The sequence below is a fragment of the Asterias amurensis genome, chromosome 11 (assembly GCF_032118995.1).
Source record: "Asterias amurensis chromosome 11, ASM3211899v1".
Taxonomy (NCBI): domain Eukaryota; kingdom Metazoa; phylum Echinodermata; class Asteroidea; order Forcipulatida; family Asteriidae; genus Asterias; species Asterias amurensis.
The window spans coordinates 6749016-6893194 of NC_092658.1; the positions used below are offsets into that span (position 1 = coordinate 6749016).

General features: G+C 37.6%; 5 protein-coding genes across 12 annotated transcripts in view; 2 read left to right on the top strand and 3 right to left on the bottom strand.

Moving 5' to 3' along the window:
* Nucleotides 1-4996: 4996 nt before the first annotated feature.
* Nucleotides 4997-35223, bottom strand: LOC139944330 (uncharacterized). Of its 2 annotated transcripts, none has more exons than XM_071941323.1 (9): nt 35064-35223; nt 34054-34263; nt 33029-33209; nt 31806-31912; nt 31127-31276; nt 30025-30105; nt 28920-29132; nt 19571-19711; nt 4997-11036 (listed from the first exon to the last, which is right to left on the bottom strand). In XM_071941323.1, the coding sequence occupies exons 2-8, from the start codon at nt 34252-34254 to the stop codon at nt 19592-19594; spliced, it is 1053 nt and encodes a 350-aa protein (XP_071797424.1). In that variant the 5' UTR covers nt 34255-34263; nt 35064-35223; the 3' UTR covers nt 4997-11036; nt 19571-19591. The 2 variants fall into 2 exon arrangements, with proteins under 2 accessions (XP_071797424.1, XP_071797425.1); XM_071941324.1 differs by having other exon boundaries at nt 34054-34296.
* Nucleotides 35224-36476: 1253 nt separating this feature from the next.
* LOC139943927 (sphingosine kinase 1-like) lies at nt 36477-69226 on the top strand. Its single transcript, XM_071940822.1, has 5 exons — nt 36477-37179; nt 56927-57076; nt 60707-60801; nt 63013-63128; nt 64260-69226. Exons 1-5 carry the CDS (start codon nt 36693-36695, stop codon nt 65266-65268), a joined length of 1857 nt encoding a protein of 618 aa, XP_071796923.1. The 5' UTR covers nt 36477-36692; the 3' UTR covers nt 65269-69226.
* A 3138-nt stretch (nt 69227-72364) lies between these two features.
* On the bottom strand, nt 72365-73411 carry LOC139944704 (microfibril-associated glycoprotein 4-like). Its single transcript, XM_071941786.1, has one exon. It carries the CDS (start codon nt 73409-73411, stop codon nt 72365-72367), a length of 1047 nt encoding a protein of 348 aa, XP_071797887.1.
* Nucleotides 73412-85280: 11869 nt separating this feature from the next.
* On the top strand, nt 85281-93422 carry LOC139944224 (uncharacterized). The gene is made up of 3 exons (XM_071941198.1): nt 85281-85687; nt 87604-87654; nt 88981-93422. The coding sequence occupies exons 1-3, from the start codon at nt 85496-85498 to the stop codon at nt 89143-89145; spliced, it is 408 nt and encodes a 135-aa protein (XP_071797299.1). The 5' UTR covers nt 85281-85495; the 3' UTR covers nt 89146-93422.
* A 2336-nt stretch (nt 93423-95758) lies between these two features.
* LOC139943847 (voltage-dependent T-type calcium channel subunit alpha-1G-like) overlaps nt 95759-144179 on the bottom strand; it is a 165654-nt gene continuing 117233 nt past the window's right edge. For 2 of the 7 annotated variants that reach the window (XM_071940690.1, XM_071940686.1), the window contains 23 exons: nt 143273-143414; nt 141247-141428; nt 140473-140678; nt 137694-137946; nt 130792-130883; nt 129854-129977; nt 128616-128869; nt 126598-126724; nt 125614-125745; nt 123434-123523; nt 122742-122961; nt 121114-121143; nt 114395-114546; nt 113867-113976; nt 112859-112989; nt 110500-110570; nt 109288-109366; nt 108732-108853; nt 107326-107637; nt 104509-104541; nt 102296-102352; nt 98381-98519; nt 95759-97150 (listed from right to left, as the gene is read on the bottom strand). In XM_071940690.1, the coding sequence (XP_071796791.1) occupies nt 96261-97150; nt 98381-98519; nt 102296-102352; nt 104509-104541; nt 107326-107637; nt 108732-108853; nt 109288-109366; nt 110500-110570; nt 112859-112989; nt 113867-113976; nt 114395-114546; nt 121114-121143; nt 122742-122961; nt 123434-123523; nt 125614-125745; nt 126598-126724; nt 128616-128869; nt 129854-129977; nt 130792-130883; nt 137694-137946; nt 140473-140678; nt 141247-141428; nt 143273-143414 (3948 nt within the window). In that variant the 3' untranslated portion in view covers nt 95759-96260. Of the gene's footprint in view, nt 97151-98380; nt 98520-102295; nt 102353-104508; nt 104542-107325; nt 107638-108731; nt 108854-109287; nt 109367-110499; nt 110571-111820; nt 111892-112858; nt 112990-113866; nt 113977-114394; nt 114547-121113; nt 121144-122741; nt 122962-123433; nt 123524-125613; nt 125746-126597; nt 126725-128615; nt 128870-129853; nt 129978-130791; nt 130884-137693; nt 137947-140472; nt 140679-141246; nt 141429-143272; nt 143415-144179 lie in introns of all 7 variants that reach the window. The other 5 variants (XM_071940688.1, XM_071940687.1, XM_071940693.1 and 2 more) reach the window with 5 other exon arrangements.

Here is a 144179-nt window from a genome sequence, read left to right on the forward strand (position 1 = left end):
AAAAGAACCCACTGCACTTATCAAAAAGAGAAGGGGTTCGCTCCGGTGTTCCTGGTTTGATTGGCTGCATATTGCACCACATCACCTTGTAAACCATTACATGGTGCTATGGAATTTGCCTCGAACTTCAAGCTCAACAATAACTCAAAGGAAAATAATGATTGGAGGCGCTCTTTCGTAAATTGATATTTTTTTGTGTGATTGCTAAAAAAAAAGCCGAGGTGCTACATCTGACGGTTGTGCGGCACCATAATGTAGCCCGAGCCCTAAATGTAGCCTGACCTAAATGTAGCCCCAAACATGGTGCCGCACAGACGGTTGCATCCATTTCGTGAATAAATACATACAATACATCAGGCAAGGACTTGACAGGAGAAGTGTCACTGGTTGTTTATGTTTTTTCGAAGCTTGGCAAAGAAACCACAAAGGTCTTCCAGGAGGAAGGTCGGGAAATGTTATGCGCTCAAAGACGTCTTCCGGGGCCGTGAGCCTTTGGCAAAAACAATCTATTGTGTTCACCGCTCAAGAGCGAATGTGCCACCTCCCATTGCATCGGCGCTTTTTTTTTTAAGACATAGCTGCCGTCGATTTCACAAAGAGTTACGACTCGTCTTATCTCGAGTTAGACGAGATACTTGTCCTAACATAGGATTAATCTTGAGGTCTGCATGCTACAGTGCAGTGTTGGGACTCGTCCTAAGTCCTAAGATTGGTCTTAAGTTAGGAAGAATTTTGTTAAATCGACGGACACCTTTAATTGTCAAAGATCAGTATTCTCATTTGGTGTATCCCACCATGTTATGCATCAAATAACAAATCTGTGAGAGTTTTTGGCAGAAAATAATGCAACTTATGTAACTTCAGAGGGAGCCGTTTGTCACAATGTTTTATACTATCAACAGCTCTCCGTTGCTTGTTAGCGCGTAAGTTTTATGCTAACAATTATTTAGAGTAATTACAAATAGTGTCCAGTGTCTTTAAAACCATGCAGTAATGGCCTCTGTCAGCACATGTTGACATGATTCTCATTGTCTTATCCATCTCGCACAGTGGTCAATTCATTAGCCATGATATCCTAAGTTGGACCACGCCACACATCCTAAAGGGGTTGTCAATTAACAGGGGTCAGTGATTTGGTTAGGAGGGACACGAAATTTTGCGGTATTGGGCCCATGGCCAAATTTCATGAAGCTGTTAAAGGCAGTGGACACTATTGGTATGTACTCAAAATATTTATTAGCATAAACCTTACTTGGTAACGAGTAATGGGGACAGGGTTGATAGTATAAAACATTGTGAGAAACAGCTCCCTCTAAAGTAACGTAGTTTTTCGAGAAAGAAGTAATTTTCCACGAATTTAATTTCGAGACCTCAGATTAAGAATTTGAGGTCTCAAAATCAAGCATCGAAAAGCACACAATTACGTATGACAAGGGTGTGGTTTTTTTTCTTGCACTATTATCTCGAAACTTCGACGACCAATTGAGCTCAAATTTTCACAGGTTTGTTATTTTATGCATATGTTGAGATACACCAAGTGAGAAGACTGGTCGTTAATTACCAATAGTGTCCAGGGTCTTTAAGCAGAAAATACTGCTTGACAAGTTAATTTGCCAAGTAAAAAAAGAGTGCGGCACCACAGTTACAACAATGTGTACCTAATTTCATTTTGGCTGGTAATCAGTTTGTGCTGATGACAGGCTTTTTGTGTGAAATTGGGCCCTGAGTGTCGCTTCCAATAGGCTAAGCAGAAAACGCCTGGTTTCAGAGGCTTTAAAACGCTTAGCAGTGCATTCTAAACAGCTGCTGTGCACTTGTTTCATTGCCCTCTGATGATATCAATAGTGGTAAACCCCAGCTAGATACTTAACATGATCGTAATGTCATTATGGGGTGAGTAACAGTCTAGACAGGATGAAACTACAACAAGTGCCTGTCACCTGCTCACATCCTTTGGGGGCTAATGGACCGGCAGGCAGGGGGGACGAACCAGGCTCATCTGCAAGGCTACTCGTGTGTTCATGTATTAATTGGCGGGCAGTAGTGTGAACTACTGCCCTGGAGGGCAATAATTTAACATATTGCCATCCTTGCGAAAGGGAGATAATAATATACTATGTTATGTTTGTAGCAAGTTGAGGAAATTATAATAAATGCAATTAAAGGAAGGCACTAGACAATTGGTCATTGCTCAGAGTTATTGTTAGAATAGCAACCGACTTGGTATTACGAGAAATGCAGAGCTATAAAACATTGTGAGAATTGGCTCACTCTGAAGTAACGTAAAGAACAAAATCATTAATCACTCTTACTAATGATACTTCAAGCCTGAAGCCTTTTATTAGGCATTTGAAAGCACACACATTAAATTTGCGCAACAAGGTTGGTTTGTTCTTGTATTATTCTCTTGCAACTTCGATGACCAATATTGAGTAACGAAATGTTCACTGATTTCTTATTTTATGCATATTGGGATACACCAAAAGAGGTTACTGGTCTTTACCAAAGGTTTTAAACAAATTGTCATCCCCCATGAACGGGGAGAAAAATGTACTGTTATATTTTTGTTTGTAGCGAGGAGGGCGAAGTATAGTAACTACATTTAACGACGTTGTTGTTCATAAATAAAAGATTATCATCGTTCGATTGTTTTTTATTGCTGACACGGAACGAGCATTAATTTAAGCAATAGCTGTAGGCCATTAGTGAACACTTATACCTTATTTTAACGAAGGGCAATAACCGCTTAGAAAAACAAAACCAGCTAATTTCCCCCTTGGCATGGACTTGGTTGATGTGATCATTTGCTTTAAAATGGAAGATCCCGTAATGTAAATTTCAGAAATCTTTGAGTAGGCGCAGCAGCTCTCTCAATTTCATTATCGTGCTCATGTTGATGAAATATTGTTTTCAAGGGAATGGACTAAATATAGTTGGTACAGTTGACAAACAAGTTCCTTCAGTATGCTTGTTTTTGAACCATGATAAACAACAATGCAATGCAACGAGAAGGTTTTTCTTTCATTGTTCTCTTACAACTTCGTTGACCAATTTGAGTCCAAATGTTCACATTATTTGTTATTTTATGCAAATTCTGAGATACACCAAGTGAGAATACTGGTCTTTGACAATTACCAAACGTGTCCAGTGTCTCTTTAAGCACTCTATGCAGAAGGTGTCTAGCAATCACAGATGACTCATTCTTGCCTAAAGCTAAAAGGTCGCATATTTTTTAGCGACTGATGGATTTCTGTTTCTTACCAGAAACTATATTCGTTTTATTTCCTCTGGATAGAAAACTCAGTTCTTTTACCTCAAGCTCGTTCCCCATGAGGTTTATTTTTATATTAGATTTCCATGCCTGTTTTGATCGATCCCCTGACTGTTACTAGCTAGATTTAGCAACAGACAGGGGGAGATACCCGGTATAGCATGGATGACGGCAAGGGCTTTTTCCCAAAAGCCCCAACCGCTCCATCCCCAAAGCTACCCATTAAGCTATGTCCCACCATCTTCCTCCATGAACCCACTTATAGAATATTGTTCGGCCGTATGGTGTTAAGAAAAAAAATCCCTTCTCGAAGAAGAAGACAATTTTCTCAACAGCACTTCCCAGCTTATCGAATGGGTGACTGGTCCGAGTCTCACTGAGGTTAACTTGAATTTTTTTTACCACACGAGAGATACATGTATAGACACTTTCCTAGTCGGTTCACTAAAATGCTGGATTCTATAAAAAATAATATAAACAACTATGCTTTTAGCATAATGGACCTAGGCTCTTTTCGAATCCACGGCATCGGCTTTGGATTCGGCTTTAGGCTCTGTTCTCTCGTCTGTCTGAAGCCCTTAGCCGAATCATGGAGCCGTAGTTTCGAAAAGGGCCACCGATAAAACAGCATGCAATATCGCACGTAAGCCTGCATGCCCACACGCCGTCGTTAAACATTATGAATAATTAATTGCTAATTACCATATGGTGACGTCACCGGCACAAGGGAATCCCCATCACAGCTCAGCGTGAAAACCACACAATGCCGTAACAGCTGTTTTTGTCGATACCAGAAGTGACGTATCCGATTATGGAAAAAAATATTGTTTTTATTTCATGCAAATAACGATTATCGACAGAGCGACAGAACACACTACAGCTGGCAAGTTGCTCATGAAATTTTAAACAATGGCGGGGGAGAAATTTATCTATAAATTTTGCTTATCTAAAGAAATTTATTCTGACATTTGTTTTAACCAACGGAAATCCCATGTCACCAAAAAACACGGTCGTTGTGCTTATAAACTTTAACTATAAAATACTTTGTCAGCATTTTTGTTTTGTCCGAGATTTGAGAGGTTAAAGTGTTATGTTTTTGGTTTATTTGCTTGCTGTGTGGGCTGTGCATTGTAGTAAATTGTTGGGTCAAGCATAGGAATGAAATGTTAAGTGTCAAGTGGAACATCTGAAGGGTGTTAACTGTACAATCACATTACTTATTAACATACGGATATGGGCATGAGGATAAGGAATATTAATTTTGATTTTACCTTCATACCGATTTGTGCTAGCATTGTATACTCAGTACTCTGCAAAAACTGGGGTGTTAAATTGATTCTCTTATAATATGTGACAGCACCGACACGGTGTTAATTTCACCAACGATATAGTAGGCCTCTAATGGGGATAGACAACACAATGTTGGTGTTGGTGTTGTCACAGGAAGGATCAATTTTTGCAGTGTACTTTCCTGAGCTATGTGAAATAAAATCACATGCATATTCCTTGGGTGGGATTCGAACCCACAACCTTTGCAATTCTAGAGCAGTGTCTTACAACCACGTAGTTTTAAAAAACAACAATAAGCCATTTTGTGTTTTACTGCAAATCTAAAATAACGGATCAGAACCGTACTAGAAGTATCTTCCAAACATTCAATTCAATTCGATTCAATAAACGTTTATTCCATACTCTTGTTGAAAAGAAAAAAAAACAATTGTGAGAATTAAACAGTACATAGAAATTTAACAAATCTAAAGTGTATTAAATTATACAGAAAAACAATATAATATAAAAGAAAAAAATAAATTAATAACTAGGAATTAACTATGTACAAGAGAGGAGCGAGAGCATGGGGCTGTTAGAGTAAGCCGAGGCTTGTAGAAAACACCCTTTATACAGACAAAAATACACAAACAATCAAAAACAAACAAACAAACAAACAAACAAATAAACATCGAAGAAGAAACAAGGGCAAGACAATTACACAATGACAATACAAAATGCTGACGACAAAATACAATATGTTCCTTCATTTTAAACATTCGGGTACAAAATAAAGCAAAGGAGAAAAATGACACAAGGTGGTTTCAAAATAGTTAAAAATAATGATATCAAGAGATGTTAATGATATCATTGCAAATTTGTCCACGCCACGCCATATGATAGCCTGTGTACAAAATGTATAGCATATCACATCATCTCCCCCATATGGTGTTAATCAATTCAAAAACAGTATGACAAGCACGTATCTAATAACACTAAAATAATATTTGTAAACTAACTGGACACGTTTGGTTATTACTCAAAATGATTGTTAGAATAAAACTTACTTGTTAACGAACAATGGGGAGCTTCTTTGATAGTAATACAACATTTACAAGCTTTAGGCCTGAAGTCTTTAAGTATTTTTGTTGGCATCTGAAAGCACACAAATTGTGCAACAAGGGCGTTTTTCTGATTATTTTCTTGCAACTTCGATGGCAAATTGGAACGAAATTTTCACAGATTTGTTATGTTGGGGTGACAATACTGGTCTTTGACAATTACCAAAGATGTCCAGGGGTGGATTTCACAAAGAGTAAGGTCGGACTAGTCTTATCTCGAGTTAGGACCGGTTACTCGTCCTAACTTAGGACTATCCATGCAATTTGTATATCTCCTAGGACTAGTCCTAAGTTAGAACTAGTCCCAACTCTTTGTGAAATCGACCCCAGTGCCCTCAAACAACATTTACAGGCCGTGCAGCCATGTTGTTTTGATTTTTTCTGGATTAGAAAACAATGCTGTTTCTTCCATTAACCTATGAGTCCAAGAAGGCAGTCACCCGAGTAGATTCTGTCTCATAAATAGACTTGGCTAATAAGACTATGTGATGATAGGTCTAGTTACTCCATTGCCAGGGGGGGGGGAACCCAATGATTAAAGGCACTGGGCACCTTTGGTAATATTGTCAATGACCAGTATGCTCACTTGGTGTATCCCAATTCATATGTATAAAATAACAATTCTGTGAAAATTTTGACTCAATTGGTCATCGAAGTTGCAAGAGACCAATGAAAGAAAAAATATACGCTTGTTGCGCAAATTTATGTGAACTCAGAGAAAATTTATGTGAATTCAGATGCCTATTAAAAGACTTCTGGCCTGAAGTATTTTATTATTTAATGTGACCAAAATGAATTACCTCTTTTTTTTCAAAAACTATGTACTTTAGAGGGAGCCGTTTTTCGCAATGTGTTATCAACAGCTCCCCATCGCTCACTACCAAGTAAGTTTTTTTATGCTAACAATTATTTTGAGTAATGTGTATTTATAACGCACCACTCTGTGGAAAGCAAGGTCTATTTTTACTCCCATATTGTCGTGTAGAGAAAACAACAATGACAAAAATAATAGCCACTAATCATTGATAGCCTGAAACCCAATCATAGCATGGAATCCAACCCTGACTTGCCCATTTGATCCAGCCTTCATAAATTGTGAGTTTTGTTTTATCTGTAACTAGGCCTAGTTACTCCATTGCCAGGGATCGGGAAGAAAACAAATGGTTAAATGTCAAAGACCAGTATTCTCAGTTGGTGTACCCCAATTCATTCTGTGAAATTTTGGACCCAATTTGGTCATCGAAGTTGCAAGAGACCAACGAAAGAGAAATTTATGTGCTTTCAGATGCCTATAAACGGGGTCTTTCTCAAAAACTACGTCGCTTCAGAAGGAGCCGTTTGACGGTTTCACACATGTTCAATACTTCTAACAGCTCTCCATTGCTCGTTACAAAGTAAGTTTTATTATGCCAACAATTATTTTGAGTAATTACCAATAGTGTCTGGTGCCTTTATGTATCGAAAGCATGGTCTAAATTTTACTCACATAGTGTCTTGTAGAGAGAACAATATAACAACACAGCCACTAATTATTGATAGCCTGAAATTCAATCTTAGCATGGAATCCAACCCTGGCTTGAACATGAAATAGTTTGGACTTTCATTTCATCCAGCCTTCATAAATTGTGAGTTTTGTTTTATCAGTAAATTAAAAACTTGGATAAATGCATACACTGTAACAAACAACCCTCAGATATTGCCACCATATTGCCAGACATTACTTGCACTGAAAACTTTAATAAATGTTCATACAAATGTAAATGTTTATACAGATGTTAATACGAAATTGTCATTATTATTTTCACAAAGTGCAGTCTTGCACAGATTTGTAAGCTTTTCATTGTGAAAATACGAAACAACTTTTCAACCATGTATTAAAGGAACACGTTGCCTTGGATCGGACGAGTTGGTCTATAAAAAAGCGTTTGTTATGAAATGCACATGGTTAGAAAGATGTTTTAAAAAGTTGCCTCGAAATTGCACGGTTTTCCTTTTACTTTGCGAACTATCACGGTCGGCCATTTATGTAATTTGACTCCCATAGTGGCCGACCGTGTTTGTCGACGAGGTAAAATGAAAACCGTGCAATTTCGAGGCATGTTTGTGTGGATCATTGTATTCTACATTTAAAACATCTTTCTACCCATATGCATTTTATAACAAACGGTTACAAACACTTTTCAAAGACCGACTCGACCGATCCAATCCAAGGCAACGTGTTCCTTTAAAGGCAGTGGACTCTATTGGTAATTACTCAAAATAATTATCAGCATAAAACCTCACTTTGTAATGAGTAATGGGGAGAGGTTTATAGTATAAAACATTGTGAGAAACTGCTCCCTCTGAAGTGACGTAGTTTTCGAGAAAGAAGTAATTTTCCACGAAGTTGATTTCGAGACCTCAAGTTTAGAATTTGAGGTCTCGAAATCAAGCATCTAAAAGACAACTTCGTGTGACAAGGGTGTTTTTTCTTTCTCAAAAGAGCAAGCCGACATTTTAAAGGTTCTCACAGCCTTGGAAAATAATTTTTAAAATTCTGTAAAAGTTATTCTCTCCCGCTCTCTGCTGATGAAAAAACAATGTGTCATTGCCTATCTACAATAGTAATGGTTTGAGTGCACAAATATAAATAACCAATTTCCCTTTACAAATAGATTAACAAAAATGTACTGGTAGGCGGAAGGGAAGTGCCAATATGTCTCAAATTCACAAATAAAATAAGGGTCAATTAATATATATTTATTATAGTCGTTACAGACTTAACCCTGGGAAACCGGAATATGTTAAAAGTGTTTTTATTTTTACATGTCAACACATGAAGAAAAAAATTATAACAAACTAGTCTTAAAATTGAATACGACTTTAAAGGCAGTGGACACTATTGGTAATTACACAAAATAATTATTAGCATAAAACCTTACTTGGTGACTTGTAATGGGGAGAGGTTGATGGTATAAAACATTGTGAGAAACGGCTCCCTCTGAAGTGAGGTAGTTTTCGAGAAAAAAGTTATTTTCCACGAATTTGATTTTGAGATCTCAGATTAAGAATTTGAGGTCTCGAAATCAAGCATCTGAAAGCACACAACTTCGTGTGACAAGGGTGTTTTTTTTCTTTCATTGTTATCTCGCAACTATGACGACCGATTGAGCTCAAAGCTCAAAGTGTTAATTGTTTTTAAATATGTTAATCAAGTATTATTCAATAATACTTAGTTAAGTACCAGTATCTTGTTTAAAAAATAATTTAAAAAAGCTTGCTCAGGGCGCTTGAAGAGGCAAAACAAATTAGAACTAATTGTGTGAGTTTAATTGTTTGAACAGGTGAGATTTTAAGTTTGTCTTAAATGTTGTGAAGGATGCAGCTAATTTTACTGTCAGAGAAAGTTGGACCCACACCAACGTCCCAGGCTGATGCTTCAGAAAAAATTACCTACCACCAAAGGAGTACAACTCCTGTGCCCAATTTCATAGAGCTGCTTAAGCACAAAAGTCACTAAGCACAAACAAATTATGCTTACTATAATAAAGTTACCAGCCACAATACCATGTCTTATGTACAGTTATGTTCAATTTGTGACTGGTGTTCTGCTCATTTCTGCTAAGCAAATTTTGTCTGCTTAAGCAGCTCTATGGAATTGGAGCATTATGAGCTCATTCGATTCAAGTTTGCTTACTGATTGTTACTGGCCTCTTAACACCAGTCATGCTCAGTGGTGTAGGGGTTCAACATCTTCTCCAGAGTGACAGTGTCCCCCAAGTAGCCAGGGCCCCATTTCATAAAGTCTGTAAGCACAAACAATTGCTTAGCATAAAATGTCTTTCTTGGTAAAAACAAGATTACCAACCAAATTGTAATTTGTTGCATATTGCATGTTACTGGCATACAGCTGTTGTTTGCTTATACTGAATATCATTTGGAAATTTAGTTTTTTGTGCTTACAGGCTTTATGAAATTGTGCCCTGTTGACTTGTTTTGTCTGCAGTACTCAGATGCACCGAGAATAAAGTATGGAGCAAGTTCGAGTGGGCACATTTAGTCGACCCATGGTTGACTACAGACCAGCAATGTACATGCGCAGTGACGCTCTCACTCGAATGATTCGTTTGGAAGTCAAGTCAACCTTCCGCCTTTTCACTATAGTGTCACTGGTTCCCCACTGCGCTTTACACATGCTAGAATGGAACTGGGACCAGTGAGGAAACCACGGGCTCGAGGCTGGTTCCAAATGGTTGACCACAGTAGTCAACCAATGGTCGACCAGCCTGCGTTCGAGTGCAAATGGTCAACCTTTAGTTAACTATCGTGCACACTCGAACTTGCTCATAGTTATCTCACACAGATGTTTGGGTAAACACAGAGCCATATGTTGAGCAAATTGTAACAATTTGCAATTAGAAGACAGTTTGTGTCCCCACAAAAACGCATTGTTAAAAACAGACTTAACTGCCCATTGGGTTGTGCTGCATTTGGACTGATCGAAGCACCCAGCAACAACAGTGTGACCAAAGAAAACTTGTCCCTCAATGTCGCAACTCTTTAAATGTATGACTCGGGGTAAACCCACCTCTAAATAAAAATATTATAAAAAAATAAATTAAAAAAAAACCACATCAAACACATGAATAAATAACAACTGGTTAATATTTGAACAAGTACTTTTCCATATTTTACTTTCTTATCTAATGTTGTTTTCCTTTTGGACCTTCCAGTGATGTCTCCAAATCTAACGCAATTAATCAATCAAAATGTTATTATTCAAAAGTAAAGACATTATCGTATTGACGATCAGTGGTTTGTCTGAAAGTTTTTTTTTTTAAAAGAGGGGAGAGGGTTGAAATACTAACTAGGACTGACAACTTCAATATTTTGTGTTTTTGTGGACCTGATTATGCTTAACTTCTTCTTAAAGATTTTTCTGTCTTAACATTCATCATATTTGAAAATCTTGGCATCATTTACAAATCCCAACCTGTAGTTAACATTAAAACAATAAAGAGTACATTCTTAAAGCAATGTACATTGAAAATATTAACAAAATTATACAAAAACTTCTCAAAAACCTATATACATATTTCTTCATAAACATTTGTCCATTTTGCGCGGATTTTGTAAACCCTCTTTGGACGGATTTTGAAAGCAATTTTGGATGGATTTTAAAATCAGTTTTGGACGGAATGTTGAAATGATTAGATTGGAATGAGCGATTCATTATTGGAGAACTTTATTTCCATTTCTTCAGAGGATTTGGAAACTCTTTAACTTGTAGATGAAGTCTTCAGTCTCCATCTGGATCAAACTAAAAACTTCATGAAGATGGTTGCATCTTCAAGATGTTCTTCATCAACGTTCCCTGATAGAAAATCCATCTCAAGATCCTGACAGAAAGGACAAAGAAAAAAGTCACAAATTTATCCAGAATAGTCGATTGAGAGAAGTTCTTTCCAGAAACTTTTTAGCCAACAGTGTCGCAATCCACGTTTCCTGAATTAGCGCTCACTGCATTTTTCATCTTCATTGTGCTATTTCAAGAGTAGGACAATGTTACTTAGGAATACAGAGATTCAATTTCATCGATATTTGCTGAACATGCCTCGTCGACAGTGCAACCTCTAGTCCATCTCCACATGCGTCAAATGTGACGTCAAATGTGACGTCATGCACGGTTGATTCTTAAGAGTCGAATCAATCAGAGTAAACAGTATTCAGTCAGGTAAATTAAGTATTAGGTGTTCCTCTCTTACGGCTTAATGGATTCTAGGAACGGCTGAGGATAAATACTTAGGAGGTGGCAAAGATTCAAGCAGTCTCATGAGATCTAGCTCTCAACATCTAATAGCGACATGCATAGATGGAGGAAAGCTAGATCAAGGGTGGTGAGGGCTTTTAAAGTTGTCAAATTTGGTTAAACAACTCAGACCGTTCAGCGTGATGTTTTTCCACCCTATATCAGAGCTGCCAACATTTGCATCTTGCAGTCAGGGAGATTGTGTACACCAATCAGGGATAATGTTTAGAATTACATTCAACATAATAGGGAAAATCTTTCCATTAGCTGAGAGAATGTCAAATTTGTTCTTCCCAACATGGAAGGATTGGTTTATTTTCAGGGAGCTTTTGCAGAATCAGGAGAGAGTTGGCATCTCGGCCCTATGCTGACAAAACAAAGTCTGGCAAAAGGCAAAGTCTGGAATGTAGGCCGGTCTCTATTAAACATATTGACCAACATTTGAATGGCAGAAATAGGTCATGCATTTCTTCATTCATCACGGAGGGACCACTTTGCATGCAGTCACACTTTGGCATGCAAACCTTAACCACCCCCCATTAGACCTCAATGGCACCTATTTGAATTATTCTTGTCATTTAATGCTTTTGTGCCAGAACAAAATTCAGAGGAAAATATGAAATCCTCAAAGCACAGTCCCTCCAAGGAATCAACACCATTTCCCTCAGGCCTGTATGCTTCGTTTTTGAAAGGGCAAGGGCACCAAGGCATTTTCTCTGTGGCAAAGGGCACCCTATGAAGAAATTGTAAATTTCTACTGGAGCATTTCAAGGGCACTGAGGCAATGGCAAGGGGTATGGAGGCAATCGCCTCTGTTGCTTCCGTGAAGTATCAGGCCTGATTTATGATCAACCAATGAATTTCATCGCAGAACATGTCAGACGATAAAATGGTCTCTAGGTCTCACACCATCCAGATAAACCTATGGACTACAGACCAAAGTCTATCAGATGACAAAATGGTCTCTGCATCCCCCAAAGAGACCTACAGATCAAAGCAGAGCTCGTCAGACGATAAATGGACTTATGGACTACAGGAAAGATCCAGATCGGCACACAAAACATACGTCAATCCGATACTGGTGACTAACTCATGGACGAGACGACCAGAAAATCTCAAGACCGCAGAAATCTCAACACAAGAGGCCCCGTCTGAATGCCGTCATCTGACGTACAAATTCAAGATAGTAAACTATCTTAGAGACTGGATACAACATCTCTGACTTGCCTCTGGGCTGTTGCATTTTTTAGTGACCAGTTCAATTTCCATGGCACCACTCCAAAATGTGTCATCCCCCCCCAAAACAAAATACAGGAGGGCAGCAATGAGTCACTGTTTGGTTTTCTGTATCAGATGCCTCGACCCGCACCACCTGACGCTCAGCTCTATCGAGGGGTTTCCCTAAAACTAGGACAAATTTATGATATTTTTAATGTTGTCAACAGCTGGCAGGACCAGTGGGCGGTGCTTATTTTATCTGGGGTCACTGAATGTAATTTTCAAACACTTGTTATGCTATTTTCTGTTGCCTTTATCTGTTTTCCAGTGTAACTAGGACAAATTTATGACATTTTAATGATATGCAAATTTAACATCTATCAAATAGTTGCGGTACCCAATGCTAAAATATAGGATTCCAACTGCCTCTAGCTACCGGCAATCTTGGTGGTCTAGTTGGTATGACACTGCTCTAGAATTGCAAAGGTCATGGGTTCGAATCCCACCAAGTAATATGCCTGTGATTTTTTTCCACAGAACTTGAGAGTATACAGTGCTAACACACATCAGTGCATTTAAATCAAAATGGATATTCTTACTATTGCCAAAGGCTGGCAGGACCAGTGGGCGATGCTTATTTCATCTGGTCTCTGAATGTAACTTTGTTAATTTGTAAAATAATTGCTTTTGGACGTTCTGTTGCCTTTATCTGTTTTCCAGTATTTTATTCCTTTTTTCCTACTTAAGATCGTATATTCCTATATTGTCTATTTACCCGTAAAACGTAATGTTTTAAAATTTCTTCTATTGACTTTATGTCTGTTTATCTTGCTTTAATTGTTTATGTACAACAAATATAGAGTGCATTTCGTTTGTGCATTGCTGCAGAATATTGTCACTGTGTGTGTGAAATCTGGCATTTATATTTTGTGAGGCAATGCAAAATTTCAACTGGTGACTATGTTTTGTGGCAAAGGACTTTCATCCATCTAATATTTGAATGATATTTGTTGGAGTATTATGGCCTAGCAGTTAAGAGCACCGAATTCAAACTCTAGTGTTTCTGATCAACAGAGTGTTGGTTCGAGTACCAGTCGTTACACTTGTGTCCTATTAAATAAGAATTTTGCTGATTTTTTTATTGGCCCATAAATAAATAAATTAGACTTAAAAGGCAATGTATACATTGGTAATTGTCAAAGACCAGTATCATCACTTGGTGCATCCCAACATATACATAAAAATAACTAACCTGTGCAAATTTGGGCTCAGTTTAAAGTTTCAAGAAAATAATTAACAAACAAAAAACACCTAACGTTGTAAATAGAATTGTGTGTTTTCAGAAGCTTGAGAAAGGCTTCATTAAGCCGGAAGGAAGCCTTTCAACAATACTTTAAAGGGTGTCTTTTCTAACAATGTCTTAAAGTATCATATATCTTGCAAGGAGTCTTAATGCAAAGGAATAAAGGAAAGGGCAAGGATGAGGTTAGGTCGACTCAAGAGGCCTTCCACAAACTGGCGATGCTTGTCGCTGGGGGGCATCTCAACCAGACAGATTACGAATTCTATTCCAGCTAAATTATAATAAATTGTGGCTGAAGTACGTCAATAAAACCCCTAAATGTCAATTGATTTCTTATAGACAGGGTGAGTCAGTATCTGTGGCCTCCCACTCCCCAAAAGAGGGGGGGGGGGGGGAGAAGATTGGTTTTTGTCTTGGGAACCAATCCCCAAGAAAACTAATGTCCAAGACAAGAAAAAAACAGCATTTGGAAGCCCCTAATCACTGTTGCTTAATTTGATTGGCGCACTCGTAATAAGCCAGGCTTGATACTACACAGAGGCAACCAAAGTAATTGCATCCATTGCCCCCTGGTCATTACCTAATCGCCTTGGTGCCCTTGCACTTTCAAAGACGAAGAATCGGGCCTGTAAGCTTGATATGAATCACTGAAATCCCAGCCCCGCTCACCCAAATGTTTGTTGTTTACATATACATGAACTGAACACCATTTGATTTGCTTGAAAAATAGAGGGCAATTAAATTTGACTTTTCATAGAAACTGATTATTATAAGTTATTTTATTTCTTTCTTTCATTTTTCGCAGTTTAATAAAAATTACATACAAAAGAGAAACACAAAGCGTTCAATAGATTATATGGAGAGTTCAAGACTTATGAGGGAAATTTTCTATAACCAAGAAGTTTAGTCTGCCGATAAAATTATTCCTAAAAAGTTCAGACGAGCAATATACAGGAGAAAAAATTGTCCTTTCCCAGAAAATTCATTTTGCATTTTTTCAAGTTATTTAATAATCTATATTCAGGCCTCTCCTAAGAATGCAAGCTTCTTATAAATAAATTTCAAGAAAGCACCCAACCTCCAATTAACTTTAACGAGGCAACTCATTAGCTCAAAAAATCTGCATTTTGATTTCACCCAACTATACTCAAGTAACATGTTTTATTCAGACCAAAGCTGGAAATACATTGAGTTTTTTTCTTCTTCAACAATCAATGAGAAAATGCATGTTGCACAGCACTATAATTATGCAAGTAGAACACCGAAATCACAAATTTAAATTTAAGAGACTCTGCTGGGGAACTATTTTTTGTCTTTCTATATTTGAATAATTGTAGCATAAATGACTGATTGCTGTGGGAATAGATAATGTACAACAGGTGTTTTGTTGATAACATTTTGCAAGCTTTGAATTTCCGTCAACAAGGGTTTATGTTTATCAAGCTATGGACTAATTAAAGGAAACAAAGACTGTTAAACTCTGTTAAACTCTGCCACAAATAGAAGCACCGTTTCTCGAAGCTCAAAAACAGTTTTAAGATAACTGATATCTCCTGAAGAATCTTGGAATAACAATGTCAAAGATGAGGCTCCACTTGTGGGCCACTAAACAAGTCAAGTCTTGAGTAAATAATTTTATTATTTGTTTTGCTAAGATGGAGTGATAAGATCAGGGACGAGGAATGAGATTTACTGGGCACTATAGTAGAAGCATCAAAACTCATTCACTGGGGACCAAAACGTTGGGGACGCATCAAACGTGGTAGACCAAAATTGACCTACTTAGATGTTTTCAAGAAAGACATTTGACTGGAGACAGCAGAGCTATGTATGTATAGACAGTAATGTAGGTTGGGGACATCACCCAAAATAAACTAAACTAAACCAAATTTTTCCCATACACAATGTATATTCAAAATGAAATACTCAGCACTTTCCTATTCCTATTAAAGGCAGTGGACACTATTGGTAATTGTCAAAGACTAGCCTTCACAGTTGGTGTATCTCAACATATGCATAAAATAACAAACCTGTGAAAATTTGAGCTCAATCAGTCATCAAAGTTGCGAGATAATAATGAAAGAAGAAAACACCATTGTCACACGAAGTTGTGTGCATTTAAATGGTTGATTTCGAGACCTCAAGTTCTAAATCTGAGGTCTTGAAATCAAATTCGTGGAAAATTACTTCTTTCTCGAAAACTATGTCACTTCAGAGGGAGCTGTTTCTCACAATGTTTTATACTATCAACCTCTCCCCATTACTCGTCACCAAGAAAGGTTTTATGCTAATAATTATTTTGAGTAGTTACCAATAGTGTCCACTGCCTTTAAGAAGAAGATAGGGGGCATTACAAAATGAATTCCATGCTTACATCAAGCACATTACACAGGTTAGCGGAGAGTTTAGATTGTGCGCGTGCGTACTCCACATTACACGGCATTCTTCGCTTACAAAGCTAGCGCAGATCCGGGCTTGCCCTGTAAGCAAATAATGATTACATCAAGCGCAGAATTCAGCGGTAAGCAGAGCCAGTGAAGCGGATGGCAAATCCTAACTATCTTTAGATCCTTACTCATTCTAAAAAACTTTAAGACCATATGGAAGCTCAACCCCTGAATTGGTGGACTCTCAGTGGTATATACCTGGGCCTAATAATTTCATAGCGCTGGTTAGCGGCCGATTTTGTGCTTTCTGTCCGATTTCCATTTCATAACGCTGCTAACCGTTAGCACACGAAAAGGCATGCTAACCTTCCGGTGCTTACCGCACGAAAAAAAAAGACGTCACAATGCAAATCCATGGAAAACGCGCAATATGGCCGACCAATTTTTCTGCTAACCTGTGAAATACAGTAAGGCTTCAGCAAATTTTTCTGCTAGAGTAAGCACGCAAATTTGCTTACCGTTAAGCAGCGCTATGAAATTGGGCCCTGATCCAACGCTAAGTATTTTTTTTAAATATTTGTGCGGTTCTTAGTCCGACAGAATAAAACGTGCAATTATTGGCTTTTGATGGGTTTTCTGGTGTTTCATGGCCGAGCTGTTAACAGCACCACACTAAAGTTCACGTTTCTGATCAGCAGAATGTGAGTTCAGTTCCTGTCCTTAAGGTGATATTTGTGTCCTTGAGCAAGATACTTTACCATAATTGCTTTGTCCTTGGGATGGTTCATATAATAGGATTGGTGGTGTGCGTAAAAGAACCCAGAACACTTATCCTGGTGTTTCTGGTTCACATAGCAATTGGTGTTATTTACAGGGCCAAATTTCAGAAAATACTGCTAATTGCAAGTTTCTTTGCTCAGCAAAAATTGAGTGAGGCACAAGTCACATCAATGTTAACTTTTTGGCTGGTAACCTGTTTCTGTTAAGCAATGCTTTTCTGCGCTGAGCAAGTTTTTGGTGCCTACATCCTTTATGAAATTGGGTCCAGGTTTCCACCATGTTTGCGAGCTACAGGAATGAATTTCACTCATCCTCATTTTCACCAGAAAATATGAAGAAGTAAAATATATATATATATAATGCCTTAGTTGGTATAACCACTGGCTCTGCACTTGTCTACCACATTATAACACTACTGTACACATTTTTATGTGCAGGCCTACAGACGTCGTCTCCACCCCCCCCCCCCCCCCCCAATCCCAACACAAGAAACTAACATATGGTAGAGAGGCAGGAAGTTAACATAAAACCAAAAAAAAGGCTTCTATTTCTGCACTACTTATCTATCACCATACAACAAAATCAGACAATAAAATCATTATGTCCACACTAAAAAAATGGAGCCAACAGGTGGGCGCCTTCTGATTGGTCCGATGTTACCCATGGCAACAATCGATATCGCACTTCCAGTTGGTTCAATAGCCCACCCGTTATTGCACATTCCACATTCCACTAGATTTAACACACATGCTCCGCATGTACACAAGGACGGGGTCTTATAAACAAAAATATTATAAATGGAAGACGGCAAGGTCGGTGTTTTTATGCTGGCCTCATCAGATGCTTCACTCAACAATTATCCAATTTTGCGTTAATTGTAATCCGTTAACAAGACACATGTACATCGGTTCGGATGTCAACCATGCTCCTTTTTATGATGTGACTTATTCTACATGAAAGCCACATTCATGGATGGCTCGGCAAACTTATTTGATGTGTTTTTGTAATTTATGGATAATTCTCAACTGGAAATAGTTATAACTTGTCGTTTTAACTGGTAGATTTAGTTTATGGAGTCAACTTTACAACTTTTGACAGAAAGTCTCAATAAGGTTTTAAAATTGATTGACCCTAATTCTCTTGAGTTATTTACTATGGACTATTCATCAGTGCAACACAATCCAACTCCATATGGTAACTCAACCACCATACTGCTGATTATGGTCGAGTGATCCCATGTAAAGCATAGTCAGTTTACTAGTGTGCAGTCCCGATAATTCAAAAACCATTCAGTAACTCAACACCCAAACTGTTAATCACGAGGTCGTTGGTTCACATCCTGCTCTAGTAAACTATTCTCTGTTCAACCCAAATTTATGAAATATTTACCCCGGCAGTTTCCCTCGTGGTTTATTTCTTGAAATCTACATCTCCAAAGATCACCAAGGCAAATTTTGGGGATTCAAATTACCATGGTATCCGATTGTAAATGCTGCAGCTAGAGATGCAATGGTACCAACTGCACCTCACTAAACAAAGCTGGATTCAACGCTTTGGTTAAAATACTGTGAAACTCTGTTCCTATTTTCTCAACAAGTAGGCACAGCATTTAACAAAAAGGTTGTAGGTGACTTTTTTCTTTAAAAAAATTGCCTGTAATTCAACATTATGTTGACAAAACCCAAATGATGACCCTACCTTTAAGATGAAATTTGTGCTTTAATAAATTGAGCCAGGCTTCAAAAGTCTTTGTGATAAGCACAAGTCTCAGCTACAGTTGGAAAGCTTGACCAACAGAGAGTTCTAAAGTCAAACAGACGGAACATTTTCCTTTCTTCCTCTGTTGGAGCGCTGTACTTGGTGTACATATGTTTAACCCATTTAACAGACACAGATAGACAGATATGCACACTACTCCAGACATAGACAAACAGATTGTGAGGTAGGATCAACATTACACAGATGCTGTACAAATACCCAACAACAAAAAAGGCTGGAAATCCCGAAAAGAGTAAACGCTTTGGGTGCATGTTTGATACCATTCAACATCTCATCATGCTTGCTTGCTTGGTAAAGTTGGGGAGGTAGAGCTTTCTGCTCTACCAGCCAGGCTTCTGATGGATGATACCCAAGCCTACATCCGTATGGACTGTAAAGGGGTTAACCCTGTTTCAGCTCTATGAGTAGGTGGCAACAGCCTCTGATTTGTAGCCAACGCGTTAAAGTAGCCTTCAGGCCTTGTGTGTCTGGCGACCTTTGAAAATTTGTAACAATAAAAATGCGGCCATCTTTACCATTTACATTAATTTAACCAATGCTGTACAACTAGTCTGGTTCCTGATTGGTACAATGAGAAAAAGCTTTCATTATCACTACAGCACACAGGGAACATGGCAGAGTTAGTGACAGGATGATTAATGTCTGTGGTCTACTTACAAGAAGGAAAGTCTGTTGTTGCTATGCCAACTGAGCGAGTTTAATGACTGGAGATGCGCCAGCCACTGCGATGAATCTTCCTCCATCGGTGCTGTCCAAGGCTTGAACTGTCTTGCCATTAAGATCCACAACACCAAGAACCTAGAAAAGAAAATTAATAGAATAACATTCTTAGGCTATCCCTCATGACAAAAGCTATTATTAGTTGACCGTAAAACTTACACCCATTTCAGACAGGTGCTCCAGAGTCGCGCTGAACAAAATTCTGAAATACAGAAAAAGTTTTACATCTGAGACAATTAGGAGTGACTGGGTGTGCTAGAAGTCGAAGAATCAACTGTTGCAGTTGTTCAGAACGACTCTTGGGCGCTTTGGTTTCAGACGTTGATTTTGTAACTTTTGCGTTGATAAATTTTGAATTTTATGAAAAGTATTAAATAATCGCTTTGTCCTTTATAATGCAGCCTCGCTGGTTTTTAAGGCCCTTTTAAGACCTACATGTACATGTATGTGCCTGCTCTGTTACTCCCTTTTGAAAAGTACATGACATTACTGTTCTTTATATTGTACAAACTGTAATGAACAAATAGAAAAAGTTAATTGTATTGCATTTGACCTGTAGGAGACCCCCTTCTTATTTGAAAGCCTCTTAGAAAATCTCTCCACCCAAAATGATTTCAAAAGAAGAGGTAAATCACTGCCCGATTGGCTACTCATCAATATGCAAAACAGAAATGAGTATTCATAATGATCTTCATGACTATTTGTTTTATAGGGTTACTCCGGATGTCACGTGAGACAGGAAATTCTTAATTTGTGATTACAAATCTAACCGACTGACCCGATATTGTTTTTAATCACATTCTGCAATTAGTGCCGAAAATCCAATAAACTAGTAGATTAGAGATTTTGTTCAAAGGGTACTTATCCAACCTACTTTTATGTTGATTCTGAATGATCAGACTTGTAAAATAGTTTAAAGGGAAGGTACACGTTTGGTAATTACTCAAAACAAATATTAACTTTAAAACTGACTTGGTAATGAGCATTGGAGAGCTGTTGATAGTATAAAACATTGTGAGAAACAACTCCCTCTGCAGTAGGCCCTAACATAGTTTTTGAGAAAGAGGTAATTTCTCACTTAAATATTAAAAGACTTCTAGCTAGAAGTCTTTTATTCCTATCTGAAAGCACACAAATTTGTCCAGCAAGGGTGTTTTTTTCTTTCATAATTTTCTCGCAACTCCGATGACCAATTGAGCTCAAATTTTCACAGGTTTGTTATTTTATGCATATGTTGGGATACACCAAGTGAGGACACTGGTTTTTGACAATTACTAAACGTGTACCTTCCCTTTAAAGGTATTATACAGGATTTTTAAAGATACAAACCATCATTGTGTTTTATTCTGTAAGCTCCCTGATTATGACGTTCATACTAGAAACACTTTTCTTTGAAATATTTCCCTCTGAAATGAAGTCATATTCATGGAAGTGTATCTAAAAACCTAACAAAAATGCAACAGTTGTGTTTTGGTTGTTAGAACCAAAATGAAGGACAATGTGTTTATATGTGTGCTGAATATTGTGCGAGGCTTCTCACTATTTCATCCTGACTCATACAACAGATTAAGCCCAAAGTTGATCACACAGAACATGAACACTGTCTGCGGCTATTTGATCATTTGCAAAACTCTTATAATATCTTTGGTAATTATAAAAGACCAGTATTGTCACTTGGTGTATCCCAACATATGCATAAAATAACAAACCTGTGAAAAGTTGGACTCAATTGGTCATCGAAGTTGCAAGAGAATAATGGAAGAAAAAACACTCTTGTTTCACAAATTGGTGTGCTTTCAGTTGCCTAACAAAAGGAGGTTCAGGCCTAAAGTATTGTAATATTTGAGTGAGAAATTACTTCTTTCTCAAAAACTGTTTTTACTTCAGAGGGAGCCAATTCACACAATGTTGTATACTATCAACAGCTCTCCATTGCTCGTTACCAAGTAAGTGTTCATGCCAACAATTATTGAGTAATTACCAATAGTGTCCACTGCCTTTAAATCTTGCATCCTGTGAATCTTAATCCCCAGTCTTATGATGATCCAAGTAGACATCAATAAATCATTCACAATTGTTATTCCAATTTTTCTGTGTAATCACCAAGTAGTATATTAATCAGGGACGAGATCGGATGAAAGTGGAAATTGCTGAAAATGGCTTCTTTTGCTGGCCTGAGTTTCCCCTTATTCTAGACAAAGAACCTCTCAGATTCAGGAGGTTTACATACTTCCTGCAAATGCCAATGCGAAGCGAATCTTGACGTCACAAATTCGCAACGAACAATTCGCAGCAGTTGAACTCTGCTCTACTCCCTTGCGATACTCGCTGCGAAAGGAGGGTGTGACGTCAAATTTACTTGCATTCGCATTCGCAGGAAGTATGAACCGGGCTTTACAGACTCTGTGCAATCAGGAAAATAAACTACAGATTTGAACACTATGTGGACTATTTCTTTCTCCCGTTGTTGATTTACAAAAATCCACATTTTTACAAGACACCACCTATAACATCACAAGGCTGGACCGCCACTTTAAGGTGAGACCTTAGAAATTTAACAGATTTTTGGCTGTTTACATAAGGGTCACCAGGGGCATGATGAAACCTATTCCAAGGGCTGAAACTATTCTGTGAGGATGTAGGATGCTGTATTTCTCTCAAGAAGAATTGAAGGATCAAGGAGATTTCATGAAAATCCCAAAACTAGGAAAAGCCTGAGAAATCATACACCAGTTTAATTTAATTTACTCTTTTCTTTTTTCTTTTTTCTTTCTGAATAAGTAATCATAAAAACAGAACTTTCGCTATGATTTTATTATTGCTTTGTTTTTGGATACTACGTTAATACCAGTAAAATACTTGAAAATGTCTCTTCAGGTCATGACCTTTGAGATGACCTTTTAGGTGTGTGAAAGTAGGATGAGCAGCTGTTTGTGGGCATTTTGGGACAAGCCACTTCCAGTAAGCAGAAAATATTTCTTGACAAAATTCTGCTAAGCAAGAAAGTAGGCAGGGGATGACTCATATGTCATATCTTGGTAATACATTAGCTTGTACATGTACATGGCATGAATCTTGTATTTCTTTATCACGCCTGGAAATTAATTTTCGAGAGGATAAGGCTGATTTCATTGGAGAGCACTTCCATTGTATGTAAACTTTTGAAGGGGCACCGAGGCCAAGACCAAGGGCAACAGAGGCTACGACCTCAGTGACCTCCAAGTAATTCAAGGCATGCTATAGCACAAGCACCCTGTCACCAGTTGGTCCAAATTGGACAGGCAGAGACAAAAATCTCATTCAGTTTCGACAGCCTGCCCTCACCTCACGAATGAAAACCACTGCACTGTAACATGTGATTACAGCTTGAGAGAGCCCATTAAAACAAGCAGTGAAATATAAGAAATATTGTTTGTGTACAACGTGTAGGTGTCACACCAACGTTTTCAGTCACAATTTGCAAGATTTCTTGCCAGCGACGACAGATCAGAGCAAGTAATATCATCAACAACCCAAAGAGCAAAAAGTCTTGCCTTTCGTTCCAAAAATGCTGTCACAAATTGAGGTTATGCAAACAAGAGATGACAAACAACCTGGAAGTAAATAAGATTCTGTGTTTTTCTTGAAGATGTATTTTCTAGGTTTATCCCTGCCTGAGCTCCCAGTCAATTGTGTGGGAGTATTTTTCATGGGTTAACCTTTTGTGGATCGCCAGAGAGCTGTTTTGGATATTCATCAAATACTAGGAGCACTTAGCTACTCCCACATTATTCCAGACAAAGTGTGAGCGACGACAACGTAGATATCTAATATTTCATGATATTGACAGACTAGCGTCTGGGAATAATGCATTATTTGGTATTATCTGACATTTTGGTGTCTTTATTCAACACCCATATTGTCGCGCTTCGCTCCTCATTGTAACGTCGCGTAAACCTATACTCATGTCTATCAGGATCATAACAAAAAACCTGACGGACAAAAAAAGACTTTCAAGTGGTTATCGCAATACTCCGTAACAAGAAAAAAAAATACGATAAAAATAGAAATTCCTATAATAAGAAATGTGCTAAATCCATCACAACAGACGCTCATTATGATGTAGTAATCTGTTTATACATTTGTTTTTTGTTATAGATTAAGATCATTGACCTGAACCAGGCTGTGGAAGATAGGGCGGTTCATTTTTTGTATAATGAGAGCTATGATTAGAAAATGATTGTTTAAAGGCAACAGACATTATTGATGTTTACTCAAAATAGTCGTTAGCATAAAACCTTACTTTGTAACGAGTAATGGGGAGAGGTTGATAGTATAAAACATTGTGAGAAACAGCTCCCTCTGAAGTAACATAGCTTTGAGAAAGAGGTAATTTCTCTCTCAAATAATAATAGACTTCAAGGCTTAAAAGCCTTTTTTAGGCATCTGAAATCACACAAATTTGTGCAAAAGTGTGCTTTTTCTTTCATAATAGTCTCACGCAACTTCGACGACCAATTGAGCCCAAATATTAACAGGTTTGTTATTTTATGCATATATACACCAAGTACAAATACTGGTCTTTGACAATTACCAATAGTGTCCACTGTCTTGGTCCTAGATAAGTAAATACGCCAACAATTTGACCATAACAACTTACTCTGTGAGAAACACTGCAGCTGTTGATAGTATTAACTATTTTGAGAAAGGATTCCCTTTGAAGTAATATGGGTTGGAAACATTTTCACCCCAAAACATTTGAATCTGAGAACAATTTCATGCATGATTCGATTCTCAGATATCTCCACCCTTTGTGCTTTTTCACTAATGCTGCAGAAAGATGTTGTTCTTGGTGTTTCTACAACTTTTCAACCAAAGGTAGTTTTCAACCAAAGGCATTTTAAAGCCATTGGACACTTTCGGTAAACAGTATTGTCCAAGGCCCACACTTCGTGTATCACAAATTTTATATAAAATAACAAACCTGTGAAAATTTAGGCCCAATCTGTCATCGGAGTTGGGAGAAAATGACGGGAAAACCCTCCCTTGTTTCCGCACGTTTCTCTGTGTCATGACATGTGTTTAAAATAAATCAGTAATTCTAGATATCGAGAATTGATAATTGTTATAATGTTTTCTCAAAAAAGAAAGCATTTCATGGAATAATATTTCAAGAGAAGTCTTTCACCATTACCTTCTGTAAACCCTGTAAGTTATTTGTAAATCTGTAAACTTTTTTTTTTTCTAATCCAAAGGTGTATAATGGCTTTAACAGCATTTAAACCTACATTATGCTCTTTTCAAATGTACAACAAATTTTAAATAGACCTGGAGCCGAAATCACGAAACGTTAGGATTAATCCTAACACGAGTTAGGGCGGGTAACCCGTGTCCAACGCCTTTGGATACGGAACTGAACCCGTCCTAAGTCCCAAGATTAATCCTAACTTAAAAAGAGTTTGGTGAAATCGACGGCAGGGGCAACAAACAACTTGTTTGCTTGATGGCATCACAAATCTCTAATCCCACAAACCAAAAGTGAAAGTACATGCAGTTGATATGTCTATCTCCACTTCCTTCAGAGTTTCATTCAATATATTTGTTCAAAATAACAGATTCAACAAAGACTGGCAAGGCAAGGTATCATATCGCATTTGTTGTTGGACTTGGAGTAAAAAAAAAAAAAGAATTTTGAAAAATTTGTCACGCAGAGCCAACAATACTTGTGTGCAGAGTTTCTTTTTGAAATAAACTTTCAATTGAAACAGCAATAGTTAGGGGAGGTTTCATGTAGGGGATGTGGGGGAGGGGGGGTTGATATCCAATCTCTTAAAGCCATTGAACACTTTCGGTACAGAAAAAAAAAAGTTCACAGATTTACAAATAATTTACAGGGTTTACAGAAGGTAGTGGTGAAAGACTTCTCTTGAAATATTATTCCATGAAATGCTTTACTTTTTGAGAAAACAGTAAAATAATATCAATTCTCCAAATCGAGAATTACGGATTCATTTTAAACACATGTCATGACACGGCGAAACGTGCGGTTTTCCCCTTATTTTCTCTCGACTCCGATGACCGATTGAGCCTAAATTTTCACAGGTTTGTTATTTTATATATAAGTTGTGATACACGAAGTGTGGGCCTTGGACAATACTGTTTACCGAAAGTGTAAAATGGCTTTAAAAAGCAACTACTCAAAGAAAAACGAAATTGAGATCTTTTATTGACACCCCCTCGCTGGAACACCCACTCGTTGGCTTCATTGGCTTCAACCTACTTTATTAAATAATCCCCAACTTGTAGACTCCATAGTAGCACTTTTCCCAACAGTCTTAAACAATGACTAATAAAAGTGCACCTCGCTAGTTTATACTCCCACGATGAGCCCTGGGAGGTTTGTAAAAAAACAAGGCACAAGTTATAGGTTGCCAAGAGCTGGTACATTGATTGCCATGAGATTGTTCATTGGTTGCCATGGGATAGTTCACTGGTTACCACAGGCTTGTATATAGGTTACCATGAGCTAGTACACTGGTTGCCTTGGACCCATACATTGATTGCCATGGGATAGTACATTAGTTTCAATGGATTAGTAAATTGATTGCCATGGGCTAGAAAAGTGGTTGCTATGGGTTAGTTCTTTCACCATGGCCTAGTTCATAGGTTGCTATGGCCTATTACACTGGTTGCCATTTGACAAAACATTAGTTTCCATGGACTAGTTCACTGGTTGCTTTGGGTTAGTACATACTGCCTTGGGATACATATTTTTTGTTGTGTCTGTTTCCTTTCGTTTTGTTTTGGGGTTTTACTGGGCCTGACACCCAGCAGGATGGATACATGTATGTGCGCATTACAAGTCTTTATTATTACTGTTGTTATAATTGGTATATGTGTACTTTGTATTGTATTTAGTTTAGTGCACGGCCTGTCATCATGGTCATATTCTATTGCTCCATATGGAGATTAAAAATAATCGCTTTTAATTTTTTATAAAACCTAAGCTCAGGTTTACCCTTCGGGAACACGTTCATGGTTTAATCATTAATAACAATCAAAATAAAGAGTGCAACTGTAACTTCCACACAAATACGTGTTGCCTTCAATTACATGGCCTGTTTTTTTTCAATTGTTTGTTTTGTGTCAGTATGCCGGGTCTAATTTCATAGGGTGTGTTTGTGCCATAACGGTTAAGAGCACAGAACTCAAGCTCTGATCAGCAGAGTGTGGGTTCAAGTTCCAGTCTTGGCACCTTTGTCTTTTAAAGCCATTGGACACTTTCTGAACAGAACAAAAATTTAAAGTTCACAAATTTACAAATGAATTACAGGGTTTACAGAAGGTAATGGTGAAAGACTTCCCTTGAAATATTTTTCCATGAAATGCTTTTTACTTTTTGAGAAAACATTAAAACAATTATCAATTACCGATATTTAACGGATTTATTTTAAACACATGTCATGATACGGCAAAACGTGCGGAAACAAGGGAGGGTTTTACTGCTGAAGCAGCTGTATGATGATTGATAAGTTCTTACACCTAAAGAGGGCGCTATTTCAACCAATGGTGATACTAAAATCTATCATTTACGAGAGAGTCAGGAGAGGGCGCTATTGCATTTGACTAGTTGTACTCATGTATCAAGAAAACAGAATTAACTTTGGACCTACTGAGTATTGACTATTCTCACAAAATATTTGACTGACATTTAAATCCTAGCAGTATTTCTTGAAGGCTTAAACAGTCAGACCATTAACTTTTTTTTTGCTTTATTCATAAGTGACCAATTATAATCAGCCATTTGTGTGTTCAATAAGTAAAATCTGATGCAGCAGTTGCCGGTGTCCCAGAGAAATCTGTCCACCAGAGATTCCCCCATACATGAAATTAATGTGGGCTGAAGGATCGGAGGATGATTCAAAAGAGGGCGCTGTCAGAAGAAGTTTGTACAGAGTTTGCCATGTGGGGGGGGGGGGGACACATAATCTCTGGGGGGAACGAATCCCCTCTTTAACACTCAACGGACATAGTTTGACACAAGCTTTTTAATAGAAATGCAATTGAGAGAATGGTGTGTGTAGTTGTTTGTGTTAAGCTTGGGCGATATCACGATATTATCAAATATCGCGATATTAATTTGGAAACGATTTCGATGTCGGATGGATTTGGTTTTAATCGAAATATCGATATATCGCGATATATCGCGATGTATTTGCTAGCTGAGACATCTTGCACCCCATAGGTTTGGAGTCAAACCAGAAGAATAGGTCATTAGAACACCTCTCTTATGCTATGACTGGCTCTTCTACAACTTTCACTTGGAGTTTGAAGACTGATGATGTCAAATTTAATTAATCGCGATTATATCGAATATCGCGATATAATGTCGGCGATATATTGTGAATAAAATAAATCGATATCGCCCAAGCTTAGTTTGTGTCTACATTTGAAATTGTTTGTGTCTACAACCTCAGGCCCATATATCGTTGACAGCGATGATCATCATCTGCACTGATCTATTGTTGCATCAAAAGGGTTGCTTACTAAAATGGCGTTGGTGCCCTATTCAAATTTCAGCCAGAGTTCCCCATCTTGCGCCATCAGCACTCTTAGGTTATGTACACTGGAAATTTATAATGTTATGAACCACAAGGGAATTTACCCAGTCAGTTTTTCTCTAGTGTGGTTTATAACTTCACATTTTAAAGACACTGGGATGGACACTATTTGTAATTGACAAAGACCAGTCTTCTCACTTGGTGTATCTCAACATATGCATAAAATAACAAACCTGTGAACATTTGAGCTCAATTGGTGTTCTATGTTCCGAGATATTAATGAAAGAAAAAATACCCTGGTCACACGAAGTTGTGTGCTTTCAGATGCTTGATTTCGAGACCTCAAATTCTAAATCTGAGGTCTCAAAATCAAATTTGTGGCAAATTACTTCCTACTCGATACTACATCACTTCAGAGGGAGCCGTTTCTCACAATGTTTTATACGATCAACCTCTCCCCATTACTCGTAATCAGGAAAGGTTTTATGCTAATAATGATTTTGAGTAATTACCACTAAACCATGATTGCCTCGTAAAAGTTAAGGAGGTAGTGCTTTTTGCTCTACCAGCCTTTCTTCACTTCACTGTAACGGGGTAGGTAACCTTGTTGCAGTCCTAAGGAGTAGGTGGCAAAGGCCCCCTGAAAAAATAGTTGACAACATTTTGAAGTGGCCTTCAAACATTGTGTGTCTTTCGACTTGCAAACAAAAATAATTTTAAAACATAAACTTGTATAAGTCTCCTACCTTATTGGTGGTTCTGTTAATTGCCTGAGCACTGCACATTCCACTCCCTCCTGCAACCACAACATTGCTGTCACAAAACTGGGCACAGTACAGGAACTCTCCAGATTTATCACTGCCGGAGAGGGGGACAGACTGCTCAAGTCTACCCGTAGCCATGTCCCATACTTGAAGAGCATCTTTTGCAACCCAGGATGCAGTTAGAATCTTACCAGCCTGGAACAACACATGAATATTCATGAATACCTAACAATATGAATTTGCAAATCTGTGAATCTTTTGCAATCCAGGATGCAGTTAGTATCTTACCAGCCTGGAACAACATATGAATATTCATGAATACATAACAATATGAATTTGCAAATCTGTGAATCTTTTGCAACCCAGCATGCTGTTAGTATCTTACCAGCCTGGAACAACACATGAATATTCATGAACACATAACAATATGAATTTGCATATCTGTGAATCTTTTGCAACCCAGGATGCAGTTAGAATCTTGCCTGCCTGGAATAAGACATGAATAATCATGAATACATTACAATGTAAATTTGCAAATCTGTGCATCTTTTGCAAACCACAAACAGTTTGTATAAGGCTTTTAACCCTCACGCATGGTCTCCCCTTCCAGTCGCTGTGGATCGTGGCTTTATGCAGCTGTCAGAGCCAAGGAGCCCTTGACATAGACTACCCAGTAGGATCTTACCAGCCTGGAACAAGACATGCATATTCATGAATACATTACAATTTGGTATTTTTGACTAAGTTTTTAATTTTCTTAGAGTCTGACCACATGCGGCTTCATTAAATAACACTTGCCTTGATGCTTGAGAAGGCCATGTAACAACTTTTTTGTTTTTAATTAGTGCAGTTTTATAAAAAGCTCTTTTGAGTTTGGATATTGGTTTTGTGAGTGTTGCAGAGTAGTATTGAGGTTGTGTGAGTTTTTTCTATTATGGGTGTGCTGGTGTGGTGTTGTTTTCCTTGGTTGGTGTCTGTTGCATTGTGCTTTTTTTGCACCTCAAAACCCTTTTTTTTCCCTTCAAAAAACAGGACCACACCATTTCCCACACTAATCATATGAAGTTACAAAACGTTACAATTTTACCTTTATGTCAATGCCATTTCCGCACACATGTGGTCCACCAATAGTTCGTTGAACTCCATGATTCGTTCGTTTGTCCCAAACCTAATAACATAAAAATAAACACTATGTGAAGACTTGATGTCCTCTGAGAGGTGTCTTGCTGTGATTTTCTGCCAATATTTGTTTTCAGAAAATTGAAAAGTAACTGCCTCTAAAACAATTAATTGTGTATGTGGCGCTACAAGCTGTTGTTTGTTGTTGTTTGCAGTTCATCTATGCCCATGGTAGGACGTCACTTTCCATTGTGTTGTATGCGAAGGAGGAGTCTTTCTAGCCTTCCACCTCCAGGAACCCGGTTCGATCACACCGGGGGCACCATGTGGATTTGGTTTTCAGTAACAACCCGATTGCGGTGGCTTTACAAGGAATACTTCTCTGGGGTTTTCCTACTCAAAAACAACATGAGGCTAAAGTGCAAACTGTCTGGTCTTTAAAGGCAACGTATACCTTTGGTTTTTGAAACCATTTTAATCCTATTTAAATTTAATTGTATACAATCAAACTAATGTGTCTTCATATCAAAAGTTTTTTTTTTTTTAAATCACCAGAAATCTGGAGCAAATGTGTCCATGCAGGAAGAATAACCCCATTAGGAATACACAAACTGAGAAGTGCAACTGATGTAAATTCGAATTTAGGGGCATAAAAACTGCTTTTTACATAAAAAAATTCACTAAATTACTTCAAAGTGATTTATATTTTAATGCTTTTAAAATACTATTAAGCTGCTGTAGGCTTCTAACCAATTATTTTTATTGGAAAAAATTACAGGGAACATGACTGTGGCCCTTTTTGAACCCACGGCTTTGGCTTGGATTTGGCTTTAGGCTCCGTTCTCTCGTCTAAAGCCCTGCCGTCGATTTCACAAAACTCTTCCTAACTTAAGACTAATCTTAAGACTTAGGACGAGTCCCAAACCTGCACTGTAGCATGCAGACCTTAAGATTAATAAGACGAATCCTAACTCTTTGTGAAATCGACGGCTGAGCACGTATGCAAAGCACGCAGTCTAACCCGAATTTTGAGCCGAAGCCTTGGTTTCGAAAAGGGCCTAAGACTTTACCTTGAGGCAGTTATCCCAGCCTCCGGTCACAAAGATGTTATTGTCGTCGGGATGGAACTTCAGAGCAAAGACTCGCCTTCCATGTCCGAAGTCATTCACGTCATCTTCTTCAAGGAGTAACTGATTAGAGCCTTCATACATCTGAAGAAGCTTGAGAGACAAATCATCACTGGGTTTAAGATAACGCCATCTTGAACAGATATGATTTCAAACTATGTCTACATGTCTTCAAATCCCTAGTCACCAGTCAACATCACACATATCTGACATTCCTCATGTCCCACCGTGATCCCCATGCTTTCCCTCAGAAAACCTCTTGGCCGAACATCGTACCATCTCTAGAACCAGTTCACATGTAATTTCTGCTGCTGCTTACATCTTCGCCACGCAACTACACTTTGACTTTTCAAGAAACTACTTATAAGACTCATTTATATCAAAATACTTGACTGAATCTCCACAACTCACCCTGTCACCTGTGGTCTGGGTGGACAGAGGATGAGGACTGTGAAGAACTGTGCCAAGATGGTATTGGTGACATTTTTTGGGGGGGAGGGGGGCAAGGTAGGTAACTAATTTTCATCTGGGAACCCAGATTTACCCAGAATCATGTCGTACAGAATGAACCCCTTGCCATCTTGTGGGTTTTTTTCTGAGGCTCTAAAACTGTTGTACATACCTCATGTGTTTCAGCATCGTAAATTCGGACACAAAGATCTTTCCCAGCTGTGGCGTACACATCTCCATCCAGACTGAAGTCTAACGCGTTGATCTCATTATTTTTCTCTGACGGGAAAAAGAGCGTCAATAAAGATAGTAAATATTTTGACGATGATTAGAGAGTAACAAACCAAGGCCCATTTTCATGGCTCTGCTTACCATGTGCACAGAGTCGGCGCTTACGGAAGCAGGGAATTCTGTGCTTACGGAAAGCGTATTTCATGGGTTAGCAGCGAATCTTGGCTTCTGTGCGTGCATACTCCACATTACTAGGCAATCTACGCTTACAAGGCTAGCGCAGAAATTTGACGCTTGCAAGTAACCAGGGAATCATGATCATAAGCGCCAAATTTTCCGGTAAGCAGAGCCATGAAATTGGGCCCAGCTCTGTTCAGAGACACCTTCGAACACCACCCCTACTTAATAGATTTGCTAAGCAGTATTTTCTGCTCAACATCTTTATGAATTTGGGTTCATACTTTGGTGTGAGTCTCAGCACTATTGTCAATGTTGTCCCATGCATAACTTACTGTACTCACAGATGAAACAAAAACCTAAAGGAAAAGCTCTTCTCCGAAATCATACTTTAAAAAAATGTTGAAAGCCAATATGGCTCATCAGGCCGGAGTTTATATCCAGTTTCATTGGCATTAAAACGACTGAGAATAATTCACCAGTCCCAACGCAGTTTACTTCCCAGCTGTTGCTGGTACCCATTTGTACTCCTGGGTGGAGAGAAGCAATTATGATAAAGTCCCTTGCTCAAGGACACAAGTGTCATGACTGACCAGTCCAGGATTCTAACCCACATTCTGTAAAGTACAGAACTTAAGTCTATAGCCCTTAACAGCTCAGCCCCAACACCTGATAATCTGACATCGTGGTGTGTCGTGGCTGAGCGGATAAGATCACCAAACTCAAGCTCTGGTGCTTCTATTCACTAGAGTGTGGGTTCGAATCCCGGTCGTGACACTTGTGTCCCTGTGAGCAAGACACTTTAAACAATTCTCTCCACCATGGGGAAAATGGGTACCTGTGACGGGCAGAGATGGTTCTTGTGATTGAATAAGCTTTAGTAGCGCGCCTTTAAACAGGCTATATACTCCCCAGGGAGCTGAGATGGTTTAAGAAATGAATTAAACTCCCCTCCAGTTCTAACACAAACCCTTTTGCCATTTTAACCTTTATTTGCCAACTTCTTATGACAGTTGTCCACATTCCACGTTGTAACGCTCCCATCGGCACCCACGGCAACCAGATCATCCCTATGGCTAGGATGGAAACTTAGTCCCATCACAGGGAGCTCCATCCGTCCTCCCTTGTGTAGAGTCTTCACCATCCCACCAGTTGATGTGCTGTACAACTAGGGGTGGGAAGATCAGAAATGTAAATAATGATTAATGGGTAAACAGGTTTAAAGGCACTGGACACTATTGGTAGTTATTAAAGATAATTGCTAGCATAAAAACTTACTTGGTACGAGTAGTGGAGAGCTGTTGATAGTATAAAACATTGTGAGAAACGGCTCCCTCTGCAGTAATGCAGTTTTCGAGAAAGAAGTAGATTTCGAGACCTCGGAATTAGATTTGAGGTCTCAAAATCAAGCATCTGAACGCACACAGCCTATGGTGTGACAAGGGTGTTTTTTCTTCTATTATTATATTGCATCTTTGATGACCAAATGAGCTCAAGTTTTCACAGGTTTGTTATTTTATGCATATGTTGAGATACACCAAGTGAGAGGACTGGTCTTTGACAATTACCAAGAGTGTCCAGTGTCTTATTGGTGCGGAGTGATTGTCACTGTAGACAAAAAAATTCTAACACCGGGATCCAGATTTTAGGAGGTACATTGCAATAAGCCATTTTGAGATGTGGACACACTATTAGATTTGGGTAAATTTGTCTGTATACGTCTAAACCAAACAGTGTACTTCTATAGTGTCTTTCATGATCTTCCATGATCGCTTTTTCACTTTTTGGCAACCCTGGACTCTGGGGTCATAAATTCCATTGAGTTTTTGGAATGGTAGATGTCCTCGGTGGTAGAGGAACACCTCAAAGGGCATGACTACTATTATTTGGAGAAAATTACGAACAAATTGTTCAGCAGGCAGACTCTAAAAAGTCTTAAAAAGTCTATATTCTGATAAAAGTATGAAATTACTCATCCCTCAGAAAAGAAAGGTGAACATTTGAACTCATACCAAGACTCCTCCGTTTCCGCAGCCCACAGCGAGCATCTCGCCATCATGAGAGAATTGAAGACTATAGACACCTGAGAATGCACTTGTTATATCGATGTCCCTCAGCGGTATCAGCTTAGTAAAGACACCCTCTGTCTTAGCCTCTTTATCATCGATTGCACGGCCTGCTCTTATTGCTGCTTCAAGACGCCGACGAGCCATTGTGGATTACTGTAGAGGAAGGACGGGAGAAGAAACCAAGATCTGAAAGTTTTGTTTAAATCAGTTGTTAAAAAGGAAACGTATACATTTAGTTTGTCGAGCCAGTCGATTGTTTTAATCCTGTACAAATGTTTAGTTAGTTGTACATGCATTTTACAAAATGCTAATTTAAAGCAACAGTCCTTTTTACCGAGTAAATTTTTATTGCTATTAATTTTCAGTAGTCTTTACCAAACGTCATTACAGACCATACATGTGCAATATGTAGAGTCGTTAATAAACAATGCATCAGTTTCATTACAATACATGTTGCATGGAGAAGTAATAAGAGTCAGACCATGCATGATGTACGTAGCTTGTGCGCAGGTTAGCGAGTGTATACATTTTCAAAACATGATCAGACTCTACTTTTATGATGATGGGTTCCCAACCAAAGACAATATATATAGCTGATGAACAGATGAGAGCTGCTCTGGAAATCAACTTACAATTTTTTAATCGAAAGTGAACATATTTATGAACTAGTTGTACTACGTATTATAATACTCACTATGGTCCCTAACTAGTTCTAAACCAAACTACTTTATAAATACAATGCAAGCCCATCGTCCCCTTTTGGGAGTTTGCCGAAATCCCTTGATGGGAAGATCATCTAAACAAACAAACAAACAAATGATAATACTGCCTGCAATGGACCGATTTTTTTATTTTATTTTTTATATTTTTATTAAGTCTCACATTAGAATTAGATAATGATCTCAGTCATACCCTACACTCAGGACTAAATTGTCAATCTCGTGATAAATTACCTTTTTGCTGGCCTTCAAACACGAAAGGGATTTCCCACGAAAGAAAACAACTAATTCCAGTTCTTGTGGCGTTAGTTTTTGATCAACTGTTTGACGATCACTTCATCTGCTGCCTGAGCACATGTCAAAACACAAACATCACAACTGTCAAAGTTATAAAATGGAGTTTATGGAGGGCGCCCTCTAATCTAGAGGGCGCTGTTTACAAAAGTGGTATGAATTTTGCTCTTGCGCCCCGCCTCCTGCGCGAAGGGGAGGCTTTTGGGAGCCGATGTAACGAGAGCGAGTCATAGCTGAGTGAGATATAGATGAATCCCTACATGGTCTGAATGTACACTAATTAATAATGTATTACATTAATGTGTGAATAAAATTAAATGAAAGGGATATAGGCCTACATTTTTTCTGTAAAAAACATATGTCAACGTTAATTGTCTCTTTTGCTTGTCAATGAAATTTTTTTTACATTTTAGTCCTTATTTTAAACTTTTTCAAATTTTGTTCTAGATCATTATTGGGACTACTATATCTGTTTGGCCATGTAGTTCAGACTATCCACAGGAAATTAAGCATACACGGGCATCAAAATTAGCGTGTGTGACTTGTCCTCATAAACAAACAAAACAACTATTTGAAAGAATTTTTTTATAATTATAAAAAACCCAAAAATAATACAATACAAATAATTATTGTTATGTTTTTTCTATTGGAAAACCTTGACCGCTTGCCTACCTCCATGGAATCAAAATTAGTGTTTGTAACTAGTCAAGAAAGAAATTTGTTTTATATTGTTAAACAAAATAAAAAATACCAATACAAATAGTTATAATTTTTTTCCGATGGGTAGAACCTTGACCGCTTGCCTATTTCCATGGTTTGACAATGCATAGTTATTACAAAGTTCTTGGTAGACAAAAACATTTGGGTTTTTTAGTGTTTTTTTTTTAGTGTTGTAGTTGTTGTTGAGTACTTTTAAGTGGGTCACTTTTTTAGAATTATTTTGAGGCCGGGGTCAATTAGCCCTCGATTTTCTATTACCACGAAACCCGGATATGACCACACAAGAGGATACACTGCATGGAACCCTGTGGAGACAGCATTTGTTATTGACTTTGTACAAATAATTCCTTGTGGACCAACTCTGTGTTTTTGTATCCCTTTTTTGTTTTGCTCTCGGTCTTCATGAGGAAGTGAATATGAAATCACACACACTCACATCCCTCTCTGTGTCAACTTTCACTACGGTTCACTACATGCTATACACAGTATTTATGTTTTTGTCAATGAGAATGAGAGCGCCATCTCATGAATAATTCATTCACAGTGTGCAAGCGCCAAAGATCGTGACGTCAACAACAACAACAACCACAACTACCACCATCGACGTACACGACGTACACGATGTACACGACGTACACGATGTACACGATGTACACGACGTACACACTGCATGCAGTTTCTAGAATGTGTGGAGAGATATGTATTATTTTTGTACCACCCAAACTCACGTGCAGTGAACCTAACAAAACGTTGACACAGAACAGAGCAAAGTCTATAGACCTGGTTTAGATTAACATTTTCCCGTCAAAGTGGGAGTATCGGTTAGCAGGTAAGACATAGAAAAGAACCATGTCATCGGAAGAACTGAATAGTTGTGTCGACGAAGAGATATTTCTCCTCCAAGATGACTTCATTTTGCACCCAGGAAAATGCTCTGCAGTTACGGTGACACTTTACCCGGACCGTCTCGAGTACGAGAAAACCAAGGCGATCAACGGCAGCAATGACCGGGTGCAGCTCAGCGGTACCGTACGCATGGTTGATGTTGTTGGGTGTGAATGTGGCAGAAGCCGTGGGACATATCCAGCTCAAAACTCTAGACTTTCACTTACAAATTTGACCACAAAGAAGCCTAAAAATGACACCACGGCATTTGTGTGTCTGCATTCGTATGCCTACAACAAACCAGTGGCAAGCGGTGGGTTCAGATCCAAACGAGACATTGTTTTTCGTGTGAATAAGTATGACACCTACGAACAAAACTTGGAAATTGTTCAGAAATGGAGATTGGCTGTACTACTTATTCTGCGGGGAGTGGATGTGTTGTGTGAAGAAGGTGAGTTATTTTTAATGTGCTTGCTTGACAATAAAATACACAATTCCTGATGTATTTTCCATTGGCTTATTGTCACCGTATTAAATTAGCAAATTGTTTATAAACTTTTTGTAGCGGGAAAATATGCATATAAGTATTTGCATATATTTTACAGGTTGACAAGAAAATTTGGTGGCCATTTTGTGCATTCACCTTTGATTTCTATTGAATGTTATGTTAGTCATTCATTTTCATACAGTGAGTAAGCACTGGAAGGGAAGAGGTGTTCAGACAACTCGTCTGTCGGACAACTCGACTGTTCGGACAACTCGACCGTTCGGACAACTCGACCGTTCGGACAACTTGACCTTCGGACAACTCGACTGACTTTTTTTCAACTGTTAGACAACTCGACTTAGGAGTCCTAAGTCGAGTTGTAATAGGACAAAGACACGTTGACAGATGGCTGTTACGGAGCATTAGCGTGAGGTGCGTACAGGGCCGGGGAAGGGGGGAGGGTAGGGTTAGGATTAGGGTTAGGATTTACAGGAAATTTGTGTAAACATGTCAGTGTGGAGGTTGACTGTTCAACCATCGACTTGTCTTGGTCATCTGTCGAGTTGTCTCAAAGTCGATTTGTCAGAATCATTGGGTTGTCCGAACGGTTGAGCGGTCCGAACGGTTGAGCGGTCCGAACGGTTGAGCGGTCCGAACGGTTGAGCGGTCCGAATGGTCGAGCTGTCCGAACCGTCGAGTTGCCCGATGGACAAGTTGTCTGACAACCCTGGAAGATAAGCATACCATTTTTTAGTGCTTTAAACTGAGAAGCGCTATGAAATGGAAATTGCGCAGTAAACACAAAATCAGCTATTTAAGCGCTCTCCAATTTCAAACTGCCAAGCAGCAAATTTGGATAACTTTCCGTTTGGCGCCATCACTTTTTCACTCATTTTTACAAAAAGGGATATCTCATTGAGGTAAATTAGATACTATAATTATTTCATATCAAATGAAAAAGTGGTGGCGCCATAGGGAAAGATTTTTGTATGCTTATAACATGCTGTATGAAATTAGGCCCAGATATTTAAGCTGGAGTCTGGAGATGACACACATTCATAAAAGAAAATCTCCATGCAATCGCAATGCCTGGTTGATTTTGCTGAATGGATAAAATGGCACTATGGGATGGAAAAAGGCCCCACAGTGCCCTTTTGTCTTTCAGCAAAATCAACGACAAATCCATTAAAATAAATAGTCTTTTTAGTTTCAGCATGATCTCAGACACTCGACTGTGTTCAGATCAGTTTAAGTGATTATCAAATCCTTAAATTATTCACATTAAAATTGTTCACACCTTTCTTGTATACGTGCATAGTCAAATACAGGTAATACATATTTCTGCTTTTAAAAAGCTTTTTGTTTTAAAGTAATTGGACACTTTCGGAATAGGAACAAATTTAAAAGTTCACAGATTTACAAATATCAGAAGGTAATGTTGAAAGACTTCTCTTGAAATATTGTTCCATGAAATGCTTTACTATTTGAGAAAACATTAAAACAATATCAATTCTCGATATCGAGATTTATGGATTTATTTTAAACATATGTTATGACACGGCGAAACGTGCAGAAACAAGGACGGGTTTTCCCGTTATTTTCTCCCGACTCCGATGACCAATTGAGTCTAAATTTTCACAGGTTTGTTATTTTATATATAAGTTGTGATACACGAAGTGTGGGCCTTTGGACAATACTTTTTACCGAATATGTCCAATGGCTTTAAAAGTAGCCAACCTGGCTAAAAATAAACTATGGGTTTAAGTAACATATCCCCAGACAGTTTTAATAGCCCTCGATTTTAATGTATTGTCATAAATATATATATCTCTCTGATGCTCTATGCCTGGTGGTAGCAATCACAACCAGTAAGGGCACGGCAGTTTTGGCTGTAAAAATTGTATTTTTCCGAGGGGCATCACGGCCAGTTGGAAGGGCATCGTCGACCATGGTCGTCGTGGCCGCAGTGTAATTCCAGGCCTGTAGATACACCAGGGTTCTTTGAATCATGTGATTTTTGCCCCATTGCACATATCCCTTGAGTCTATTTGTGTTTATCTACACTGATTTAACAAACAACTAGCGATTTAGAATGACCTACATGTACCGCACTTTCTGCATGGGGAGGCATGCATTGTATTCTAAACAGAGGGTACTGGAAATCAGCTCTCACCACACAATACATGATCAAGTTTGTTGAACATTAGGCAAGATACCATACCATGCCTGTTGGTGTCAGTATTTCAAAGCAAACGCCTGCCCAAAATCAGTTTTAAATTCACAGGTTCTATAGACGATGTGACCCATGTTTACATTTAAACCGCCCTCTATTGAAAAAACACTGTATACGTCATGTTTCGCCGGGCAAAAAGACACGTAGTCATGGCAAGATTACTTACACTTTCTAGCTGGCTGCCAAAACACAAAGGTTTTGCCCGGCGGTATGCGCGCGAATCATGTTATGGTTTTCGTGTGACGCCAGAGGTCACATCGTCTATAAACATGTTGGTGACCCTACCTCCATGCACTACCAACACCACTGTATTCCCACGTTAAAGGCAGTGGATACTAATGGTAATTACTCAAAATAATTATTAGCATTTAACCTTTCTTGGTGATGAATAATGGGGAGAGGTTGATGGTATAAAACATTGTGAGAAACGGCTCCCTCTGAAGTGACGTAGTTTTTGAGAAAGAAGTAATTTTCCACCAATTTGATTTCGAGACCTCAGATTTAGAACTTGAGGTCTCGAAATCAACCATCTAAACGCACACAACTTTGCGTGACAAGGGTGTTTTTCTTTCAATATTATCTCGCAAGTTCGATGACCGATTGAGTTCAAATTTTCACGGGTTTGTTATTTTATGCATATGTTGAGATACACCAACTGTGAAGGCTAGTCTTTGACAATTACCAATAGTATGCAATTTATGCAATAATGACTGCAAGATACTGTGCCTGTTGGTGTCTGCATTTCAAACAGTTGGAGGTGTTTTGAAAATTTTGAACAACTGCCAAAAATCCGTTTTAACTGTGATTGTTGTTGGCTTAACTTTCTGCACTGTCACTGCTAGTCACTGTTTTGCCATAGTGTTTACATTTTTTTACAAGATTTCTTATAGCTCAAATGGGTGTGTGGCCTTGGACATTTAGCCCTAATGTACATGTTAAATATTAGTACAATGAAGAAATGAAGTTTCCTTTTACTTTGCGACCTACACAGTCGGCCATTTCATTTTATGGAGTCAAAAACATGACTCCACAAAATGGCGTGCCTTGTTAGTTCACAATGAAAGGTAAACCATGCAATTTTGAGACAAATTTGTGTTGGTCGTTATGATTACTTTTAAAACATCTTTCTATACATCTCTACATTTACTTGACGAATAAACCATTCCATATTCAATATTCTAACCAATGTATAACCAATTTTATAACAAACTGTTTCAAACAACGCTTTTCATAGACCATCTCGCCCGCCCGATCCGAGGCTGTCCCTTAAGTTTGAATGTAACAACTTGAATCAGCTGATTGTTGTTTCATTTAATTTCAGACACAGGTTTCTTGAATGTGACCTCATTTCAGAGGGAGATGTTTTACAGGGAAAAAAATGGTTCCCCTACATCTAATGTAAAATCTAGGAGCAACATTGTAAAAACATTCCCAAGTTTGGCAACAAAGTCAATTACATCATGGTTTTTCAATGTTGCGGGTTTGTCCCTGTATTGACCCCTCGCGCGCGCGTCACACGCGGCGACTGATGCCACGCTCACCATGTTGGTGGGCAGTTAGGTTTACGTGTATTAACGCCGCGTCGCCTAAAATGCGCACTTCATTGCACAACGCACCGCATACTCTATGCATAGAGTAATATATGAAAACACACAGTGAAATTGCCCACCAGTATGGCGCATTCAAGATATTTTTGGTGATGACGTCAGGTGAAATGGGTCAATAGTCTGCAAAGTAAAGTCCAAGGTTCAACTGTGAAGGAAGGGGTATTTTATGTAGGAACTGTTAGTTCATGAAAGATTTCGTCTGTTATCAGTGTGCGTAGTCATTGTGTGTATTAATGTCTCTCTGAGTCATCAAGTCCTGAAACATTACTGTGGCACTAAGACCTTCTTGGTTGTTTCATGCCCTTACTGTACATTTGGACATTTTTTAAAGCAGTGGACACTATTGGTAATTACTCAAAATAATTATTAGCATAAAACCTTTCTTGGTGACGAGTAATGGGGAGAGGTTGATGGTATAAAACAATGTGAGAAACGGCTCCCTCTGAAGTGCCATAGTTTTTTGAGAAAGAAGTCATTTTCCATGATCTTGATTTCGAGACCTCAGATTTAGAACTTGAGGTCTCAAAATCAACCATCTAAACGCACACAACTTTGTGTGACAAGGGTGTTTTTTTCTTTCATTATTATCTCGCAAGTTCGATGACCGATTGAGCTCATATTTTCACAAGTTTGTTATTTTATGCATGTTGTGGTACACCAACTGTGAAGGCTAGTCTTTGACATTACCAAAAGTGTCCACTGCCTTTAAAGTGTAGCACTAATGCATTACGTATACATGCAAGGTACATTCAGTCTTGTAGGCTACCCATGTCCCTAAGTGTAGAATGTACACATTTAAGTGTACGCAATAATGTGAGTTTTGTAGCCTACGGCACTGTTTTAATGTATAAAAATGTACATTTAAAGGGAAGATACACTATTGGTAGTAGTCAAAGACCAGTGTTCTCACTAGGTGCATCTCAACATTATATGCATAAAACAACAACCCTGTGAAAATTTGAGCTCAATTGGTCACCGGAGTTGAGAGAAAATTATGGGGAAAAAACCCATCGTTGTTGGATGAATTTGTGTGCTTTCAGATAGGAATAAAAGACTTCTACATGTAGCTAGAAGTCTTTTATGATTTTAGTGAGAAATTTCCTCTGTTTCAAAACTTATGCTACTTCAGAGGGAGTCGTTTCCCACAATATTTTATACTATCAACAGCTCTCCAATGTTCACTACCAAGTCAGTTTTTAAGTTAATATTTGTTTTGAGATATAACCAAATGTGTACCTTCCCTTTAAGTGTATGCATTATTAGAAGTATGCACCTTAATGTAATGTACATTTTAACAAGGGACAGAACAAGTCTTGCTACCCAGGTCCCTACTGTACAATGTACACAATGGGTGCGTTCGATAAGCTTCCCTGGTACCCCGCGTTGCTCACTTGGGTGAGCCCCTTGACAAAAGCTAATATATATACATCATACAAAAGCTAGGGATACATCATACATTGCCTGCAAGTGTCCTGCTCACCACCTTTTTGTGGCAAATTGAAATGTTCAACTTGACCATGAAGCTATTTTGATACATCTCCATGATTTGACAGTACAGGTTGAATGGATGGTATTTGCCATTTATAGAAAACCATTCACCTTCTTAGCAGGAAGTAATTACATTACGTATTGTTAGCCAAATGTTACTGTAAATTTAGCTTCCTAGAATGTCTTTAAAACATAACATTATTTATTTAGTATGACATTCAAAATATTCCTGAAAAATTGCAACCGATGCAGGTTGAAGTGCGCAATTTCAAAAAGTAGGATTGAACCTTGCAAGTTATTTTGAGAAGTTATTTTAGTTCAGATTGATAAGAACACAGAGATTGACAATCAGCCGTTCTTTGAGCTTTGAGTTACAGACCACCCTGTCTGTTCCAGAACCCATATCACTGGTTTGATGATTTTGAGTCCATTTAAAGCTTTCTCTGTGTACAATGTAAAGAGTTGTGATTAGCAACATCGAAAGATAAGTGCCTAGTCATCAGACATTTTTGGTTATAAATAAGGGAATATTTGGTTATAAATAAGGGAATTAAAGGGTAGCGATGAGCTCTATTCGAACGTACCGGGGCAGACCGGGGTCGACCCAGGGAAGCTTAACGAACGCGCCCATTAATATGTTCATGCACTAGTGTGAGTTTTGTAAGCTACGGCACTGTACAGTGTACATTAAAGGCAGTGGACACTATTGGTAATTATCAAAGACTAGCCTTCACAGTTGGTGTACCTCAACATATGCATAAAATAACTAACCTGTGAAAATTTGAGCTAAATCGGTCATTGAAGTTGCGAGATATTAATGGAAAAAAACCCACCCTTGCCACACGAAGTTATGTGCGTTTAGATGGTTGATTTCGAGACCTCAAGTTCTAAATCTGAGGTCTCGAAATCAAATTCGTGGAAAATTACTTCTTTCTCGAAAACTATGGCACTTCAGAGGGAGCTGTTTCTCACAATGTTTTATACCATCAACCTCTCCCCATTACTTGTCACCAAGAAAGATTTTATTCTAACAATTATTTTGATTAGTGTCCACTGCCTTTAAAGTGACATGCACTATTAGTATGCACTAATGTAATGTAAACAAGGGACAGAACGAGTCTTATACATGTACATGTAGGCTACTCAGGTCCCTAGTGCACAATGTACACATTAGTTAGTGTACATTGTATGCACTAATGTGTACATGTAGCATGATGTACAGTCTGAGTTATGCAGGCTCTTATGCAGGTTTTCTGCAAGCCTGTCTGGAGTGTCAAGTTTGTTGTTTAGGCGGGGGGGGGGGGGGGGGGGTCGGGGATACATCATACATTGCCTGCAAGTGTCCTACTCACCACCTTTTTGTGACAAATTGAAATGTTCAACTTGACCATGAAGCTATTTTGATACATCTCTATGATTTGACAGTACAGGTTGAATGGATGGTACTTGCCATTAGAAAACCATTCACCTTCTTAGCAGGAAGTAATTACATTATGTATTGTTAGCCGAATGTTACTGTAAATTTAGCTTCCTAGAATGTCTTTAAAACATAACATTATTTATTTAGTATGACATTCAAAATATTCCTGAAAAATTGCAACCGATGCAGGTTGGAGTGCGCAATTTCAAAAAGTAGGATTGAACCTTGCAACTTATTTTGAGAAGTTATTTTAGTTCAGATTGATAAGAACACAGATACTGACAATCAGCCGTTCTTTGAGCTTTGAGTTACAGACCACCCTGTCTGTTCCAGAACCCATATCACTGGTTTGATGATTTTGAGTCCATTTAAAGCTTTCTCTGTGTACAATGTAAAGAGTTGTGATTGTGATTAGCAACATCGAAAGATAAGTGCCTAGTCATCAGACATTTTTGGTTATAAATAATGGAATTAAAGGGTAGCGACGAGCTCTTAAACCGGCAGGGTCGTTGCAGTGTGATAAAGGCCTGAGCTAAAGTCGAGGTTCTTTTTTAGCACGACAATGATCCTGCAAGGTTTTAAACGGATGTTTAAGAACGAGTCACTACTCTTTTGTTCCCATTCGTAAATGCACTTTTGTTAAAAAACGTTAAAAAAATACACTTATAGACACTTTGACAATTGAAAATTCAAGGTTTGAAGTATTTTTTTTTTTTTAACTTTGTGAATAATCTGTTTGCGTGGGTTGTGTATACATGCGGGCACTTAGAAATAGCTTACGCGCACGCTTAGAAATAAATTACGCGTGCGCACTTACATGTAGAAATAGATTACGCGTTGTTACTAATAGCTATGAATTCCACGTGATAATTTTGGTGTACGCGCATGCCCGACACACGGAAGCCAGCAGGTTATAAACAGTTCCAGCTGGTCATTATCAATCGTTTAAACACCCACATGACGCGCTCTCCACCAATAGGAGTAGCGGAACTGTCTGGGGTATTTATGAATACAATTTAAAATCTGACCTTTGAATTAGATCTGTATGATTTATGATGGAAGTTAAACAAATCCACATCATACTTGGGTGGGGAGGGGGGAATCCACGACTATGGGGCTTTTATGTCAGAGCTGGCAACTCTCCCTGATTCTGCAGAAAGTTCCCTGAATACAATAAACCAATCTTTCCATGTTCTGATTGAACAAAACCTCCCTGATTGTGGAATCCTTTTCCCTTATGGTGTGGAATGTAGTTCTTGTATCTCTGATAGTTGTACAAAATCTCCCTGATTCAGATCAAAACACTGCTTTCAAGTTTCATACATTGTAGATCACAATGTTAAGCACCAAAGAGGTATTGCTGCATTCCAATGTTTACATAATAACAGTGTGTGATGAAGAGTCTAGACTGTTCATGAGCACTGCATAGTACTGTGTTCAGATGAGCTGTCGTGCAACTAAATTAAATCTCTTCTTCTTGAATCACCATTGAGGACACTGACTGACTGCAACCAGCATTGGGATAGTGGGATAGAAAAGGGAAATAATTGGGGAAATCTACCTTTGATGATACCAGTGTGGAATTTGGCACACAGTCACATCATTGCTCTATGGTCAGATTGCATGTCGAGACTGAGAACTTTTGGCGATAGGGCCATCACAGATTTTGTGCCAAATTCCATTACCATCCCATCACCTACATCAGGCTGCCGTACATGTAGGTGTTTTAAAAGCCTTAAAGTCATGTTCATGCTACAGAGTGAATCCCTGTAGACAGAATGTTGTGAGGTAATTTTAGCCCCATTCACTATTCCCCCATGTTTCCTGTAGGCTGTAGTTGATTCCTTGATAGAATTGTTCATGCATCATGGGCATGCATGAACACTTACGATGTGTAGTTCAGGGCTACAATTTGGGAAAAAATTCCACAAGACTGAGGGGATTGTACATTGTAGCTCAAAATGTTTACTGGACCCAGATTACTCTTGTGCAAGACCAGAATCAAATGAGAGAAAAACTTGTGAGTCCTGACACAGCCATAATAGTTTGACATGCATGTTTCTACAGCCATAGTTTAACATGCATGTTTCTAGTATGTAGATTTGAGAAGATTGAATTTCAAGACTGTCGTACTTGTCCGGTCACAAGTTCAGTGGCCAGACACTAAAATCATCTTCCTTGGCCTGCAGTCAAGTGTTAAAGACAGTGGACACTATTGGTAATTGTCAAAGACTAGTCTTCACAGTTGGTGTATCTCAACATATGCATAAAATAACAAACCTGTGAAAATTTCAGCTCAATTGGTCGTTGAAGTTGCGAGATAGTAATGAAAGAAAAAACGCCCTTGTCACACGAAGTTGTATGCTTTCAGATGCTTGATTTCGAGACCTCAAATTCTAAACCCGAGGTCTGAAAATCAAATTCGTGGAAAATTCCTTCTTTCTCGAAAACTCTGTCACTTCAGAGGGAGCCGTTTCTCGCAATGTTTTATACTATCAACCTCTCCCCATTACTCGTTACCAAATAATGTTTTATGCTAATAATTATTTTGAGTAATTACCAATCGTGTCCTCTACCTTTAAACGCAAGCTCTGCATGTAGGTATCTGATACATGTACCATAATACAAACATTGGGAGTGCCTCAAAAAATTCCATCAGATGTTAAAGGTTCAATGAACTTTCAAATGAACTGTCACGATACACTGCATTTTCCATTGAGATTGCGCAGGTTAACCACTCAGTGAAAAAGCCAACCAAATGGATTTCAATCCTGCAGTTTAACACGTACCATGTACACTGCTCCCTTTTGGAATCTGCCTGCTGGTGCGCACATGCGTTATATTCTGCATCAGTTTGGTTGTGGAGCGATGTCAAAGGTCACTAAATTCAAAAGTGGTTTGCCATGAAATCCTATGCAAAACACAATGAACACTTACAGCAGAAATGCAAAGTTTTGATTTTGTTGTAATGTCAGGTGAAACTTCCTGGATTGTAGTTAAATTATTTAAGTTTAGGGGGTTTTTGTGGGTTTTTTTTTTTTTTTTTTTTTTTTTTGGGGGGGGGGGGCGTTTAGGGTGACATTCTGCACTGCACAGTTGGCTCAAGGCCAGTGATTTTAGCATCGGGCCAGTAAACTCAAGACAGGACAAACTGCAAACTGCTACAGCTTCACTGTGTAATACCTTGAACAGAGCAAAAAATTATGTTCTACAATGTCATATTATTTTCTTTTTCTTTCAATTCGGTTGCATTGGAACCATAAGGACAGATCAAATAAAATCTTCTCCTATTATGTGTAAGTGCTTGTTTAAATAAAACCAGTTTTAAATGGCACATGTAAAACGTTTGCAAAATATTCATTCATATTTTGATTACTGGTCTTGTAATGAAAAGTATAGATCCAATAGAAGTTTTAAGCTTCTTAAAGGCAGTGGACACTATTGGTAATTACTCAAAATATTTATCATCATAAAACCTTTCTTGATTACGAGTAATGGGGAGAGATGGATGGTATAAAACATTGTGAGAAACGGCTCCCTCTGAAGTGACGTAGTTTTCGAGAAAGAAGTAATTTTCCACGAATTTGATTTTGAGAACTCAATTTTAGAATTTGAGGTCTCGAAATCAAGCATCAAAAGCACACAAATTTGTGTGACAAGGGTGTTTTTCTTTCATTATTATCTCGCAAATTCGACGACCGATTGAGCTCAAATTTTCACAGGTTTGTTATTTTATGCATATGTTGAGATACACCAACTGTGAAGACTAGTCTTTGACAATTACCAATAGTGTCCACTGTCTTTAAAGGGTCTATGTACTTTTTCCTTACAAAAAACACAATGTCCACAGATTTACATTAAACTTATTCAGTTTGAAGATTATGATAGTAGAAAGCTGCCCTTGAAATTTTACTTTCTGAGGTGCTGTAGTTTTTGAGAAATGAGTAAAACAAATAATTTTTGTCTCAGTTTTAGCATGTAAAAACGTATTAACCAGTTATGCTATGGTTTTGGAATATTATCATAACTGGTTATAAAATGGGATTTTACATGCTAAAATAATTTTCGTCTTTCTGAGACGAAAATTATTTGTGACTTGTTTTTCTCATTTCTCAAAAACTACACAACCTCAGTTAGTAATACTTGAAGGGAAGCTTTCCAGTATCACTCTCTTCAAACCCTGTAAGTTAAATGTAAATCTGTGGACATTTGGAAAAAGTTTGCGAATCCTTTAATACCAGGTGTTGCAATCGTTTTGATGTACCATTTTAATTTTTTTTGTCAGCTGTGACTCCCACTCAACCCTGAAGGGGACGCAATTATAAATATTGGAAAAGTAATTTGTTGGTTCAGTAGAGAGATAGATGTTTAATAGAGACAATAATGATATTCAATTCAAATAATGTAAATTAAATCGCATCGATGCCAAAACAAAAATGAATAAAATGCTCACTGAGCGATAAACATTGTGGGAAACGACTCCCTCTGAAGTATCATAGATTAGATTTTGAAATAGAGGTAATTTCTCACTAAAATAATAAAAGGCTTCTAGCTAGAAGTCTTTTATTCCTATCTGAAAGCACACAAATTCGTCCAACAAGGATGGGTTTTTCTTTCATCATTTTCTCCCAACTCTGATGACCAATTGAGCTCAAATTTCCACAGGTTTGTTATTTTATGCATAAATGTTGAGATACACCAAGTGAGAACACTGGTCTTTGTCAATTACCAATAGTGTACCTTCCTTTTAAGTCTGTGATGATACAATACAGTGTAACTCCGCCCTGTTTTGAACTCTGCAAGTTTTTCTTACCAATTCTGTAATGTTCCTTATAATAAAGGTCTAGACAAAGAACTGTGGACCATCCATAATAATACAGTTCACTTCCTCCTTGTATATATCTGAACTCACTTCAACTAAAGGATTTGGGTACTTTTTCAAAAGGTCCACAGATTTACATTAAACTTACACTGTTTGAAGAATGATAGTAGAAAGCTTCCCTGAAAATATTACTTGCTGGGGTGCTATAGTTTTTTAGACATGAGTAAAACAATATCACGAAAATACGTTTTTACATGCTAAACTAATTTTTGTCTCATGATCACCGAAACGAAAGTTATTTTCAGGACATTGTTTTACTCATTTCTCAAAAACTACAGCACCTCAGCACGTAATATTTTCAGAGAAGCTTTCTACTATCATTATCTTCAAACTGTGTAAGTTTAATGAAAATCTGTGGACATTGTGTTTTTAGTCCTACAAAAAGTACATAGCCCTTTAATAGGCAGAGTGATATCTTAAGACCAAATCTGTAGTGAGATCAAATTAAGCCTCTCAGCAATGTAAACATTAAGACACAACATTTTGTACTTGGGTTCACAGCCACAGTAATTATGGGTTCGCATTTGTTTGTGCTCATTTATGAACATTAGTTTGTTTGTGTTTGCGTTGGACATTTATTCAAAGGATTTACTTGACTTGTAAAATAGCCGTCTGCTTAGTTTATCGGCCCTTTCATTCATTCATAAGTTAACCTTTAAGTAATTAATTTTTGTAACAAAGATACCAGATTGGGTTTGCACTTCCAGGTTGAGATTACAAATTGTATTGCTTTTGTTGTTCTTAAAATTATGTTATAAAATATAAATTACCTTTTTTAATTAAAATGCCTTGTGGATTTTAAGCAAACAAATTAATCATAAATACATTGTACATGAGCCTTATATGGAATCCAAATCCAAAAGGTACTGTATGTGTTTGTAGTTATTCAACTTACACATTCATTGAACCATAGAGGAACCTTTCTTTATCAAATATCAGTACAAAGCGGACAATCTTTTGGTAACACACTTCCTGTCAGAGTCTATATTTAGTATAAAGACACTGGACACTATTGGTAATTGTCAAAGACTAGTCTTCACATTTGGTGTGTCTCAACATATATGCATAAAATAACAAACCTGTGACAGTTTAAGCTGAATCGGTCGTCGAAGTTATGCGATATTAATGAAAGAAAAAACACCCTTGTCACACCATGGTCACGAGTTGTGTGCTTTCAGATGCTTGATTTCGAGACCTCAAATTCTAAATCTGAGGTCTCGAATTCAAATTTGTGGAATATTACTTCTTTCTCGAAAACTACGTCACTTCAGAGGAAGCTGTTTCTCACAATGTTTTATACTATCAACCTCTCCCCATAACTCGTAATCAAGAAAGGTTTTATGCTAATAATTATTTTTTAGTAATTCCCGATAGTGTCCACTTCCTTTAATAAGAGGCTTCACTAGGTTAATTACTGCATAGAATTCAATCTATACATGTTAGCTGATTGATGCATGAACAAAAATAATAATAGAATACATTGATGATTTGTATTTTATCCAGGATGTGATTTTCCATAGCCTCTGTAAAAGAACAGGCCTGCCATAATAGCCATGATAAGTTTCTCTTACCAGTCAGCCCTAGCGCATCCCTGAGCCCCTCCCTCGCACTCCCATTTTTAAACCGAGTAATCATTGATCAAATTATTGGTTTTATTATTAGTCATTTGTTTAACTCTCTATTGCGCAATCAGCAGCTAGCAACAGCAGCTTTGCTGTTAGGCATAACAAACAAAAAAGTGATGTTGGCGTAACTCGACCTACCCTAAAAAATACGACCGACCCTGGATATATATTTTTTTTCAAGGGAAGAAATTTTGTGATTAAAATTTATTAAAGACGTAAAAATAAAATAATTGTCATAAAGAGTTTTTAAAAATATACCGTTTGTTGTGTGTTGCCTTGTTTTCTTTTGTTATTGTGTAATTAGAAAACATGTCATTTTCGTTGCTGGGAGGGGGGGGGGGAATAAATCCCTACCAACCTACCCTATTTTTTGGGGCCCGTACGCCAACATACCATTTTTTTTTATGCCTTATGAATCACAGTGATTAAAAAATACTTGTTGTACCTACCAGTAAATTCTTATGTACTTTAATCACTAACTCCAACGTCATGCAGGAATAACTTTATGGCCATAGGCTGTAGACATAACTTACTTTTCTTTTTTTTATGTTAGTGTAATGCACTATGAAAACTCCTGCTGGTTGTTAAGGTATTGCAAATCAAGTAAATGGGAATTATTTTGAAATCTAGATTTTTGAAAGTTAGTGTATGGTGTAACAGGCTTACCCATAATCAATTACAAAACTCCCAGAAATTGCTTTTTTTCTGTAATTCAATTTTGTCAGTAAAATGTCAACAGAAATAACATAAAACAGAACATTTAATTTTGTGTTAACTTTTTTTGATTCTACGTTTGAATACACATATGTACTACATGTACATGTACTATATGTATATGTACATTGGGAAAGTTCACATTTGAACATGACATGAACTTTCAGGGCTGTATGCTTCGTTTTTGAAAGGGCAAGGGCACCAAGGCATTTTCTCTTTGGCAAAGGGCACCTATGAGGAAATTGTAAATTCCTACTGGAGCATTTCAAGGGCACCAAGGCAATGACGAGGGGCAACGAAGGCAATTTGCCTTCGTTGCCTCCGTGAAGTGTCAGGCCTGAACTTTGACCCCTCTATAGTGTGAATGGAAGTAGGTCAAGCCATTTGCACAAGCCACAAGTGTCCACTATGCTTTTGAAAAATGTATCATAATCAAAACTTAATTTAGGAGAAAATTAGAACAAGTCACAATCAATGATTAGACAAATAAGAAAACATGGCCAAAAAAAGGAAATATTTGGAGTGCTTTGTAGACAGAACCCTTGCAACTAAGTAGTTCCTGTCTATTGTCTGCCATCTGCAACTAAGTGTGTAATAGTGTAGCTATATACCATACCAGACATTGCGCTTGTCAACTTAAATATACACAGACAGTATAACACAGGATAAATCATTCTCCAAAATGACGCTATCAGACTTCGCATATCATCAAAATAGTTAGGCAGTCATCTTGCCCGTCCACCATGGAACTGCATTGTCATTCATTTTTATGAAGTACATGGTTCGCACCAAAAGGTTACATGTAGTATGCCCTTTTCGTGTGCTACAGTTACATGTAGCAGCACTATTATATGACATTGGGCCCAGGATTTGTCAATGGTGATGATGTCAGCTAGACTGGGTCGATTTTGGGGAGCCCGGGAAGTTTTTAACCTTTTTTTTTCTGATAGGATCATGGTTTTTTCCTTCGTTTGCTTCAGTTACAATGTACATGTAGCAGCAGTGGCAGCACTATGACATTAGGCCCAGGATTTGTCATTGGTGATGATGTCAGGTAGACTGTTAGGAGCATTTGTACTGTTAGGAGCATGGTTTTCTCCAGAGAGGCACCACCCTTCAAAAATTGAGGCTTTAAAAAAAAAAGATTTTTACTTACATGTAGATATTTTATGTGTGCATAATTAAATCTGATAGTAAGTTGATTGTACATGTAGGTAAGCAGTTTGGATGCCCTACTTTTAAATTTGCAGGCAACCTTTTTCCCTTGTTTTGACTTAATCTTTGATTCATGCAGTTACACGCCCAGAAAAACATATCATTAAAACAAAAAAATATATGTTTCGGTCGAACCTGAGTACTGTAGCTGCAGTGTACTCATGGTAAATGTACACTATGCATGTGTCAAAAAATGATTGTAAATGCCCTTGGCTTTCACACTATGTCCTGACTGCCCAGGTGTCTACGTCAATATTTAGGGATAATTCAAAAAGAAAGTGTTTTTCATTTACTGCTGGAGCAGAGACTATTTTCCTACTATATGACCCTCAAGGACACCTGTTGTTAGTGGTTATTATTGTAATCATTCGTTGTGAGCTTCAGTCTGTTTACCTTGAACCTTCCAACAGTCTGACCAAAACACATTCAATTATGCTAGCTGCAGGGAGGGTACGTGCAGTTTGTGCATGTAGCTTAAAGGCACCGGACACTATTGGCAATAACTCAAAATAATTGTTAGCAGAAAAACTTACTTGGTGACGAGCAATAGAGAGCTGTTGGTAGTATAAAACATAGTGAAAAACATAGTTTTTGAGAAAGAAGTAACTTCTCACTTAAATATTAAAATACTTTGGGCCGAATCCTTTTTTTTACGCATCTAAAGGCACACAATTTTTATGCAACAAGCAACAACTTCCTGCCAGAGTCTATATTTAGTCTTAAAAAGACACTGGAGACTATTGATAATTGTCAAAGACTAGTCTTCACATTATCTCAACATGCATAAAATAACAAACCTGTGACAAGCTCAATCAGTCATCGAAGTTGCGAGATAATAATGAAAGAAAAAACACCCTTGTCACACGATGTAGTGTGCTTTCAGATGCTGGTCTCTGAGGTCTCAAAATCAAATTAATGTGGAAAATTACTTCTTTCTCGAAAAAACTACGTCACTTCAGAAGAAGCTGTTTTCACAATGTTTAATACTGTCAACCTCTCCCCAATACTCATTACCAAGAAAGGTTTTACAGTATGCTAATAAATATTTTGAGTAATTACGAATAGTGTCCACTGCCTTTTAAAACCATAAAGCAGAAGCTAAAAAAAAGAAAATTAATTAAAAACATACAATTAAAACCCAATTCTACAATACACAATGGTCCACCCTCGGCTACTATCATTGTACATGATTCACCCATTGAAATAATGTACAACCAATGAAGTAATGAACCTCTAGTCGATATATTCATTGTAGAGTACAAGGCCTGATGTGTACATTATGCAGGCCTGATACTTCACGGAGGCAACGAAGGCGATTGCCTCCGTGTCCCCTGGTCATTGCCTTTGTGCCCTTTGAAATGCTCCAGTACAAATTTGCAATTTCACCATAGAGTGCCCTTAACCAAGAAGAAAATGCCTTGGTGCCCTTGCCCTTTCAAAAACGAAGCATACAGCCCTGATTATGCCCTCTACATTATGTATAGCAATGGACACAAAATGTTATTAATTATGTAACAATCTATAGAGTGCAATGTAAACTGTACTAGAACCATGGAGCAAACAGGAAAGGCTGCCTTACCCAGCCACAATGGCCACACCATGGAGTTGCTAACTGAGGGCTTGTTTGTTTGATCATGGAGGTCCATGGTTTGATTGGATGATCTTCCTGTCAAAGGAACTCCCACAAGGGGGTATAAACACCAAGCTGGCAACGGCCAATATCTCTCATAAAAATACAAACATTGGTTTAGAGTCGATGATTATGAGAAATGTGCACAAATCAAGAAATTGTACCGATATTTATCAGCGATCTGTGGGTTCATTTTTTCTTCAACTTTAATTTTAAACCTTTCCAACACTCAGACTATCCAAGACAAACATTGGCCGTTAGTTGCAGTGATAATGTTGAATAAATTATGGGCACCAAGGCAATAACTAGGGGCATATAGACAATTTGCCTCTGTTGGCTTCATGAAGTACATGTGCATGTACATGTAACACTAACAGGCCAGGGCCCACTTTCATGGTGCTGCTTAGTGGCCGATTTTGTGCTTACTGTGCGATTTCCATTTCATAGCGCTGCTAACCGTTTAGCACACGAAAAGGCATGCAAACCTTCCGGTGCTTACCGCTCTAAAATACTCGTCAAAATGCAAATCCATGGTTAGCACGCAATATGGCCATCCAATTTGTCTGCTAACCTGTGAAATAGGCTTACACCTTAGCAAATTTTTCTGCTACAGTAACCACCAAAGTTTACTTACCGTTAAGCAGCACTATGAAATTGGGCCCTAATGTACTATCATAGCATTTCTCATGCACAAAGAATGGACCCTTCCCTTGAATGGACCCTTCCTTGAAATATGTTAATTACATTCACGCATGCGTACAGACCCTATTGGTTGGCAAACGCCATAGAGTTGTACACTAAGCAGACGCGTAAACGCGTCTCTGTCATGCAGCTATTAGCCGCGTCCAAAACAGCGTGATGTTTACTTATTTTTGCCAACCAAAATGTTAGTGCGCATGTGCTATAGTGTGCATTTTACATATTTCATGGGAAGAGTCTTGGGTTACAGGTGAAACATCCAGTTGTCAATAAAAGCTACATGTACATGTACACGTAGACCAGCATTAATCCTATCTGGAGTTAGGACGAGTAACCCGTCCTAACTTAGGATGGGTTCAATGCGTCCTACGTATTTGGATACGGAACTGAACCCGTCCTTAGTCCTAAGATTAATCTTAAGTTAGGAACAGTTTGATGAAACTGACAACTGGAGTTTAACCAGAAAAGGGAATATCATGAAAAGTGTCCATTACTTTTAATGTACAGTGCCAGTGTGACACGTGTCAATCGAGACATTACCTATGCCATGCATGCCATGTTTGTACCATATGTACACTGTGAATGCCATATGTGACACATGTTCTCAATGTATAGATTGTTTATCAGGATGTTCATGGAGCTATAACTCCATGGGATGTTTAACCCAATTTGTCAAAAGTTTAGGACTACTACAACTTGCATTAATTGTTTTTATGTTCAAATTACCCCCCAGCTGGGTGGATATTGTGCGCATAACCAGTATATATTATTAGGGTAATTTAACAATACCAATAATGGACGCACATTGGCCTCCAAAGTTCACAGGATGTCTTAAAAATGTTTGTCAGGACCTGCTCATTTAAAGAGCCTTATAAAACAAAGAGCTTCCCATGGGCTACATGCAGTGCTTGCTTAAAGGCAGTGGACACTATTGGTAATTACTCAAAATAATTATTACCATAAAACCTCACTTGGTAACGATTAATGGGGAGAGGTTGATAGTATAAAACATTGTGAGAAACAGCTCCCTCTGAAGTGACGTAGTTTTCGATAAAGAAGTAATTTTCCACGAATTTGATTTTGAGACGAACTTGAGGTCTTGAAATCAAGCATCTAAACGCACACAACTTCGTGTGACAAGGGTGCTTTTTCTTTCATTATTATCTCGCAACTTCGACGACCGATTGAGCTCAAATTTTCACAGGTTTGTTATTTGATGCATATGTTGAGATACACCAAGAGAGAAGACTGGTCTTTCACAATTACCAATAGTGTCCACTGTCTTTAAACAGAGTGCAACACAAAACTCAATCATATTTTGATGTACATAATCCTCAATCCCTTCCTCCAGGCTCAAATAGACTATGTATGAGGTTGGACAATAATTTCCTGATCATAGAGGAAACAAATGTACCTGCTTCCTTGATGGATTTGGGGTTAAATAAATATCTCAGCTTGTTTTGTAAGTGAAAGGGAAAGTGGAAGAACTAATACAAATTATGGTGTGATATGAACTAGAAACAAATACTTTAAGTACAGGCCTGGAATTACACGACGGCCACAAAGGCCATGGACTCCATTGCTCCTGGTCTCTTGTCCTTTGTTCCCTTCAAGTGGCCTTGCCCTTTCAACATTTTCAAAAACCAAATTCTAGGCCTGAAAGTACAATATAAAAAGTGTACCTGTAATTGTGTACCTTTTGTTAAAGATTTTTTGTTTAAAGACAGTGGACACTATTGGTAATTGTCAAAGACTAGTCTTCACAGTTGGTGTATCTCAACATGCATAAAATAACAAACCTGTGAAAATTTGAGCTCAATCGGTCGTCGAAGTTGCGAGATAATAATGAAAGAAAAAACACCCTTGTCACACGAAGTTGTGTGCTTTCTGATGCTTGATTTCGAGACCTCAAGTTCTAAACTTGAGGTCTCGAAATCAAATTCGTGGAAAATTACTTCTTTCTCGAAAACTACGTCACTTCAGAGGGAGCTGTTTCTCACAATGTTTGATACCATCAACCTCTCCCCATTACTCGTAATCAAGGAAGGTTTTATGATGATAATTATTTTGAGTAATTACCAATAATGTCCACTGCCTTTAAAGAATTTTGTTTAATCAAAAAAATCCCAGGTTTGGAATCTACTTTCCTAATTTATGAGTGCCTCTAATCATTTTTCTTTGTTTGTTGTTTTTTTCAGATATAGCAACAAGTCGTCTACCTCCCCCTAGGAAGCTTCTGGTGTTGATCAATCCAGCCAGTGGTCGTCGCAAGGGCAAGCAGATCTTTCTGAAGCAGGTTATGCCTCTGTTCCGAGATGCGGAGTTGGATTATAAAATGGTGGTCACAGGTAAACAAACTCATCAGAGACTTAAAGACAGTGGACACTATTGGTAATTGTCAAAGACTAGCCTTCACAGTTGGTGTATCTCAACATATGCATAAAGTAACTAACCTGTGAAAATTTGAGCTCAATCGGTCATCAAAGTTGCGATGAGCGAATGAGCCCAAATTTTCACAGGCTTGTTATTTTATGCTTAAGATGGGATACACCAAGTGATTAGACTTTGACAATTCCCAAACGTGAACCTTCCCTTTAAACGAAAAAAACATTTAAACTGGATCCAGAAAACAACACAGGTGAGGATAAGTGTAATAGATACTGAAACTGTACGGTCGCATTTGAAATGAGTTACCAGGAATTGTCCTTTGGCAGAATATCCGTATTCACTTTCTATTTTAGTTTTAAAGGGTTAATAAGTATGTCATGCTGTCCTGTCAAGGGGATTGGGTAAATCGTTGAGGAAGAAACCTTCTTCTCATAACATCTTTTGAAAAGGCAAAGGTTTTCCCGTTAATTTGTGTGTGAAATATTGTTCTGAAAAGGCTGTATCCAAATTGGGGGCTATGGCTATTTCTATGACTGTGGCTGAGGGTGCTGCTTAAAGGAAACGTTGTCTTGGATCGGTCGAGTTGGTCTTTGAAAAGCGTTTGTAACCGTTTGTCATAAAATGCATATGATTAGAAAGATGTTTTAAAAGTAGAATATAATGATCCACACAAGTGTCACTCGAAATTGCCTGGTTTTCCTTTAACCCCGTCGACAACATGGTCGGCCATGGCCGACCATGTTAGTTCGCAAAGTAAAAGGAAAACCACGCAATTTCGAGGCAAATGGTGTGGATCATTGTATTCTACTTTTAAAACATCTTTCTTACCATTATGCATTTTATAACAAACGATTACAAACGCTTTTCAAAAACCAACTCGACCGATCCAAGGCAACATGTTCCTAAGATGTTCTATACTTTAACGAATGATGTGGTGATCCAGCTGTAACTGTACTAATAGCTATCCAGCTGTGTAGCCTAAAAAGTGCCTTGATCCTACATACAAGAACAAAGAATCCGCTCTGTCTAATACCATGGTTAAAAGTAGCTTACGTTTATTGTTCATTTAGCCTAATTAGCAATTTTCTTGTGTACATATTTTGTGATCAAGCAATCATGTACTGTTGTTTTTGGCCAAGTGTCTTTGTGGCACTAGTCAAACATGACTTCGACGTTACCATGGCAACTGATAATTCTTGGGAGAATTCATTCATTATAGATGTATTTATTAAAATTGATGTTTTCAGTAAATTTACCGAAGTGCATCAAATTACTGTCATCTCAGGACAAAGCTAGAATATTTTCATTATTAGTCTCTGTGGATTTTTTTTTTTTTTTAGGACAATTTTAAAGTGCCATTACAAGCACAATCGTATAGATTAGAAAGCGTCAGTTGTATGATATATGGACTGCCTAATGAAATTAATGATATTGCCATATGGATAAAGCAATGGATGACTATTGGAACAGCACAGACAATTGCCAATTTCATTGAATTGGTTAAAAGCAAAAGTATTGCTTTAAGGCAGGTTTATAGTCTGTCGCGCAATGGACATTGTGACGCGCAGTTTATAGTCATCGCTGAGGCCTAAAAACTGTGTCTTTTATTTTATCGCGCGTCAAGAAATCCATCAACCGACCATTGTGTAACCGGCTACAAACCGGCCTTAACAATTGTCATGACCCGAATACAAGGCACAAGTATAGCCAGTAACCATATTCTAAGAATGATTTTTCTGTGCTAAATTATGTGTCCCTTTATCAGTGGTCCAATTGCATAAATGCTTTAAGCAAAATGTTAAATTGCTGATTCCTTGGCTAGTTAATTGCCTTTAAACCACAAATTGTTCATATAACATATTTTAAACTATTCTACGTGTGTACATGTAGGTTGAACTTATTCAAATTATTCTAAGCAGTCATTGACTGAATTGCATCAACGTTAAAATTAATGATAGAAGAGTTTTAAAACTTCAGTAAAAAGTCACAAAAAGCAATTCAAGTTATAAACAAATGACAACGTGGAAAGGAGACTTAAAAATGTGAACCAGTGAAAACCTAGGGGGACCAGCTAACTTGTCCTGCTGTCTAGTCACTTAAAATGATAATTACCAACCCGAGATATTGTTAGATAGTCGTATCACAGGGTTCCAGACATTAGGGTAAATATAACCATTTTGAAGTGAGACATTATTGACTCATTGTAGGTAAACAAATAACTGTTGGTGTAAATTGTGTACTGAAATATTTGCATTGCAATTGAGTCATTATCGGATGTAGTTCAATGTTTGCTAATGATCTTGGCTGAGAGTAATTTGTTTGAAATGTTAAGTGCATGCCTCATTAAGAAATATTATAATTACTTTACTTTATGATTTGGGCTTTAGGGGGGGTAAACCTTTGGTAATAAATAGCTCAACAAATTAATCATTCTAAAACTGAGGTGTTTAGAGCACTGGAGAGCTTTTGATATTATACAACCTTGTATAAATGACATCCTTTGAAGTATGCATATAATGTAGTATATAATAAGGACATTTATATTGCGCAGTGACCTTTAGAGAAAAAAATTCATTTTACACCAAAATTTGAATCTGAGAAAGGCTTCAGGCATGACGATTTTCTCATGCATCTCTGAGCACTTATTCTACACAACAAGGATCTTTCATTATTCTCTTGCAACTTTGATGACCAATTGAGTGCAAATTTTTACAGATTTGTTATTTTATGCACATGTTACGATACACCAAGTGAGGACAATGGTCTTTGACAATTACCAAAAGCATACCCTGCCTTTAAAGGTAACAGTTTGGCTAGTGACCATTGAACTGTATAAAATATTGATTAATTATTAATATTTTCTTTCAGGGCATGGTCGTTGAGTGATTTTTCTTTCCGTATTGTTATTGTGTTTTTTTGTTTTAATTGTTTCTTTGTACATTGCTTGCCTCGTTATTTATAATTAAAAAACACAGTGTATAAATAGATTTTGAACTACAATAGGCAGATTTTTTTTGTTATATTCCCCGTACACTTATACACTAAAGGGAAGGTACATGATTGGTAATTACTCAAAACAAATATTAACTTAAAAACTGACTTGGTAACGAGCATTGGGGAGCTGTTGATAGTATAAAACATTGTGGGAAATGACTCCCTCTGAAGTAACATAGTTTTTGAGAAAGAGGTAATTTCTCACAAGTCTTTTATTCCTATCTCTGAAAGCACACAAATTCGTCCAACAAGGGTGTTTTTTCTTTCATCATTTTCTCGCAACTCCGATGACCAATTGAGCTCAAATTTTCACAGGCTTGTTATTTTATGCTTACGATGGGATACACCAAGTGAATAGACTTTGAGAATTCCCAACAGTGAACCTTCCCTTTAAGCTCTCTATACTCGGTTTTTTTCTTTTCTTCTTCTACATGTACTTAGTAAACAGTGCTTTATACACATCATTGTACGGGTAAAACAAAAAAAGCAAGTAATTTCACAATAATTTGCTTGAAAAATAATAACAAATCATGAACTAATTGAACTGGTTAAAACTGATTCAAAAACTACATTTTTGTCTTATATCCACCTCACAGATAAACAGTTCCAAGCAATGGAGATTGCTGCAACCTTGGACCCAAATGAGTGGCAGGGAATTGTGGTGGTAGCTGGGGATGGTCTCGTCTATGAGGTAAGTATGTGTTTGTACTGACCCCTGGCAACGCTCGCCATTTTCTAAGCAAGCTGGACCCAATTTCAAAAAGCTGCTGAGCAGAAAAATCTGCTTGGCGAAACCCTTTACTAAGCAAGAAATGAGTGGTACCGGTCACGTTTAAATAATAGTAAATATACAGTATTTTGGCTGGTAATCTTTTTTTTGCTAAGCAATGGTTTTCTGTGCTTAGCAGGTCTTTATGCTTACAGGCTTTATGAAATTGGGCTCTGCTTGTGCAAATGATTGTTAGCGTATAATTGCAGCATCACCTAAAAATAGCACCAAACTGTATGCAACACACCAGGCCTTGAATCTCAAAATAGAGCAACCAAGAAGATTGATGTGGCGATGAAGTCGGGGTGAATTGGATCAATAAAACTTAAATGAAGCTTGTCATCCATGGACCATGAGCAGTTTCTTTGTTGCAGCTGACTTCCTGAGTTGTGTGGCAACTGTTACCATGGTTACTAGCACCATGCCAGAGACATTAACCATCCAATATGGCATGTCTGGGTAGAGTTTTTTTTTCCCTCATTTATGATGTCAAGTCTGATACTTCATGCAGGCAATGAAGGTGATTGCCTCCATGCCCCCTGGTCATTGCCTTGGTGCCCTTACAATGCTCTGGTAGAAAATCACAATTTTCTCATAGGGTATAAGGGGTGCCCTTGCCCTTTCAACAGCGTAGCAAACAACCCTGTGATGTTGTTAATATTGTGTATTCACAGGCCTACCTACATGTAAAACAATATGATAAGTGACCATTCTAAAAAATATTGAAGTAAACAAGTTTTTGAAAAGAAAAAAACATTCTAGATGTAAATCGAAACAGGAATTTTGTAAGGGATGTAGCTGTTTGGATTTTTTTTTTTCAGCCAGAGACAAAATCTGCATACAATGTTATTATTTATCAATCTTTGTACTATATCAGTTGAGCAGGTGATCATAAAAAATGGCTCACTCTCAAGCAGTCAAAGGTGGTATTGATTGATCTTTTAAAAGGTCTATGGTTTTTACTTGTGAGTTTGATCATCTAATCCAGCCCCTCAAATTAACCCATGACACCCAAAGCAATTGCTATGGTGTTGTGCTTTTGCTGTGGTTGCCCTCTGCAAAGTCCCAAAACAAAATTAAAATTTTCCTTAAAGAACTGCCCCCTTGTCGGAGGAAAATTGATGTGCCCCTTCAAGATGGTGGGATGTGTATCTCAAGCCTTATTCCCTGAATTTACCTAATTTACCTAACGCCATCATCATAATCTTGGTTGCGCCATTTTGGAAGTCATTGTCCCCATGTGTTGCACAGTTGAGTGCACATGTTAGGCAGCAATGCATGATGCTATTCGGAGCAATAATATGAATAACAAATGTCAGTCCACAAGGCAACGAAGGTGATTGCCTCCACGCCCTTATTGTAATTTCATTGGTGCTCTTGAAATGCTCCAGTAGAAATTTACAATTTCCTCATTGGGCTCCCTTTACCAAGGAGAAATTGCCTTGGTGCCCTTGACCTTGCCCTTGGCCTGAAATATTGAAATCTAAAATCAACAGAATAACTTGTTGAATAGAACTGAGCAAAACAAAAGGACCCACATCAAGTTGAACCTAAGGGCAGAGCAAAGCCATTTTGAGATATGGTCGAACATGTTGCCTTGGATCGGACGAGTTGGTCTATAAAAAGCATTTGTAATCGTTTCATATGGTTGGAAAGATGTTTTAAAAGTAGAATACAATGATCCACACAAATTTGCCTCAAAATTGCATGGTTTCCCTTTTACTGTGTGAACTAACACGGTCGGCCATTTATGGTAGTCAAAAATTTGACTTGCATAAATGGCCGACCGTGTTAGTCGACGAGGTAAAAGGAAAACCGTACAATTTTGAGGCATGTTCCTGTGGATCATTATATTTTACTTTTACAACATCTTTCTACCCATATATATGCATTAATATAACAGATGGTTACAAATGCTTTTCAAAGACCAACTCGACTGATCCAAGGCAACGTTTTCCAGTAAGAATATTTGGTTTGGCTATGTCTGCATACATCAAAACCAAACTGTGGACTCCTATAGTGTCCACCACACCTCAAAAAAGCTCATTGTAATGCTTATCATAAACAAAAAACCTTGCCAGTATTGATTGAATAATGCTAAGTAATGTGTGGTTGCCATGGTTATTTGTGCAGGTTCTTAACGGCATGATGAAGCATCAAGATCCACAGTCTGTCCTCAAGGTGCCTATCGGTATTATACCAGCGGGATCGGGGAACGCCCTCTTTGCTGCCGTCATCTCCAAATTAGGGTAAGAATCACCGTAGCAACGGTTAATGCTTGTTCTGTGGATGCAAATCCTGTGCCACTCATATACCTTATCAAAATCTGCGTGTTAAAGAAACATCTACAGGATTGTTTTTTTGCTAACAAAACAGTTGCTGGCAGTGTAAGCACTTCATGTAATTAACAAACCTGAATAAGTTTGAGATCGATCGGCCATCTGGGTTTTGAGAAAAAAAAACTGATGAAACTGATTACACATTTTGCACGTTATCAATGCAAACAAAAATGTATAAAATGCTCTCTGAGCGAAACACGAAATCAGATTATTTATTTCTCGTTAAACATGACTTTTCAGACAAAAATGTTTGAATTTCTACTATCATTATCATTCGACCGTGTAAATTGATTTATGTTAATCTTGGATCTGCACAATTTTTTTCCCTACCATTCTTTAATGTCACTTTAAATATCGAACAATGGTATTTTTCTAGTTGGCAATAAAACTCAATTTCATTTGAGATCATGGATTTGCTAGAGACTAAGTTTTCTCACTTAGTGACTCCCAAGAGACATGTACAAATCATCGTCTTTTTAACTTTCAAAAAATGTGAATAAGGTGTCTTTTTCAGGGATTTATACACTTTCCCTGACAGGGCAGCGTGACAAATATCTGAATAAAGTGAAAAATGAAATTCCGTCTCCCAAAACCTTGCCGATGTACCTGTTTTCGCGTCTACCACACTCAGACCAGCTTATTTATTATTGTCTGTGCAGTTTTGAGGATTCAGTTCCTGTTTAGTTATTAGATAGTGTTTTGTACATATTATCATTATGCCATGCAAACCCTTGCATGGAAATTGTGCAAATCCCCCCCCCCCCCCAACGATTTGTCCCTGCTTCTTGTGAAAAAACACAGCCAAGCATTGATGGCACAGCCATGGCAGCGCGCAGCATTTGCGTGTTTAGATTTGTCCTGTAGATTTGAATGAACTGTAGAAATAATAATATATCAAGTGTCATTTCAGTATTAGTTATTCTGAAAACCGTTTGTATGTGAATAGATAACTTACAGAACCACCCGCAACACACAAGTAAATTTCATGTTTTCAATTTCAAAACGTGTAAAGAGCAGTTTTAATCTCAATTTTCCCAACAGAGAACAGCCAAACAAGTGCACAGCCCTCCACGCTGCCTTTCTGATCTGTAAAGGTGGTGTACAGCCCATCGATGTTGTCACTATCGTCACCCCAATCCGCCGTATCTATTCCTTTCTTGCTATCACTTGGGGAATCATAGCTGATATTGATATCGAAAGTGAACGCTTTCGTTGGATGGGGAAGCCACGCTTCACGGTAGGTGTCGTTATACGCATCTTAAATATGCGACGATACCGTGGAAGCATCTCCTTCCTGCCTGTCGAGAACCCAGAGGCGTATGAACATCTTACGGAACCAAAATCCAGTAAAGACGCTAAGAGTAAGAGCAACCAGCAGTCTTTATCTCGTCCACATAGCACGGTAGATACATCCTTGGCAGGCGTTGATAACCCCAGACCAAACATGCACCGAGGATGCGTATCCTTACATGACAATCTCTCAGATGCTGGAAGAAACTCTGGCTTAAACTTCTGCGAGGAGTTTATCCGAGACGAGTCGGACAGCGACATTATAATCCAAGACGAAGTATCGCCTCCACAGACCAGTGGTAGTCTGTTCAACCACCATGTTGCTAATTCAAGTAACCAAGCAAACCCCATACCTTCTGTACTACCACCTAGAGTTTCTGACCCTCTCCCGTCTGGCTGGGTCACAGTCGAAGGAGATTTCGTCGGCATCCTCATCACGTACCTCTCTCATATCGGCGAGGATGTCAACGTATGGCCAGATAGAAAGTTCGACGAGGGCGTCATCAGCATTCAGTATATAAATTTCCCGACCTCACGACGGAACATGGTGGAGTTCGTTGACGCTATACAAACTGGGAGACACCTAGCAGCACCATACCTTAAGTCAAAGTTTGTGAAGGCGTTCCGTATGGAACCCCAAACCGAGCCTGGTATTATCACTGTTGATGGTGAGCAGATGGAGTATGGGCCAGTCCAAGGGGAAGTTCTACCATACAAGGCTAATATCATACTACCTACTCACATCATGGACTCTGCATAACAGACTTTCTTTCTTATATTATGCAGTATCTGCATTTTGATATTAATGCCTATTTGTTTGGCAGAGTTCCTCCCGTCAATTTCACCCAACTCTTCCTAACTTAGGATTAATCTTGGGACTTGCGCTGTAACATGCAAACCTAAAGATTAATCCCAAGTTTGATAGGACTAGTTACTCGTCCTAACTAAAGATAGGATTAATCCTAGCATTTCGTGAAGTCGCCTGTGGCCTGGGTTAAAAACATCCTCTACCAAAGTTGATGAAACGTTGTCAAAGTGACTGGATTGTTAACATGGTTAGTTAGGATGAGTAGCTCCAATTTCATGGCATAAACTGAAGCAGAAATAATTGTGCCAAATGGACGTGAAAGCGTATTTCAGGAGCCAGGAATCTTTGCTTGTGAGCATGTGGATTTTCGTGTAACCAAGCATTCTTAGCTTACACAGCTAGCATATTATGGTGGCAGTATGTGTAAGCAGAGCCATGACATCTGACCCAGGTTAAACTGCTGACCAGATTAACTGAATCATTGGCTGTTGATAGTTTATTAGCTTAGCAGTTGATGGTGAACTAACTAAGCTGCTGATAGGTAACTAACCAAGCTGATGCTAATATACAGGTTCATTTAGCTGTCTAAACCATTTTGACCAGGGCCCAATTTCATAGAGCTGCTAAGCACAAAAATTTGCTTAGCATGAAGTTTCTTCCCTGATATAAACAGGATTCATATTGCTTGTTACTTGTATTCGGCTGTTGTTTGCTTATCCTTAAAATCATGTGGAAATTTGGTTGGTAATCCTGTTTTTATCAAGGAACAAATTTCATGCTAAGCAAATTTTTGTGCTTAGCAGCTCTATGAAATTGGGCCCTGGTCTAAGAAATGTGGCTGTCCACCCTTATCATGCTGCCACCATTTTGGTTATGATCCTCGTATCCAATAGCAGTAATCAAAGTGAATGTTCATCATACAAAAAGGAACCAGACTAAATTCTCTGTCCAACCTCGATTTGGGTACATTGATTTGAATTGGAGAACATCAAGTATCCCACACCATGATAAAGGTCTTTACTGAGACTGCGTTGATTTAAAAGCTTTGGCAGTGGCTATGGCTAGAGCAAGCTCATATTCTTCAGCCATGTCGTTGTAGCCAACAGCCATAACTGTAGCCTAAGTCACTTAATTCAGGCATGGCTTGAGATGTGTCTTTGGCCAACCATTAACAAGCTGTCAAACCTGGGCCCTAATTCATGGCTCTGCTTACCACCAAATTCTGTGCTGATGAATCACCATTCTCCGCTTATGTGCCAGCACCAAGGTTCTGCACTAGCTGTGTATTAGCAGAGAATGCCGAGTAGGGTGGAGTGCGCGCATAAGCTCACCTGTGAAATACGTTTGACGTAAGCTCAGAATACCCTTCTTCCGTAAGCGCTGCTTCCTTGCTTACGGTAAGCAGAACAATGAAATGGACCCCTGCTCAGATCCAGCTGGGCCCAGTTACATAAAATGAAATAAGGCTTACCAGAATAATGTTACCAGCCAAAATACCATTCCTATGTACAATTTATGGCTGGTATCCGGCTGGTTTTTGTTCAGCAAAAAATAAGCTGCTTAAAGGCAGTGGACACTATTGGTAATTACTCAAAATAACTATTAGCATAAAACCTGACTTGGTAATGAGTAATGGGGAGAGGTTGGTAGTATAAAACATTGTGAGAAACGGCTCCCTCTGATATGACGTAGTTTTGCTAAAAAGAAGTAATTTTCTATGAATTTGATTTTGAGACCTCAAGTTAAGAATTTGAGGTCTCGAAGTCAAGCATCTGAAAGCACACAACTTCGTGTAACCAGGGTGTTTTTTCTTTCATTTATATCTCGCAACTTTGATGACCAATTGAGCTCAAATTTTCACAGGTTTGTTATTTTATGCATATGTTGAGATACGCCAAGTGAGAAGACTTGTCTTTGACAATTACCAATAGTGTCCATTGTCTTTAAGCAGTTGTATGATATTGGGCCCTGGTTCAATGTAATTGTGCCCATTAAATGATTTGCCTTATGGGATGCAGATAAAACAGAACTATGTGGTAAGCAACTAACGAGTCATGTCCAGGGCCCACTTTCATAGAGCTGCTAATCATGAAATTTCTTTTGTGATAAAAACAGGATTACCAACCAAACTTTCATTTGTTGCATATTGCTTGTTACTGGTCTTCAGCTGTCGTTTGCTTAATCCTGAAAATCACGTGAAAATTTAATTGATAACCCAGTTTTTATCGAGGTAAAAATTTCATGCTAAGCAAATTTTTGTGCTAAGCAGCTCTATGAAATTGGGCCCAGTTGTATAACCATGTTTAGGAGTCAGAAAAGATGGCTGCCCCCAGCTGATTGTGTGTAACCCATAGCCTTTCAAATTAAAGTGTTCAATTGTTTTCTGTGTGTAGAAATTCAATTTTTTGTTTGTACAAAGGGGGGCAACTTACAAATGAAGCCCTCCCAGAAAACAAAATACATATAATACTAATAGTAATCATACAAATTGTGGGTGCATGTGCAGTACATCATTACATTACAATATGCTTCATAATGAAGGACTTTTTGCTAGTGCCTACATGAATTAATGAGTGTTATAAATGGCTGAAATTGTACTGTACAACTATACACATTCCTAATCACACTTTACCAACTAAAGTTCACCGAATTGAATATTTGTAAATAAAAAGGAAAGTGAAATTACTTTTTGTTATGTTTTGTATTTTAGTTTAAATGAGACTTTTTGGGGGTTGTAAGCTACTGGCTAAATTTAAAATTTTGAAAAAAAAACACAAGTTACTCTGAAGCCCAATTTATAGAGCAGAAAATATTGCTTAACAATTGTCTGCTAAGCAGACATGAACAAGGTAACCAGGCACAAATTGTACATGTGGCATAGTAGTTTGGCTGGTAAGCTTATTCTGGTAAGCATAATATTGTTAAGCTTAGCTTTTTTAGTTTGCTTAGCAGCTCTATGAAATTGGGCTCAAGTGCCTGCATAATGGGCCAATGTCTTTATTCAACAATCACTGAATTAACCAGCGCTTCAGCAAACGCTTGTTTGTCTGTATGGCAAATTTAATGAGTAAAATAAGCACTGAAAGTTTTCAATATTTTTAAACAAGTTATCAAAAAAAAAATCATTTTTGAATAGAGCCTTATTCGATGATGGTATCAGTCCTAATTCTTCACTGGGGCAACAGATGACCCCGTGGCCCTCGAGTCTTTGCCTTGGTGCCCCATGAAATATTTCAGTAGAAAGTACAAGTGCCCTCATTCAGGGGCAAATTGCCAGGCCTTGATTTATAGACTATCGCTTACGATTTCAAAATACTTGTAATTTTTTAGTTTATGTTTTTATTGTACAAGTAGAAAAAGAGTAAAGAACATTAATTTTAAAGAGAGTGATATTTGTATAAATATGAAAGAATTGTACCCATTCAGTTTGTTTGGTTGGGTACATTTTGTAATTTACTATCTGTATAAATCCGTATTATGCAAGCAGTTACGTATAAATACTTAAAGTAGGATTGGTATAGTGAAACAAAAAGATTATATTTGCACTTCATAGAGACGATTTTTTGACCTGTTTTTGTGATTATTTTGACCTTGGTTTCAACCTCTATGCATTTGATAATTAAATGCAAGGTTCAGATTAACCCGCCAGTAAATTAAAATATTGGGTAATTAAATATGATTGTATGTTCAATACAATTTATTCAGGGTTGAATATATAACCAAGTGTAAACAAAATGGCATCAATCTGCCTCTTTCACGGAGCGCAAAAAAAATATTCTAAATAAACTCTGCTTAGCAGATCTATGGCATTTGGCCGTTGATCGTAAAATGTTCATTCCATGTGGTCAGAGAAGGAAAGATAAAAAAAGCGTATACATTTTTTATTACAAAGTACAGCTGAATTTGATAACCACTGAGTGAAATTGAATCTTTTTGTTTGATAATTATAGAATCTGATATGGATGGGTACAGAGGTGAAAAACCTATATTTATGGATGTCTATTTATTTTGTATTAAATTGCAGTAAAAGTGAACTTGTGTTTTTCTTCGTAAAATCCTTTTTTCTTTTTTTAAATAAGATTTATAAGTGTGATTTTGATTGATATTTAGATTTTGGAAACACAAAGTCTATACGTTAACAGGTGCATTAGTTTTGAAAATTATTTAAAAATAAATCAAAATATTCAGATAAATTTTCAGATAATATATCTGTAATATGCAGTCATGTATTGGCATATGGTTGGGTTTGCCAGATTAAGTGAGCTTTCAGATTGAAACTAACAATTTTCCCAGAAAGTAGCATTCCTATACTTATGTATAATGTACCACTTAGTTAGGACCAGTGCCAAATTCATAGAGCTGCTTAACGGCTGATTTTGTGCTTACTGCACGATTTCCATTTCATAGCGCTGCTTACCGAAAAGGCATGCTAACGTTTTCAATGCTTACTGCATGAACACTGACATGACAAATTGACAATACAAGGAACACGTTGCCTTGGATCGGTCGAGTTGGTCTTTGAAAAGGGTTTGTAACCAGTTGCTATAAAATGCATATGGTTAGAAACATGTTGTAAAAGTAGAATATAATGAGCTACACCAATATGCCTCAAAATTGCGTAGTTTTCTTTTTACCTCGTCGACTAACACGGTCGGCCATTTATGGGAGTCAAATGTTTCACTCCCATAATTGGCCGATCGTGTTAGTTCGCGACGTAAAAGGAAAACCGTGCAATTACTTGTGTGGATCATTATATTCTACTTTTAAAACATCTTTCTAACCATATGCATTTCATAACAAACGGTTTCAAACGCTTTTTATAGACCAACTCGTCCGATCCAAGGCAACGTGTTCCTTTAAGACTTTGCAAATTGTTCTACTACAGTAAGCACGAAAATATGCTTACCGTTCAGCAGCTATATGAAATTGGGCCCTGAACATGTTCCAACAAATAATTGAATTAACAAGCTGATGATGGTGAAGTATTATTTCCTTTAGAAAAACTGGCTTGGTAAAGATGTTTTATAAAGAGTTTTTGGAAATACTGTATGCTGAATCTTAACCTGAAACTTGTATTGTATTTTGAACTAAATGCGGATACTCTAACCCAAACTGTGCATGTGTGTGACTGCAGATAAGTTCAAAACTAATAGTTATTATTAATTGGAATGGGGCAATTAAGTAAAGTAATTGTTATTGGAAAATTATGAAGAAAGAACCTAAAGCCTTTATACACTTTTAGTTATTTTTTGAAAAGGTACTGAGAAGGACCAAATCATATGAGTTCAAAGCTTATAAATTATCATAGAATTGATTTAGTAGAAGAAACGTTTCTAAGTTTTGCTTGCCATTAAGCAAAGATAGAAAATTGTTATGGCATAAATACTAATATAGAATTTTGTGATAATTACAAGAAGTGTACACAAGCTTTAAATAACATGCAATGCGGCTCACAGATTGATAAGTGTGAATGTCGGCTAATAGTGTATGATGATAAAATACCAATTTGAATATTCATGATTATGGTAATTATCTGATGCTAGTTATAACTAAAAGGCGCTGTAATTGAATGACTGTGGTATGTGTAGTAAAATGGAGTGCAAATCATAAGCTCAATTAAAAATTCTGCTGAAGCAAGCTAATAGTAAAGTCTTGTCCGTATATAAGTCCATTTTTATAATGAACTCAACTAAACATCTAGTTTGATTAGCATTGAATGTCTATCAGGACCTCTTATTGTCCAAGTTTTTGTTTGTACTTTTGGCACCAGCTCCCATTAGTTTTGTACACGCTCTCAAACTGGGGACCTTTAACCAACTGTGGACCTTTACCCAACTGGGGACTTTTAACCAACTGTGGACCTTTACCCAAATGTGGACCTTTACCCAACTGTGGACCTTTACCCAACTGGGGACCTTTACCCAACTGTGGACCTCTAACCATGGAGGAAGAAAACTCCTCCATGCTCTAACCAACTGGGGACATTGACCCAACTGTGGACCTTTACCCAACGGTGGACCTTTACCCAACTGTGGACCGTTACCCAACGGTGGACCTTTACCCAACTGTGGACCTTTACCCAACTGAGGACCTTAACCCAACTGTGGACTGTTACCCAACTGTGGACCTTTACCCAATTGGGGACCCCAATGTTTTCCTCTTTTGTTATAGGTCCCTGGCTTGAAAGTGTATACCGAACCACATCCATAGTTTTTATTTAAACACCTGCAATGGGGGACCTCTTATTGTCACTGTTTTGTTTGTAATTTAACTTTTTGATAACAGCTCCCATTGGTTTTGGTACACACATGCCAACTAGGAAGCCTATTTCCCTCTTTTGTTATAGGTACCCGATTTGGTGAACACCTAGGCACTCACACATGTTTCTTTCAAAGAAAAACTGAAAGAAGTTTATTGTTTTTCATATCATTTTCTCGTATTCATTAGTCATAATTGGATCCTGTACAGAGTGACTTTTGACCAGGGCATTGCTTAAGAATGTTCTGCTTAGCAGAAATGAGCAGCATACCAGTCACAAATTATACATGTGACAAGGCAGTTTGGCTGGTAACCTTATTTTGGTAAGCACAAGTTTGTTATGCTAATCTACTTTGCAGCTCAACGAAATTGGGCCCAGAAACATGGGCTTGTCAAGGCAGATGTCAATAGTTGTGATGAAAAACTGATGAAAGGTAACATAATAATATCTGAAATAATTACTCCCTTTATATTTTTAGATTAAAAACATTGAAAGAGACTGTCATATAAAAGAACAAAATGAGTAGTCTATAACAATTCTCACATCTAGCACAAACGAGAACAAATGAAGCGTCTCAAATTTCTGTTTTCTTAAGGTTCCAGTTCAAGTCAGTTGTACATCTACATCTACACTGGTACTCAGCAAAGTTCACTTCTGAATGTAAAAGCTGATGTGCTGAACAGTATGTAGAAATGTACAGTCACTATTTTACTCCAAAGTTTCATTCATTTGGTCTTCATCAGTAAGAATCGCAGTCTTACCAAAGCATGCTGCAGTAATGAAACAAAATCATGTCTGAGTTTCACGTATTTTCATGCTGCAATTCTTCTGAGATGTGTTCTGTTTCCAATAATTCTCCACACTCCAAAGAACACCTTGATAATTTTCAACTTCACCAGTTTGGTAGTAGACTCCGTTCAAGTGTGATAGTACGCAGTTGTTAAACCACCATGCTCCAACGTACTTCCTTGCACAGTTGTCTTCAACTAACCTGTCATTGTCACTGTCAAATGTGGTGAAAGGTCTACCGTGGTGATAGGTAAGCGAGTCGGCAGCAGAACTGTTGATAAAAAAATCCCCAACATGAAGAATGTACTTCTCACCAGAAACCTTAAAGCTGTTGTACTTTGCAAACGCTACCAGGTTATCCCAGTCAGCTATATCAACTCGTAGCTCCCATATTTGTTTGGGGTCATCGGAGGTCAACTTCAACAAGTTGTCATTTCCGAGCCAGAATTCTCCCGATAGGTCTCCAAAGCCAGTTTTATACGCGGTCCAATTTCGGTAGAAGTGTTCACTACCATCTTGCCGTTTCTGAAACACGATCCATCCTCCACCATCAATTTCCATGTCGCAGTAGACATCGGTACTAAGACCATCTCGGTAGATTGTATAAATACCACTGAGATTGAAACCTGCATCGAAAATCTCCTTGCAACTCCTGTAGCAACCAAAAGAATGCTTCACAGAAAAGAGGGGTGTTTCTTCATCCGAGTCAAAGTAGACACTCCCTTGGCTTTCAAGAAAGTCTTCAAAATGTTTAGCTCTTGTGTCGTTGTTCAACTCGCATACGTTCTGGCATGGGAGGAAGTTGAAAGACTTGCAGTTCGTATCCAGGATGCAGTCTCTTCCACAATTAATATATGAGAATGTGGATTTCGTCCGGTACACAAAGTTTTCGAGGATTCTATTTTCTGAGCCAAATAATTGATGAAGACGATTCGAACAAGGTTGTTGCTCACAAAACGACTGCGTCATCATCATCATCATCATCATCATCACAATCAAACGTTGGATGAAATTTTCGAAATGAAGTTGCTTGATCGACATCATCATTATTCGAGTTTACATCAAAACCTAATACTTTGTAATATCTTGGGAGGAAAATATCAGCAGGCCGACTTCACAGTTGATGGACAAAACGAAAGTGTCGTTCTTTATCCCCGATGTTTTAAACATCAGAACGAGTGCCGCTGAGTGAATTAAAAGCATTTTTATAAAGAACGTCATTGGCCTTTAGAACGTGACTTATTAAACTGCAACAACGGGCTAGAGTTGAAAGCTTGCAACTAGTGACAAACAAAACGTGCTAGAAGTAGTTCCAATGCCACGCCAAATCAATTAAGTGGTCTTATTTGGTGCTTCATATCTTTCTTGAATAGCAAGCTAATCGAATGATGCCACGCACCGGCGAGTACACAATTTATCCATCTCACCAAGAAAATTCTCACCTTGTACATTTCTAAAGAAAAAAACAAACAACCAAAAAACACATTATTATAGTGGTGGTGATTTCTGATTGGTCAATGCACGACATGTCGCGTGGGCAGAACTCGACTGTGATTGGCTGGTTCGCTATTAACAGGTGCACTCCTTACCCATTGTGAAAATCAAGATCACCGTAAAAAATGCTCTCAAATTGTTCACGGTCAACAAATTTCTGACAAGTCGAATAAAAAAAAATCGAAAGATTTGTCAACGTAGTGCTAAGTTATAGGCGAAGTTCTTTAAACAGAAGCAATAGATTTAAAGCTATATGTGAAAATAGTATCAAATTTTATACTTTAATCTGATTTGCGATTTGTTTGCCCTTTGGAAAGTCGGGAAAATTGTGATTTAATAGCTGGAAAAAGTCAATGGATTAAATCCTACACCCTGCATAATTATGTAGTTGGTACTTGTCCTTGTACTCATTAAAATGTTCCAGAAATAGAATATTTATTTATATTTTATTAGTTGTCTCAGTATGGGAGTTTATGCTCGAGGTGACGACAGCGGGGTACCAACCGAATCTCTGCTGGCTGCATTGACAAATAAACACCATGCGCCACACACCAATCAGCCAATAATACAAAAAGGCGCGAAATGTCCTCGGTATTGCCCCCCCCCCCCCAGTATTATTAGTGCGCACGCGCGATATGCAGTAAACATATATTCATGGGGGGGGGGTTATTTTTTTTAAACTTGGTCAATTTATGGGGGGAATTATAATTTAGTTGCAAACTGCTTACCGATCCAAATTACCTATGCAACAAGCACAAACAACAATAGTAATGACCTGAGTTTCAATCCTACGTTGTAGGTTTGTTTTATTTATAGAGTCGGGACTTCTGAGTGGATTTATTTATTTATTTTTACGCCCACCCCTTCCCGCCCCCTCTCTCCCCTCAGTGAGGGGTGTGGCAACCAACCCGAACCCCCTATAAAAAAAAACGCAACAAAATTGTTCCTAAAATGAGCTGATTTAAAGATAGTTTTCTTTTGAAGTAATAAGTATTACTTCCCGCTTTAACATAATCTCATTCCCCTGGAATAAAATAATAACCAGCCTGGCCGGGAGTGAGACTTTCATTCTTTAATTTCTTAGATTGGGGTTTACTGTGGAATGTCAACCCATTGAAAGTCTTCATTGACGATATGCATTGATATGCAAATTTTCAGTTTTGCGTTGTTTTCGAAGTACTCGTTGTGGCGAATACTTCGTCAGTGCATTAGTATGAGACCATGGCGGACTGGACTGCAGCAGAGAGCTACCCGGCAGCTCCAACGTGGGATTCGAACCTCGCGTTTTCTGATGAACTTTACTTGCACATTTATCAACATTTCTATGGTTATTCAGAAACATTTTGGTTGTGCTTTTGCCGTAGAATAAACTGTGATATTCTGTATCGAGGCTTGGTCAACATTTAGAACAAAACGAACATGTGTGACCTTTTTTACTAGCCAGAAATGTTTTACCCACGGACCCCCAGCTCAAACGTGGGGTTCGGATGTCGCGTTTTCTGATGAACTTTTCAAATTTTTCAACATTCCTATGGTTATTCCGAAACATTCGGCTGTGCTTTTGCCATAGAACAAACTGTGATATTCTGTTGGCTTGATTCTACCTCCATGGTCAACATGAGTACAATTTCGTAAAACCCTTGTGCATGGATTGTCTGAACTGGCACTTTTTTTACCAAAAAACTGCAGTGTACATTCAAGTTAGTTTTATGTAGCCCTCTGAATAGCTTGGGCTACAGACTTTACTTCAAGGCCAATACTAACTTTATGGGAGTGACTTCTCGACCCAACCAAGGCCGAACACATGGAGCAATTCCCGAAATACATCTTGTTCAGGTAAGGCCTAGGACCATTACACCGGCGCCAAAACTAGGGATTTATTTGTTGGGCGGGGCACACAAAGGGCGGGCGGGAAAACCTGCTACCACTTTTTCTACCACTTTTTAGTTATTTAATTCCAACAAATTTGGGGGGGGGGGGGACAAGGACTAACTTGGGGTGGGGGTGTTCCTGTGTGTGCAATTCTCCTAAAGATGTCCCTTTTCAACTTGTTAGGCCAACTATTTTTTTAAAGATAATCTGTCTTTTTTGAAAACCACTTTCAAACTTAAAATTTCAAAACAGGCTGATCTGTTTCTGCTAAGGCAAGTTATTTTGCCACTCAGCAAAAATAGAAACAGTCCTGTGAAACTGGCAGTAAATATTGTATTCAGACTTGGATACATTTAACATTGAATATTGCTTTGAATATACTTAACTGACCAGGGGTGGATTTCACAAAGGTAGTCCTAACTTAGGACTAGTCCTAAGCAATGCTAAGAGATAGGACTGGTCCTAAGTTAGGACCAGTAACTCATCCTAACTTAGGACTGGTCCTATCTCTTAGCATTGCTTAGGACTAGTCCTAAGTTAGGACTACCTTTGTGAAATCCACCCCAGGAAAAGTTTCTTTATGGCGCCACCAGTCCCCACCACTTTTTCATTTGATATGAAATAATATTGTAATTTACTTCAATGTTAAACCTTTTTTGTAAAAATCAGTGAAAAGACGGTGGTGGCATGCCAGAAAGTTTTCCCTTTAAAATATCAACTGCATTAAAGTTTCAAACCACTGTCAAAATGATCAACAAATTCTAAACAGTCCCACTCTAGTTTATTTTTTCATTGTTCAACCCAAAACCATTTCCAGTCAGTTGTCCTTGTAGTTTATTAGACCTATACCAGGTATTTTGAACAAAAATTATATTTTAGATATTTTATTCTTAGTTATTTATTTTTTTCTCAAACCAGACTAGATATTTTGAATGTTTTTTTTAAACTATATTTTATTTATGTTATTCTTATTTATTTATGCTTTTCTCAAATAGGATGGATGGTGAACAACTGAGACAGCAGAGAGCCATTTTTCCATGCTAAGCTTCATAAGACATTGATAGACTGTTTCCTGAGTTGCAGGAAGAGCTAGAACATCTTTGAACTAAAACTCTTTATATTAGAAACTGCATGTGTCCAGATGGGAGTTGAAGATCTATGGATGTGGTTTGTGGATGAACATTGTTGTCTATGGATTTGTGGTTTGTGGACATAGAGAGGAGTCATCGCTGGAGTCATCGCCGGATTCAGGTAAGGAGAACTTGGCAACATCCGACCTCCACTTTTCAAGTTTGGTTTGCGATTCACCACTGAAATTTATGCTGGAATTTTATTTTCCTTTTCAATACATTTGGTTTACTTGAGACTATTGAGATGTTGAAACCCAGTTAAGAACTCACTCTGCGGCAGTGAAGTTAATAATGATCCACTTGAAAGCTAAAAAAGTAGTAGTCCCAGCCGGTTTTGTACCACCCAGAAAGCAGGACAGTTCTTTTCAGAACTGAGAAGTCTCCTGAAATCTACTCCACGGTAGTAGAACATAAAGCAAGACAGTTCTCTAATGATCAAACTCTACCTGGCAAGTGGACACACTTGTGGTGTAATTGCAAACCAAATACATGTATATATTAGAAACAAGTTTTATGTGTTTTCACACAATACAAAAATGAATTCAATGGAATTTACTGAAAAGAAAAAAAAATCAGTAAATCTGATTTTAATATAAAATAGATACAATTTTTGTTTTTGCGCGAAAACCCCCCAAAATTGATAATTGATATTGCGCAATAGTGGAGGTCGGATAACGCAAGTTGACCTTTCAAGATCAAGACAAGATGAAGACTCCGAAGTGTAAGAGAAGATCTAACCCGTTCTCTTGCAGAGTCCCACCCCTCGTACCACCCCTTCCCCTCCAAGATGCTCTACGATCTTGTTGATGTTGTCCTTTCAATACTTTCAAGGTGACTTAGTGTTTCTTGGCATTTCTTGAGATGCATATTGGTCGAAGCCAATGATGCTTTTAATTAGGAGACTAGTCTTACTGGAAATTTCATTGCGGGTTGATACTTCAAGTCATCAGTTGTCATTTTTACTTAAAATTGTCATAATTGTATACGTCAAATACTAGCGTAATGTTTAAAAGTACAAAGTACATGGTCAAACTAAATAATATAATAATCTTCTGAAAAGATGATATATATTTGTACAGGGATGAAATTGGGGCCCCTTTCTTCTTTCTTTCTTTTTTTCATGAAAAAAATAAACAAAAAAAAGGGGGCCTGCAATTTCATTCCATTACATATTTTAGAGGGAAATAAAGCCAAAAAAATTAAACATTAAAACAAAATTTTGAACTGCAGCTGTTCTTTGTACTGTATGCACAAAACCCACAACCATAAGAAGCAACATATTCCAGTTCTCCATTCAATATTGATGATTAGGAATATTAGGAACATTAAATAGAAAAGTTAATATTTAAACATTAAGTTACTATTTACATCTTCCTAATATCAGCATTACATCAATTCTGAATGTAAACACTTTCAACAGAGCATCTGAGGAACATCAAATCTTTACAAATTAAAAAGAATTTACAAGAAAAATAATTAAACCGCGACGCTTTATTGAATAAAAGAAACCCCTCGTAGCAAACTTCCCTACAAAATTTGTAAGCGCTGCGAGAAAAATCGAAAGAAAAATTACCAGCTGAAGAAGAAAGAAAACCATGAGAACAAAGAGAGCATGAAGGAGAGCATGAAGGAGAGAAAACAAAGCAGGATCCTCCAAGATGTCAATGAAGCATGGGTAGTGGGTACGTATGAATGGTAAGACAGTATAGGCCTAGAGTATTATAGTGTTGGCCTAGAGATAAGACTAACGCTCTATTTCAGGAGTGACTGAAGGCTAGTGAGGTTCGGTGTTTGCAGCAAAGGTTGCCAGCAAAGGTCGAGCGTCAGGTTAAGTATAGGGTGAGTTTGAAAGAAACTTAACCTTTCCTCCACAGCTCTAACCTGGGGTGCGTTTTTGCGGTTGTAACCAATAACGGTCTCAGTTGAGTTGACTATTGGTTAATCACTTGCCAATGCCTGAAACAGTAATTGTTTATAACCGCCAAAATGCTCCTCTTTTTTCCCCACAGCAACTAACTTGGCTCCAAAGGCCACCATCTTTTTTTACTTTGCAGCTTGAAACCTATCCTTCTCAAAGTGGATGTTCTTCCAGGTGATTATGAATTTAATGCAGAAACTTGGTGAACTGAGGTCATCGGGGTTAATGAGGTCAAGACTTTGCACCAAAGGTTAAGTATGGCAGGTGATGTTTATTGTTAAAGGCACTGGACGTTATTTGTAATTACTCAAAATAATTGTTAGCAGAACAAATTTAAGTGGTAACGAGCAATTGAGAGTCGTTTTAGTACAAAACATTGTGGGAAACTGCTCCCTCTGAAGGAACGTAGTTTTCTATAAAAATCAATAGTAAATTCTCATTCAAATAACAAGACTTCAGGCCTCAGAAACCCCTCAAAAGGCTATAATTTGGTTTCTCCAAACTCTGTATCCTGTTTTGGGGAAAGTAGATGTTGTGGCAAGCAATCCTGCACAGATGTCAGGCTCTGGGATTTTGACACTAAGTTTGTATCTCAGGGTGAAACTGACTTTGGCTAATTGATGTGAACCCAAAATGCTAACATTTCATATAATTTTTTTTTCTTTTCATAAAGCAGATATTATTTTCTTCTTGAAGATGATTGAGTAGTTTGCATGCTGAAATCTTCACTGAGCTGAGCCGATATGCCAACACGACTGAGGTCATGCAACATTTGGGTAACGTATCGGATTATAAAAACTACAATTTACCGGTGAAGGAACTATCTGCTAAATGGGACAACTCAATCCAGAAATTTTTGAAGATCATTGACAAATCTAACATCAGTTATCAAAAATATGTCAAAAGAAAATGAAGAAGGCATCAGAAAACTAGTTTTTGAAAGTATAAAGACAGTTGATGAAACACAGTATTTGAGAAATGTCTCATTCAAATATTTAAACTTAGGGCCTGAAGCCCCTCATAACAGGTGTTTTCCACACTCTGTATAAACCTGTTATTGTGAAAGTGGATTCTGTAGCAAGCAGTCATGCACAGATGGCAGCTCTGGAACACCTTAGATAATGACACTGTGATTGGTAAAGTATTTGGGCTAATTCGTGTAATGTGTGTGGTGAAACTAATGAGACTCCAAAAATGCTAACATTTCTTGATATTTTTTCCTTTGAAAAAGCAGATGGTTTGTTCTTCTTGAAGATGTTGGAGTAGTTTGGTTGCTGAAATCTGAGCTGAGGTGATGCCTAACGGCAGGAACTGAGTTCATGCAAGATTTGGTAATGTATCAGATTATAAAGATTATAATTTAAGAATGAAGGAACTACAGTATCTGCTAAATTGGCCGACTTAATCATGAAATTTGGAGGATCGTTGACAAATCTAAAGCAGTTGTCAATTACTTTTGAAAGGAAAATTAAAAATGCATCAAAGAACTAGTTTTTGATGTCTCTCAAGTAAATCTCCTAAGTAAAGAAGCTTTTCATTATTTAAGATTCCACAACAGCAAGCATGAACAACCAGCCAACCAATGAGGTGAAACAAACTTAAGAAACAGAAACTTGCTTTTACAAAGTTGTTTTTTAACAATCAAAATACTCTTCCTGAAACAAGAGATGTTGGCTCTTCTTGCAGCTCATCATAAAAATGGAATGATCTGAATTCACATTAGAGATACATTTGTCTTTGCTTTATTTTCCTTTAGTTCACAGCAGTCTCTTGTGAAATCGGAACTGGTTGGATGAGCATTGTTGGAGGGTACAGGGAGTGGTGACTGTAACTGGACCTGTTTGGATGAGCATTGTTGGAGGCTATCGGGGAGTGGTGACTACAACTGGACCTGTTTGGATGAGCATTGTTGGAGGCTATCGGGGAGTGGTGACTACAACTGGACCTGTTTGGATGAGCATTGTTGGAGGCTATCGGGGAGTGGTGACTACAACTGGACCTGTTTGGATGAGCATTGTTGGAGGCTATCGGGGAGTGGTGACTACAACTGGACCTGTTTGGATGAGCATTGTTGGAGGGTACAGGGAGTGGTGACTACAACTGGAACTGGCTGGATGAACATTGTTGGAGGGTACAGGGAGTTGTGACTGTAACTGGACCTGGCTGGATGAGCATTGTTGGAGGATCCAGGGAGTGGTGGACTACAACTGGACCGATTGGTAAGTTAAAAAAAAAAAAAAAAAAACTTTGCTTGGAACAGAAGGTTCTCATCCCACAAATTTGGCAAAGGAGGAAAACAAAATCAGAAAGCACCTTTAAAGATTTCAAGTTATAAACTTCCCATTCATTTCCATCTTACCTTGTAAGAAAAATGCCCAAACCGCCTCTGGTGAAACACTCCATTAAAATAGGAGGTCAAGTTTTCAGAAAAAGGTTTTAAGAAACAAACACAAAACCTGGGATGTTGTGTCTTGTTGCAGTGAGTTGAACGATTGATTGGAGCTAGCTGGAGGATAAATTTCTTGCACATGAGTACTAATTCTGAGCTATCTCCTCAAATGTACTTTGGAGAGTTCATCAAATTTAATCTTTGAACACCTTTCTTTTTTTACAGAAGATTGAGACGATGGCCTTTGGGATGAATAACCCAATCTTGAGGCAAATGAACTCTTTATGGACTGCATGTGCCACCAGCTGAAGGACTGTAAAGATAGCCAGATACCTCGTCGCTACATGTATGTTCATTCATGAAGTGACGTCATGATGTGATGTCAGAACAACTAATCAACGCTTGTACGGTAGAACTGTTTGCTGGCCACCAGCTGAAGAATTTCAAGATTAGCTGGATGACTGTTCCAGGGACAGAGCTATTGTAACTATAACATTTAGACTGTCACCAACTAAAGAAGGACCGTGTCAAGCCTAGTCAGATGTTCAATCTTTGGAAGTGACCTCCAGAATGTTGAGGCTAATCAACGCTTTTAGGCCTGTGTGCTAGCCACCAGCTAAAGGACTATTTCAAGTTTAGCTGGATGACTCTCCGCTATACTGTTCAAGGGACATAGTGATTATTGATGCTACATTTGGAACTCTAACATTTTGAACGAGTACATCACCAACTGAAGATAGACTGTGCCAAGTGCTTCCAGATGAATCCTCACTTGTTCAACTGAAACAAGATGGGCTCTTATGGAACCCTTAAATAAACTCAACATAATACCAGTCTGTATCCATATGTATTATGGCTGTGGCTGTTGATATGGACTCCATGCTTCAATTGTAAAGGATATATTCTCATGACGATCAAGCCACATCCGCAGCCATCAATTCAGAAACAGCTTTTGGTTTATTGTTTACTTGAATCCATCAAACTCCAATGCCACATTGTACAAGTGTCACATCAGTTGGTTTGATACAGTTCATGTACAATACCCTTTTGGATTTTGACAGATTTAGAGTAGATAAGGAGATACATCTCTAAAGATGGTAGTATAGGCCAAAAGCTTTTGTAAAGAGTAACAAATCACCTAATCAAAGTAAGGGTTACCAAAAAAGGTGATTTTTTAGTGCAGTCTGCAAAGTGACTTTGGCGAAATCAATTGACTACAAAATTGAGTGAAATTTTAACGATTGAACAAGTTTACTGAAGTCAACAACTTATATGGCCAACAAAAATCTCAGGTTGAGGCATTTTGTTGTGGAACAAAATTAATATTTTCTTAAGTGATTCATAATTATGATGATACAATAATTTAAGTATTTTGAGGTGATAAATTTCGTTTGAGAAAATACAGAATTATTATATAGGCCCTTCATCAATACTATAGTGAGCAAAACATTACATTTTGCTCAATATAAGAATAATTCAAATATGTGTGGGATATTTCAAAATGTACACTTGAGCGCAAAATAGACAAATTTTTCAATGCTCATTTAGAAAAATGCGGGGCCAGCTCGTACTCTGATCTGATGCAATGCAAAACAAACCTTGGTTACCATCACAACACCAGGGTTTGGTTTCACAAAGAACTAATATTAATCAAATTAATCTTAATTGCTTGGCAAAGTGTGATGTCACAATAGGAATCACCATGGTAATATTAATGACAACTCATATTAATATGATTCTTAGTGTTTGTGAAACTGAGCCCAAATACAACCACTCTAACACTGAACCCTAGCACTAAAACACTAACAAAAGCAGTAAAAACATAAACATTTTACTCACAATATTTCTTTTATTTTTACCCCTTCGCCTCATCACTCAGCACAACACAAACAGCAAAGTATATCACTTTTAAAACATGCATTTTGTCTACTTGCGCTCAAAAACAACCGTAGTTGTAATTATAAACTGTAATTTGTGGGTGTTTTATTTACTGTAGTTTATCTGAATTAGCAGTACTGTAGCAAAGCCCACGTAAACATTATTATTTTGTTGTTACTCTTGCGAGCTTTTTGCTTTCTAATTGTCTGAATTACTGCGGCTGTTAATGAACATTCCCAAAAGATTGTGCACTTTATAAAGAACATTTTTTTACTGTATGATGTATTTGCGTGGGGAAATACTTAATCAGAGTATTTCCCTACGCAAATACATCACAACTGTTCAGTAACGTGGGCTCGCCCACGTGTTTTCTGACATGCAGCAGATTGTATTACAGGCCTGCAACACGTTCTATATAACCTACACAAGATATTTGGATCTTATGGGTGTGGTCATTATTAATTATTGCTCTCCACACCTGTTGTAAAATACAAGTAGCAAGTTCTTTGAAATGACCAGTGAAACAATTTGAAACGATTTGTAGTAATTTATTATTGATGTCATGAACTTGAAGAGATTACCCAAAGTGTGTCATGCGTTGTAGTTTAAACAATGTTTGTAATTATAAGAGGAACCTTTTTTTCTCATTACTGCTGTAAGGGTGAATGATAAGGAAATAGTAATTTTGGTTTTTACCCATACACAGATGTGTGTATGGCACTGTATACTCAGTACTTTCCCGAGTCCTGTGAAAAAATATCACAGGCATGTTACTCGGGTGGGATTTGAACCCACGACCCTTAGGAATTAGCAATGTGGCACCCATTTGGTGCAGCACATTCTGAAAGAGTAAAGATGGTTTCATTTACTTAAGGGGGGAATGTAAAAGGTACGTTGATACCACTGTTAATTACATGCCAGGATGTAGCAACTTGGATTCAGTTTAATTAGGTCACACAACTATCGAGTCGGATAGTTTTCCGTTTGTAAACAAAAAATAAGATGAAGATATGGCCATCATCTTCAACTTTGAGCAACTTCAATGCAGCTTTAAATTCATTATGATAATTGAAATGGACTGCACTTGTTCAGTGCATATACTGTCCGCCATTTTGAGAGTCAAAATTTCTTCCTATACATTGACTCCCAAAATGGTGGAAATGATAAATGTTCATTTTGCGGCAGAGGTGGTTTGCGACTGCAAGGGGTCAATATTTTATGTTTGTAATGTTTAGTCTTCGGACTCACCAGTCGCACATTGTGTAAGGTTTTATGTGATACAATAAACCAAGTTGAACTATAAATAAATGGTTTCTGTTTTAATATTATTTTTTTGGTTCATGTTTTGCTTATCATGTTAAATTGCTTATTGTACCAATAAATATGGTAGAATTTAGTTACCCTGTGGCTGATTCTGATTGCCGATTTGGCATCCTCTAAAGAAATATACAAAAAAAAATTAGCTTTTTTAATTTGCACGCCTCATAAAGTGAAATCATTTTCAGCTGCTAAATCGCTGTGTAAAATTTATCTGCTTTTTGCTGAAATTGGCCAGGAAAACTTGGTAAACAAAGTTGCAAGTGGATTATTATGTTGCGACTGCTTGATTTTTTTTTTCACAAGTCGAAGAACGATAATAATTTTCATTTTTCAAAGATGTACGTTTGATAAAATCAAATTTAATACCAAAATACTTTTAGTGAGAAGGGTTACTCGAGCAGCCACTTTGCATGGCCTAAAATTTGAATCTGAGAAGCATTTCCACAGTAACGTTTCTTAGATTGTATATATGCCCAGTGGGAATTATTATTCTTGCGTGGACATGGCTGCTGCAGATTTTCAGCTATGATCTCAAAAAGTCATGAACCGAATTTGTTTATACTGGTACTTGTCGATGAACTCGCTGAGACATCCTACTTTGATTTGTGTCCTATTCTTATCTTAGTAAATGAAAACTTGTGGATTTTGCGTTCATCGCTCTTTAAACATTGTTAAAATCATTCGAAAATTAGTCAATTAATTGTAGTCATTCATTTAGGTGACAACATTATTCTTTCAAAAGAACATTATTTTCGCCCGGCCCTACCAACCCCTTTTCAGCAGGTGCATATGGGCCGAGAGAAAACTTTTTGCACCTGCTGGCTGTATGAGGGCGCTGTTTCGGAACGCCAAGTGGAATCGGTTTCACACACAAAAGAGGGCTCCCCGGAAAGTCAGCTGGGGGCGTCACTAGTTTGTATACGGAAACCATGGCATACCCCACTCAATGCAAATAATGGTGCCCACCCGAGACAGTAGCGAATCAGGCGTTGGGTCCTCCATGGTGTAACCTCCATATCTTTACAATAAACCAAATAAAGTGACCTTTCACAGTCACTTCAGACCCAAGCAGTTATAAGTGATTACTTCAGAGAGTTTCCTCTGCAACTTGAGTGATTTGATCGTCCAAAATGTCGCGATTACCGGGAGGAGGTGGGCAGCGGCACGTCGAGTATAACCTACCGGGCTCATGCTCTTCCAGCTCGGTAGGGCTTCAGTCTATCAGCCTGCCTGCGGGCAACTTACCGCACTCCCAGTCATGGACGGTGGTGCCGGAGTTTAATATGTCACTCAGACAACAGAGAGTCTTGGATCCCTTCGAGGTATGGAATGTCTTAATTTGGAAAATTGTATTCTGAAAGTGAAGGGATGTGTATTGATGTGAACAATTTAAAATTCACTCGAATGTGACTTAGATCATTATTCTTATTTAAAGTTTCACTCTTTTCCCTCGTCCATGTTTCACCATGGTTTAAAATATTTCCCTTTTTTATGTGTTAATTATACTAATACCATTTGATGGGAATTAATTTGCTCCGCCAAGTAGCAATGATTACTATGGTTTGTGCTGGTTGTAAGTGGCTCATGCAAATGATGGTACAAGACTTTCACTTAAATTTTTAATAAGGATACATGTAGCTGGCACTGTTCGCTAAATAATTGATGATTAACACTACCACCAGATGGCAACAATGCAATAAGCTGCAACTGGAATAGCAACAACAAACATTCATTGGTTACAACCAACAAAACATTTGTTGTACACCAACAACGACAACTTTGAAGTTTGGAACTTTTGGACCTTTGTGAAGAAATATTTCATAAGAAATATATTAAATGAAGATTTGTGTCGAGTTTTTGCTGAAAGGCCACAAATTTGTGTAACAAAAGTGTCTTTTTGCATTCATATTTTCTTGCAATTTCGATGACCATTTAGGCGCAATTTTTCATTTATGATAGGGATACACTGAGTGAGCATACTTAAACAGCCAATAAAGGATGATCTCAAATATTATAGATACTACTGTTTTCTAACAGCTGCTGTCCATCCAGGAAACATAAAAAATATAATGAGTCTCTTACTTCACGTTAAACATGGTAAAAATGTTTTTTTTTCTCCAGACAGTCCAAGCCAAATTTCTGAAAAACATGGGGTCAAACAAGCCCGCGCGTCAAAGGAATCGTGACGTCAGTGGTGGCTATTTGGTGTGGAAATGCCAAAGCTGGAGAACTGTGTGCAAACCAATAGGGGAAATTGTCACTGGCGTTCAGGGTCACTATAATAGATAAGCTGTTTTTGACTCGCGGCTGAAAAAGCCGCGCGGCCGAGTGCATTTTTGACTTGAGTTATTTATTACTAAATGCAAATGTTGAGAGTAAAATGGTTATTAACCGGTATCTGCGATGTCTATTTGGCCATAAAAAGGTAATAGTTGACATATTGACAATATGAGGTCCTATTGAATCAACGGGTACCGGCCACTTCAGCACCTTGCAAAGTCGCCACTTACAAACTCCACACCCTGTGTAAGAAATTGGGCGCTAGTCAAAAGTTGAACATTCTAAGGAAGGTCTTTGAACTTGAGTTCCTAGAGCATTGCCAAAAATATTTGCTAAAAATATTAACAGGAGCCATTAAAGCTATTGCACACTTTCGGTAAACAGTATTGTCCAAAGGCCCACACTTCGTGTATCACAACTTCTATATCAAATAACAAACCTGTGAAAATTTAGGCTCAATCAGTCATTGGAGTCGGGAGAAAATAACGGGAAAACCCACCCTTGTTTCTTCAAGTTTCGCCGTGTCATGACATGTGTTTAAAATAAATCCGTAAATCTCGATATCGAGAATTGATGTTGTTTTAATGTTAAAGCATTTCATGAAATAATATTTCAAGAGAAGTCATTCACCATACCTTCTGTAAACCCTGTAAGTTATTTTTAAATCTGTGAACTTTTGATTTTGTTTCTGTTCCGAAAGTGTCCAATGGCTTTAACAGTAACCAGCAGTAAAGATCAGCTCCACAATTTTATTCTGCAAATCAGTAGGCCCTGCTTTCACAACTTGACTGTATTCTCCTGAAACATGCCCACCTCATTAGGTGATCTTATTTGCAGATTGGATAAGGTGAATGGGAATAATGGTCTGCATCAGTGTCTTCAGCAATGAAACTTTCAACTAAAGTTAAAAAGTATAAGATAAAATGATTTCTCATTCTTATTTTTTCTTTTCACACAGACCTGGAAATATGACGTCAAAACACAAATTTCACAGATGGCTGATAAATTGGTAAGTGTCTAACCCACCCCATTCTTTTTTTAAAGAGTATTTTGTACGTAGGCCCCTATTATGTACAAACTAATTTGAAAATAAACTGAAAATACATGTGTGCAGGATCGATTATAATTGTAAATAGCTTCTTTGAAAGTTTCTGAAAGTTCAAAGATCTATTTTATATCAGCAAGGTGGTCTAGTGTAAAAACACCAGGGCCCAATTTAATAGAGCTGCTTTTAAAAGCAGACATTATTGCTTAAACAAATTCTGCTTAGCAGAAACGAATGAGAAAAATACCAGTCACAAATTGTACACATGATTACATGGTAGTTTGGCCGGTAACCTTATTCTGGTAAGCTAAATTTTGATGCGCTTAGCTACTTTAACTGCTTTTAAAAGCAGCTCTTTGAAATTGGGCCCTGCTCTTAAATTATGCACTATAGGTTGAGGGTTCGAATCCCAACTGAGTGATTTGCCTGTGGATTGTTTTTCACAAAACTCGGGAAAGTACACAGTGCTTAATTACACCCCTTACAAATGTTCTGCCTTTTGATTGGTTTAGAGCGAGTCACCAAATAGATCTTAGTTTTACTAGAAACCACAGCATACACGTAGCAAACAAGGTACTATGGCCATAGCAACTGATGTACTATCCCCATCGCAACCAATGTACTTTACTCATAACAAAGCAGCTTCATGGTACCTCATGGACTCTTTTTACTCAAGGTTGCTTATTAAAACTATCCAGGTAAAATGGCATCCCAATGTAATTCCAGCTGTCGATTTCACCAAACTCTTTCCTAACTTAAAGTTAATCTTAGGACTTTAGGACGAGTAAAGTTCCATATCCAAAGACGTAGGACGCATTAAAAACCCCTCCTAAGTTAGGACGTGTTACTCGTTTTGTGAAATCGGCTGCTGGCATTGAAGACCTGCAAACACAGTCTTGATGCAAGTGGTTATCATTATCACTTTACTATCGTGGTTCCCCACTCAGCACTGCGCTGTTGGGCTGATCTCACCAACACATCACACACTGCAGGTTTGCGGCTTCTAGAGAACGCCCTCTATCAGTGGAACAGTCAAGATGTCTGTAGTGTTGTGTGAATAAATTGGCCCTATGGTTTTATGGTTTTACTAACTCAACAAGAGCGACTTAAACCAAGAGTAAAGCCCGGTTCGTACTTCCTGCAATGGCGAATGCGATACAAATCTGTTTGCAACAAATAATTGGCATCAATCAATGAAAATACGTCAAAATACAAATCGCATTTGCAGGAAGTATGGACCGGAAAACATGATCTTGATTTAATGCTTGCAAACTTTTTTCTTTTTAAAAGCAAGAATCATTGGATCAACACCCAGACCCCTCCACAAGACAACTCGGTCTGGATCTGACATCACAGACAAGGGAACCTGACTTTGAGAGAAGGAAAGCTGAACACATGAAGAGGCAGACTAGAACAATCACCAACTCACTTGCTTATGGTCTCGGAAGAAAATAGTCTGGCATCCTGTTGATGGGTTTGATATTGTCGTGTCAAGTTCAGGTTTCAGACACTGATGAGTAAGGGTGAGAATGGAGAAACCAGAAGTGATAAACTCCTATATGGTCGAATCAATTGAAGATCTTTAGTGAACAATTTAGTTCCAGATTGCTAAACAGGAAGCTTGTTGATAGGTTGGCCCTTCCCCTTCTCCTTCAATACCATGACTGGTACAAGCTGGAGTATGTCCCTCTCCCCCCCCCCCCAATGTTGCCTTTTGACCCTTTACACCAAATGAACGCATCAACCCTCTCCGCCATTTTGGGAATAAACTTTTCATAGGCACGTATGCAAGTGTACAGGCGTTGTGAAACAGATCCATACTCTAACCCATTCTTCCCTTGTTGTTCTAAATCACTTTGCATTTTCATTGAAAATTGGTTGAAACTTGATAAAATCACAAGGGGTAAGTAAACCTAGCAATTTGTTCAAAAATTTGCTTAAATTTGATAAAAGGACAAGGGGTAAGCTTTGCAATTTCATTGAAAATGGACCATAATTTGATAAAAAGACAATGGGTTAGCCTTGCATTTTCACTGAAAACGAGCCGAAATTTGATATAATGACAAGGTGTAAGCCTTGCATTTTCCTTAAAAATTAGCCAAAATTTGAGAAAAGGACACGGGGTAAGCCTTGCATTTTCATTGAAAATGGGTTGCAATTTGATAAAATGACAAGGGGTAAGCCTTGCATTTTCCTTAAAAATGAGCCAAAATTTGAGAAAAGGACACGGGGTAAGCCTTGCATTTTCATTGAAAATGGGTTGCAATTTGATAAAATGACAAGGGGTTAGCCTTGCATATTCATAGAAAATGGACTGTAATTTGATAAAAGGACAAGGGGTTATTTTCATTGAAAATGGGCCATAATTTGATAAAATGACAAGGTGTAAGCCGTGCATATTCTATGGAAAAGAGCCGAAATTTGATAAATGGACAAGGGGGTTAGCCGTGCATTTTCATTGAAAATGGACCGTAATTTGATAAAAGGACAAGGGGGTTAGCCTTGCATTTTCATTGAAAATGGGTTGAAATTTGATAAAATGACAAGGTGTAAGCCTTGCATATTCTATGGAAAAGAGCCGAAATTTGATAAAAGGACAAGGGGTAAGCCTTGCATTTTCATTGAAAACGGACCGTAATTTGATTAAAGGACAAGGGGTTAGCCTTGCATTTTCATTGAAAGTTTGCCAAAATTGGAAAATCATTTTCATTGAAAATGTTTACACATAATTGAATGGACATGGAGACATTCTTTTGTACAAAAGCTATTGTTTTATTAGTTGTCACAAAAGGCAGTTGCAGACGTTACTCATTCATCACATGTACCCATTTTTAATTTCATAGTTTTACCTCTTTTTACTTCTTTTTTAAATTAAAACCATACTTTATTTAATACAGAGGATTTTGTGAAGGGTTGGTTTCTGTTTTAATAAATGGCGTAAAATGTCTTGCCATAAGTTGGGTGTTGTGATTGGCTCATGATGATAAACTCAGATCCTAGTTAATGCTCATCTGCCTGCCTTTTGGGTTCTTTTAAACCCCTTGCTCCACCCCGCAACTCACGTCACAAGAAGATAGTGTTTTCCTGTAATGCAGTTGCAAGAAGGGCTTTACATGCAAGTAGAATCACAACAAACAACCCTTGGCAAAATTGTACACCATGAAAGTTAAACATAAGAATAATACTTTGTTAGAAATATTTACTGTTTCAAGACCTTTGTATCAGTTAACAACCAAACCTGTGCTATTCATGATTTGTTCCCGTGAAATACAAAATGTAAAGCAATTAACAAGGGGCTCAAGTTAAAACAGATATTTTTTGAATAATGAGCAATTATATTCCATTGCATTGATAAACTTGTTCATAGGTTTCTTTAGCATATAATGTGTGGATTTCAGCATAAAATTATATATTATGATTATAAGTTCTTTATGTATACACACACATACTGTGTCATGCACAAACATTTCAGATTTCCTTAAAGATACTGGACATTATTGGTAATTGTAAGAAACCAGTCGTCTCACTCGGTGTATCTCAACATATGCATAAAATAACAAACTTGTGAAAGTTTGAGCTCAATCGGTCGTCGAAGTTGCGAGATAATAATGGAAGAAAAAACACCCTTGTCACACAAAGTTTTGTGCTTTCAGATGCCTGATTTCAAAACCTCAAATTCTAAATCTGAGATCTTGAAATCAAATTCGTGGAAAATTACTTCTTTCTTGAAAACTACGTTACTTTAGAGGAAGCCGTTTCTCACAATGTTGTAAACTATCAACAGCTCTCCATTACTCATAACCAAGTAAGTTTTTATGCTAAAAGTTATTTTGTGTAATTACCAATAGTGTCCACTGCCTTTAACTATAAAACAAAATCAAACAAGGTGACGCTTTATTTGCAAACATACTTTCGAGAAGATTCCTTTAAGAAACCTTGACTTTTACATTAGGAACTCGGAAGGATTTTTATGGCGGACTAAACTGGCATAAAACAAAGTACCGGGGAAGCTAGATATAACACTGCAATGGCATAAAGTTCACTGGTACCCCATTACATGAGTCAAACATTAATAACAATATACCAGTCTGTGGAGGACAAGTTGCCTTTAACTGGTTTCTTTTCAACGGTAATACTATTTTTGGTAAGACACTGCTCTAGAATTGTATCGGTCATGGGTTCGAATCCAACCCGAGTAATACGCCTGTGAGTTTTGTTGACAGAGCTCGGTAAAGGACTGAGTATACAGTGCTAAATCACATTGGTGTATATGGGTAAAACCAAAATAATACTACTATTTTTATATTGACGACGTAACATTACTTAACTCTACACGGACTTGATCTTTTAGTCGTATACAAGGTGTGGGGAATAGAATATAAATTGTGTGCATTAAGCATTTGTCCTACTAATGATTGCTTGTATTTAATAAACTCCTTGCATTGGTCAATCGTTGAGGTCAAACAATGGAAGCGTGCATGATAAGTGTTCCTTTGACCTCAAAGAGGGCGCTGTTTGATATAATATGCAAGGAGTCTATTTGAGTTGACTCAAAATAATATATTTGAAATTTTGGGCTGATCAGCTTTTTAAAAATGTAACCAAGGCATTAATTTTAGGTTTTGACGTCAACGTTGGCAGAGCACAGCAATAAACCAGTAATGAGTTGTATTCAATTTTCACCTTAAAGGCAGTGGACAATATTGGTAATTGTCAAAGACTAGCCTTCACAGTTGGTGTATCTCAACATATGCATAAAATAACAAACCTCAAGTTCTAAGGTCTTGAAAATCAAATTCATGGAAAATTACTTCTTTCTCGAAAACTATGGCACTTCAGAGGGAGCCAATTCTCACAGTGTTTTGTACCATCAACCTCTCCCCATTGCTCGTAATCAAGAAAGGTTTTATGATAATAATTATTTGTATTAATTACCAATAGTGTCCACTGCCTTTAATTAAGTAAGACAAAGCCTACAGTGCTAATTATGTTGCTAAAGTACAGCAACAATGAGTTGTATTCAGTTTTGTTACCTTGGTTTAAAACCAAGTCTACAGTTTTCAAATGAGTTGTAATTTTTGTTTATCTTAATTAAGGCATCAGTCTGTTTGTGTTGTGCTAGCAACTTTGCTAAAGTACAGCAACAATGAGTTGTATTCATTTTTGTTACCTTGGTTAAAACCAAGTCTACAGTTGTTACCGAGTTATCTTAATAATTAAGACATCAATTTGTTTTGTGTTGTGCTGATAACTTTGCGCCATGTTGTTAACTTTGCCAAATCCCAACAATAACTAAAAATTAGTTGTCTAACCATAGTTTAGCACATGGCACAATATTTATCAAGCATTTAAAGGTTTGTGTACGATTGATTAATATTATTGTCAGATTACAAATAATAATTCCAATTTCAAATGAAGACGAATTCCAATTCCAGACTTTGTAGCTACTGATAGGAGTGCAGTATTTGAAATCGTACCTCACTGCGGATCTTTCTATTTATCGATGGACCCCACTTTATTATTTTGTTGAACTCAAGTATTTATACTGATTGTAAATAATGATTTGATGCACTATATTACAACTGATTTGGTATTGCTTTGTAACTTAAAAGAAATGTTGATGCATGTTTTCAATGGTCCAGCCAATGAACAAGTTGAGCCAATTTTGTGATTTGTGATTTTTGTGAATATGTTAAATAAACTCTGCTGCTTTGTATGAGTTGCACATGTAATCACTTTTGATTAAATAAGCATAGATTGATTTGCCTTTTAATTACTTTTTAAATTAATCCAACAAGTTATACATCTAAATAATTACACTTTAGCAAAATAAAAACATTAATGATCATTAATTTATATTTGCCTAGTTGTGCCAGCACAAAATACCACACAAATAAATTCCACACAAAATAATAACCCAAACACTTCATCATCAAACATTCGACACAAAATCGTCAAAGGAAGCACATGAAGGGAACAAAATATACAAGTTGATTTGATTGGCCAGTGTTCAAATCCCTAGAGTGATGTCACACCTCTGTGGAAACAACATGTTTGTCATGTAACAAAATGGCCGCATATTTCTTCTTTAGATAACACCATATCATTTGTTTGGATCAACACACGAGCAAAAAGTATGAAACACGTTGGTCACATTTCTGAACACATAAGCACAAAAGTCTAGTTTCAACTTCACGAAATTTGCAATTTTGAGCAAAGCAAATGTTGGTGCGTCTATAAACAGTTTAGGGTGTTGATGGTTTGCTTCTTAAAATCCTCCTTGCTTGATTTCTGCACAAAGCGTGAACTAGACTTAAAGACTGCGTCAAAACAAAGACTTATGACAGCTATGGGTAATTCACATTAGAGCCAAAGATGGCTCTTGCAAACATTGCGACCCCCTATTTTTTTACAACTTGGGAAACGAACAACAACTTGCCAGTCCTTCTCCAATCTTTGAATTTACAAAAATAAAACATAAACCATGGAGGTTATTATTTAACTCCGTACATAATCATGACCTTAAAACCTTATTAACAGAACATTTAAAAAAAAAAAAAAAACACAGTGCAAAATACTTGAAAGAGTTGCATTTTATGTATTTATAATAATATTAATATCAAAACCAAACTGTTGAAATCCTCACCATACTTTAGACAGTGCTTTACTCAACAAACTGTGAAGGTTGTACCGGTACATGTAATAATCAAACCACTTAGTAAACTTAATGTTTTAAATGACATAGTGCAACTTTTTCAATGTTCGAATACTTTAACCGACCCCTATGATGTAAACTTAATTTTTATGACAAAGTGACAACATTGGCAATGTTCGTAGATGAAACCCACATCACTGATCAAAGTATGCCTTTACCAAACCAAACTATACAACTTCAGGCCTCGTACTTCGAAGGCAACGAAGGTGATTGCCTCCGTGTCCCCTGGTCATTGCCTTGGTGCCCTTGAAATGCTCCAGTACAAATTTGCAATTTCCTCATAGGGTACCCTTTACCAAGAAGAAAATGTCTTGGTGCCCTTGCCCTTTCAAAAACAAAGCATACAGGCCTGCAATTTTCTTTTCAAAAAAATATTTTGTGTATTTTTTTCTGGTAATGAAACCAAGGATGCCTTATAAGTGAACTAATCACTGTAACATGCAAGCCTGAATAAACTTGTAAGCAAAGCCAGCGGAGAAGTGTTTCTTTTTTGTGGATGTGGGGATTTAAGGATGATCTTCCTTCAGTTCTAAACACTGATGTTTAAATCATTTCTTGGTGATGCTTTAAATGGTAGCTGAGAAAAAAGGATCAAACCGCTTACCAAACAATTGGACCTATAAAACAAATGCAACAAGTTGTTTTTGTGCTGAAGCTTCGACCCTAGCAAAGTCTTTTGAGAAAGACACTGATAGAGCTGAAATCTCGGGCCAGAAACAGTAACTATTAAAAGTTTAAAACGATATCATAAAGAGAGGGATTGTGATCTGTGACTTAAACATCAGACCAAGCATTTTTTTCAGTTTGTGGCACAATTTCAAGTTTACATGAATGACTTTAAGAGATTTTACAAAATGTATAAACTTTGATCAGCCATGCTAGTGTTGATTTCGTTGTGAACGTTTAAAAGTAAATCACAAATAGTCACAAAATGAATGTTACTTGTTTGGGTCCAAACAGTGCGGAGTGCATGACTTTATGTGAGACAGTACAGTGGTTTGTTTTTTTGTATCCGCTTTTGACATTAAAAACCAAACACATGTATCGTTCATTTGTTACAACAGAAAATAATTACGTATCCAAAAATATCAGACATTCAAAAAATACAAAATATACTTCACCGAAACTGTACATGGCCTTTACGTAAGTCATATCACTAGGTGTTCTCCATTATTTAATAACTGCAAATCAGTTTTGAATTTTACAAAGAAATCTTGTCTTTTTAGAGCAACATAATGTACATCGGTGTAAAAAATTATCGATTATATATGCATGATTTGTACATATACATATATTCAGGAGGGGGGGTCGTGGGGTTGGGGAAACATGGCAGACATTAGGGGGGGGGGGGGGTGGCAGGAAGGGATAGTAGTGCTTTATAATTGTCCGTTTTATACCAAACTTTTTTTGACAACTTATTGCAAGCAAACAAATGTGTACAGTCCCCAAGAATCTTTTCTTCGTGTCATCCTATATACAAAATGGATTATAAACAGTGAGTTTTGGAGACATGTGGGAATGCATAATGCTGATATTAAAGGAACACTTGTGTGAGCATACAAACGAAAGTAAAATGCATACGACATGCCCCACTTAGAAAATATCATGCACTTGGGGGGAAACTGGATCATGTCCACAATACACCACTTTTTATTTCTTTTCTAGTCTTTGGTTAACTAGTCCACTTGTCTTACTTTTTTTATTTTATGTGAAAAATATTTACCACACATTATACATTACGTTCTCATCAGCTATTTTTGTAGTAGTATTATTCCTGTTATCACGGTGTTGTTTGAAACAGGTATCTTTACATCCCGAATTAGTTTATATAAAAAATGCCAGAGACCACCAACTGTCATACCAGTTCATCTGGTCCTTTTCCACTCTTGGTTTTCTCTGAGCTGTCGGTCGATTTCCGCCCCTCCCTTGAATCTCGCTTGGCAGATTCAACTTGTGTGTCGGGGATTTCACTGCTAACAGATGGTTCCCTGCTGCTGGATAATGAAGTGTTGTCCTCCAACTTCAGGGGTGGTGTCTTACTCGGTGAATGACGCTGTCTCCTGCGAGTTCTTTTCCGATTCGGAGGAGAATTACAATCACTATCGCTAGAACTGTTTGCCACACTCCCCTTTGATGTCCTACGATGAGTCTTATTGGGGACTGCACCTCCTGATGTGAGGTTATTGGGGTTGCTTGTTGGGGTTGCTCGGGCTCCCCTTCGTACCCTCGGGTGCTGACGAACCTTACTATTTGGGTCCAAATCCCTAGACTTTTGCCTCACGGACTCATCATGTAATTGTTTGTTTCCACCGTTTGTTGAGGATCCACTATTTTTCCGCGGCCACTGCTGCATTGGTAGCTCCTCGAGTCGGGGGTTTGCGTCTGCTTCACCACTTTTAGATGAAGGGTCGGTGTTGGGATCTCGATCGGGGTGTGCCACGCCCGAGAGTGGATTAAGATGTTGAGCAGCGTCTTTACTGCTCAGACCTGTCCTGTCTTGGTCGCTGTCTGATCTAGCCACTGGGGAGTTTGTCGACAAGGAGCTCCTCGAGGCTGGACTGTGGTTATTGTTTCCATGGTCGGAATCTTGGCTCAATCTTTGCGTCTCGGCACCAATAAGATGATGAGATAAAGATGAGGATGAAGATGATCGGTCATTGTCTGAAGATGGTAGATGAATGTGAGGTACCAGACATGATACTTGATGTTGCTTCTCCCTGCTAGGTGTACTTGGATGTGGTGCTCCTATTGAAAATTATGCAAAAAAAATTATGTTAATTATAATCGTATAACTTGGATTTGAAACTTTGCACGGTGGAAATACGATATAGTACAGGTTTGCGATAACACTATGTAATCATAATCTGTATGAGAGTTGGAGTGTTTCTGAAAAGAACTGTTGGTTTCAACTTGACGATTCGATCAGTTTGCTCTGATTGTCCTCTGGAGAATCATACAACAGGTCTGATACTATTGCCCCCATGCCCCTGCTCTTTGCCTTGGTGCCCTTGAAATGCTACATGGACAATTTCCTCACAGGGTTCCTGAGAGCTGAATTGCGAAGGACGAGGCTACAACGTGTTTGAGAAGCAGGCATGCAAGGGCGCCTTTGGCTGCCAGCCACATCAACCCATTATGACCGTGGAGCACAGCCAAGAACGAAAGTGTTTGATTTTTCCAGAGGGAGGAAAACCTGATAGTCTGGAAAACCCTCGTGGCACAGCAGAGAACCAACGCACAACTCAACTCACATATGGCCCTGGCCGGGAATCCAACCGGGGTCACCTTGGTGAGAGGCCAGTGCTTTACGCACAAGCCAACCGTGCCACCCTCAAGCGTTGCAATGGCGTACTCATAATAAACAATCTTTCCATGTTCTGATGAATAAATTTGAGTATCTCCCTGATTATGGAAAAAAAATTCCCTACTATGGGGAAATTTAATTCTAAAAATCACCCAGATTGTTGGACAAAGTCCTTGATTTATTGGCACCAAACAAAACTCATCAAACCTAGACTGTTTTTGGCATCCACAGTGCATGGATTAACTGTGTCAAAGAAATTTCACACAGAAAAAACAACAAAACAACATCAGGGCCCAATTCCATGGCTCTACTTATCAGCAAGAAAAGAATTGGCACTTAAGGGAAGTCCGCTCTTGCGTCAAGCAGGGAATTTGGCTTATGCGCGTGTGTACTCCACGTTATAGGCATTCTTCGCTTACACAGCTAGCACAGAAATTTGGCGTTTGCACAGTAAGGTCGTGTCTGAAACAGCGACTTTGGCTAAAGCTGCAGCTGGATCAGTGTGTCTGCCAGTGTTACAGAACAGGCAGGCGTGTGAGTAACTGTGGTCGAAGTTGCGTTTCAGATAGGCCTAAGCAGAGAATGGTGATCGTAAGCGCAGATTTCAGGGGTAAATTAAGCAGACCCATAAAATTTGTCCCAGACCTAAAGACAGAAAGTGTAGTCTTTACCTCCAGCCTCTGACTGATCCTCAGCACAGACGACATCGGGGGCAGAGGAACCTTTGCCATCAGGCGCTCCGTACAGTTGAAGAGACGTTGGTGGATTCAAGAGTTTACCTCCATCAGGGCGATCCGTCTCTCTCTCAACCTGGGAAAGCAAATCAAGAACTTTGCAAGTTTTTTGGAACTCAATTAAAACGTAAATCTTTCAGAACTCACTACAAAAAAACTCTCAAAGTCAAACATTATAGACCCATTAAACAATGCGAAACACACCTCGAACAATGCGCATCAACTGTTTCCACCTTTTTGAGAAGTTAATTCCTTTATGCACATTTTTGACACCCAAATTTACTCTGAAAATTGCGGACAGGACGGCGCATGTCGATGCGTTGCCTGTGCAAGGGGTTTATAGTCTTAATATGCCATGCGTCCCCATCGTTCGGGAGCATCAAGTTCTTGTCTTTTGACCCACGAGTCCAAACAAACAAAGCTATAGAATCATGAGATAATAATTATCACCTAGTTAGTCACTCTGGTAAATTAGTTACTTTAATTCATGCAAATTAAAAGAATGGTGATTAAAGGCAGTGGACACTATTGGTAATTACTCCAAATAATTATCATCATAAAACCTTTCTTGATTACGAGTAATGGGGAGAGGTTGATAGTATAAAACATTGTGAGAAACAGCTCCCTCTGAAGTGACGTAGTTTTCGAGAGAGAAGTAATTTTCTACGAATTTGATTTTGAGACCTCAAGTTTAGAACTTGAGGTCTCGAAATCAAGCATCAGAAAGCACACAACTTCGTGTGACAAGGGTGTTTTTTCTTTCATTATTATCTCGCAACTTCTATGACCGATTGAGCTCAAATTTTCACAGGTTTGTTATTTTATGCATATGTTGAGATATAGCAAGTGAGAAGACTGGTCTTTGACATTTACCAATAGTGTCCAGTATCTTTAAATAAGTCATGCCATTCTGAAAGACAGGCAAACTCAAGCTGTAAAGTAACTAACCTTTCAGTTAAAACTTACAATGAAAAACAAAACTAAGCAAATACTTTAGGTAAAAAAAAAGTCCTAGCGGATTAATATTGGCTTGTGCATTATTTGATGGTCGATTTTTCTGGCAAGCATTTATTCATGAAATCATTGCAGAGGCTTGGTGTACTTTAGTACCAATAGAAAGTTTGTACTACATTACAATAGTCAATTACTGCATGTTGAGACTTGCTTCCTTTAAAAGTGGTTCGCAATGTATCCAACAAATGCTGAAACTAGATCCCTGTCTTAGAGTAACACAAATCCCAAATGAAGCAGGTTAAATTGTCATCCAATCTTGTGATGATCTTTGACGATACCCCCACCCAAGCATGCCCCACTCAAGCATGCCCCACCCAAGCATGCCCCACCCAAGCATGCCCCACTCAAGTGTGCCCTGCTCAAGCATGCCCCACCCAGTCGTCTTTTGAAAAGATTTAAGGACCTGTGTAAGGAGCGGCGAACTGAGTACAGACTTCTTCCTCTTAAATCATCCTCCTTCAGCCCACGTAAATTGCCCATATCAGGGACAGAATCTCTAGTGGGCAGATTTCCCTGGATGACCTCAAATAAGGAGCACCAATACTAAATAGACCGTAATGAATAACCCCTTTTTGCCATGAAAAGTCGCCATCTTGTAGGGCAAACCGTATGCGTGTCCAAACGCCTACATCATCGAAGCACGCAACATCCCAGTTTGATTTCTACGGCACATGGGCGCACACACGCACGCACACGCCATCTTGTAGGTCAGATATTTGAGCCGCGTGGCGTCATATTCAATACAGTCTATTGAGACCATGCAAAGGGGCTAACAAGTGTTGTTTTGATAGACCATCCCACACAAAAAAAAAGTTGTGAGACTTGGTCATATAGAACCACACAACAATCACAAGATGCCCCAAACTAAATCTACTGTTAAAGGTAGGGTCATTGATTGGTTAGTACTCCAAAAATAAATTATTATAAAAACTAGCTCGGTGGGAATCACTGCAGCAGTTTAAAACATTTAAAAACAAGGGATTCTGTGTGAAGTAACATGGTTTGGATCCCTTTTAACCCCAAAAAACATTTTGAATCTTAGAAACATTTCATTCATAAATCGTTTTACCCCCCCTTTTGATAAATTCAATGTTCTTGTGAAAATACTGCCACAGTTTTTTTCTCTGCAAGTAGACACTGTATTTAGTTTAAACTTTCACATGTGACTTTTATTGTATCTTTAGGCCAAAAAAAACCCAGCATTATGTTGACAAAAAATGATCCATGACAGATTGTTGTGAAGATGACGTCAGGTGTATTGGGTCATTAGGTTTATTATTATGTATAAAGAAGGAATTTAATTTGGTTTTTCATGAGAAATAAACAAAATCCGTAATTATTTTTCAAAATGAAAAGTATTGTGATGATTCCAGAGAGCTCAGTAACTTTGAGAAAAAGACTGAATATTGACCCACCTTTTTTGCATCAATTTTTAAAAAAGATTTTAAAGGAACACAATGCCTTGGATCGGTCGAGTTGGTCTTTGAAAAGCGTTTGTAACCGTTTATTATAAAATGCATATGATTAGAAAGATATATTAAAAGTAAAATATAATGATCCACACAAGTATCACTCGAAATTGCGTGGTTTTCCTTTTACCTCATCGACAAACCAGAGCGGCCATTTATGGGAGTCAAACTTTTGACCTCATAAATTGCTGACCGTGTTAGTTCGCGAAGTAAAAGGAAAACCATACAATTTTGAGGCAAATTTGTGTGGACCAATGTATTCTACTTTTAAATCATTTTTCTAACCACTTTAACTAAATAAAGTCAAAGCGGCATGCACACCAAAATTGGGGGACAGTCATGCACCCATTAAACATGAAGTAAATTGATTAATTTACACATGCCTGGTTTACATGTTTTTTTTTGTTTTTTTTAAAGATATGTAGTATTGGGAAATATAAATATTAAAAGGAAAGCTAGATGTGTAGAAAAAGTGGTCAAATGAAGTTAAACGATATTTCTTTGTTTGACACAAAATACATCTTTGTCGACTTGAAAGTTCAGGCCCGATATTTCATGGAAGCAATAAAGTCGGTTGCCTCTATGCCCCCAGGTCATTGCCTTGGTGTTCTTGAATTGCTACAGTAGAATTTACTTTTTCCTCACAGGGTGCCCTTTACCAAGGAGAACATGCCTTGGTGGCCTTGCCCTTTCAAAAACGAGGCATGCAGTACGGTTTTCAAGAACTGATGGTTTTGCGAATGAGACTGCATGATATGACAACTTCTATGGCTTCTGGAAAGGCATAAATTATACTGAGGTTTAGGTAGAAGTAATGCTAGCCATAAAGAAACTGTCCCAAATATCAAATAGATGAAGATGAGGTCCCTGGATCTAATTTCATAAAGCTGTTAAGCCACAGAAAATACTGCTGAGCAAATTTGCTAAGCAAAAAATGGGTGGGGCACGTTTCATCTAGCAATTCTTCCTGCGACCTAGCATCGTCACAAATCTCATACTTTGATATAGCCTTTAATGCTGTTATGTCACACATTGATCAAAAGGCTTGAAAATGGAGTTAGGAGCATGCAGATACATGTATCTTGGTCATTCCATCAAATGTCTAACAGACCTTCCCTTTATATAGTCACTGTCATGGTTCATCACCCACAGTGCTTCCAAAAGTTTTAATTTATAAAACGTCAAATTTCCATTCCACTTACAGTGGATGCAAAACACAGACATTAGAAATGGTAAAGTCATAGAGTATAAAAAAATGTCCCTTGGCATCGAGAAACAAGACAAATCAAAACAATTCAGCTTGAAAGATGGATAAGAAAAGGAAGGCCTATATTTTTGGGGCATGCATAAGACTGATGTCTTCCATTACCGTGGCAGCATCCTGAGATGGTGGCACACTTACAACGATGTCAGAGGAATGAAGAGGCTAAGTGGAGAAGTGAAATGAAAACACACAAACAGTGTCAAACTGGGAGCTGTTGTCATTGTCGTTAACGTCTTAACAATGTAAAGGAATCCTTTAGAAAAGGAGTGGAATTGAGCTTGTCTATCGCCAACTCTACGGACTTATACAAATTGTGTGATGGTTTGACAACTTTGCTGTCATTCAAAGTCCAAACGGGAGAAAAAGAGAAGTCTGATGAGTGTGCTTAAGTGTTACATATTAAGTGTGTGGACCTGAGAACCAAAGAAGTCCACAGTGTAGGGATTTACACACGTCAACATACAGTACTTTTTACAGTGTTGTATAAAATAGGATTTTCCTCAAAATGTACCACATAGTTACAACAACACAGAGCTATGTGTGCGTTGGGTAAAAGCATCCTGAGAACAAAACACATCCACATAACACAGAGTGTTACAACACTATGTGGACTTACATACGTCCACATAGTGTTTGTTGCAGAATAGGATTTTCCTTCAGTGTACAGAGGGAAGGAATGTCCACACAGTGACAGCAACACAGAGCTGTGTGTGCAATGTTATAAGCATTTCATACAAAGTGTGGGCCTGAGAACAAAAGAAGTCTTTGTAATGCAGGGTTTTGGGAACACTATGTGGATTTACATCTGTCCACATGTTTTTTTTTCAGTGTTGCAGAATTGGATTTTCCTTCAGTGTACAGAGGGAAGGAATGTCCACAGAGTGAATGCAACACAGTGTGTGTGTTGGGGTGTATTTTTATTTTTGTTATTCATGCAGAAGACTTTTAAAAAACAAAAGGGAAAATATGTCTTGGAAGAGGTATGAATCTGTACTCGTTGGAACTTTAAAAAAAAAAAGGCAAAGGGGGGTTAAGGGAAAATGTGTCTTGGAAAAGGTTTGAATTTGTACTCGTTGGGACTTTTTTTTAAGGCAAAGGGGGAGTTTTTAAACAATTGAATAGGTAAGAGTTTTTGCTCAAGTACGACAACAGATCATGAGGATGGAATGAAAGCAAACATGGCCTCAGTGAAAACAAACTTGCTGAAAAAACCCCACACTTTATAGCCTCTTTAAGTCTGATTGACATAAAGAACCCTAAATCAGAAAAACCCTAGAATGTTAAAACGCAAAATATGTCTGGGTTTTAACCCTGACACTACAATTGTGTAAATGGCAATATATTGAGATAGAGTATACTTTGATATTTACACGAAGCAGACAACTTTAGCAAAGCTTCAAGGCTAGTTCAATATCTTACTGAATGTATAAAGACTTCAAAAAGATTTAGCAATGCCTGGGCGGACGGCAAAGCATTTTAAGAAGAGTACCATGACTAGTTTTGTTTAACTTACCTGCCAAATTGACTAGTTCTAAAACAAATTACAAATGGCGTCTAAAAAGTTTGAACACTTCTTGTTCATAACAAAACAAAAACCTTAATAATGGACTTACAGAACAGAATCAAACAGATGAGCTAATCTGTGAATGTGTTGGTTGCCAAATACTGAAATAACTAATGTGCAACAAATCATAAACAAATATGGGTGCGTGTCGACGGTGCTAAACTGTGAATTAAGTCAGCAACGTATAATAGTGATGAACTAAAAAAGAGTGATCCTATACGCCATGTAAAAAACAAGAATTGGTTGGCATCTTCTTCAATTCTCTGCCTGGCTAATTTTTTTGCCTTCAAAATTCCTCATCTCTTTTTTTTCTTCTTACCTTACATTAAAAAGAAAAGTAAAATAAAGCTGGATTGATGAAGCTACATGTACCTCGTGGTAAAAATAGCGACATAAATCTTCAGTTTGCACAGCCAAAATCATGGGTACACTTTTTGTTACAAAAACACCGAATGAACAACAGATCAATATTCAGTAACTCTTTGCAGATCTTGTGTTCCACAAACTCAAGAACTTTTGTTTTCATCACTGATAAAGCGATTGTGGATATATAAATAACATTTAGATGTTCTGCTCCATCAGTGGTTTACAAACTGTTTTTCACAACATGGAAGACGACAAAGAAAAGGTACCCACGTATGTGGCTGTGCACTTCTGAACTCAAATGTTTTGGTCATGAGATCACAGATTTATTGATGAGATAAAAGAACCAATTGATAGTTTGTTTACTCGACCTACAAGAGTCAATAGGTACCTTAAGCAGTGGCGTGAACGGAGTCTCTGGATCCTACGACGACAATGAACGCAACAAACAGCAAAAATAGAAGAGAGAAGGAGAGAAAAAGAAAGAACAAACAAGAAAAAAGGCATATGTCAGTGCTGGGCTTCAAAAGGTTCCTCAATGCTCCATGCTTGGTCCATAATAGTCACAGCAAGGAGTGAGATTGGGTCATGTTGTGTATACATGCTAAGAAAACAATGGAGTGTGTATCCATAGTTAAATTGCTAATCTTTACTTCAAGCTCTTTGAAAAGGTTCTGAATAAACACTTTTCAATATTTATTGAACTTGTTTTCTGATCTTGCAACACTGGAGTTATTGCAATATATGCATTTTATCACAAAACATCAAGTATCATCAAAACAGCATATATTATACAAATCAAAATCATATTATATATGGTTAAACATATTTAAGAAAAACAAAATCACACATTTTTCTGATATGCATTAAAAAAAAAAAATTTTGAATTTTGGTTTTAGAAAATTAAATGACTGTTAACTGTTTTTTCTTTTTCTTAAACTATGAAATGAATGTGAGGCATGCATGAAATCTGCAGCACTACAATGCATGAAAGATAAACAAAATGCTACGGAGACAGAAAGAAACAAAGATTATGTCAAACATAATAAAATTAATTGTTAAAGGAATGTTACAGAATTGGTAAGAAACAAAAATCGTGAAGATCACAGATTTACATGAAACTTACACGATCTAATGATGATGATAGTTGAAAACATCCCTTAAAATATTTCTGTCTAAAATGTCATATTTGATGAGAAATAAATAATCTAACTTCGTGTGTGGAGATAATCGCTCAGTGAGCGTGTTATTCATTTAGATTTTGGCAATGAAATATTTGTAATCGGTTTTTCTCTAATCTCTCGTGACCCAGATGGCCGAGCGATCTCGAACTTCTACAGGTTTGTCAGTGTATGTATATGGTGGATTACATAAAGTGCTTACACTGCCAGCAACTGTTTTGTTAGCAAAAACCAATTCTGTAACGTTCCTTTAAATGACAGGTAGTACCATTAAAAGCAATAAGAGTCAATGAAAGACAACAGCAGTCAAAGAAAGACAATGAGAGTCAATATTAAACAACGGGAGTCAAAAGACAACAGGCAGAAGGTGAGGTGAAACTATTTCAGACAGGGTTTGAATTTCAAAAGTTTTTCCATTAGACTTGAGTAAAGTCTTGTAGCTTAGAAGTGTAATTTATTTATACCAGCAATATTTCTACAAGACTAATTATTCTCTTTCTATGTACCTGCTAACATTTAAGGCGAAGATTTGAAAAGCCAAAGTTTTCTGAAGTATGTGGTTCAGAAAAACAAAAAAACGAGACTGCAGCAGGCGATTTCACAAAAAGTAGTGCTTAAATTGTGAAATCAAATTTGTGGAAATTACTTCTTTCTCAAAACTACGTTACTTCAGAGGGAGCTGTTTCTCACAATGTTTTATACTATCAACAGCTCCCCATAGGGTTTTATGCTAATAATTATTTTGAGTAAATAACCAACAGTGCCCACTGCCTTTAATGATACCTATAATAACAAATCAAGGCAAAAGGCAATGTGGCGTTGGTGTTAAAAATAAACTGAAAAATTGTCCCCCAAAAGACACAACAGAATTATTTTTATAATTCTGTTAATTAAAATTAACAGCAGTTTTAATTCTAACCAATGCTTTTATTTATTTGGATGAGCAGCCATTGATTAGTAGATCCTGTTGCATGTAGAAGGAAAAAACATTGTTGTTGTCTCTAAGTTGTACAAGTCATATTATTTCATACACGTGGGTTTTTCCCAGATTATTTTCATCATTAAGTTTGTCGATATGAAAGTGTGAAATATAGCCTGATTTGCTGTTGGAAAAGTTCAGTTACTGGCATAACATCCTAGCTTTTCCACAAACCTGTGTGAGAAAAGGTTTAAAATCAGAAACTCATTGTTTTTTTTTTTGGTTTTTTAATGTGATGCTCAGCAGCACAAATTCTAAAATCAACTCATCTTATTTTTAAAAGGTTGATTTGTTTTGTAGGATTTCGTTTTTGCCCAATGGGCAAAATTCACTAAAGAAGTAAATACTTAAAAGCATCCAGAGATTTGCAGCCTAAATGTGCTTCATCTATTATTTTCTTTTAACTTAAAGGCACTGGACACAGTTGGTAATGACTTGAAAATGACTGTTGGCATAAAAACTTACTTGGCAACAAGCAATGGAGAGCTGTTGATAGTTTAAAACATTGTGAGAAATGGCCCCCCTCTGAAGTAGCGTAGTATTCGAGAAAGAAGTTATTTTTTTTAGTAAAGTATTTACCCGAAATTTGTCAAACACACACTATCAGGTAAGGGCTATTACTAAGCCCAAGCCACATGCAAGGCTCTGGTCTGAGGAAGGATTCGAACCGGGCCCAACAGATTATTCTAGAAATGATAGTGACACTACTTTCATGCTAAAAAAAACCTGCATTGGCCACTCCTTGAAACTTCTTGAAACTAGAAGATCCATGTGATACAGTTTAACAAGCTCATAAAAATTACCCATGGGTAACAATAACTAGACATTGAGCCATCTACCGGTAAGGAGGAAAACCAAAGGGACCAAGAAAAACCCTGTAAAAAAACCACCGAACCCACCCGAGTAACATGCTGTGATATTTTTTCACAGGACTCGGGAAAGTACTGAGTATACAGTGCTAACACACATCGGTGTATGGGTAAAAACCAAAATTAATAAAGACTTTGTTAGTAATGCTGCATCCTCCCATCTTAGATGCTCAACTCACATTATCATCTGAGCTATTCGCTGGTTCCTCTCCTCTCTGCTGACGAACTTCTTCCTCCTCTCTCCTCTCTGCCTCCCCTTTCTCAGCCAAACGGAACTCCTCCTCCAGGGCTAGCCTGTCGTCTTCCTCATCTTGCTCCATCTTGTGAGATTCTTCAAGATGCTTCATCAAGACGGCAACGACCACATTAACGAGGACAAACTGAGCCATGAGAACAAAGCAAACGAAGTAGATTGGGGCGAGGATGGCACTGGCGCAGCAATTGTAGACACAGTTTGGGCCGTTGTTGCATTTATCTCTCCTAAGTGTATCCTGAAAGAATCAAAACAAAAAAAATACTAAAAGACCGGCAGCCGATTTCATGAAACCCTAGGATTAATCCAATCTCAAGTTAGGTCTAGGGGTTGAATAATAATAATAATAATAATAATAATAATAATAATAATAATAATAATAATATTAATAATAATAATAATAATAATAAAAATATCATAGCCTTATATAGCATACGTATCTACCAAACAAGGTACTCAAGGCGCTGAGTATGTACAAAGTCTCAGAAAGATAGGTTATTACAGTGATTAATTCTGAGACCCAATTATTTAGCACCTTATAAGGGTTTACAAGGTGCTACGGCGCATTCAGCAGCCACAGCCAGGAACACCGGGGCAAACCCCTTCTCTTTTCGATAAGCACACTGGGTTCTTTTACATGCGTTACACAACACATGGAACCAACAGCTCTACATCCCATCCGAAGGACGAAGCAATGGTTAAGTGTCTTGTACAAGGACAGTGTCACAGCTGGGGATTCGAACCCACACTCTGCTGATCAAAAACACCAGAGTTTGAGACAAAATGTGTCCTAATGTCTATGGTTACGGAACTTAACTCATCCCAAGTCCTAAGATTAATCCTAAGTTAGGAAGTGTTTGATGATCGACATCGACCGCAGGAATTATAAACCATTTGCATAATGCGGAATGCACCTCTGCAAAATGTGCATCTACAATTTCCACAATTTTGGGTCTGTGGGTCAGTATCATTGGCCTTGGGGACCGATCCATTAAGCTCCGCCCCATTGGGTATTGACTAATCACAACGCAACGAAGGTCCGACAAATCAAGTCCAACATGCATGCGCGTATGCTTGGCGCACGCGGCTGAGTTGCCTCACGGAGAGGCTCATGTGTTCTTGCGCACACGTGCGTCGTGGGCAGAGCCTAATGGATCGGTCTATTGGGTTCCAGGGTGAATGTTAATATTACATATACTTTATTGATAACAACTGATAAGAATCACAATGAAACTGGCAAGCAGGGAATTCAGAGATTTGGACTGATGGGAAATTAACGTATTTTAAGCAAAAGTTAGGCAAAAAGTGAAGTGGTATTTTGGTATGTGCTACCTTCATGATTCCATTCCAGTTATCTGCCGTCGCTATTCTGAAGAGAGTCAGGAAAGCAATGAAGAAGTTCTTGAAGGAGGCATGTCTTCCAAGACCTTGGCACGGATTGTCGATTGTGCAGTCTGAAAATGAAAATTAGGTTCAAAGAAATACAGTCTAAATAACAAGCACTCGCAGTAAGTTGAAACTTTAACCAAGGTAGATTTTGAACCAAGGTAGATTTTGAACCAAAGAGACAAGTAATGCTTAATTTAATGGGGGTGCTTTAGAGTGAGTAACTCGTCCCAACTTAGAATGGGTTCAATGTGTCCCAACGTCTACAGATACGGAACTTAACTTGTCCCAAGTCCTAAGATTAATCCCAAATAAGGAAGAGTTTCGGTGAAACCGACGGCAGGGTGCGATTTCACAAAGACTTAGGACTAGTCCTAACTTAGGACTAGTCCTAGGAGATATACAGATTGCATGGATATTCCCAAGTCAGGACGAGTAACTGGTCCTAACTCTAGATAAGACTAGTCCTAACTCTTTGTGAAACCGACGGCAGATCACTTACCCAGACGTCCGAATAGCTCGACTCCAAGAGCAGCAAATATGAAGAAGAGTAGAAAGAAGAGAAGACCCAGGTTGCCGACCTAGGGTCAATAAAACAATTGCCATTAATCTACTCAATCAAATAAATGTGAACAATCATAACAATCCAAACCAATTGTACTCAATCAGCTTGTGGACTACTTTTTTTTCTCACATATAAAACATAGTTTACCCAGTCAGTTTACCCCTGTGGTTTATATTGATATATAAAACAGCCATACTCAGTAAACCTCCATAGCACTAATTTGGCAATTTGTAAGTTCTGGGATGCTTTATCTTGTTTAATAATTATCTATTGGGAGCAGGAATTGTTTGGTAAATTATTGAATAGGATTGCATATTCTTAATTAAAATTTTGTGAAATTTTGTGAAATATGATCTTTTTAGAAGTTCAAAACAGTACAATTCCCGACATAGTTACAATATATGCAACTACAATGTGAACCAACCCCAATCTAGTTTGTCAACAGATCCATTGCATGTGAGGTCATTTGCTTAAAAGCACCCTCATTGGGGCCAAAAATGGATAAATCATTGAAGGAAAGCTTTTCTTTTTGCAAAAAAATGTGCGCATGACCTCAGTGTTCCCGTAGTGCTTCATGTTACGCAAGGGATCTATAGACCCACAGCCCACATACATTGTACATGGGTGCCCCTGTCTGCCATTTTGTGTGTCAAAATGTGGACAAAAGGATGGTACAGGTGTTTCGCATCTCCAAACAATGCGTCTCTACCTTTTTTTGCATTTTTTGGGGAGTCCATTCCTTTTGTGCATGTTTTGACACATAAAATGGCGGACAAGAGATGCGCGTTGCTCGTTGTGAAAAGTGTCTATTGACTTTGTTTGGCGGCCTCTAAGAGCCAGTTCGAGTGCACATATTTAGTCCACCAGTGGTTGACCACAGACTTTTTGGTCTAGTCAACCTTCCACCTTTTCGCTAAAGTGTCACTGGTTCCCCTTTGTGCTTAATACATGTTAGAATTGATCATGCTTTTGGGACCAGTGAAGAAACCATTGGCTCGTGGCTGGTTCCAAATGGTTGACCACAGTAGTCAACCAATGGTCGACCAGCCTGGGTTTGAGTCAAAATGGTCAACCTTTAGTTAACCATTGTGCACACTCAAACTTGCTCGAAATTGACAACATTTAAACAGTCATACAATCAAACATTACCTGAGGGAGGGCTTGGGATATGGTATCCAAAATAGCACGAATTCCACTAGCTACCCTTAACAACTTGAGAACTGCACACACAGGAAGTACGTTGAAAAGACAACGGGGAAACAAGTGCAATAGAAGGGGGGGAAAAAACACCATAAACCATTATCATGCAATCTGTGACGGCTAAAATTATATATTCACAAACATCACACCAATGGGATCACAGGGGTGATTGATGGAGCCAAGCGGATAACAAGCTGCTCATGCATATGCAAACCATAATCTTGCATATTTAAATTATAATCATGCAAATTTATGACTAAGTTTCGAATGGAGACAATCTATTGGCTGGGGTAGGGTGGAAAGGGGGAAACTGAAATAAAACAACAAAATTATCAAAACAACAAACATCAACATTGGCTAAATGAGGTGGGTCTTGCTTTAAATGTTTTAACAAACAAAGTCTAAAAAAATTTAAGGCATGATTTTGTCGTTTGTAGCTTTCTCAATTGTCGCAAATGGGGGCTAAAAAAAACCATAAGGTTACTGCCCAAAATAACATTTGAATGGCTTTTTCAATTGAATCATTAAATTATTCCATCAAGACTCTGGCTCTTACCTACTTCTTAGATTAATTTCCGTTTTGTTTTATCTCATGTACATTTTGTGTGCAGATCTTTCAAAGCCTTTGCCATAACCCAAAACAACAATAATATGTTGTGTACAGTGTATGTACCTCTCTATGTATTGTGGATAAACAACAATTTGCCAAAATGAATGAGTTTTCAAAGTTAATAACTTGATTAAAGCCAATGTGTCAACTCAAAACCGTACTATCTCGCTCGGATTATAGATTTTAGGAAAGTCAAAATTCCTGAATTTGTAAATTGTACCTTTCTCAAAACCATGAGGTTACTGCCCAAAATAATATTTGAACGGATTTTTTAATTGATGTGGGGCTGAGCTTCCCCTTGTTGTAGAGCCGGACACTCAGATGTTACACGTTTCATTTAATTTTATTCCATTTCATATTATTTGATTTAATATATTCTGGTTATGAAGCCAAGGTCTCCCTGAAAAGTGTAATCCCTGAACTAGTCAGGAACCCAATTGAGAGCAGACAAGGAATACATTATACAAAACTTAAGATGTGACGTTTTTGCTTTGACACTGTCAAAAAGAACCACTGGAATACAACACTTCCTGAACAAAACAAAACCATGCAAATTATAAAACATCAAGCACAATGAATGCATTACGAATCAACAGCGAATAAAAAGTAGATGATGATGAAACATGCGAAAGGTCAAACTCCAAAGTGACCTCACGTTACCTGTGGGATAGCCCCCATGAGTACGGCTAGAAGCTCTCGCAATCCTTTCATGGTCTTCATGATTTTCAGCACTGTCGTACAACGGGGGGGACAACGAGCAGGGAGAGAGTCAGGTCAAGGGGTCAAGGGTCATGTGATATACCATTACACAATTAATGATTGGTTGTCAGACCAGTTTATTCATGCGACAAAGCATGATGGTACGCGTCAGTTGGAATATGTCCAACTTAAAAAATTTAAAAAATTGTCTGCATGTCTTGGTACTAACTGGAAAAGTTTGTTTGAACTTCAGTATTTGGTGGTAATGTCTGTGAATGAGGGACTCGAATTTTAAATGCTATGTTGCAGTCTTTAAAGGTGTGTTTGGAAAAAGACATAGACTGCAGGAATTGTTATGGTTTATGTAATTGAGGGTTACTGGCCCAATGATAATAGTGCTCGACTCTGGCTGGTGATCCGGTGGATATTTCAAGCTGCGAGTATTAAACTGGCTTGATATTAAAAGTACTGGAATCTGCATGGCCAGTGCGCGGTTGGGTGTTTCAAGCTGTGGGTTACTGGCCCAAATGCTAAAACTGTTGGACTCTGGCCAGTGGTCTAGTGGGTATTTCAAAGCCCATTGAGCAGGTCCCAATTTCATAAAGCTTGTAAACACAGAAACATGCTTAGCACTTTTTAACAATCTTTTGCTTAGCAAAAACAGGTTACCAGCCAGAATACCGTAACGTTCCCATTGCTGCGACTGGTACCCTTAACATTTCTTTCTATAGACTAGACATTTGCTAAGCAGAATGTTCTGCTTAACAGCTTTATGAAATTGGGCCCCAGGATGGCATCACATATTACTGGGAGTGTGCTCTGTTCAAAACTGTATCAAGTCACAAATGTAGTCATGGCAGATCTTTTGGTCTGTATGTCATATTTCAGTGCCAGCCGAGAGACGCAACAATGTCTGCTTTGAAGAATTATGAACACTTTTCGCTTGGACGAGATTTGGATTTACGCTTATTAGAGATTACAACAAAACTTTGAACCAACCTCTTGCAATCCTGAGAACTCTCATGATTCTGATGATTGTAGGGTTGATGGGAATGATTCCAGTCTGTAACTCCTCTAGAAAGATCCCAGCAATGGATAAAATCACGATGAATATGTCCAATTTATTCCACCTAAAGAGGGGAAGAATAACAATACAGAACTGGTTATGAGGCTATGTTAGTAATGGCAAAGTATACCTTTCGTTTTTGGAATCATTTGCTTGTTTGAATCCTATATAAATTTAGATGTACGAGGTCGTTGGTTCAAATCCCGCTCTAGTCAATTTTTCTTTGTTCAACCCAAAATCATTTAAAAATGTACCTAGTCAGTTTCCCTTATGGTTTACTATTTGATACATGCATATATATATATACATTTATTGACCAAACCAACAGCGGACGAGCCGCCAAATACAGGAAAGGATAATACCCATATTAAAAATATTCATGTAGACTATATAAAATAATATGTGTGCACAAAGTTAACAATTAAAATAGAAAACATCTTAGAAAGGAAAATTGCAGCAAAAATTGAGAAACAAAATAAATTAAAGTTGGGGACAGAAACAAATAAACATGAACGACTGTGAAAAAATATGAACATTTGATTTTGACATGTTTGTGAGATGTGGCCAAAAATCCTGAGCAAATATGTCCACATAGGAAGAATAATCTGTAATTGGAATACACAATCTGATACACAGTTATAAATGACAGTAATGCTTCAATTTTTCGGGCATAAAAACATTTTTACATTGGCACATCACTTTGTGAAGTATTTCTCAAAATTCCTTATAGTATCGGATGCAGGGCTTATAAATTCAAAAGTTTTATTGACATTTAATTTAGCACTTACTACCAAACATACCATGGCCTAAGCTTTTGATCCAATAGGGACCCCCCCCCCACCCCCTCAGAGGCAGCTGAGGAAGGTTTATTGATATTACACAAAAGAATATTTAAAAAATTACAAAATAATTAACAATTTTATAAAATACATATTTCTGACCTGTCTTTGATGTATCTCAAGAAACCCAAGGCTGTGATCTTGAGCAAAGCCTCAATAATGAAGACCACTGTGAAGACATAGTTGAAGTACCTTAAGATTTCCTCTAATAGCTAAACAGGAAACGAACGAAGTAAATTAATATCAATATGTAAACACAGAACAGTTGAGAATCAATGGGTAGGAGAGGATGGAGGTTGGCTTGTCCCCCTCCCTGCGACTTTTCAGTCTTGGAAGGAAATGGCATATCAGATTCCCCTCCCCCCCCCCCCGGCACTTTTTGATTGACTGTTCATAAGAAAATGTGCTGCAAAAAAACAGGAAAAAGTATGTACACATTATGTTCTTTAATTATAATTGTTTACAATTTTTATTTAAATAAAATAATAAAAATTAAAGGTTTTCTATCTTCTTTTTTTGATGGACTATGTGCACAGAAACGGCCAACTAAAAAATAAATAAAAAATAAAAATAATAACACTAACAATAGTCAAACAAACACCAACAAATGTCTTAATCTTGTAACTGTACCTCTGGCATGCCATAGTGTTCAATGGCCATGGAGATGACATTGATAAAGATAATTGCAGCTACAATCAAATCAAAGTACTTATTGATGACAAGATCATGGATCACGCGTCTCGGCCGTGAGTATACTGCATAGTAGGGCTGTTCTCTTGCTCCTGATTGGTCGGAAAAGTGGTGGAAATAGAGTGAAAAAAAAGCATAATCAGTTTTATTGTTGTTTTGTGGGGTGAGTAGGATAGTGTCTCAACAATTAAGATGGACAGACTTATTTTTTAGTTAATGTTACTTGAGATGCTTGCATCCCTAAATCCCTATTGTTGTTGAACCATTTATTATAATTAGAACAAGCATTGACCCTCAACATTGATACGATTCAAAACGATTCCTCAAGAAGCGTTCCAAGAATGGGAGACTTTTTGCGACTCTAGGTGGCAGCAGACTTACAAGGTTAATCCATTGTTCTTAGCTATGTGCGCATGCTCAGGGCGACTTATATAATGGAACTTTACCTGGGGTTGCGTTTTGGCGGTCGTAACTAATAACTGTTTCGGTTGATTTGCCCACGAGTGAAGCATTGGCCAATGACCGATACAGTTGGTTACGACCGCCAAAAGCCTGGTTCATACTTCCTGCGAAAGCAAATCACAAATTTGCAACGAATAGTTCGCAACAGTTGAACTGTGCTAAACTCCTGCGAATTCTGTGTCGTTAAAACTTGCTTCGTATTTGCATTCGTGGGAAGTATGAACTGGGCTTTATAGCAATCTGCTGCCACCTAGCATTCAAAAGTCTTCCATTACGACCGAAGCTGTAGTATCTACCAATAATTATTACTAAAGGTGATGTCATACTAGAACTGGAAAATCATTACTGTATGTATTTTTCTTTAAAGATGAATTAGATTGTGATTTTTGTCTTCTATGTATTGATTTTGATGATTCTAGCTAAATAAGGTGTCAAAGGTTGGGTGTCAAAGGTCAGGTGCATTGTGAGGAGTGCGTCTAAACTCGACAGGATGATGCAAAGTGTGGTTAATAAATTACCTTTCTCTTCTATTTAAAAACATTAAATATCAGTTACAATAGTTATACTACCTCATGTTAACCCTTCATTAAGGAACACTAAAAAAGTGCAGTTTTTTCTTGCATATTTAAAGTAATTTTGCATATTTATAGTAATATTTGACATAATAAATTATTTGGGGTTAATGTAACCACATTGCTGCAATAAAGAAGCTCATCACTCATTACCATAACTATGAATATTCATAATCATCATGGGTTTGGTTTGATTCAAAATTGTTTCAAGACACCAGTCAAGTTTTTTCTATATATTATTTTTCAAATTTTGAATGATTATCTCTTTTTTATCCTTGAGGAAATGCTGATGAGCTTCGTCTTATTGTTTCTGTCTTGCTGTTATGTATTTGGCACCCAAGCCAACAGTGTTTTCTCTCCATTAATCCAGTTAGATCCGGTTCAATCCGGTTCAATCCGGTTCAATCCAGCCAGTGAATAAAGGTGCAGAAGGTTAGAGGGATGGTGAGTGAAGGTTACCAGGGAACCCATGATAGGGTGTGTGTGTGTGGTTTTGAAGAGATTGATGCCAGGGAAAGGAGGTGTGTTAGGAAAGATCAGTAGGATGAGGGAAGGAAAAGTGGCAAGCAAATACTTTAAAGCAACCAACTTAGCTTCTGAAAATGTTAACAAAACTTCTTATAAAGTAAAAGTATAAAGCTTCTTAAATCAAGTCCAAACATGTTTCTGTTACTTTTTTTGTTAAAAGTTGATTCAACTGAGGCAAAAAGTATCTTTTGTGAGTTATGAAATTTCTTACAGACAAAAATATACTGCAATTTTGACATTTCTTTCTGCTCCACTGACTGCAGGAAATAAAGGGCAGTCAGACAAAAAAATAGAATTCAACTGAACAATTTTTTTCTAACAGCCAACTTTTAGTAAACCATGATAACTGCATGGCTCTTACATTCTTCAAAATTTACCTCCTTTCTTTGGAATTGTCTTATTCCATATCTTTTTTTCAAGTCAACATTTTAGTGTAAGTTAACATTCCAAGAGCATGACATTAAAATCATCACACTACAGCTACATCTACAATCATTTCATTCTATTTGCATCATGCTTACATGCTTCCTCCATAAGACACAATGCACATGCTTTCAAAATCTCATCCGTATAAGCCGCCCCCCCCCCCCCCCCCACACCAAATCATGCTGCTTAAGATATTGCTTTTTCCAGCTTTGTCCCTTTTTCTTCATCATGCATTTTCGTAAACGCCATGTGTTTAAAACTAGCATGAATGTAGTCTTGGTCCTAAACAACAGCGATTGATAGTGAATAGTGTACTGCAGTCGGTTGTATATTGTTATAGAGCGTCCTCTTCTGACATGATTATACCAACTTAGCGGGTTAGTGGGAGCCACATCCACTATTAATCACTGACATCTTGTGCCAAGACTAGAATTAATGGTGAATATCATTTGCGGTTGGCGTCTGCTCAAAATTCTTGAAAATGTGCCGTACGACATTACCATGGCAACCAGTAATTGGCTCACTAGCAGCCTGCACAATGCTGATTATGACTGGCACTAAAGCATTTTCTATGGAAACGTGGTGTGCTACTTTTAAACAAAGCATCATGTAACAATGACCATCAAGCTATGACCATAAAGCATTCTGCTTCATTCACAATATTACAGTCATATTACAAAATAATGCTTTTCCCTCCAAAACAAATGCTTTTCCCTCCAAAAACAAATGTGCAAAAGACCAAGGTTTTGACAATCTGCAACCATCACAGAAGATTGAGTTACAGAATGGCCTTTGGGCTTAATATTTATGCAAAGAAGAACAAAGTTAACCGGGAAAAAAAGAGAAGTGAAGGTCTTCTAAAAGACAGAGATAGAGAGAGTAAAATAAAGAGACAATCCCTGAAAGACACTGGACACTATTGGTAATTGTCAAAGACTAGCCTTCACAGTTGGTGTATCTCAACATATGCATAAAATAACAAACCTGTAAAAATTTGAGCTCAATCGGTCATCAAACTTGCGAGATAATAATGAAAGAAAAAAACACCCTTGTCACACGAAGTTGTGTGCGTTTAGATGGTTGATTTCGAGACCTCAAGTTCTAAATCTGAGGTCTCTAAATCAAATTCATGGAAAATTACTTCTTTCCTGAAAACTATGGCACTTCTCACAATGTTTTATACCATCAACCTCTCCCATTACTCGTCACCAAGAAAAAGGTTTTATGCTAATAATTTTTTTGAGTAATTACCAATAGTGTCCACTGCCTTTAAGTCTAAGTTGAGATCTATTATAAAAACAAATGGGCATCGGTTTCTTATTTTGATTTAGGCTACCTAGGGTTCGTAAAAAAATAAAAATAGATTTAGTTCATCGTTAAGTAATTAAATTATGATGTAGTTTTTCATGCCATGCTTCGTTATGAAGATGATGTACATCTACATGTCATGCATAAAATTAAAGATAAAAGTGAATTGAAAAAGTATTAGTATTATTGTTGATTTGGTCTGAATTAACCCTTATGCTATGGCTGTCTTTGTGTACATAGTGACAATGACAGTTATAAATCTCATTTAAAAAAATGTAAATTGACTAATTTTCCTTCCAGCCTCACTTTGATTATAGTGAAATGGAAAAGAAAAACAAGATGGCCCCCTGTAATGATGGTATATTACCTTGACTCCAACACGTTGAAGAAGTTTTTTAGATTCCGATTTCGATAATTTTATCTCCAAAAGATTGAGGTATTTTGTGATCAATGTGACTTTAAACTTTATTCAATAAACATATGTGTTCATCTGCGACATCTATTTCAGTGGAAAATAAACGTCTTGTTGCTATGGTGGCTGACAGCTGATACAAACATCTTTCAATTAATTTTTTTATGTGATATTTTTAAAGTCAATTTCTATGAATAAGAAATTAAATGAAGTGTATAAAATATTTAAAAAAAAACACTAATCTCTTCTTTCTAGATATTCAAGTATCATTGCATGCGTCATTCATCACAGCAAACTTGTAATTTTTTGTTGCCACATCATGCCGGGATTCTTTTTTACCTAGGCTGGCTATGTGTGAATTCCTGAAAGTGTTTAACGATTATTTTGTTGATGTTCTAAAAAAACAATTTCTATATACCTATTCAAGTTCCCAAACAGCAAAACTGAAAAACTTAGTATCTTATCACAAATTGTTGAAAAACCTTATAAATGCATTTATCTTCAAGTACGCGCTAATCCTCCAATCAGACGGGCAGAATGGAGAGGTGATAAAAACCTATATTGCACGGCTAATATCACTACCATGCGTCTTGTGTGTTCTATGTCACGCGCCAAGTTTGCTTCGGCCTCATTGGATATGGGACGCAGAAGCGCTATAATTTTCCGTATTCAACTCGCGCTTGTGTGATAACTTGTAGTATAAGGATCGGAATATTTGCTATACTGCTGGGAAGACTATTGAATTTCCCAAACAGCAACACTAAAAACATAATCAGTTTTACAGTTTTGTAGAGGGATGGTCTCTTGAAGAAATTATTTATTCAAACGCGTTTCTTCTGAAGACAAACATTGGTGGTGTAAAATGAAAAGACTGTGGAAATAATCGATAATTTCTTGCAGTAGGTCTTTAAGTTTTTGATGTTATGGAAAGTGCATTATTATGTTTGAGTATTCTTACTGCCAAAATTGTATTCTTGAAATAAGGAGAACAACAATCTTATTTTTAAAAAAAAGTTCCTGTGTCACTGAAAAGTTTCCTAGAGATCTCTAGACACTTTATCTAGTATTAAGATTTTTTTGGGATTGACACAAGAAAAGTTTTCTTGAAATAATATTGTTTTTCTCTTTCTTCAAGAACACAATTTTTGGCAGTATGTACAATGAATGTGCATTAATAAGTATCAAAGGTGTTTCTCCCGTCTACCGTCCTACATGTATGCATGTGTTTGTGACAGCAGAGAAATGGTGTTAAATTGTGAAGTTATTTTCCCGCCACCTGTTCTAGTGTTTGGCATGATGCCTGCTACTACCAATAGAGCCCTTAGCAACGTTCATTCCACCAAATTCTAGTCTGCCATTTTGGAGAAAATCGTAAAAAGTCTCAATGCACGTCGGCTGTTCACACTGCACTTGTTACTCTAAATGTGGACAATTCAAAGCAGCATATTAAAGGAACACGTTGCCTTGGATCGGTCGAGTTGGTCTATAAAAAGCGTTTACAAGCGTTTGTTGTAAAATGCATATGGTTAGAAAGATGTTTTAAATATAGAATACAATGATCCACACAAATTTGCCTCGAAATTGCGTGGTTTCCTTTTACTTTGCAAACTAACACGGTCGGCCATTTATGGGAGTCAAAAACTTTACTCCCATTAATGGCCGACCATGTTAGTCGACGAGGTAAAACGAAAACCACGCAATGTCGAGGCATTTTTGTGTGGATCATTGTATTCTACTTTTAAAACATCTTTCTACCCATATGCATTTTATAACAAACGGTTACAAATGCTTTTTGAAGACCAACTCGACTGATCCAAGGCAACGTGTTCCTTAAAGCGCAGTTTGAACAATGAACGTGTCAAGTTTTAACCCCAAAGAAATGGCAAATCAGTTGGTGATGACTCTATATTGCAAGGCAGAGCTGCCAACATTTGCATCCAACATTCAGGATGATTGTGTATTAAGGCAATCAGCGAGATATTTAGAACTACATTCAACATAACGGGGATATGTTTCCATCATCATGAAGATTTTAAATGTGTTGATCAGAACATGGAAAGATTGGCTCATTTTGGGGGAATTTTTGGAAAGAATCAGGTAAACGTGGCAGCTCTGGCAAGGGTCAGTTTCAATAAAAAAAGTAACAATATTTAACCTTTAAAATACCATAAAAAAAGGCCATTAAAAAACCCAAGAATTGTTATTAGTGTGTCCCTCTGTTCTGACATACACAGAGTTGTGGGGAATTTTACGCAATGAATCGAAAGTCCCCAGCTTTTTATTTATTTTTTAAATGGGTCCTCACAAGGAGGTTCTTAAGAAAAGGAAAATAAAAAGAACCAAAAGTTCCCACAACTCTGTTTGCAGAAGTGTGATGTGTATAAGCTTCAGAGAAGACTGTGCAGAGCATTCATGGTTCTTATTTAGTTTCGCTAAAACAATTTATCATCCCATTTAATTTTACATAAAGTAAAAAGTTCGTTCTATACCACAAATGCCTACATAATATTCTCTAAAGCATAGATGACCTCATGTCAAATTTATTTATGTTAGAAATAAATAGTTGTGTTCATTTATTTTCCCAAAGAATAGATGAGTCAATGACAGACAATCTGAGGGCGAAAAGAATGTTTTACTTCCTTCACAAGATTTTTTTTTTTCAAGTGGTTTAAAAGGACATGCTTGGATGTAATATTCTCTAGCTTGCCTTCAGTATTCAGCCATTTCTGTAAGATGTATTTTTGGCGGAGAGTTTTAAAATGACTTTAAAGCTGAAGAATAAATGGCCTTTTTTTTAACAAGCCCAGTTATAAATCTTACAAACAGTTTCTGTCCTGCAAGATTCCGCAATTCCTTGTCAGGAAGCAGGAGTATCTCATTGACAAATCTTATTCTTATTCCTTATTCAGTGATGTTTGAGTATAAGTTAAAATGTTGCCCGGGTAACTTACTAATTTCTGGTATTTTTTGCAAAGACTCGTCTATTATCAAAAGAAGGAAATGAAAACTGTTGTAATAATGAGTTTTAACGACTATTTAAAAATTTAAAGAAATTAAAAGAGACTAATGATTTGATCTAAACATGAAGACAGATGTAGACAAGAATAAAAATCGGTACAGAAAGACAAACAGTTCACAAGATTCACAAAATGAGCTCCTCAATGACAACAGATGTTTACAAACGCAAGGAATAAGCTGCAAAAACAACATTCATAAGCAAGCAATTTTGCAGCCAATTCTATCCTCAGACAATAATCTTCCCTCCTGGGCTGGTTCAAAATTAGTTGCAACAAGTTCTTTCACAATATTAGAATGAGTAGATTTTTATGTAAATTTCATTCATTAATCAGTTTCAACTTCCTGGCAGAATAAATTTTGCCAGTCAAGAGAATCTTTGAAGAATCTTGGCAACAAAGTATGAAGTAAAGGCTGATGAAGCCCAGTTCATACTTCCTGCGAATGTGATACTAATTGTGACCTCAAAAACTCGCAATGAATAATTCACAACAGTTGAATATGTTCATCTCCTGCGAAACATTCGCTGCGAAAAACAGCCATGTAACGAAAAAAATTGCTTTTAATTCGCAGAAAGTATGAACCAGGTTTAAGGAGCCCCCTCAAGGAGTTCCATAGGAAGAGCCAACATATCACATCTTAGCAACTCTTATAAACAGAGAACAAAGCCTAAGCATATGTAGCTTATCACATACAGCCGTAACAAGACCTCTCCACAACAACAACCCAACTAGCACAATGAAACATGTACGTATGCTGCGTGCATCATGCAACACATACCCCGCCATTTTGTGAAAAAAAAAGAAAAACATTTGTGCTTTGCCCATACAAATATTGCATTGCACACATAAACAATGCACGTTTCAAACTTGAACAGCACTCTGAGTTTCCGTGCACAACTCACCACGAAACAAATGCAAAGAACAAAGAAATGCTGGACACACAGTAACAAAACTTGCAATGACAATGAATTGCTTGGTTTACATGCAGAGCTGACTAAAATGCACAATGCAAGATTCGTTTCATCAATCATGACTTTCTAATCGTGCCCTCGAAAATGATATTTAAAGGATGAAAAATGGTTTTGAAATTGTCAAAAATGCTTGTCAAAAAGTAGTTTTATTTTTGGACAAGGTTTTTCAAGAAATATGCATTCCAGAGAATTGAAATTTATTTCTAATCCATACAAAATACAGCTCCCAAAGTGCCTTGTCGCCATAGAAAAATGCATTCCAAAAAATGACTTTTATTTCACGACTTCATTTCATGCTTCAGTCGTATTTGTTTAAAAAAAGTCTAAGAAATGTTGATGGAAATGAGAGAATCTTCAAAGTGGATTGGAGTGAATTGGAATCTTAGGGGAAGGATCGAAGAACCTTGCAATGTGCAAATTGCTGTCATATAAAAACGAAAAAATCCCCCCAAAGTTCATATTCGGGAGCCGTTGGATATGAACCGATAACAATCACGAGAGAGAACGATAGAGAGAAAACAGCAAGACATATAAAAAAAAACACTGCTGCAATCTTAAGATCGCTGCAGCGGCAGCAATGTGAATACAAACCATCCCCATCTCTGGCCCGAGACATACTCTGTCGCGCCTTCTCCAGTTTGCGCATTCGCTTTGCATGTCTACGCGCCGACTCCTCCGCCGCCTGTTGCTCACGACACTTGTGGAAGTTCTCAACGACGACACCGACGAACATGTTCAAGACAAAGAAGCCAACGATGAGGATGAAGGAGATGAAGAAGAGGATGAGCCACTCGTTGTTGTTTTGTTTTGGCTGAGGAATGGAAGGAAACAATTTATCAGAAGGTTGACATTTATTAGTTTGATCTTATCATGATTCATCTCTTTTTGAAGAGGTTGTAGCTCTGATGAGTTGGTCAGTTTATCTCAACGTTTTGCCTCAAAGGCACTGGACACGTTTGGTAATTGCTAAAGACCAGTATTCTCACTTAGTGTATCCCAACGTATGCATAAAATAACAAGCCTGTAAAAATTTGGGCATCAAATTTGCAAGAGAATAATGAATGGAAAAAAACCCACCCTTGATGCATTCCTGTGTGTGCTTTCAGATGCATAATAAAGGGCTTCAGCTGAGGACTTTTATTATTTCAGCGAGAAATGACCTCTCTCTCAATAACAACAATAATTCAGAGGAAGCTGTTTCTCACAATGCTTTAAACTAACAAGAGTTTTCCATTGCTTGTTAACAGGTAAAATGTTATGCTAACAATTTTGTTGACTCTTACCTGCTTATCAACACCAACAGCATCGATTCCATTGTACATAATCTCCACCCACCCATCTTTGGACGCCAAAACAAACAGAGCCATCAGCGCCTGAAACAAAGAAGGAAGTTGTTTTTACTTTGAAATCAATACAATCAACAACGTCTACCGCCAAAAAGACTTGGGTATAAATTCTACTTCCTTTTAAAATCTTGTTTGGGTATGTTTGGAGTTTTAAAAAGTCCCTATTGACGAATAACAAGACGAGTAGTAAAATATATCTGATAATTTATGTACAAAAAGGGCTAGAAAATAAAAACATGTACATGGACATCATAGGTTAACGACTTAAACATAACATTTAAGCATAAAACATGTGAGAGTATGAAAAACAGAACTGAAGAATATAGTGATTCGACTAAGGCACCAAGTTACAAATGTGAAAGAATGGCTGAAACCCACAAATATTTAGCATTATAGCTTGAAAGGCAGTGGACACTATTGGTAATTACTGAAAATAATGATCAGCTTAAAACCTGACTTGATTATGAGTAATGACGAGAGGTTGGTAGTATAAAACATTGTGAGAAACGGCTCCCTCTGAAGTAATGTAGTTTTCGAGAAAGAAGTAATTTTCCACGAATTTGATTTCAAGACCTCAGATTTATAATTTGAGGTCTTGAAATCAAGCATCTGAAAGCACACAACTTTGTGTGACAAGGGTGTTTTTTCTTTCATTATTATTTTGCAACTTCGACGATCGATTGAGCTCAAATTTTCACAGCTTTGCTATTTTATGCATATGTTGAAATACAGCAACTGTGAAGAGTAGTCTTTGACGATTACCAATAGTGTCTGCATCTGCTCAACGCATTTCACAGCGACCCGTTCAACACGGGAAATTCCCCTTAAATTCACACACTCGGGAGACATTTTCATCAGTTTAAGAAAAGTGATTTTGTTAAACTTACAAAGTCGCTCAGCATCGTATAGTATATATATTCCTCTTTCGAAACAGTACACTTTTTATATAAACAAGAGCCAGTAAAGAGGGGCACTTTTTGGTTGAAAAAGATGCATTTTGACTAAAATAATCAGTTTCCTATGGAGGTCACACCACATTTTGTCATTTTTTGCAGCGGTTGTCCCACTAAATTCAATGGCAAACTCGCTAGCAATCTCGCACCACCAGAAGTCGCATGGTTTATGAAACTAGATAAAATAAGCTTTCCATCCATGTAACATATTTTGTGATTGGTGGACTGCAAAAAGGGGCACTTTTTGTGTCAAATCATGAAGTCCGTTGGAGAGCTTCCACCACCAGAGTCTGGACTACGAGCCATATGGGTAGTGCGTTATGTGGCGGAAAGCTAGACCTCTTCAAACCGCGCGAAGCACAAACATCGTTTAATCGGAAGCGGAATACGTCGTTTGGCAAAGCTTTTTGCTGTTTTAATCCATCGATCTTTATGCCTCAACAATAAATTTATATCTAAGAAGCATTTCGGTTCAACAATGTAGCGTTTTTAATGTCCAAAGGTATATTTGAATCGTGGAATTTTGTGCTTTTCTTCGACTCGAAAATCACTCGACGTGGCTGGATTACTACATTTAGTTAATAGGGGTGTTTTTTGCAGAATATGTGGTGGGCATGCCAAAAATGCTAATACTTCGTTAAAAAAAATTTCAAAAAATATGGGACTACATAAAATTATCATTCAACACATTAGTAGAAGGGTCCCATGTCCTTTTTTTGTTAAATGGTGTACAGAAATATCTTGACGAATCAAGTTTGTTGTGTAACATTAAACAATTTTTGTCACTGTTTATGTAAACTATGTTCAATATTTCTGTATAATAACTGTAATCTACTCTACATATGCGACTTTCAATGCACAAGAAAACTAACTGCAATGTTTTGTTTTAAATAAACCTTGAGCTTTCCTGCCACTTCTTACAAAGTCTAGAAGTTTGATCCCCTAAAATCTAAATGAATTGTCCCATTCCTGGCTGTGCACTCAAGCCGTTACACAGTCAGCTCACACACAGCGTGAGGGATTATCTGCTCAAAACGGGGCCAAAGTTCTTCATATGTAAATTAGGTGTACATAAACAGAATCTTTTTATATGAAAATAAGCGGACAAATTGCAAGTATGTAAAACAAAATTTTAAAAAGGCTAGAACCGGGTTTAAATCATACCTGTCCTAAATCGTCAAAGTTGTACTGCCGATTGACCCATCGATTACTTGGGTGGGTGTCGGTGCAGTGCGTTTTATTCATGACGTGTTTGATGTTAGGACCGGTGCAATAATAGAAGGTGCCCTTGAATAGCTGTAGGAAACAAACAAACAAATTATTCAATTACAACTCCAAAGAATAGTTATTGGCTTGACATTTTGATCCAAGCAGAGTCTTGCTTTAAGTCTAAGATTACAACCCATCAGCTCTGTGTTATAAGGTCATTAAATGCAATTTCATATTTGTAATGATTAAAAATTGTGTCACTCCTGGAACATTTTTCTTTTTTTTTTGTTGCCCGTGGCACAAGAAAGACTTTTAAAAATAGTTTTAAGAATGCCATTTTTAGCAGTGCAAAGGGTCATGGGTCAGTGTGACAATTTGACTTGTTTTCACATATTCCAATGTCAGAAACAAATGCTTGATATTTTAAAGGGCAGAAGAGATGAAATTCAAAAAAATAAAAAAGTTTCAGAAATAAACACTTCGAAAAAAGAAAATAATATTTAAAGAAAAGGCCGTGTCACTCCCTAGAAAATTTTTCTTTTAAGTTTTGGGGGAGTGACACAAGCAAAGTTTTCTGCAAATAATTGTTTTTCTTGTTTATTTTTAGCAGTTTAAAGTGACAAAGGAAAAGGTTTTTTTAAATATTTGTTTTTTTCTTATTGCAAGAATGCCATTTCTAGCAATGCCATTATTCACAGATTCAATAGTCAATTAATGCTTACTTTTAAAATTATCAGAATAAACCACAAGGGAAACTGACTGGGTAAATTTGTAAACGATTTTTGGGGTTAAAAAAAAAGAAGCAAATTTACTAGATGGATATTCGATCCAACGACCTCTGGATGAACGTGCCAGTGATCTTTTAAATTTAAAAGGACTAAAGAGGTTAAATTAAAGAAAATAAATAAAGGTTAAAAAATCAGGAATAATTGTCTTTACCTGAATGCCGAGGATTCCGAAGATGACAAAGAAAGTGCAGCAGATAATGACAATGTTACCGATTGGACGAAGTGAAGACATTAAGGTCTGGACGACAAGCTTTAGACCAGGGGCTCTACTGATGACCCTAGACAAGAAAATTACAAGAACAAATGTAATCAAGATGTCACCATAAAAACATTTTATATTACCAATCCAGTGACACGCTTCAAATTGTCCATTATTAAAACTAAGTAGGATTTGAAACTTTGCATAGTGGAAATACGGTTATAGTAAGGTTTGTGAAAACACCATTTATCTTCAAGTACGCGCTAATCCTCCAAATCAGATTGGCAGAATGGAGTGGTGATAAAAACCTATATTGCACGGCTAATATCACTACCATGCATCTTGTGTGTTCTATGTCACGCGCCAAGTTTGCTTGAAGATAAATACCTTATCACACGCGCGCTCGTGGAAATACGGAAAATACATGTATAGCGCGCCTGCGTCCCATATCCAACGAGGCCGAATAATTTTCCGTATTCCACTCGCGCTTGTGTGATAACTTATAATAATGATTGATAATCTCTAAATGAGTTGGGGTGGTTCTAAAACCAACGGTTCTTTTCAGAACCACCCCAACTCATTTAGAGAGTATCATTACATGGTGTTACCACAAACCTTTACTATAAGCTTAAGCATGGAAAATCTTGCTTTAACAGCAGAAATATTTCACCTGCTTAAACGGTAAAACCATGAAAATAAAAACCAGTAGAAAAAGGTTTAAACAAACCCTCTTATAACCCATGGTAAAAGCTTGTCAACATGTGTTGATAATTCACCAGATAGACATTGCACCAAATAAAGGTGCCTAGTCTGACATTTAAAGGCAGTGGGCACTATTGGTAATTACTCAAAATAATTATCAGCTGAAACCTTTCTTGATTACGAGTAATGGGGAGAGGTTGATAGTATAAAACATTGTGAGAAACAGCTCCATCTGAAGTGACGTTGTTTTTGAGAAAGAAGTAATTTTCCACAAGCTTGATTTCAAGACCTCAAATTTAGAATTTGAGGTCTCAAAATCAAGGATCTGAAAGCACACAAGTTTGTGTGACCATGGTGCGACAAGGGTGTTTTTTCTTTCATTAATATCTCGCAACTTCTACGACCGATTGAGCTCAAATTTTCACAGGTTTGTTATTTTATGCATATGATGAGATACACCAACTGTGAAGACTAGTCTTTGACAATTACCAAACGTGTCAAGTGTCTTTAACCCAAAATTACATGTTAATGGATGCTACACAAAGAACAGCTCTTAACATCCACTGGAGTCAACATATGACTTACAGAGTTCTATATGGAAACCTACCCAAGCTATCAACAAAAATCAGACAGAGAAGGATGTGTTTTGCTGGCTACTGCTACAGGAACAAAGACGAACCAGTGTCCAATATTGTTCTGTGGACCCCTAAGCATGGGAGGAGGAAACCTGGTAAACCTGCAATAACTTACACTGACATTCTTAAAATGGTCACGGATCTGGAATCAGCAGATTTCAAGTTGGCACTGGGGGACATGCAGAAAGGCATGGGGAACCATCATGACTCGAGGACATCACTTGACTTTAAGACACTGGACACTATTGGTAATTGTCACAGACCAGTCTTCTCACTTGGTGTATCTCAACATATGCATAAAATAACAAACCTGTAAAAATTTGAGCTCAATTGGTTATCGAAGTTGCAAGATAATAATGAAAAAAAAAACACCCTGGTCACACGAAGTTGTGTGCTTTCAGATGCTTGATTTTGAGACCTCAAATTCTAAACTTGAGGTCTCGAAATCAAATTCGTGGAAAATTACTTCTTTCTCAAAAACTACGTCACTTCAGAGGGAGCCGTTTCTCACAACGATTTATACTATCAACCTCCCACCATAACTCATTACCAAGTAAGGTTTTATGCGTACAATTATTTTGAGTAATTACCAATAGTGTCCACTGCCTTTAAGCAAGTAAGAAATACGTTTACCTCAATGGTCTGAGGGTCCTTAGTAGCCTGAACACCCGGAGTATACCGAAGATCTCTGGACTATTGGATGAGACTAGTATAATAGTGATATCAATCCAGGAGACAATGACCAGGCTACCATCCATGATGTTCCAACCGCTGTAGAGGTAGGCATGCTCACCAAACAGGAAGCCCTTCGCTAAGACCTTAACCACCATCTCAAAGGTGAAGATGCCCGTGAAGATGTAGTTGGAGATGTTAAGAAGAGTTCTCTCCTGCGGGATGAGAGAATAAGATGATGAGGTGTTAGTGCGAAGCAATCCATACAACAATTATAAATACTTACACTGATAAAAACGGTTTTCTTTACATAAGAACAGAATCTTAAAGGAGCATTACATAATTGTTTTTTGCTAACCAACAGTTGCTGGCAGTGTAAGCACTTTATGTAATCCACCATATACATAATCTGACAAACCTGTTGAAGTTTGAGATTAATCTGGGTCACGAGAAAATAGTAAGAAACTGATTACACATTTTGCATGACATTGGTTTAAAAAAATATTGATAAAACGCTCATTGAGCGATAAACTCCAAACTGGAAATTAGTGTTATTTATTTCTCATCAAATATGACATTTCAGACCGAAATATTTCAAGGGATGTTTTCTACTATCATCATCATTAGACTGTGTAAGATTTATGTAAATCTGTGATCTTAGACAAGTTTTCTTTTCTTATCAATTCTGTAATGTTCCTTTAATTCAAGAAAACAATTATTCTGTCACTCCTTAGAAAACGTTCCATATAGATTTTTGTGAATGACACTAGAAAAGTTTCCTCAAAATAAGCTTTTTCCTTATTTCAAAATAATTTTTTAATAGTGTGCCCCTGGCTTATTATAGACCGTTATCATGGTGCGACCATCTTGATTTTCTCCCATTCAAATCAATGTAAGGACGTATCCGAATTGGCAGCTATGGCTACAGCTACGGCTGGATCAACGCGTCGTCATGCATTGAAGTATAAGACGCCCTTAGCAACACCCCTGGCAACGGTCGTAGCCGCAGCCGTAGCCACCAATTCGGACATGGCCTAACAAAACGGAAGCTGGAAGGAAAAATATAGTCTGGTTCCTTGTACAATGAGTATTAGTATAAATAATTGCCGTTGGATACAAGGAACATGACCAAGATGGTGGCAGCATGATACAGCTAGATAGAAAATTGTTGTAGTTACATTCAAATGTGGAATACTTACCACACTGTCCTCTTTAATGTCTGGTCGTTCCATGGCTAGAGTGATGCAGTTCACAAAGATGATCAAAAGTACAGCGTAGTCAAACCACTTATGGGCAATTAAACTCTGTAATCTCCGTCGAAATCTGCCAGAAAAACGGTTCAAATAGTAGTAGTTGAAGTGTACAATAATAACAGACTTAATGTCTCACATGTGTTTGAACGCGCACAATTTTATGGAGTACTATGCACATGATCTGTAAACCTAGTGCCATCAAGCCTTGTGTTTCATAAAGCATGTTCTTATAACATGTGTGCTTGGTGTGCATGCGTAAGTGCTCCAGCAAAGGGAGCGATAAAACAGTCTACGTCATCTGAGAAGGGGAAGGGTTTATATTGCAAAGTCTAGCATTACAGTAGATCATTGCATTAAGCCCCTCCCACTGCCTAGACACCATACTCCCTTTATCCTGTTCATAAAAAAAGTGTGTTGTAGTCCCCCTGTAAGCCACGCCCAGCCTCGCTACCATGGGCAACGTGCCATATTGATACCTCTCGTCACTGACCCCTGAAGGGATGTACTGAGAAACAACGCTGATTGGCTCATAAAATTGGTTAAGCATTAGATGTGACGTGCGTGCGTGTAGTTTTAAGATATTTGCACGATCACGCCCCTGCTTCTTATGGCGCGAACATGAAAAGAAAAAAAACCACGGAAGACATGCGTGCGCGTGTAGAAGGGATGAATCACAGGCGCTATTCAAAATATGCTAGAATCTACCACATTTTAATGAACCAATTCCAGGGGTTATGATCGAGCAAGGCATGTTGGGAAAAAATGACGCTGCAAGATCGACCACCCCTGGGAACGAGGTTGGGCCCCTCCACTGCAAAACCTTCAAGAGAGACATTTTACTCAATGAGCCTTGACTCACACTGAAGAGCAAAACAAAGACTCACCTGTTGTGTGGTGAGAGTATATACAGCGAGTGTTCCATTCGAGTTTTGAAACATCCTTTCGGCTCTGGACAACACTTTGTAAAATTGCAATCCTAGATTCAATCAGATAAATTAGAAGATCAATGAGTTTTAAATATAACCAGTGTAACTTTTAAAACTCAGTTTTAAGCTTATCTCAACATTTGTTAAAGGCACTGGACACTATTGGTAATTACTCAAAATAATTGTTAGCACAAAAACTAACTTGGTAACGAGCAATGGAGAGCTGTTGGTAGTATGAAACATTGTGAGAAACGGCTCCCTCTGAAGTAACGTAGTTTTTGATGAGAGGTAATTTCTTACTCAAATAAGACCTTTTTAGGCATCTGAAAGCACACAAATTTGTGCAACAAAGGCGTTTTTTCTTTTGTTATTCTCATGCCACTTCGACAACCAATTGAGCCCAAATTGTCACAGATTTGTTACTTTATGCATACATGTATGTTGGGATACACCAAGTGAGAAAACTTGTCTTTTACAACTACCAAAGAAGTCCAGTACCTTCAGGGGGTCATCGAAAGTTTTCAACATTTTTTTTCTAAAAATGATGACAACTTTGGACAGCCCCTAAAAAAACATACAGCACCAATCATATTTGGGTTATCTGACATTCTGGAGCTGTTATTGGTTTGTCTGTTACCAAAACTCGCTAAGCTAATTATTATAAGTGGTCATTTTTAAAAGACTACCTAAAACTGGAGTTCAAATTTAAACTAAATTTCTACTTGGAATTAGTTTAAACCTCACCTTTTAAACAAATAATTTTATTTGGGTTTTATATTAAAATGGGTTAGATTTGTGTCATAAGTATTAAGGTTGAAGAAAATGAAATGTTAGTTTTGTTAAGAAACAAAAATTTATTTCAAGAGAACAGTAATAAACAGTACAATTGCAGTTAATGATAAAATATTTTGAGCATACTGTATTGGGATTGTCTTGTTTATGGCAATACAAATAAGCAACACTGACTTTACATGTCATCAAATACTTCAGAGGGAAATATTTCTCTGGCGGATTGGTACTGGTATGAACTTTGTAATCAGTGAGCATACAGAAGAAGATTGGAACTGAAACTCAAAATACATTTTGATTATGTTAAAGGCAGTGGACACTATTGGTAACTTCTCAAAATAATTATTAGCATAAAACCTTTCTTGGTGACGAGTAATGGGGAGAGGTTAATGGTGTAAAACATTGTGAGAAACGGCTCCCTCAGAGTTTCGAGAAAGAAGTAATTTTCCACGAATTTGATTTTGAGACCTCAGGTTTAGAACTTGAGGTCTCGAAATCAACCATCTTAACGCACACAACTTCGTGTGACGAGGGTGTTTTTCTTTCATTATTAACTCGCAAGTTCGATGACCGATTGAGCTCAAATTTCAACAGGTTTATATTTTATGCATATGTTGAGATACACCAACTGTGAAGGCTTGTCTTTGACAATTACTAATAGTGTCCTCTGCCTTTAATACTTTAAAAGAAAAAAGTATGGAAATTAAAACAGGCGATCTAATACCTGCCTCAAAATAATTTAGAATGAAACCTTTAAAAAGAATTTAAATGAAATTCAAAGATGATTTTTTTTTTTTGTGTTTTTCATTATTAAAATATACTATTTGATAACTAAGGAATTCAATTTGATATTTTGATCAAACAAATTTAAATTTGAAACTGAGTAAAATTGACAAAAAAATGGCCTATACCCTGTCTCAGTTTTAAAATAAATGAGACCTTGTTGACAAAACTTGTTGCAATGATCATAAATTAATCACAATGCCACTCAGTTTGACTTTTAAATTTGTTCTAAATAAACTTATTTATGCAGAAACTTATCAAGAATGGGCCCAATTTCATGGCTCTGCTTACCGCCAAATTTCTGCGCTAGCCTTGTATGCGTAGAATGCCTAGTAACGTGGAGTACGCACGCGCAGAAGCAAAAATTCGCCGCTAACCCGTGAAATACGCTTGCCGTAAGCACAGAATTCCCTGCTTCCGTAAACGCCAATTCCGTGCTTACGGTAAGCAGAGCCATGAAATTGGGCCCTGGTCAGTTCCAAGATTATAAAACTTGACCCACAAAGATAGATATGAAGAAAACTACAAATAAATAAGGAAAAAAGATACCAATATATGAGAAAAAAGAACGAGATAGTCAGGAAACATTCTTAAGTCAACGTGCCAGGAACCCTACAGCAAATTATTATTATCTTTTTTTTCTATTTCCGATCCCTGAAAACGGTGACTAATAGTGAGATTAAACTTTAATCTGAACCTCAGAGAAAATTAATTTGATCAAAATCCCTGGCTGTAGGATTTGCACGTTAGAAATTTTTGATATGAAGGTTTAAAAACTTTGCATGCAAACCAAGAAACCCATGGAAGACCTAAGCCAACTTGCATAGTGCCGCTTCAGCCAAAATCATTGCTTATAACATTCCAATTAGGAAAATAAGCAGGAATTCAGTCCAAATTATTGCAAGGTTTATTGAATGAAACCATCTTTGGGTAAGCAACAATATTTTGCACTTAGAGATTTAGAAGCAGCTCTATGAAATTGTGAACTACAAATCAGACATTTATATGATTAGTCTTGTCAAACAAACATGCTCAGCAAACTTCCACTAGCATCATGCACTAACTTATGAAACGACGACAACGTTTTGAACTCAAAACATAAATTACCCGACCGCAGCAGGAGCACCCACATGCACTGTCCCCATCTTCACTGTCTCTGGTCATTTCAATGTCTTTTTTACTTCCTGAAATTCCACCAGGCTGAAAATTCCGACTTCCTCCGAAATCAGGGACACTAGCGCTTAACTGAGCGCACTTGCTGTGTGTAGAGCCCTCGACGCGTGTATCAAAGTGTGTTGACTTTGTTTTATGCTTTTTAAATCGGGATAAATGTCTGTGGTGGTTTTCTGCCCACGTTACATGTAAAGGAAACTGTCTAGAGCTTGCCGACGGAGAGTCGTCGCTTTCTGATACTTGACCTTTGCTCTTTGACATATGACCCAAGCTATGGGCAGTGTTAACTGTGATATTCCACATTGAGCTTAAATCTGTTTCATCAGGATCTCGGTTTTGAATCATGATATCCCAATCATCTCTATCATTAGGATCTCTCAAATCTGAACCAACTGAGTTAGTCTTGGTTTCAGCGTTATATGACTTGATGTGTTTAGCTTTGATTTTGTGTTTTCCAAGCAACGGCGGAGGCAGCCTAGGAGGAGGGGGTGTAGCTACAACTGGTGGTGTAAACATGCTGTGCAATGGTGCATCATCCTTGGGTAGGGAGGTAAAAGGTGGTGCGTGACAATTAAGGTGTACCAGTGTATCCGAAGTACCAGGCATTTTCAAGGGGTGCACAGGGTGGTGGAGGCACAGGGTGATGGGAGATGCATGTAAAGAGAAACAAAAATGAACCGGGAAAAGAGATGAAAGCAAATGAAGGCATTCATGAATTGATAACGAGCAAAAGTGTCTTCATCAGGCAATGTTATAATCCTCCATCATGGTGCAGCCATCTTGTTTTTTTTATCAATTTGAATCAAGGAAACCAAACCGAGGCTGGATGGGCAAATTAGTCTGGCCCCTTTTGAGTACTTGTGTTCATCACAGCTATGGTACACTGGGACCAGACAAAGATGGCGGTATACATAATGCAGGTTTATAAATGGACCATTCTAGTTTGTCCTGCTATGGCTATACTCTAAGTATTCAAGGTATTGTGATTCTAAACTCAAAGTGCTGAATTTAATAATTTGATCGAAACCCACAAATAGTAAAAATAATCACCCATGATCCCTCGATATACTGTTTACCTAATCTAATTGACAAAATTCCTTGGTTGAAATTCTAACCATCAATGATGTCAAACTTCAAACAACTTAATTAGTTAGGGCATCCAATCTGATGAGATTGAATGTGGCCATTTTGTAAAGGATCAAGTGAGGAGACGATGATGAAATAATCTGAAAGATTGACTGCTTTCAAAAATTTCCCCCTGTTGTAAAATTGGTTCATGCATCTAGAGTAAGTACAACATTAACATTTAAAGAAGTGTGTCTGTTATTTTTCATCTTAAAAAAACAAAATAAGAAGAGGAAACCGAGTTGAGTGCAAAAATTTTGAATAAAAAAATCTGGAACAAATTCTTTCTGGACAAACATTTGAAAATAAAAATTACTTATAGTTTCACGAATACATTTTACTATCACTAGGTTTTTTCCCCCCATCTATAGACTTTGATCCCAACAATAAAGAAGGTTATTTCTTCCTTGTTATTTTTCTGTCAAAAATCTAGCAATATTGTACCTTCTCTTTAAAGTCGCTGAATGAAAGCCCAGTTCAAAATCCACATAATGCACAAGTGCAAAGCAAAATCATGACACCCAAAGAACAAACAAAGCGAGTGGTACTAAAAAAACATCAGGAAACGTTTGATCAAACCCATCGCATTTGTGATGTCAAATTTTGCTGTGTAGTTGCATTAAGGTGGAGAGTGAACTGGTTTTCTGAACAGCCACCTCTATACCACGATTCACCACAATAACCAGCAAATCTCTGGCTGCAAAAAGTTTTACTGAAAATGTACGGAATCTAGTTTAAAAAATATGGATTTACCCCCGGAAAGCAGAAGCACTTCTTGTCTTCCTCCTCCTCCATTTCCTTCTTGAGAGGAGGCGAGGAGGGGAGGTTGATGAGCGAGCAAGATTTACACGCAGCGATGAAGATGATGATGATGGATGATAAAGATGGTGGTGATGTGGAGGATGGCATGAGAGGAGGGAGCGGTTAAAAGACGAGGTTTTTTTTTTAGGGTGGAGGAGGGTGAATGAAAGAATACGACTGGGTCAAACAACTTCTTGAAATATGGCCGTTTCTCAAATTTACCTCATTTTTGAATTAAAATACTTTATCAAGAGGGGAAACTGACTGGGTGCATTTAAAAATGGATTTAGGTTGAGCAAACAAAGATTGACAGAGAAGGATTTGACCAACGACCTCCATATTGATATGCTGGCGCTGTACCAGCTGAGCTATCTAGCCTATTGTTGGTCTCCCGATTTTGTCAAAGACTTTGTTCGGGGTGTCAAAAGAATTTAGTTAGCCAGACCAAAACATAGTATTTATTCTGTCGATAAGTTTAAAATCAACTAGATTCCAGAAAAAATTTACTTTTCGCATATGTAAGGCTGTTTTTCTGAGGTGAAGAATTTAACTTGAAGGGGAATATTTTAAAATTCACCAAGGAAGAAACCAAAGGCACGTAGCAATTGCCCTTGCTACCTTTGAAAACTCATATATACTTTTTCCTTTTCTGAACGACCATATTTCAAAATAGCTTACAGCTCACAACTTTTTGAAAGAAACTTGTCATAAAGAATCAACTGTGGTGCAATGGTTGCCACTGTGATTATTAATAGCAAAAGAAATAACATGATTATTTGTAACATTGTCAAAAGGTGCAACACACAGTAGATTTTCTTCATTTTCTAACATGAATTTTAAATAAACGGGTATGGTTTGCAGTAGCATCATTTGTACATCTTGTTCGAGTAGTGTTATTTTTAAAAGGGCGGTGGTTGACAACTCAACATTTCGATCAGTATGCTCTGTTTGTCATTAGCAGAGACAATCAGCGAACACTCATTGACACCATAAAGACAATCAGAGCATATTGATCAAAACGTTGAGTTGTCAACCACTGGCTCATCTCAGAACCAACACTGCTCAAAAAAGATTAACACAAAACTCAGTGGAAGTAATTTGTTATGAATAGAAAAACACAGGACATGAAGATAATGGCTAAATTTATTATTTTCTTCAAAACTTCTTCAAAACCCACCAGGGAATTCCCCGAATAAAGTTCCTTATTTTAAAGAAAATCTTCTGTTGTGTTACACAAGCTGAAATGAAGCATCAATTATTGAGCATCTTGAAAATAAGTTTGAGACACTGAGCAAACAAAGAGGATGTCGTCTTACGTAGACATGTTGTTTGTGGAGGAGGGAAGGTTGTAGGCGTATAAGGGTTAGGTATATAAGGGTACAAAGGATCAATCCAGCTTAACTGGATGGAAGCATGCATTCCAACAAACATCTCATGTTAATTGTACGTACACATTGCACAAGGAGATGGGGTCGGGTTACAAGACAGATTTCAACCATTCATACAATTTGAATTTAGGTTAATGTTCAGGAGATACACTAACGTAGACAGATTTAAGAGAAGCCTTGTCGAGATAACTATTGTGCAGTTACGTCAGCAAATCGTTCAACGTATCAGAAAGTCTTGCGCGTAAATCTCTTTGAAAGTGTGACTAGCAATTCCAGAGTTTCAATTGACTTCTATGACTTCTGTTTAAACTCATCTCTGGAATGAACCTTATGTCCAATTAGGTTCCCTCAACTGGTGCTGAGAAATTGATTAATTGGCAATGAGTCTTTTTTATTATTCCATAGACTGCTCGAATACGTCGTTGAGGCCAAACAATGGTAATGTGCTCGTGTGTACGCACCATGCACAACTATCAGACATTTTCTTTTACCTCAATGAGGGCGCTGTTTGAATTCCTAAAGTCGTACCCAAGGGTTACCTTTTGCCAGCCATACTTTTAGCAAAAAACAAATTAGCTTGCCTTGAAATTTAAGTTTTTTATCCTTTTTTTCCCAGCCATACTTTTAGTGAAAAACAAATAAGCTTGCCTTAAAATTTAAGATTTTGTTTACAACTGCATGAAACATGTTATAATCTCATCTGACTTCCTAATATTTAAACATTTCTTGGGAAGGGTGGATTTCCGGGGTTTTAAATCAAGGTGACAATCACACAATTAATACAAAACTTTTAAAACTTACTGCCTCATCCACCTGATCTGGATCAAAGATTATCTCCTCATCGTCATGGTGACTTATCCTCCCCATGGAGCCTCGGCTACTTCTCTTTTCTGCCTCCATGATCTGTTTATCTAGCTGCGCTGTGAAGGAGCCACCATTGCATGAGATGTAAGACGTACGACGGCTGTCTCCGTTGCAGCTAGCTACAGAGGTACGTCGGCTGTCGGTGTCTGGAACGTAACCGTTGTGGTCCGAGTTCTCTTGAGATGAACTTCTATTGAAGGAAGATTGGCAAAGTATAGATGATATTAGAAGCTGGGATAGAACGCTATGTTACCTTTTGTTTTATTCTTATTTTTTTTAAAATTTTTTTTCTGGTTCCAGATTGACACCCTCGGTAACCAGTATTGTCTAAAGGCCCACACTTTGTGTATCACAACTTTTATATAAAATAACAAACCTGTGAAAATTAGGCTCAATCCGTCATCGTAGTCGGGAGAAAATAACGGAATAACCCAACCTTGTTTCCGCACATTTCACCGTGTCATGATATGTGTTCAAAATAAATCCGTAATTCTCGTTATAGCGAGAATTGATAAATGTTTTAATGTTTTCTCGAAAAGTAAAGCATTTTATGGAATAATATTTCAAGAGAAGTCTTTCACCATTACCTTCTGTAAACCCTGTAAGTTATTTGTAAATCTGTGAACTTTTATTTTTTTTCTGTTCTGAAAGTGTATAATGGCTTTAAACTGGAAGATTAATACAGATTTGTCTTTTTTTTTGTGACATAGAATTGTATTTCTTCCATCACATTAACTGTCATCTCCTCCAGCTCATCCCTTCGCTGTCGCTTATCTCTGGCTATATGACACTATTGACTGGCACCCCAAACAAAGATATTGACAAAATAGGGAGACCGCATACATGGGGCCAAATAGCTCAGTTGGTAAAGCACCGGTACATTAATTTGGATGTCACTGGTTCATTTCCAGCTCTAGTAAATTTGTCTTTTAAACGAAAGTTTCACTTTTTTTACTGAGCTGTTGACATGATACTATTTCCTTGATGGATAAATATAAAATTAAAATGATTTGAACTTATTTCAAAAATAAACAACAACATGATCTTTAATTGCAATTTGTAAACTTGTAACATTCAAAAGGGTGTTTAGTGAAAAATGCGAACAAATTTGAAAAAAATGAATAAAAACCCATCCAGTAACTAATGTATACATGTATTTACAGTGTTTTGTTTTATTTTATTTGGTATTGTTTACATCGGTTTGTTTATATTTTTGTTTAAATTTGATTTGATTTGAAATTTATTTCCCTTGTCTTTTTATCGCTTATTCTATTTTATAACTTAATGTAGGCTTTTGCTTTTAAAATTTATTTTAAATATATTTTCACAGTCGTTCGTGGTGGTCTGTTTCTGTTCCCTATTTTATTTAATTTAATCTTCAATGTATGCTTTAATTTTCTTTCCTAAGATGATTCTATTTTAATTGTGCATATCAGATTGTTTTTATATAGGCTATATTATGAATATTTCTAATTGTTTTTTATCCTTTCCTGTAATTGGCGGCTCGTCCGCTGTTGGTTTGGTCAATAAGTATATGAATTGTGTGTTTTTGTTGTTGAAACTTTTATGTTTCATTTCTAGCAACAATTACTTTGAAGACCACTCTTGATCAGTACACCCCAATTACCATGAGCTCCAAAATATGCAAAACCAATTTTTAGAAATCTATAGTACTGAGTATTTTGTGCATGGGTAAAACCAAAATTAATATAACATTATAGTCCTGAGCCGACGAAATAATGCAGATAGAAAACTCTTGCGACTGCAGATAATCAGCGCCAAGACAGAGAAAAACAAGAAAACCTCAAATCATTCATGTCCAATCTCTAGTCCCCAAGGAGGAACTCTGAGAAGACAATCTCAAGACTGTGTGTGATTATTATCACGACCCAGATGAGCTCATTAAACCCTGCAAATTGTCTGGCAGTTTTTTTTTCTCCATCGAGGGGGCATGTAGGGGAGCGTGGGGGTAGTTTCCTCGGCTGATATCACCCACGATGTTTTTCTCCTCAGTTGGATCGGAATCTTGGGGTAAGTTGTTTTGACCTAGATGCTTATATTTAAAGAGGGCATGAGGAGAAACAGTTTGTAGTCATGAACAATTGGTCTGTCTGTTGTTTGTGAGAATTATTACAAATTTTTCCCTGAAAAGGCTAACTTGTCACCGAAGGCAAAGTAAAGGAATTGGAAAATTGTATGTGAAAAATGGCTTCAATTTATAATTAATACCAGTACAATACCAATCCTCCAGAGAAATATATCTGAGAAATATATCTGAGAAATATATCAATAAATTAAACCAACTGCAGAATTTGAAACTTTGCATGGTGGGAGTACCATGTTTAATAAGGTGAGGTTTGCCATAGCAGTATGTGTAAATCTCTTTTGAGTAACGTTGGTTCTGAAAAGAACTGGACCCAATTTTCATGGCTATGCTTATCGCCGAATTCTGCGCTTACGATCACCATTCTCCACTTGCGTGCAAGAGCCGAATTTATGCGCCAGCAGTGTAAGCGTAGAATGCCTAGTAATGTGGAGAACGCATGCCCACAAGCCAAAATTCCACGCTAACCCGTGAAATACACGCTTGACTTAAGCACAGAATTCCCTGCTTCGGCTAGCGCAGATTATTTGCTACGGTAAGCAGAGCCGTGAAATTTTGCCCTGGCGGTTAACAACTCCTGAGTCAAACGTCGAACCAATCAAAACTTTATACCTTCGACTGCTCATACGGCTGCTGATGTTAGAGTGGATGTCGCTATCGGTGTTGTGGTCACCTTCAGGCAACTGGAAAGGTCGTAGGTAGTGACGATCTCTCATCTGAGTAGGATTGGTGGAGAGGATGCCTCGAGTACGACCAGAACCGTTCCGAGAGAGGGCACTGCGTGGTGGACGGGGAGAGCCATGGATGTGGAAGGAGGACTACAGAGGGAAGAAATGTTGAAATACAAGTTTATAATAAATCAATCCAATCCAATAATTACTTCTGGTGAAAAGGGTGGTTTAAATAAAGGCAAAGTTTGATTGGTTTAATCCTACAAATGAAGATATATTATACTAACCTGTGCAAAATTAATTTCAAATGGTGGTCCCATAATTTAGATCCGGAGTGGTTGTATGTCCACACAGGAAGAATAACCCATAATTGGAAAACACAACCTGAGAAGCGAATCTGACATAAATGTTTCTCAGATTCATATTTTGGGGCATCAAAACTGATATATTTTTCCATAACGACATTACTTCAAAGTGAAATGATTCTCAAAATGCTTTATATCGAAAGCTGCTGCATTTGTAACCGAGTAAATTTACAAATGTAAACCTCCCTGGATATAAGTGCCAGGAGTCAACCCTTATTTTGTAAATTACCGATCTTGGGTTCACCACCCTAGACCACTTGGCCACGCACCCCAAGTCATTGTACCAGACATCATTCAAAATCCAACTCACAAATGGCTAAATGAAACTCATTTTGAAACTCATTACTCACCACTGAGTCCGAGTCAATAGACTGAGTATCAAGAAAAGGTCCCTTGAATTCCTTAGGCTGTTCACACATTGGGGATCCCTGAGGTGTAGCCGCAGTGCGGGTGATGATTGGGGGGCTCATTAGACCCCCTGGAGGAGGCGACTGGGTGACATCGGGGGCAAGTAAGGCAAGTTGCTTCTCATCTGGGTGTGAAAATCGAGTAGTGAGAAATGAGATTGAGTTTTAGGAATCTGATTTTGAGCTGTGAGAAGGCGAGTTGCTTTGATTTTGTGTATGAAATTTGAGTGTTGAGATTAGAGATTCTGATTTTGAGTTTTGAAAAATGAGCTTAGCGATTTAAGATTCTGATTTTGAGCTGTGAGAAATGAGCTTTAGATCATCAAGATTCCAATTTTAAGCTGTGAGAAATTAGCATAGAGATTGTGATTTTTAGTTTGAAAGTTGAGCTTAGTGATTTAAGATTCTGGTTTTGATCAGTGAGATATGAGTTTGGACATTTAACATTTTGGTTTTGAACTGTGAGAAATGAGCTTAGAGATTTGAGATTTTGATTTTGAGCTAGGAGCTTGGAGATCTCAGATTTCAATTTGAGCTGTAAAAAATGAGTTGAGAGATTTAAAATTTTGATTTTGAGCTATGAGAACAAATCTAAGAGATTTAGGATTCTGATTGTAGCTGTGAGACATGAGGTTAGAGATTTAACCTTTTGGTGAAAGTGACAACTCAGAAAGCTGACCTCTTTTTTTTTGTATTGAGGTTTGGGGTTGAAACTTGATATTTAAAATTTGAGACTAGAGATTGAGCAGAAATGTTTAGCATAGAATTGAAATTCAATAGACAATATAAATTAGATTATAAAAATTGTGAGATAGTGTTTAGTAAATGCAGTTTGTGTAGTATTGAATAGACCTTGAATGTCTGGAGTGTATTTCAACATTCTCGAGAACCTGGGCCTAATTTCGTACAAATGCTGAAGCACACAAAAAATTTACGCACAAATTAATTTGGCACACTAGAATAGGGTTACCAGCCAAAATACCATGACACATGTACCAGTAGTGACTGGCTTACTGCATATTTTAGCCGAGCAGAATTTGGCATTATTGCCTGTTTAATGAGCTCTATGAAATATGGCCCAAGGGGATTCCATGTATGATGCTATAACATGCGAATAAAATAACATCACACAGTTCGACATGAAAAAACTCAGTCTTTAGCCATTGAGGTATAAATGTTCCATGTTTAAAAAGGGTCAACAGCTTATAATCATCGGTGAAAAAAAGGCAGCGATTCCTGCGGGCTTTTCCCCAAAGTAAACCTCAGACATAACAATAATACCAATTTATCAGACCATGCCTATACAACGCTTTATTCCTTCGCAGCTTGATAAGCTTCACGAGTGTTGTTATTAGCCCCGGTCATAGGTCCAATATAAATCATCAGCCCCGAGAATCTGCTAGCCATCCCTTGAGATAAATCATCCCTCTAGCTTATTGACTGACTTATATATCCTTAGGTCCGGTAGGTGGGTCTCTATAACCCCTCTAGGCTAAGGACTGAGTCTCCATCGCGACCTATATTACAGATTGACCTACATGTACACTATACCTTACGCATCAATGCTAGTACACCTTGGCGTTGGACAGGTTTGGTAATTACTCAAAATATATGTCAGCACCAAAACGAGCAACGGAGAGCTGTTGGTAGTATTATGAAAAAATTACTCCTTCTGAAGAATCATCATTTTTAAGATATGTCAATCTGAGAAAGACTTCAGTCCTTAGGCTTTTCTCAGGCATGTTTTTCTTCCACTATTTTCTTGCAACTTCGATAACCAATTGAATTATTCAAAATGTTGTTATTTGATGCATTTGTTGGGATAAATCAAGTGGGACTACAGGTCTGTGACAATTACCAAACATGTCCAGGGCCCTTAAGAAGAAAACATCAATAAAGAACAAGAAGAAACATCAATAAAGAACATATATCCAAGTAAATGTATGGGACCCTAAAGTCTTGTAGCTACCTGAGGTATCCTTGATAGAGACGATGGATTGAACATCTTGTCCCTCCTCCTTCTTCTCTCCCATCTCATCATCGTATCTTTCATCCTCTTCATCCAAACTCTCTCTGCTTGCAGCAGCGAGGCTCGTCTCTTTCTTCTCAGGCTGGCAAAATCAAAATAAAAAGAGAAAATCTTTCAAATTCACTCAAAGGAGAAAGAAACAAATCTGTTGGACCTAGACTACATCTTGGAATAAACCCCACAATGGCAGTCTAGTAAAGATGTCTGCTTCTGTCTTTTGTGTCTGTTGTCTCTCTTTTCCTGTATGGCATTCCACAATTAAGCAATTGCTTAACGGGGATTGCCTCCATTTCACCAACACTGACCTATTCCTACTATTATACAACATTAGTGTATTCAGTTTTTATGTAAATCATTATTTTGTGAAGATATGAGAGACGGAAAAAAATGTTGTCGAATTGAAATTGAAATACATCTCAGAAAACTTCTTCAGGGCTTTTACCAACCTTAACCGTTCCTAATAAATGTTACAAAACACAATACTTCTAATAGATTTCTTGACAAACATTTCAAAAGAAAAACAAAATGAGTGTCAAAAGTTCTATAACCATGGTTCTGATTAATCTGGTTCTGATTGTGTGAGTAAATTTGACATTCAAGTACTAAACCACAAGGGAAACTAACTAACTAAGTTTATTTATAGTTTAGGTCTAAACAAAGAAAAATTAACCGGAGTGAGACCACCGGATGAATGTACTGGCGCCCTACCAACTAACCCCTATCCAGATGCTGGTGGTCTCCATATTATAAGTTATCATGATAACGTATTTATCTTCAAGCAAACTTGGCGCGTGACATAGAACACACAAGACGCATGGTAGTGATATTAGCCGTGCAATATAGGTTT

Coding starts and splice junctions, on each gene's coding strand:
- LOC139943927 (XM_071940822.1), top strand. CDS start 36,693: ATGTCATCGGAAGAACTGAATAGTTGTGTCGACGAAGAGATATTTCTC. Junction 60,802..63,012: donor GGGATGGTCTCGTCTATGAG/GTAAGTATGTGT, acceptor TTATTTGTGCAG/GTTCTTAACGGCATGATGAA. Junction 63,129..64,259: donor GCCGTCATCTCCAAATTAGG/GTAAGAATCACC, acceptor TTTTCCCAACAG/AGAACAGCCAAACAAGTGCA.
- LOC139944224 (XM_071941198.1), top strand. CDS start 85,496: ATGTCGCGATTACCGGGAGGAGGTGGGCAGCGGCACGTCGAGTATAAC. Junction 85,688..87,603: donor GAGTCTTGGATCCCTTCGAG/GTATGGAATGTC, acceptor CTTTTCACACAG/ACCTGGAAATATGACGTCAA. Junction 87,655..88,980: donor CACAGATGGCTGATAAATTG/GTAAGTGTCTAA, acceptor TCTTTTTAAAAG/CAAGAATCATTGGATCAACA.
- LOC139944704 (XM_071941786.1), bottom strand. CDS start 73,411: ATGATGATGTCGATCAAGCAACTTCATTTCGAAAATTTCATCCAACGT.
- LOC139944330 (XM_071941323.1), bottom strand. CDS start 34,254: ATGGCTCGTCGGCGTCTTGAAGCAGCAATAAGAGCAGGCCGTGCAATC. Junction 31,913..33,028: donor TAAGAAGTTGGCAAATAAAG/GTTAAAATGGCA, acceptor TTTTCCCGTCAG/AGAAAAATAATGAGATCAAC. Junction 30,106..31,126: donor GCTGGGATAACTGCCTCAAG/GTAAAGTCTTAG, acceptor TTATGTTATTAG/GTTTGGGACAAACGAACGAA.